Genomic DNA, 144,179 nt, shown 5'->3' with positions numbered 1-144,179 from the left:
ACCTTATAAACAATCATCCATCAGGATGTGGCGTGATAGTTATTTTGTGGCCTGATATTCATTTTCAACTTGTACTTATCTATATGCAACAGAGATAATGTCAAGAACTGATATTTATTCCAAAACAGTATCAAGAAAAAAATTCATTAAAATACAGAGTTGAGCTAGTATTCTGCTGTTGAAAGTGTTAATAAAAAACAATCTTGAATTAAACAAATTAAACACACTCCTGACTTGTTTATTTATTTTACTTTATTATTAATCAATCCTTGGTGTTCTTTTAGACCCAGCCTAATGCAGTATTACAAGCATCATTTTTTATTCTAAGTGTGATACATACATATATATTTACCTTAGTTGTATAATAGATACTATAATTATCCTGAGTTTAGACATGAAGTCAAGTAGGAAAATGTATGTAAATAGCCTGATGCATTAATAATCCAAAATGGTGAGGCCGAAGTTTAAACCTAAACATTCTGGTACTAAAGCACCATATTGTGTATATGTGCATATATGCACACAACGACAAACACACACACATACACATATAAAATACACTCCACACATACAAATATTTACACTATGTGTGTATTATATGTGTGTGTATATGTCTGCATGTATATATCTGAGCATAACACTAGGTTGGGTTAATTTCCTTCCCCTTTTTAACTATTAACTATGTGTATATTAACTATTTAATGACTAACTATGTGTATATTAACTATGACTGTCAGTTAAATATTAATCTCCCCTACAGAGATAGATTGTAATACTCACTACAGTTTAAAACACTCCAGAACATTTAGCATGTATATGTTCTCTTGTAGTTTTATGATTTATTTGAATACCATGTGTATTAGCATGCATAATAAGGTTTCAACCAATGCTTTATACCTACAGAAGACTAAAACCATGAAAATTTTCTTTCTAAAACATTTAAACTATATTCTGTAAAGCCAATGATTGCATTATCTAAATGGGCTATAATCATATGGAAGAATTTTAATGACTTATGTGTAGCTATATGAATATATTTTAGAGTTTTATTGATTACACTTGGTATGTTGCTTGCATTTGTCTAGTTTATTAAAACCAATAGTATTGTTATGACAGAGTTTCCTAGACTTACTGCTTTATGACCTTTTCAAAATTACAATATTTTGCAGGAAATTGATTGCAGCTAAAAATTAAATATGTGCTTAAAGTAAATAGCAGGATTATTATAAACAAAATTATTATTAGAATTGATAAATAAATTTAATGTGTATGCCTTTAAATTTTTCCAATCACTAACATAATGAAATTAAATGCTCTTGATGTATTAAAGTAACCAAATCACAATAAATTCAATACTTTGAACCTTAATACTTTTGTTACAAAATGACATACACACCAACATTTTTAATGAAAACAGTTTTTACTCCTTAATATGAATCTACTTATTATATTGAAGTATGAGAAATTGTAGTATTATCATATCACTTGTAGCAGCAATTATTTTCCAATGCTCAGCTTTCATCCCAGCATAAAATGAAAATGATTTTGAACATGCAACTTGAAGCCATTTCTTCTTTTATAGAATTTGAGTATTTTTATTTTTTATGTTTAAAGAAATTTTATCATGTGAAGTTAACAATAACATTGTCTTATAAGTAAACAAAAGTACATTTTTCTTATAAATTTACACATTTTTAAAGTATGAATTAAGTAATTAAAGCTCTTTTTCTTCAGATATATGTTATGCATTGATCCATGGAAAGAAACTGAAAAATAAGTGAATGTGGGATAATCTAGAAAGAGTTTTTATTTAAATGGAAAAGATATATATTCCTGATTTAAAAGTATGGATAGTCTTATGAGATTTTAATTTGGAGAAATTTTATAGATGACCAGAAAATTATTTAAAACAAAGGTAGAACTGTGCAATGTTTTATATTCATTTGCCTATTATATTGATGTAACCTGGAGCAAAGGCCTAATTAGTATTGACTTTAGGTCACATCCATGGCATTGCCGGTTGCCATGGCAATAGTAATCTATCTGACATTAATGACATTATAATGAGCATAAAAATGATGTAAATCATAATTAAAGTGAAGATTAATTACTTATCTTGATCTTGGGGGAAGTCTGGGAATGCATTTTAAAGCATTTATAATGAAAAGTAACTATAAAGTCATGCTGTAGGAAATTCAGGTAGTTTACAAGGTTTAATCTCTGACTGCATGCTCAAGAGAAATTGAGCTTCTATTATAGCACATGAATTTGTTTTGACATCTGACTTTGTTTGAAGTCACCGTAGGTAATAAAATGTGTTGTTGTTTAATCTATTCTTCTGTGACTCGTTTCTCTATGGAAGCTTCATCAGTCAGGAAAATAGTTAACTTGTCAACCTGTGGACATTTTCCTGAGATAAGACTGGTTGTACCAGCCAACTTCATGAACAGTACATTTCACACTAAGAGTATGGTTTGAGTCTGACTACATGAGATATATATCAGTTATTAAATTGGTTCATGTTTTATGATGACAAAAAATAAAATATATGTAAAGCTGTTTCTCTGAGGGATGTCATGATACAGCAAATATAAATCATGGTTTATGAATTTTTTAACAGTTTAATTACATCTGGTTTTTATGCCTTTAAAATATTAAACTTTTAAATATTAAAATCACAGTTCTTTTCACATTTACGTTTACATTAGTAGTACAAACTAAGGATTTAAAAATTATTTAAAAGCATAAAGACTCCAATAATCAAGCATTGTATCAATATATGTATTCATGTGATACAGATTTTTATTTTGAGAGAACAGTCCATTTAAATAATAATAGTCATGGAATTACACAATTTTGTTTTAACTCTTTTGTGCCATATGACATTCAATAACGTAGTCTGATGTATTATCATATAAATTATGCAAAACTTAGTAGCCAAGAGAAACTATTTAATTTTGCTCTGGATTTTGTGGAACAGTATTTCAGGAGTTCAGTTGGGCCCTACATCTGCAAACATGATTCACTTGCTGCCATTTAGCTGGTGACTCACCTTGACTGGGAAATTCAAGATAACTTAACTTACTAAGCCTCTTACTTGTGCTGGAATGACTGAGACAATGGAGGTTGGACAAAATCTCTCTTTCCCTTTTTATGTTCTTTCTGTATGACAAACTTTGGCTTCCTCACAGAATAGGTTTTTTCAGGGTATTCACACTTCTTATATGCCAGTTCAAAATGTTCCGAGAGATCTACATGAAATCTGCAGCGGTTTATGTAGCCTAAATTCAGGCTGCGTTCTTCCATTTTTACGACATTCCTTTGGCTACACAAGGAGAGTCTAAGTGAATATGAAAAGGTGTGGTTCATTGGGGACCATTATAGACTGTCTATCTCAGTCGGCCTTCTTAGCCCCAGGGATTTTTATCCCTTCCATGTGCACAGTACACTCATCCCTTACAGAAACCCCCAAAAGTCTCATTTCATTATGGTAGCATCTCAAATGTTATAGAGCTCCTTGTTAATGTGCATATAAGTTTCCTTGGATATAATTTCTTAATCAGAGTTTCTATAAATCTCAAGTTCTGGGAACTTAACAACAGATTATCTTTGACTGAAAGATTCAATATACAGTGGTGAGATAGGGATAATATATAACACCGTACTAGTCTGTTTACATGCTGCTGATAAAGACATACCTGAGACTGGGCAATTTACAAAAGAAAGGGGTTTATTGGACTTACAGTTCCACATGGCTGGGGAGACCTCAAAGTCATGGTGGAAGGTAAGGAGGAGGAAGTCACATCTTAAGTGGATGGCGGCGGGCAAAGAGAGAGAGCTTGTGCAGGGAAACTCCCACTTATATTACCATCAGATCTCATGAGACTTATTCACTCTCACAAGAACAACAAGAGAAAGACCTGCCCCCATGATTCAATTACCTCTCACTAGGTCCTTCCCACAACACATGGAAATTTCAGGTGAGATTTGGGTGGAGACACAGCCAAACCATATAATTCCTCCCCTGGCCTGTTCCAAATCTCGTATCTTCATGTTTCAAAACCAGTCATGCCTTCCCAACAGTCCCCCAAAGTCCCAACTCGTTTCTGAATAAACTCAAAAGTTCACAGTCCAAAGCCTCATATGAGTCAAGGCAAGTCCCTTCCACCTATGAGCCTGTAAAATCAAAAGCAAGTTATTTACTTCCTAGATACTATGCGGGTACAGGCATTGGGTAAATACAGCCATTCCAAATGAGAGACATTAGCCAAAACAAAGGAGCTACAGGCCCCATGCCAGTCTGAAATCCAGCAGGGCAGTCAAGTCTTAAAGCTCCAGAATGATCTCCTTTGGCTCCATGTCTCACATCCAGGTCATGCTGATGCAAGAGGTGGCTTCATATAGCCTTGGGCAGCTCCTCCCTCTGACTTTTCAGGGTACAGCCTCCCTCCTGGCTGCCTTCTCAGACTGATATTGAATGTCTGTGGCTTTTCCAGGTGAATGGTGCAAGCCGTCTGTGGATCTACCATTCTGGGTTCTGGAGGATAGCGGCCCTCTTCTCACAGTTCCACCAGGCACTTCCCTAGTAAGGACTCTGTGTGGGGACTTCCACCCCACATTTCCCTTCTGCACTGACCTAACAGAGGTTTTTGATGAGGACCCCACCACTGCAGAAAAACTTCCGCCTAGGCATCCAGGTATTTCCATACATCCTCTGAAATCTAGGCGGAGGTTCCCAAACCCCAGCCTTTGATATCTGTGCACTCGCAGGATAAACACCATGTGGAAGCTGCCAAGGCTTGGGGCTTGCACCCTCTGAAGCCACAGCCTGAGCTCTACATTGGCCCTTTTCAGGCATGGCTGAGTTGCTGGGACACAGGACACCAAATCCCTAATCTGCACACAGCAGGAGCACCCTGGGCCCAGCTCACAAAACCACATTTTCCTCCTAGGCCTCCAGGCCTACTGATGGGAGGGGCCACCTTGAGGACCTCATATATGTCCTGGAGACATTTTTCCCATTGTCTTGGGGATTAACATTTGGCTTCTCATTACTTATGCAAATTTCTGCATTCTGCTTGAATTTCTTCTCAGAAAATAAGATTTCCTTTTCTATAGCATTGTCAGGCAGCAAATTTCTGAACTTTTTTCCTTTGTTACCCATTTAAAGCTGAATGTCTTTAACAGCACCCAAACCACCTGATGAATGCTTTGCTGCTTAGAAATTTCTTCTGCCAGGTACTCTAAATCATGTCTCTCAAGTCCAAAGTTCCACAAATCTCTAGGGCAGGGGCGAAATTCCTCCCAGTCTCTTTCCTAAAACATAACAAGAGCCATCTTTGCCCCAGTTCCCAGCAAGTTCCTCATTTCCATCTGAGACCACCTCAACCTGGACTTTATTGTTCATATCACTATCAGTATTTTGGGTAGAGCCATTCAACAAGTCTCCAGGAAGTTCTAAACTTTCCCACATTTTTCCTGTCTTCTTTTGAGCCCTTCAACCTATTTCAACCGCTGCCTGTTACCCAATTCCAAAGTCACTTCCAAATTTTCAGGCATATTTCTTAGCAGTGCCCCACTCTACTGGTACCAATTTATTGTAGTAGCCAATTTTCAGGCTGCTGATAAACACCTACCCGAAAACGGGCAATTTACAAAAGAAAGAGGTTTATTGGACTTACAGTTCCACATGGCTGGGGAGACCTCAAAGTCATGGTGGAAGGTAAGGAGGAGCAAGTCACATCTTATGGAGATGGCAGCAGGCAAATAGAGAGCTTGTGCAGGGAAATTCTCCCTTATATTACCATCAGATCTCATGAGACTTATTCACTCTCACAAGAACAGCACAGGAAAGACCTGCCACCATGATTTGATTACCTCCCACTGGGTTCCTCCCACAATATGTGGCAATTGAAGATGAGATTTGTGTGGGGACACAGCCAAACCATGTCAAACAGTAGACACTCTCTGTCAAAAAGTGGGGCTGGACGAAGGTATGCAGAAGTGAATTCAGCTGAGAATATAATCAGTAATTAGTGTCCAGTCATGCTTCCCTGGTATAAATTGTGTGACTACTGGTTATACTGTCTGGTGTATTTCAATAGAACACTATTCTAGTATTCTAACTTTTTAATAAAAAAAAGTTTTCAAATAACTTCTTCAGTTTGTTACTCACTACGGAAATTTGGATATCCAAAGGCCTCTTTTCATTTCATATTTTGAGTTGAACAAGTATACTTACTTTAAAAATATTTTGAGTTTTCTATGTACTCAATCATAATTCATTTTATTATTTATTTTTACATTACTTACCAAGTATCTCTACATGGAGCTGAGTCAGGGTGCTATTTTACAATGCCCTTAAGAGATTTAAATGCCATATTGGATAGGCCCATGAATTTATCTGGGGTCTGCACAAAGGCTCTTACAGCCACACAGATGAAATTTTAACCCTGAGGCTATGTTTACTGGTGTCACCTTGGACTTGATCTTCACCTTTATTCCATTTCTTAGTTTAAAAGTCTTTTGCAACAAAAAAAAAATGGATATGAGAACCAGTCGCATTTGTAAAACCAGCAAATTTTGCTGGTGTATTTTCTCTAATATTTTTCAAAAACTAAACCAATACTTATTTAATTCATTCTTTCTCATGTTTTATCATTGGAAGCTAGAAGACTAGGGAACTTCTTTGATAATGCCTGAAATATCCCTTGTGAGATACAAAAATTTATGAGATCATTTTTTTCTATTTTCCATGTTATACTGCAAACAGCAAATAGTTTTGACAAATTTCTGCTATTTCATTAGAATGTTTCTGTTTTCTTCAGACTCCAAGGCCATTTTTCTCACTCACCTTCAAGCTTTCCACAACAGCCTTACTAAGGCCCCTACAACCATTGTGAACATTCTCTTTCAGGGTCTTTTAGTTTCCACCTGCCACCATTATAAAATAGTGTTATATCTTTTGGGCATTTTTATAATACTCCAATTCTGTTACCAATTTCTGCTTGTTATTTATTGTTATGTAACAAACTGATCTGAAATTTACTAGTTTAAAAATATTATGTCGGGAATTTTGGTAAAGCTCAGTTGAGCAATTACTTGGATACGTATCACATTAAATTTGCTGATATTTAGCCGATAAATGTGCTGGTATAGAGGAGTCAAGGTGGCTCAGTTTCCATTTCTGGCATCTGAATTGGGATGATTGGTAAAACCAGCAGTAGGCTAGCACTGGTGTATCTCAATGTAGCTTTCCCATACAATAAGTTTAGGCTTCCAAAATGGAGGGCCATCCAGTGTGTAATGTAGCCACATTACAGCGTAAGATGTAGCAAAACAACGCAAGACAAAACAAAAATAACACACACACACACACACACACACACACACAAAGAAAAAAAAAACCACAAAGGAAAAACATAAAGAGGGAAAAATAGAAGTAACTGACTTTACCCTTCTCTTCATTTTTATTTTCTTCTGTTGTTTGCCCTTGGTTCAACCTAAGCAAAAGCAAAAGTAAGTAAAAATCACACAGCAAGCATGCCTAGTTAATGCAGTCTATATGGATCAAAGGGGTAAAGAGTTTATCTAGAGTGTTAGGCAGACGAAAAACAGAACAATTCATTCGTCTTATTGTTCAACAATTATTCAGTCTCTTCCATCAGTTGAAGAAAGTTTTATTCCCATTACAATGAATATAAAAAATTACTGCTCGCTTCTGTATCATTGGATAGGTGAAAATTCAATTGTCATCTCTAGTAGTAGAGTTTGTGGTGTTGGGAAAAATGTTTTCAGCAGTGAAAGTACATGTTTATCCACATAATGTAAGTACCTGCTAGAAGATGTGTTGCTGCCCCTTCCATGAAAACATGATACAACATGATTCTTCCCATGGGGCTCCACAGTGGCCTCTGCTGTTGACAAGCTGGGCTCTAAAAATGGAGGTGAAACCAATAAATGATAACCTTCCAAATCAGAAAGCACCAGGCTCAGATGGGTTTATTGGTTAATGCTACCATACCCTTAAAGAAGAAATGATACCACTTTTTTTCAGTCTCTTTCAGAAGATAGAAGCAGAGAGGTACTGCCTAGCTTATTTTATGTGGCCAGCGATACTCTAATACCCAATGCAGACAGACGTTATAAGAAAAGAAAATGAGTGATCAAAATAACACATGAAGACAGATACAAAACTTACTAACAAAATATTAGCAAACCAAATTCAACTAATATAAAAATAATTAGATACCATGACCACGTAAGATTTGTTTATACAGAGCTGGTTCAACATCTGAAAATTCATCACATCAACAGGCCAAACAAGACAAATCACATGATTATAATTGATAGAGTTCAATAACAATTCATGATAAAAACTCTCAGTAAACTAGGGATAGAGGGGAACTTCCTCAACATTGTAAAGAATATTTTAAAAACCCTACAGATAACATTCTTAATGGTTAGACACCCAAAACATTCCCAGTAAGTTCGGTAACTGCTTTACAACCTTGTACTGGCACTCTTAGCTAGTTCAATAAGGCAAGAAAATAAAATAAAAGGTGTAAGATTGGGAAAGAAGAAACAAGACTGCCTTTGTTCATAGGTGACATGATTGTTTATATAGAAAACTAAAATGAATGAACAAAATACTTCTAGAATAGATAGGTCATCATTGTATGGTTGCAGGATATATTAAGACACAAAAATCAATATATGTCCTATATGCTGGCAATGAACAAGCCAAAACTGAAAGTAAAGACACAGTAACATTGATATTAACACCCTAAAATATGAAATGCTTACATACAAATCTAACAAAACATGTACATGATTTATATGAAGACAATACAAGACTCTCGTGAAAGACATAAAAGTGGAATTAAGTAAATGGAGAAAAGTCCATATTCATGGATGAGAAGACACAATGTTTTCAAAATGTCACTTTTCCCCAAATTGATCTATAGGCTCAATGCAATGCCAATAAAAATTCAAGCATGTATATTTTTGGATTTCAACAGATGGATTCTAAAATTTTTATGGAGATGCAAAAATTCCTATGATAGCCAAAACAATACTGAAGAAGAACAAGGTTAGAGGACTAAAACTCTGACTTCAAGATGGACTATAAAGCTATAGTAATTAAGAAAGTGAGGTATAGGTATAAAATAGACAAATAGATCACTGGAAGAAGATAAAGAGTACAGAAATGGACCCACATAAATATAGTCATCTTATCTTTGACAAAGGAGAAAAGACAATATAATGGAGAAAAGATAGTCTTTTCAAAATTTGTGGTAGAAATTCCATTGTGTATATATCCAAAGGAATATACATCATTCTATTATGAAGATATATGTGTGCATATGTTCTTTGCAGCCCTATTCACAATAGCAAAGACTTGGAATCAACCCAAAAGCCTATCAGTGATAGACTTGATAAAGAAAATGTGGTACATATACACCACGGAATACTATGCAGTCATAAAAAGGAACAAGGTAATATCCTTTCCCAGGACATGGATGGAGCTTCAAGCTGTTAGCCTCAGCAAATTAACGCAGGAACAGAAACCCAAAAACAGCATATTCTCACTTATAAGTGGGAGAAACATGAGAATACATGGACACATGGTGGGGAACAACACACACACTGTGGTCTGTAGATGGGAACTGGGAGAGGAAGAGTCTCAGAAGAATAGCTAATGGATGCTGAAGTTAATATCTAGGTGATGGGCTGATCTGTGCAGCAAAAACCACCATGGCACATGTTTACCTATGTAGCAGACCTACACATGTACCCCAGAACTTAAAATATAAGTTGAAGAAAGAGGAAAAGAAAAAGAAAAATTCATGCTAGAACAAATGGACATCCAGTTGTAAATAAATGAATCTAGACACAGACCTTACATGTTTCATGCAATTAACTCAAAAATTGCTCACAGACCAGCATGCAAAACATAAAATTATATAATACCTAGAGGAGAACATAGGAGGAGAAAATCTAGTTAACTTGCATTTTCCAAAGACTTAAGTGCAACACCAAAGTGCGATCCATGAAGTAACAAATTGATGAGTTAAACATTTAAGCTACATTTAAGAATGTCTGCATTGTGAAAGACATTGTCCAGAAAATAAAAAGACACACCATATACTGGGAGAAATATTTGTGAAAGATACAGCAGATAAAGAGCTGTTATCCAAAATATAAAAAGAACTCTTAAAATTCAGTAATAAAAATATGAAAAAACATTACCAAACATAGACCGAATACCTTAACAGATTTTTCATCAAAGGAGATATACAGATGGCAAGTAAGCATGTGAAAAGATTCTGTACGTTATATATCATCTGGAAAATGCAGATTAAAGCAAGATACCTACCAGTTAGAGTGACCAAAATCTAGGACAAGCAAAACACCACCAAACATCAAGCTGACAACAATAGACACTGGTGAGAATGTGGAGCAACAGGAACTCATTCATTGCTGGAGGGAATACAAAATGGCACAGCTACTTTGGAACATAGCGTTGTGGTTTCTTACAAAATTGAACATTCTCTTACTATATTATCTAGTAATTACCTTTCTTAAAATTACCTGAAGAAACTGAAAACACCAAAGCCTACACACAGATATTCATAGCAGCTTTTTTTCATAACTGCCAAAACTTAGAAGTTCCACGATGTCCTTCAGTAAGTGAATGGGCTAACAAACTGTGATACATCTAGATGATAGAATATTATCCAACATCAAAAATAAATGAGCTATCACACCATGAAAATAAATGAAGGAAACTTAAATGGATGTTATTAAATAAAAGAAGTCAATCTGAAAAGGCTGCATACTGTAGAATTTCAACTAATTTTATATAACATTCTGGAAAAGAAAAAAAAAAAAAAACATGGAGACAGTAAAATGGTTCGTGGTTACTAGGAGTTGGGTTGAGGGAGGAATGACTAGGAAAAGCATGGAGGATTTTTAGGACACTGAAAATACTCTGCATGACACTATAATGGCAGATATATGAATAAACATTTATTCAAACCCACAGACCATACAATCCCAAGGGTGAACCATAATATAAACTAGGCACTCTGGGTAATACTGATGTGTCAGTGTAGGTTCATCAGTTGTAGTCAATGTATTACTCCGGGAGAGCATATTGATAATGTGAGAGGCTATGCATGGGTGGAGGCAGAAAGTATATGGGAAATCTTTGTACCTTCCACTCGTTTTTCTGAGAACCTGAAACTTCTCTGAAAAATAGTGTGTTTTTTAAAAAGTAGAGGAGGTAAACTTATTGATGACCAGCATAAAGCCATGTTGTTTGAGAATTTTTACTTTCCATTACCATAATTTTTGACTCAACATGTATGCAAACTCTGGCATCCAAGAAGGTATACTTAACTCTGTGAACATAGTTATGGATTTCTTAAATTGCCCTGGCCCTAGGAAAATTTGGGTTACTCAAGTTGGTGAACTGAAGGCTTAAAAAGGAGGTTATTACTAGCTGGGGTCAGTGTTTCTTATATACAACATAAATTTGGGTTTGCTGCTATGCTGTGGTGGCATACAAGACTGTATCTATTACATGTTTAAGGTAATGAAGGCTTTTTAGTTGTACATCTATGAATATATTGTATTTGTGCCTGTTAGATAAACTTGAATAAATGAAGAAAGATGACATTCACAGCAAGATGTGTCTTATCAATCTGTTTATTGGGATATATTTGTGTAAAGAATGTCTTCTAATAAGCAAATCTATAAAAATATATTTTCTGTTTATTTCAAGAGACATATCCATAAAGTCTTCTCTGGATATCCTAGTCACCAATCCTTTAATCTTGAATTCCCAAACCTCAACCAGCCAGTGAATCCATTAGCGTTGTCCATTAGTCACTAGGCAAGACTTGTGCCTCCAGCCACAAATTCTTCCTAACCATGGAAATCATATATTTTGCTCAAAGTTCTGCCCACTGTGAGGTTCACTGTTTAGCATTGTTTTTAAGAATGAACCCTGTATAAAGTTGTTTTTCAGCAGCCATTTAATTCTGGATGATGCCAGTTTAACATACAGACTCAGCTGCAAACCAGGGCCATATTTTTTTTTCTTCTGTTGACAGTCATAGTGAACACCCCATGAGGTCATATCAGTGTTGTGAGAGAGATGTGATAGAACAGCATGAGTAGGTATTATGGTAGACTGAGCCACCTGTTCATGTAATTTATTTGCATCTTCTCAGGCTTGTTTGGATCTAGTTTGTATATGCCATTTCTATTTAAAGATGGAATGCTGCTGTGCATGCATCAGATAATACTCAATTTATAGCTAAGTTCAGAGACATTTTTTCCATGGCCAGACATTCATGATTCTTCAAATAGTCACTATAAATCTTGAAATAATTTTATTCAACATTATGAAACATGACCAATTACTAAGTCATAAGAAAATTACCTGCATATATCATTTTCACATTCAAACTCTGTCTACTGCAATCACATAGCTACAGGTTGGACTTCTCTAAACCCACAGTTATGTTCCCATGTAGACTTCACTATAATCAAGTTCCTGTAAATTTAATTTTTTTAAAAAACAATACGAAACCAATATTATCCCTGCTTTATAGATGACTTTTTCTAATATGCCAGCTCCAGTTTAAAGTCAATCTCTTAAAGGCTTCTCTGGTGAATTTTTTTTTTTAATTTTTGTTATTTAGCCCTATGTAATTTAGACTCCAAAGTAGGGCTAAGAAAAGAAGAAACATAAAAATCATCATAGTTGATAGAACATTGACCAATCATAAAGGCAGATAGATAATAATAGATGATAGATGAATCTGTACTTTAGCACTCTTCCCAAATATTACATTTTTTTACAAGTTGAAGATTTGTGGAAACCCCAAATTGAACCAAGTCTATTGGTGTCATTTTTCCAACGGCAGATACTCATTTTATTTTTCTGTGTCATATTTTACTAATTCTCACAAAATAACTCTTTGATTATATTATGTCTGTTTTGATGTTCTCACTTACAGGTGGGAGTCAAACCACTAGAACACATGGACAGAAAAAGGGGAGTAACAGACAGCAGGGCCTACTTGAAGGTGAAAAATGGGAGAAGGGAGAGGATTAAAAAAAAGGTACCTATTGGATATGATACTTATTAGCCAGGCAATGAAATAATCTGTATACCAAATCCCCATGATAGGCAATTTACCTATATAATAAACCTTCATATGTACCCCTGAAACTAAAACAAAAGTTAAAAAAAGGTCATGTCCCCCTATTCATTGAAATATTGACTTACTTTTTTGGCAAAATATATTGTCCTGCTCAGTTGCTGAACAAAGGAAAGCATCATATATAATATTATATGGTGTTTGGTGACATATGAACATCTGCTACATCAAAAACTACTCTGTCATATACATATAATGAACATTATTTATCTTTTATTAAAGATTACATTTATTTTTTCGTTAATTAACATTTTAGTATTTTTCTCATTTTCTTTATTTAGTCTTTTATAAATTTTCCTTGAATCAAATTTATTATAGCACTCTAAAGAAAGTTTTTCCAAATTATTTCGGTGGATTTTCTATTTCCTCACTTTTCTGAGTCACCTAGATCATTTTCATAAGCTTTTACTTTTTGTGTTGTGTTTTGCTTTATTTCTTTTGGCTTCACTTAATGAGACATCATGCCCATTACAATAAAAGAACTCTGAAGGAGGGAAAATGTGAATTATCACAAAATTCTGCTTTTCTTATTTGGAACATATTTATAATTAGATTTAAATGGCTAGCCAGGAATAAGAGTTGAGGTGGGATTGAGTTTTACTTAACAGAAAATAAAAATGTAGATTTTTTCTTTTACCAACAAAAACATATGTTGTGGTCTCTGAATTCCATAGTGTCTGTGGCAGAATCTAGAGTTCTGCCTATTATTATGGCACAGTTTTCATAACATTTTCAAATAGAATGCAGAATAAACACTCTTAATACTATAGTAATACATAGCCATTTCTTATTTTTTTATTTGCTTCTCTAGGATATTTTTGGATATTTCAGTTATATTATTAAACAGCATAAGGGGAAAAGTTCTAACCCACTGTGGTGCTATATTTTTTGTTAATATGATAAATATTTATTGAGTAACCACAGTGTGTCATGCACCATGCGCTGAGTAGAGTATATGATGAAAACAGAAACATACGCATTTCTTGCTTTTATAGAATATATAGTCCTAATTTTCAAATGAGTTAAATAATATAGCCCAGCATATATCATTTTTCATTCTTCCAAAAATTCTAATGGTGCTTTTATATTTTTATGCTTTCCTTAAATATTTGGATTACTAGAATTACACTCATTACTTATAATAATCTTCCAATTTAACATTGCTATGTGCTAAGAGCTAAATAATTTTGTGGTATGATTCTCATAAATATTTTACTTAGTATATATTTTCAGTCTTTATAGTATATACTTACAGATTTCATACCAGGGTTGCAGAAATGGTTTAATACCATACATAGAATAGGATATTATTCATTTTTTGGAAGAGTTTATGATAAACATGTAATCCCCTTGTATTCTGAATTAATCAGTGCAATTATATCTAGTTGGTTTAAAATGCAATCCTCAAATTCCTTCAATTTAACAGATAAAGTGTTTTTTTTTTTTTTTCTCATTTGAAGACTGATGCGATGTTCTTGACTGAGCTCTTGTGGTTAGTGGCCATCCTTACAGTTCTGCCTGCCTGCCATACATAGATAGAAAAAAAATATGAAAACCTTAGGGAACTGTTTATGAGCCAGAGCTCCACTTCACTTTTGTTCCCATTACATTGATACATTATAACTGAATGGGTCTATATTGAGGCTCAAGTCAATAAATGTGATACACCACACAAAAAATTTAAAAACAAAAATCACGTGATTATCTCAATATATGCAGAAAAAACATTTGATAGCATCCAGTATCCCTTTGTGATTAAAACTCTCAGCAAAATTGGCATATAAAGGGCATACCATAAGGTAATAAAAGCCATCTATGACAAACCCACCGTCAATATAATGCTGAATGGGAAAACGTTGAAAGCATTCCTGCTGAAAACTGGAACAAGACAAGGATGCCCACTCTCACCACTTCTACTCAACATACTACTGGAAGTCCTAGCAGAAGCAACCAGACCAGAGAAAGAGATAAAGGGCATCCGAACTGGTAAAAAGCAACTCAAGCTGCCACTGCTTGTTGATGATATGATGGTATACCTAGAATACCCTAAAGACTCCTCCAAAAATCTCCTAGAACTGATAAATGAATTCAGCAGTTTCAGGATACAAAATTTATGTACACAAATCTGTAGTGCTTTTATACATCAACAGTGACCAAGTTGAGGATCAAATAAAAAACTCAATCCCTTTTACAATAGCTGCAAAAAATAGAATAAAATACTTAGGGATATACCAAACCAAGAAGGTTAAAGACTTCTACAATGTAAACTACAAAACACTGCTGAAAGAAATCATAAACGGCAAAAACAAGTGAAAATACATCCCATGCTCATGGATGGGTAAAATCAGTATTGTGAAAAAGACCATACTGTCAAAAGAAATCTACAAATTCAATGCAATTCCCATCAAAATACCATCATCATTCTTAACAGAACTAGAAAAAAATTCCTTAAATCTACATGGAATGAAGAAAGAGCCTGCATAGCCAAAGCAAGACTAAGCAAAAAGAACCAATTTAGAGGCATCCATCACATTACCTGACTTCAAACTATACTGTAAGACCATAATCACTAAAACAACATGGTACTGGTATAAAACAAAAGAGAACATAATTTTAACACATACTTGTGGCAACAATAGTCAGTAGTTGTCAGAGACTGAAGAATATGCAAAATACCCTTATAATGTGCACTTGAACATGACAAATTATATTTCACAGTAAACAGAATTACATGCTAAATTTTTTCTAATTATCTGGTTGAAAGTACTTTTATATTTTGCTCTGGCCAAAGAAAGGATAAATCCTGAAGAAAGCTGGGAGATGTGCTGATAATTTTGATAATTAAGTACGTGGATAGAGTGGGATAATAGTGTAATACTATCACATATTTATGTCACAAATTACTGTATATCATTCTATGTCTCTTGCATTTTAAACATGCTGTATTGTGTACTTTCAAAATATTCCCATGAGGAAAATATAATTGTCTGTATTTTACGGAAGAGTAAAGTAGGGCTAAAATGCAATTTGTTTGGGAATTGAGGACTTGAACTTAGGTCTTTCCATAGGGAGGTTCAAAAGTTATTGTAGGTTTTTGTCATTGTAAGTAATGGACAAGACCGGGTGTGGTGACTCATGCCTGTAATCCCAGCACTTTGGGAGGCCAAGGTGGGTGGATCGCCTGAGGTTAGGAGTTCGAGACCTGCCTGACCAATATGGTGGAACCCGTATCTACTGAAAATACAAATATTAGCCAGGCATGGTGGCGCGTGCCCATAATCCCATATACTTGGGAGTCTGAGGCAAGAGAATTGCTTGAATCGGGGAGGTGGAGGTTGCAGTGAGCCAAGATAGCGACACTGCACTCCAGCCTAGGTGACAGAGAGACACTCTGTGTCAAAAAAAAAAAAAAAAAAAAAAAAAGGAACGTAATGGCCAAAACCGCAATAACTTACACACCAACCTAATAACTTTAAAGATTATATTATTTTTACAGAGCTATAATTGCCACATAACATATTGCATTTATTTAGTGTTCAATTTGTTAAGCTTTGACATATGTTGTACATGTGAAACATCACAATAGATCATGAACATCCATGTCACTTTTAAAATGATTCTCCTTCCCTTTCATAATCCTTTCCTTTCTATTTTAACGTATTATTACCAACCACTGCTCTAGTTTGTATTACTATATTTAATTTATGTATCCTAGAATTTTATATACATGGATTAGTGCAATATATACTCTTTTTGTCTGACGTGTTTAATTCAGAATAATTATTTTAAGATTAACCCAGGTTGTAGCAGTTATCAAGAGTTCAATTATTCTGTTAAATTGTATTTAATCGTATTTTTTCTTGCCTCACTGTACTGGTTAGATGCTTCAGGATAATACTAAATACAAGGACGAGATTGGGTATGTTTCATTTTTCTTTATATTAAAAATATTCAATATTTCAACATTAAGTATAATTTGTAGACACCCTTTATAAGATTGATGAAGTTTCCCTTGTTTCCTAATTTGCTGATAATTTTTAACAGAAATACACGTTGTATTTTCAAAATGTGTTTTAGAACCTATTGAGATAATAATATTTTCTTTTTTAAGCTGATGATATAAACAATCATATTAATTAACTTTTTAATGCTAAAATAAATTGTTATTTCTGGGTTAAACCCCACTTGGTCCTGATACACTGTCATTTTTCCATATTTCTGATTTCTATTTGCAAAAATTTTGTTTAGCTTTTTCTTTTCTTGGCATCAGGAGATACATTGGTCTCTTGTGTTCTTACCTTATAATTTCTTTGTTTAGCTATAGTGTGAAGGAGTGCTGGCTTTGTTGTGTGAGTTTCGAAATATTCCAAATTTTTACAAACTTCTCTAAGTTTTTAAAAGTAATTTATATTTTTTATTTCTGAAAATTGGTACTTTTCACAAGTGTGGCTATCTGAGGGTGGAGTTTTTATTTAGAAAAAGTTTTTAATGAAGTATTTTAAATAGATATAGGATTACTTGGGTTACTTATTTCTTCTTTTGTGGAATTTGATAGTATGATTCCTATGAGAAATTTATGCATTTCATGCATGCTGTTGAATTTCTGACACGATGATATTGAAAAATAGCTTAGTATTCCTTCATACTGTAAAACCTACAGTAATATCACTTCTATTGTTCCTGATATCGTCAATTTGAATCTACTCTCTTTTTGTTCAGATTGGTTTGACTAGAAGTTATTAATGTATTCATATTTTCAAAATACCAGCTTCTGGTTTCATTTATTTTCTCTATTGTTTTTGTATTTTCTATATCATTAATTCATGCCCTTATTTATACTATTTTCTTTCATCAACTTAATTGGTATATTGTTCATGATAGATTTTCCATCCATCTGTTCTAACAATAATTGAAGACATACTGAAATTTCAAGAAATAATTGTGAACTTTTCTCTGTTTTTAGTTATATTGATTTTTTTCTTCATATATACTTCAGCTCTCAGTTCATAAGCATTTAGGATTGCAATGTCCTCCTTCAAAATGGCCCTGTTTTTCATTATGAGTATGTTGCTTATTTTCTGGTAATTGTGTTCACTTTATAATATATTCCATTGCATATTTGAAATAGGAAATTTAGCTTTCTTTTGATTGGGTCAGCATTCTGTTCCTTTTCTATTATTTCACATTAACCTGCTTTTATATTTATATAATTGAAGTGTGTTTCACCTAGGTAGCATATATTTTGTCTTGCCTTTTTAAAAAATCTCATCTATAAATGTCTGTATTTTAATAGGAGTGATTAGACAATTTATATTCAATGTGATTATTGCTTTGGTTAAGTTTGTTTGTTTGTTTATTTATTTATTTATTTATTTATTTATTTATTTATTCATTTATTTATTTATTTATTTTTCGAGATGGAGTCTTGCTTTGTCACCCAGGCTAGAGCGCAGTGGCACGATATCAGCTCACTGCAACCTCTACCTCCTGGGTTCAAGCAATTCTCCTGCCTCAGCCTCCCGAGTAGCTGGGATTCCTGGTGCATACCACCCTGCCCAGCTAATTTTTGTATTTTTAGTAGAGACGGGGATTTCACCATATTGGTCAGGCTGGTCTTGAACTCCTGACCTCATAATCTGCCCGCCTCAGCCTCCCCAAGTGCTGGGATTACAGGTGTGATCCACCACGTCTGGCTGATTAGATTTAAATCTATGATCTGGTTCACTGTTTCTACATGTCTGTTTATTTCTTTAGTTTCTTTTTGCTCCTTTCCATCCTTCATTTGGTATGCTTCCATGTTTTGTATCTGTTCATTTTCTCTGCTTTTAAGTTATCAGCTACATAAAACTATTTGTTTCATTATCTTAGTCATTATTTTGTGACTTGTAGTGTAAAATATTAACTTATCACAGCCTAACGTGGTTTCTTTTTGCCTTAAGGTCGCCATCCTTTTTTCAATTTTTAACAGATGTTTTGGATACGTTATTTTTGTGCATCTTTATGTGGTACATGTATGCATAGAATGTGTAATGATCACATCAGAGTACTTAAAGTGTCCATGACCTGATTATTTATTATTTCTATGTGTTTGGTGAATTTCAAGTCCTCTCTTATAGCTATCTTGAAATACACAATATACTATTATTAACTATAATCAGCTTATTCCACTATCAAATATTAGAACTTATTCCTTCTATCTAAATGTATGTTTGTACTCATTTACCAATCTCTCTTTACCATCCCCCCTTACTCCCGGCTAGGCACACACACTTCCCAGTGTGTGGTACCTATCATTCCACTCTCTATCTCCATGTGGTCAACTTTTATAGCTCCCATATAAAAGTGAAAACATGTAATATTTTTCTGTGTGTCTTGGTTCACTTTATGTAATGACCTCCAGTTCTATCCATGTTGCTGCAAATGGCATGATTTTATTATTTTTCATGGCCACATAGTATTTCATTGTGTATTTGAACTACACCTTATTTATACATTCGTCTGTGGATGGGCACTTAGGTTGATTCCATATCCTTATTCTTGTGAATAGTGCTGTAATAAATATGGTAGGTTCAAGTATTCCTGTGATAATATGATTTATTTCCTTTTGGATAAACACCCAATTGTGGGATTGCTGGATAATATGATAGTCTTATTTTTAGATTTTTGAGAAATCTCAATGCTGATTTCCACAGTGGCTGTACTAATCCACATTCCCACCACCAGTATATGTGCGTTCCCTTTTCGCTGTATCCTCACCAACATCTGTATTTTTGTCCTTTTAATAATAGCTACTCTAAATAAGGTAGAATGATATCTCACTGAGGTTTTCTTTTGCATTACACTGATAATTAGTCATGGTAAGCATTTTTTTTCACATACCTGTCTGGCCATTTGTATGCCTTCTTTTGAAGATATACAAATTTAGTTTTATTCATGTCCTTGTTTTAATGAGATGTTTGTTTGTTTTCTGTTGTGTTGAGCTCTTTGTATATTCTGGATATTAGTCCCCTGTCAAATGAGTACCATACAAATATATTTTTCCCAATCACCAGCTTGTCTGTTCACTCTGTTGATTGTTTATTTTACTGTGCAGAAGAATTTTAGTTAAATATAATCCCATTCACCCATTTTTGGTTTTGTTTTCTATGTGTTTTGGGACTTAGTCATAATATATTTGCCTAGACCAATGTCCTAAAGAGTTCTGCCTTTTTGCTTCCAGTAGTTTTATAGTTTGAGGTCAAAATTTAAGTCTTTAATCCATCTTGACTTGATTTTTGTATATAGTGAAAGATAGGAGTTCACATTCATTTTTCTACAAATCGTTATCCAGTTTCCTTAGCATCAATTATCGAAGAAGGTGTCCTTTCCCCAATGGCTGTGTTGAAGATCAACTGACTATAAATATATGAATTTATTCCTGACAATCTAATTTTAAGTACTATGTTACCACTTCACATAAAATATGAAAACAATATAGTAGTATAATTTTGTGTCTTCCTTCTTGACTTTATGATGCTATTAATGTACATTTTACTTTTCTATGTTATAACCCCTATTGTATTTTTTAATTTTACTTTGAGTATTCAACTATTTTTTAAAATACCTAAAGTAAAAGAAAATAATCTTTTGTATTTACTCTTGTATTTATCATATGCAGTGCTTTTTATTGATTTGGATAGATCCACATTTCACTCTGCTATCACTTTTTTTTTACTTTCTCAAGAATTTCCTTTAACATTTTTTTTTCATGTGTTTCTCTTTGTGAGAAATTTATTTTAGCTTTTGTTGTTCTGCAGATATTCATTTTGGCTTCATTTTGAAAAATACATATGAAGTCCCAGGGTGATTTTTTTTCTTTCAGTATGTTAAAGGTATACACTTTTGTCTTTTCATTTACACTGTTTCCAACAAATAAATGTGCTGTCAATCTTATATTTGTTCCACTGTATGAAACAGGTCTCTGTTACTCTGTTTGCTATTAATAGTTTTTCTTTATTACTAATTTGGAGCAAGTTAATTGGAATGTTCCTTGCTGTAGATTTCCTGTTTCTGGTATTTAAGTTTTATTATATATCTTAAATACATAGTTTATTACTTCCCATCAAATTTAGAAAAATATGGCCCCTGACAATTTCACATATTTTCACTGTAACCTATTATCTTTTGTCTCTCTCAGGAGCTCAAATTATAATTACCTTGTATTTCTTAAAGTTGTCCCACAGTTCAGCAGTATTCCTTTCATTTATTTTTTCACTTTTCTCTTTGTCTTTCTGTTATAATAGGTTTCATTTTTTTTTTTTTTTTACTTGAAATTCACCAGTGTTTCCTTCTGTGATATCTAATTAACAGCTGCTCTCACCTGGTGTATTTTTTATCTCACATATTGTGGTTTTCATTGGCTTATGTGTAATTATCTTTTTAGAAATTGTGTATTTTCCATGTCTCTACTTAACTTTCTAAACATACAGAATGCAGTTAAAATAATTGTTTTCATGTCATTTTCTGCTCATTCAAATATCTGTGTCTTGTCTGTAAATTTCCATAAGCTAATGTTTTTTCTCATCATAGTTTATATTTGCCTTCTTTTGTCATACCTGATAATTGTTGTACTTTTAAAAACATTTTTTAGCTATTTTGTGTGATACAGTTTAGTTACGTGAAAGACGTTGTATCTTTTGGGGTTCTTGCTTTTGTAATTGATTAGGCAGGTATTGAGCCATATTTATTGTAGGACTAATTATCCCTCACTATTGGATCAAGATTTTTCACACACTCTCCCCAGTATCCCATGAATCTTTAGGCTCTCTAGTGGCTGGTGAGAATATTCCTGGCCAGGCTTAAGCACTGGGCATTCTTAGCCATAGTCTTTTCAGATGATTCTTTCAGAGGTTTCTGCTAGTCTCCTCACATACATGTATTACTATTTTTAGTACACTACTCAATTCTCAACAACAACCCACTAAAGAACTCCAAAGTTTTATCTATAGTTCTTTCATCTGAATATATCTTTTTAATGAACTCTAGTCTCAATATCCCTGTTGTCTTAGAGCTTTCTTCAAGACTCAGTAAGTCAGTTTAATTTCTTCTAGGCTCTTTCTTCATTCATAATTGTCTGCAAATCTTATCAGGGGACCGATCTGGTATGATCATAGGAATAATTTTTTATCATTTTTTTCCTTTTCTCTGCTGTATTACTTTTCTTTATTGTTTAAAGTTGAATGTCCTGAAAAGCGATTTTTACGTATTTTGTTCATTGTATGATTGTCTGTGTTTGATACACTATCTGTTTTTGTTTGTCTGATTTTGAGATGGAGTTTCACTCTTGTTGCCCAGGCTAGAGTGCAGTGGCGCAATCTCAGCTCACTGCAACCTCTGCCTCCCAGGTTCAAGTGATTCTCCTGCCTCAGCCTCCCGAGTAGCTGGGATTATAGGCAGCCACCACTATGCCCAGCTGATTTCTGTATTTTTAGTAGAGACACTGTTTCACCATATTGGCCGGGGTGGTCTTGAACTCCTGACCTCAGGTGATCCACCTGCCTCGGCCTCTCAAAATGCTAGTATTACAGACATGAGCCATTGCACCTGGCTTGATGGGTTATCTTGACTCGAACTTACATGCTTTATCATTAGCCATTTTACTACCTTGAATCTCTGTAGAAAAAAAGCGAAATTTGGTCATCTGGGTAACACATACACAAGATTTCTATTTTATTTCATTTTAATATTTGTAATGACTTTGTATCACCTCTTATTTTATGCTCTGTGGATTTTAAAAGTAGTATAACATGGTTCCTATTCTTTATTACTTTTTAAGAAAATACACTTAGCAATGTTAATATTCTTTGGTGGATTCTCATAGAGGTATGGACCTAATGAAATAAGAAAGTATAATTGGGATTCAGTGCAGGTTTAATTGAGTACTTGGCAGATATTCAGCCAATGCTAACTAGAAGAGTCGATTATGGAATTACATTTGAATTGATGATTTTGAGTTCACAATGGATTAAGACACAGCATGAAAACATTTCACTCATAGGTATTATGAACAAATGTGCAAAGATGTGAATAATGTGTTTACAAAACCGCAAATAGATGGCTATTTCTGGATTATAAAGTCATGAAACGTTAATTCAGTATTGAAAAATGAGGCTGAGGTAACAGACCATTGCCAGATCAAAAATGAGCTTGCATAATAGCCAACATACCTGACCATGATCCAATGATTACATTATGACTTAAATAGAAAGATAAAGAAAAGTATAATCTCTAAGAAGGTATATTGAGCCTCCAACAGAAATTAAAAAACACAGTTTGAAGACTCTACTATTTGTATGGTTGTGAGATTTGGGGTAATACCATTAAATCATGATGGAAATAGCATCACAAAAGAGGCAACAGGTTGACTTTTAGAATATGGGCTTTTAAGGATTTACAAAGATAGGACAGTGTCAAAGGTTTTGTGGATGATTCTAAAAAACAAACAAACAAAAAAACTATGAAATGATTAGCCATAAATTTCAGAGTAAACAAAAAATAAAAATAATGCTAGATTATAATAAACTGCAGTACAACTAGGAAAATACAGAATTATTTTCTGTAAGTGGGATAGAAAACCTCAAGTTTTTGGAAGTAAGGCACTTCTGATACAGTTAGAATTACATTACAAACCACAAGATTAAAAAAAAAAAAAGAAGAAGAAGTTCACCAGTTTTCCTACTTAAAACTTTCTCCCCTGGAAAAGAGTTTAATTCACTAGCCTTCAATATTTATGTGTGGGGAGTGACAATGGATTAAAGCATAATTTTAATAAAGTTTTAATGCCTAAAATAAACCTTTATGTTCTGGCCTTTTTCAATCCTCTGGTTCTACATATGATCAGCCTACAAATGCAGAAATGCTTAAAACTTCCATTTCCTCTTTCATGCCACGCACTGTACGATCTCTGATTCTTACAGCACATAATCACACATACGAGGCCACTTCCCTCCATTGCTTTTTCTTTTTATGGCTAACTCTTGCTCATCCTTCATGTTTCAGTTTTAATTATACATTTTCCCAAAAGTCTTTGCACCTTCCTCTGCCAGTCTCTCAGTGAGATTAGTGTGCTGCCTGCATCACCAGAAAATACCTTAACTTACATTATTAGTTTGATATCACTAAAGTACTATTTCTATATTAAAAATGAATATTCAAAGCAACCTTTAGCATACCTTCTGAGAATCACCAATATACATATTAATAAACTGTTCATAGATCCTAGGTGAACAGTAATTGCTTATGACCTCATAAAAGAAATTTTTCTTCAAGGAGGAGCTCTTTCACTGAATGTCTTTATTTTTGTTTTTCAATATCTCTTAAAATGCACAGAAAATCAACAGAGATTAGATATTATGTACCTTAAACTCCTTGAAAATAGCCTTCTCCAAATATGTCTATGTAACCTGTGTTTACTCTGCTATCGGTTGCTAGGAAAAACTTATTATAGATGTTTACAGGCATAATAGGGATATATATATATATACACACACACACACATATATACACACTTTTTTTTTTTTTTTTTTTTTTTTTTTAATGCCTGGAAGTGGGAACTTATACGGCTCCTCAAATACTACTCTCCAACACTGCTGCCTGGGAGTATCTCTTATGTGCTCTCCGTTACCATGGTCAGCACCAACATTCTGGATCCACTATTTTTCTATTCTTATTTTTCCTTTGGGTTCTGGCTCCCATCCCCTGTGGTTATATTTACTGTGGAGCATACATCTTTACTGCTGGCAGCTGCTGCATCACGTTGTTATGTTAATGCCTACAGAACTGCAGACAGTGCCAGTGCAGAAATGTGCAGAAGCTGCTCCCCTGTGCCTCTGTTTCTTTGTGATGTGCGACCATTCACAGTAGTTTAATTCTTCTCCAGTAGCGACCCCAGGACTCTAATGATTCACAGAGATTTTTAGTGCAACATATCTTTCAGGTTTTCACTCACTGTTATATCTCCCAGGAATTCAAATCCATGCCTATAAGAATTAGAATGAAGAATTAAATGTATCCATTTGTACAGCCATTTGCTCATTCAGTTGACATACTTTTATTAAGTTCCTGTTAGGTGCCAGGTGCAGACCCAGGCAGTGAGAACACGATGAAGTTATCACTCTCTGCCAAATCAAGTAAACAGTCCAGTTTAGCAGAAGCGACAAATATTCAAAAAATAAAAATAAACATAGCCCCAAATATTTACAGAAAACTTATTATCTGCCAGGCATTTAGAATGGAACAATAAATAAAATTGACTAAACCCCTGCCTTCTTGATTTGGAAGTCCATGTTCTTCACAGAGACAGTTAATATACTTAAATAGTAGTAGCACCATATTACATGTTGAATCACGGCTAGAGTGTAATTTAAATAGAACATTCTCTCTAAAAATACAGCATTTCAACAGAGATCTAAATAATGATTGAAAAGGTATTCCACGCAGAAGACCATCAGGCAATTAAAATAAAACATGCAATTCCATTGTAATTATTACATTGTAAGTAGCTCCTCTGAAAGCTTTTTAAATCAGTGTCATGATTTATTAAGGTATTGCATTCTGCTTCCATCTTTAACATTTTTGTTAAAATTGTTATCCTACATTTTTGCCTTTTCCTTTCCTGCTAAAGTTAAAACTACATTCTGGATTAAACTGGACAGCAGAAAGCAAGTAATTTTAATCTAGCAATTTTCTCAATTTAAAATACAAAGTTAGTTACTAGTTACCAAATATAGGTACAAATGCCTTCAGTCTGTTCTTTTCAAAAGTCATTAATTATTTGGTTGAAGTCGATAGGCATAGGCAAGCTAAACATTCACATTGATTAATCATCAACTACTGAAGCGATTCAATCAACAAAGTAAAGGATAATCATGTTGGGCACTTGTAATAGTTAATTAGATTATTTTAATGCCAAGACATTCCAACTTAACTCTTCATGAATGGTTTACTTTGAAAAACTAATCATGATTGCATGTGATTATTACAGTAAAGAGATATGACACAAGAGGCAAATTGACACAAATGTGTTATGGTTTATATATATCACACGAATAAGATGAACTTCCTAGTTTATATAGAACCAAGTAAACTATTCTTGTTTTCTTTTCAATGCAATATATAGGACCCTTAGGTTTACACATTAATAATGAATATTTTTTATTAATAAGTATTTTGAATATATATACCTACTACATTTTATTTACCTTTGGAAGTTTAATATTATATATAAATTAATGCCAATGAAAAGCTTTTTTTTTTCTTTAAGTGTTAGGTAATTGAGTTGTTCATTAAAATTAAGAAATACATATTTCTATGCATTTTGAGCTGCCTATGTTTTTAGTGAACAAGATGAACACGATTTTATGCTATGGTTTGTGACATCCCCTTTGTTTCTTCATATTTAATAATAATGTGGGTTTCCAAAACCCACCCTAATTTTGTATATCCTGAAGTTTGAAAAGCTATTCCTTGGGCCCTGAGTTATATGCATATTTAGGGTCATTTTAGGCAGATAGCAAACGCATGAAATTAGCTCCAACTCTGACTCAGGAATGTTGTTGAACAAAAATAAAATCAGTGAGTAAGTCCTCACAGAATTTCAAGTAACATAATCTTGTATATAATTTCCAATGTTGGCATTATTTCAAAATCATAGATTGTGTTTGTTATCTATTATTCTGCTGCAAATCATCCCAAAATGCAGCAACATAAAACAAAACCATTTATCTTTACATTTCTGTCATCAGAAACCTGAAATCTCCTCTTGGTCCTATGGCACAGGGTTTCTCTCAATGCAGCAAAATCATGTTGATGAGTGAAGCTGAATTATCTGAAGCTTGATCAGTTATTGCAACAGAAAGGGGTAACCGTTGTTACTTTCTTTCTCTTTGTCTTCTTTCTGCATAGTCCCTAACATGGTGATATAGTGAAAGTGAGTGGCTTTTGCCCAGAGGACTAAAAGATGGAATGTTCGGAAACCGAAAAATTTCTGAAAGATGGCAGAGAGGAAAGAGACTTGTGAAGTAGGTAAAAGGCTTTGAACTCCTGTGCACAACTTCATACTGTGTATGCATGCATCTGATTCTAGTTAGCAAATGTAAGACTTTGTAAACTGAAAAAAAAAATGTGTAGATATCCATCAACATCTCGGATGGACCACCGTGTGTTGTTTGCACCAAACAAAACTAAATAGCTCTTTTGCATCTTTAAAAAATTAACCTTGGAACCATGGACTACAAAAGGTAAGTTAGAAAGTGCAGCTCCAAATTGATTGCCTACTAAGGTAAAATATCAGTATTATATATCATCTTTAGTAAAATAACTAAAGTCTTCACCTCTGGGTGAAGGATACAATCCAAAATAAAAGAACATAAAAGGAATCATGAAAATTTCAACTTGAATTTGAAAAGAAAATCAATGAATATCAATATGATGAACTAAAACATGGAAATAATTCATTAAAGAATATAAAGCAGCTGACAAAAATGCTCAAAGATACAAATATGAACACTCTCGACATAAATAGAAAAATATGAATTTCTATAAATAAAATAATACAATAAAAAGCAAAAGCTGTCAAATTAAAAAGATATAAAAACTAAAATATATATCTAAAAACACTTACCGGATAGACTCAATAGCAGAAACAAGGTGAAGCTATGTCAGCAAGATGATAGATTAAAAAAGCCTCAGCCCAGGTTCCTTCACAGACAAAGTAAATTAACAAAAACGTACAGACCAAAAAATTCTTTGTGGAAATTCTGGGAACCAGTTAAGAATTTGCAGTATGCCAGGCAAATACAAAGCTCAGAATAACTGCTTTGAAATAGGTGAGAAGAGAGTTGTTTAATTTTATCTGCAATATTACCCCTTCCACGAGCCCACACAGCTCAGCTCAGTTTGTGACTTCTGGACTAGTGGGTGGAGAACAGTGAAATATGCATTCAGTGTTGTAGCTTTTATACAGGGCTACCCTGAGGAACAGGGTTCTGTTTGCCTGACTCAAAGCACTAGTGGAACCAAGATAGTTTGAATGCCTCCAGGCTGCTGAAAGCAAACGTGAGCAAGGGTGGCTTGTCGCAGAGTCAGACGGTCTACAGATACAGTGCTATGGATCAGAAGGTCTACAGATATATGTCTACATATACAGCGTTACAGATACAGTATAGCTCAGCTCAATGTAGAGGAGTGCAACTCGTGGCCTCTCTCATGAAATGGAGGGAGGAGAGTGAAGCATGCATCTAGAATTTCGGGTTTTGGGATAGCTTCTCAAGGAACTGAAACGTGTGTTGCCTGATTTCGGAAGCTGATGGAGAACTTGCAGAATTTATAAGCCTCAGAGCCACTGAGAACAAAGGAGAGAGGTACGCCTTACACTGTAGCACCAGAGAGCCTGGAGTACCACCGACAGGCACCAGAGGGTGAAAAACAATTAGAGTTCCTCAAAAAAGAAAACAGCAAACCTCTCTAACTGAGAAATTACATATGAAATCCCAGAGAATTTGTATCCCCCCAAAAGGTTATAGTGCCTCCCCAAATATTCAAGCTGATTATTGAAAGTCTTCCCTGCATAAAGCCCTTAGTCTATGAAGAATGGCAGAGGTGGCAGTTGTTTTCAAACACATAAAACTCAGCAAATAAATAAGCAAATATTCAGAAGACACACAGGAGAAAGGAGAAGCATACCCCAATCAAAGAAATAAAATAAATCTCCAACAATGAACCTCCCAAAAACAGAGAACAATTGATTGTGTTACATAGAATTCAAAATAATCATCTTAAAGAAGGTCCATGGTCTACAAAATAACAGATAGAGAATTAAATGAGGAAAATAATGCATAAATAAAGAGAGAACAGAAAATTAAAAAGAGATAAAAGAAAAATATATAAAAAAGGAATTTATGGGGCTGAATAATAAAAGTTTACTACATGGCTGCAGATGGAGATTGAGTAAGCAGAAGAAATAGTTTTCTAGTTTCAGTAAACTAGAAAACAGGTCATTAGACATATCAAGTCAGAAGAGAAAAAATAAATAAAGTGAAGCATGCCTAAAACATACATGACACCACCAAGCTGACCAAGATATGCATTATGGGACATCCAGTAGTAGAAAAGAGAAAGGGACAGAAAGCTTATTTGAGGAAATAATAACCAAAAACTCCCCCTAACTGAGGAAGAAAATGAACATCCAAATTGAAGAAACTCAAATTGCTACAATTAGGATGAACATAAAAAAGACCACATTGAGAAATGTTATAATCAACCTATTAAAATAAAAGACAAAGAAAGGATCTTGAAAGCAGCAGAGAAAAACTTGTCATGTACAAGAGAACTACTCTTATATTATCAGTGGATTTTTAGAAGAAACCTTACAAGTCAAAAGAGAGTGGAATGATTTATTTAGAATGATGAAAGTATACATTGCCAATTGTCCCATCAGTCAAAACAAACGAATGCTATATAGCAAACAAAACATACAATAGTATAAAGTTTGCTGGTAAAGGTAAATGTAATGATAAGTAGGCAATACTGAAATGGTGGTATATAAGGCACTTTTAATTCTAGAATCGAATTTAAAAGAAAACAGTATACAAATAACTGTAATTATAAAATGATGTTAATGGATACATAATACACCAAGATGTAATTTGTGACATCAATGACACAAAGTGAGGGTGGGGAGGTGTAAAAAAGTAAAGTTACTGTATACAAGAAAAGCTGATGAGTTATTAGCTGAAAATAGATTGTCATAACTATAAATGTTTGATATAAGCTCCCCGCTAATCATAAAGAAAATATCTATGTAAGATACACAAAAGAAAGTGAGAAAGAAAATAACTGTAAGATAGATAGAGGCCGGGCTTGGTGGCTCACTCCTGTAATCCCAGCACTTCGAGAGGCCAAAGCAGGTGGATCGAGAGGCCAAAGAGGTCAAGAGATTGAGACCATCCTGGCCATCATAGTGAAACCTCATTTCTACTAAAAATACAAAAAATTAGCCAGGTGTGGTGGTGTGCACCTATAATCTCAGCTACTCCGGAAGCTGAGACAGGAGACTCTCTTGAACCCAGGAGGCAGAGTTTGCAGTGAGCCAAGATCATGCCATTATACTCCAGCTTGGACAACAAGAGTGAAACGCTGTTTCCAAAAAAAAAAAAAAAGAAAGAAAAAAAGAAAGAAAGAAAGAAAGAAAGTAATTTATTTTTATTATTTAATTCTACAACTTTTTATTTTTTAAATAATTTAAGAATTTTGCTAAAGTAACTACTTTAATTTTAAATGCCTTAAGCTTCCTAATCAAGAGACATAAAGTGGCTATATGGATTTGAAAATATGCAGAACCAAATGCTTTTTCCAAAAGACTTGCCTTAGTTGCCAAGGCACACAGAAACCTAAAGTAAAAGAATGAGAAATATTTTCCACAAGAGAGCAGCGGTGGCTATAGACGTATCAGATAAAATAGACTTTAAGACAAAAACTGTCACAAGATGCAATGAAGAATATTATATAATGATAAAAAGGTCAATTTACAGGAAGATACAATAATTGTAAGTATATATACATTTAATATCAGAGCACCCAAATATATGAAATGAACATTGACAGAATTAAAGGGGAAAATAAATAGTAACACAATAATAGTAGAAAATTTCAATGCTTTACTTCCAAAAAAAAAAAAAAAAGATAAAATAATGAGACAGACGGTCAGTAAGAAATAGAGGACTTGAGGCCAGGCACGGTGGTTCATGCTTGTAATCCCAGCATTTTCGGAGTCCGAGGCAGACAGGTCACCTAAGGTCAGGAGTTCAAGACCAGTCTGGCCAACATGGTGAAACCCTATCTCCACTAACAATACAAAAAATAGCCGGGTGTGGTGGTGGGCGCCTGTAATCCCAACTACTTGGGAGGCTGAGGCAGGAGAATCGCTTGAACCCAGGAGGTGGAGGTTGCAGTGAGCCGAGATTGTGCCACTGCACTCCAGCCTGGGTGACAGAGCAAGACTCTGTCTCAAAAGAAATAGAGGAGTTGAATCATACAACACAACACTTGAAAGGAATACACACACACAGAATAATCTATGCAACAGCACCAGAATACACATTATTCTCAAGCACACACAGAAAACACTCCCCACGACAGATCACATTTTAGGCCACTAAACCTGGCATGACAAATTTAAGAAAACTCAAATAATACAAATATCTTTTTCAATCACAATAGAAAAAAACTAGAAGTCAATAGCAGTAGGAAAATTGGAAAATTTACATGAATAACATTTAACTCACTTTTGAAAAAACAAATGAATAATAGAAGAAATCACATGAAATTAGAAAATATCTTGAAACAAACGAAAATGGAAACACAGCACACCAAAACTCATGCAATGAAGAAGAATCAGAACTATGAGGGAAATATACAATAACAGGCACCTTAATTTAAAAAGAAGAAATATCTCAAATCATAGAAAAGATCAACAAGGCTCAGCCCAGTGGCTCACGTCTATAATCCCATCACTTTGAGAGGCTGAGTCAGGTGGATCATTTGAGGTTAGGAGTTCGAGACCATCCTGGCGAACATAGTGAACCCTGTCTCTAATAAAAACACATACACACAAAAAAAATAGCCTGGTGTGGTGTCCTGTAGACCCAGCTACTCTGGAGGCTGTAGGCAGGAGAATCACTTGAACCCGGGAGGCAGATGTTGCAGTGAGATGAGATTGTGCCACTGCACTCCAGCCTGGATGAAAGAGTGAGAGTCCATCTCAAAAAAAAAAAAAAAAAAAATCAAATTTTTAGTGAAAAGATCAAAATGGATGATCTTAAGCAAGATTACCTACAGAAATAAGAGGGAGAAGGCTCAAATAAACGAAATCAGAAATGAAAGAAGAGGCTGTAGCCATAGATGTAAACATGATTATAAAAGAATACTGCAAACAATTATACGTCAACACAATGAATAACTTAAAATACATGGATAAATTCTTAAAAGCATACAGGGTATCAAAACTGAATCAAGAATGAACATACTAAGACTGAAGAAATAGAAAATCTGAACAGACTTACAAGACATAGGGGGATTAAATCAGCAATGAAAAACTTTCAAATGCATTAAAAAAACTTCATCAGGACAAGATGACTTCACAGATAAATTTTACCAGACATTTAAGGAAGAGTTAATGACAATCCTTTAAAAATTATTTCAAAAAATTGAAGAAAAGAGAATACTTCCAAACTCATATTATGAAGTCAACATTATTCCTTGATACCAATGCCAGACAAAGACAAAAGGAAAGAAAATTAAAGGCCAACATTATGCAATAAACAAATATACATGATTTCTCAACAAAAGTCTAGCAAATAGAAGTCAGTAGCATATTGAAAGGATCATATGTTATGACCAAGACAAATTTATCATTAGGATGCAGGGATGGTTCAACGTACGAAAATCAATGAATATAATACACCACAATAAGAGAATAAATGATAAAAATCAAATGATTTCATCTTCTCCAAACCTCATGTTAAAATGTGATCCCCAATGTTGCAGGTGGGGCCTACTGGGTGGTGGTGGGGTCATGAGGGGCTGATCCCTCATGAATGGCTTGGTGCCCTTTCTGCAGTAATGAGTGAATTCTTGCAGTTTTCATTCTACTAGTTTACATGAGAACTGAATTTTTTTTTTTTTTAAAGAGCATGGCATCCCTCCCCTTCTCTTGCCCCTTCTCTGGCCACGTGACATGCTAGTTCCCCTTGCCTTTTGCCATATGTAAAAGCTTCCTGAGGCCCTCACCAGAAGCCAAGCCGATGCCAGTGCAATGTTTCTTGTACAGCTTACATAACCGGGGCCAAATAAACTTGTTTTCTTTATAAATTAGTCAGTCTCAGGTATTTCTTTATAGCAACACAAAACAAACTAATATGCATGATAATTGCAGACAAAGTAAACTCCCTTTAATGATTAAAAAATTCACTCTACAAATTAGCACTAGAAGGAAACTTTCTCAACATAATAAAGGCCATATATATTAGAACCCAAAGATAATATTATATTAACGGTGAAAAATAAAAGCTTTCCCTCTAAGATCAGGAGGAAAGCAAGGATGCTAATCTTCACTGCTTCTATTTAACACAGTACTGGAAGTCCTAATCAGAGCATAGGCAAGAAAAAGAAAGGAATCTAAGTGGAAAGAAAGAACTGAAATTATCTGTTTATAGATTATTTGATCTTATATGTAGAATGCCCCCAAAAACCCCACAAAAGAAAGGTGAAATCTAATAAACAAATTTGCCAAAGTTGCAATATGGAAAGTCACATTCAAGGCAGGAAGTGGTGGCTCATGCCTGTAATCCCAGCACTTTGGTAGGCCGAGGCAGATGGATCACTTGAGGTCAGGAGTTCAAAACCAGCCTGCCCAACATGGTGAAACCCCATCTCTCAGAAAATACACACACACAAAAATTAGCCAAGTGCGGTGGTGCACACCTGTAATCCCAGCTACTCAGGAGGCAGAGGGAAATTGTTTGAACCCTAGAGGTGGAGGTTGCAGTGAGCCAAAATTGGGCTGCTGTACTCCAGCTTGGGTGACAGAGTAAGACAAAAAAAGAAAAAGAAAAGAAAAAATCACATTCAAAAGTCAGTCATGTTTCTATACTAACAATGAACAATACAAAAAATTATGTAATTAAACAGTTCCATTTATACTAGCCTCAAAATGAACGAAATACTTAAGAATAAACGTAAGGGGTGAAAGACTTGTACACTGAAAACTATAAGACATTTGTTGAAGAAATGGAAAAAGATGCAAATAAATAAAAAGGTATCACATTCCATGATTTGAAAGACTTAGTATTGTTAAACTGTCCATACTACTCCAAATAATCTATATTCAATCCAATTCCAATCAAAATTCTACTGGCATTTTTTGAAAATACAGGAAAAACATCCTATGGACTCTCAAAGGACCTCAAATACCCAACACCATCTTGAGAAAGATAAACAAACGTCTAGAGTCCTCTTACTCTGATTTTATAATATATTACAAAGCTATATATTACAAATCAAAACTGTATGGCATTGGCATAAAGACAGACACATAGAGAAATGAAATATAAATGAATCTAGAAATAGAAATAGGAAATACAGAAATAAGCCTTCACATCCATGGCCAAATGATCTCTGACAAGACTGTCAAGACTATGCAATGGAGAAATGATGCTTCAACAAATGGTGTTTGGACAGTCAGAATAGCTATTTGTAAAAAGTCAAAAAAAAAAAAAAATAGACGCTGGCAGAGAAGAGGAAATGCTTATACACTGTTGGGGGGATGTAAATTAGTTCATCAGCTGTGGAAAACAGTTCAGAGAATTCTCAAATACCTTAACATAGAGCTACCATCCAACCCAGGAATCCCTTACTGTGTATATACCCAAAGAAAAATAAATTATTCTACCAAAAAGACACATGCACACACATGTTTATTGCTGTGTTATTCATAATAGCAAAGACATTGGAATCAAGCTGGGTTCCCATCCACAGCGGATTGGATAAAGAAAATGTGGTACATATACACCATGGAATACTACACAGTCATAAAAAGGAACAAAAAATCATGTCCTTTGTGCAACATGGAAGCAGCTAGAGGCCATTACTTTAAGTGAATTAACACAGAAACAGAAAACCAAATCCCACTTATTCTCACTTACAATAGGGAACTAAGCATTGGACACACAGGAAACTGGGAGTCTCCTAGAGGGAGTAGAGGAGGAGATGAAGGGCTGAAAAACTACCCATTGGGTACTATGCTCACTATTTGGTTGATGGGATCGTTTGTACCCCAAACCTCAGAATTATGCAATATATTTATGTAACAAACCTGCACATGTGCTTCCTGAATCTAAAATAAAAGTTGAAATAAAAAAAAAAATAGTTAAAAATTGCAAAGAAGAAAATCAATAGGTATCTAGTCTTATATTTGTTAAATATTTTTATCTACCTTTTTCTTTCACAGAGTGATTGTGGCAAGGTTCTGAAATCTGGTCTGTTTTAGGGTAATTTTGAACAGAATCTCAGGGCTTAACTTTGAGAATGCTACCCTGGAAAAGAAATAGGAAACATATCTTTCTCATTACAGCTGCAGAGAAATGAATACATTCCCATTAGAAAGTGTGGTAGATAAACTGATAAGTTACAAACATTCATAAAAATATGTTTTTCTTTTTTTGCAGATTGGAGAATTTATGACAGTGGAAAATCTGTTCTGTATTTTGTCATCTGAATGTCAGAGTTTAATGCTAAATTTTATGTCATGAGACTTGGTAACTCCTAGAAGTGTTCAGACATAATTGTTTGCTAAATGATTTGTTATCCTGGAAATAATACTTGAATTACATGTCTTAAGTAAATACATACTTATTTTTTTTTCCTTTTGAGGTAAGAAATGTAAGTGTTTTACAATTTCCTTCCCTCTTAATAAACATAAATACTGAATTTGAGTGATTTTACTTGATTCTTCAGACCCTGGATATTTTCTCATTTAAAACTAAGTGGGTAACCTTGACCAGTTATTAGAGACATCAGCCCAGTGACTCCAAGTTGAAGCCAATCTTGAGCTTGCAAAAGATCACTGAAGGCCCAGTTAATTCTTCCTGGGGATGTTTTCTGCAGGTTTGCTAGCCAACTCACACCAGCCATGGCAGAGCCTTTGTGCTGAGAGAAGCTATGGAGCCCTGGAAAGTTAGGGACCAACAGGCAGATATGGTTGGTGTTGGTGTAATCATGAAAGTGTGATAACAGTATTGAGAGTGTAATTGTTGTCATCCTGGGGTTGTTTGTAAATATTGTCAAATAAAATGAATTTGATTGTAGGTAAGAATTGACTTTATCTAAAGGAGTATTGCAATAGATGGCAAGCACCAAGCAAAAGATCTGCAAGTATCTGAAAGGTTAAGAAGATAAGGGGTTACTTTCATAGAGAGGAGCAAAAAAGATCTGAAAGCAGATGGAAGCTGGAGGGCAGTGTGGAGTGTGGCAAAATTAGATCCTAGATCAGAGGATATTTCACCCTGAAGTTAACCTATTCTTAGGAGGAGGCATGAAGAGAAGTTGTATGAAAGCTCAGACTGAGGGTGGGTCAAAGTTCAAGGCCTGTGGGAAGGACAGAATCTTAAGCAAAACTTGGTTAACAAGTATTTTGTTCTGATCACTGAAGATAAAATTGTTCATTTGATTGTTTATGGAAGAAAAAGGGGAATTTACGGAGTCTGTGTCTGGCTTTGTGATAGTTACAAAGTGAGCATCACGTAAGTCATATAAGTCATAATGGTAAGGATGTCTCTTTGCAGTAAGCTGCTCTTGGAGAGCACAACTGATGGGGGATTTTCTCAATCATGGCTATTTAGCAGGGTTACTTACTCAATCCATCTTTCCTTGCCATTTACATCTCTTCATATTGACTGCTCCTGAATTGTATCCTTTATAATAAACTGGTGAAAGTAAGTAAAGTTAAAAATAAAACAACAACAAGTGGTGTTTGGGAAACTGAATATCCACACGCCAAATATGGAGATGGGTCTTATTTTACAACATGTATACACATTAACTCACAGATTTATGCATAAGGCCTAAAACCATAAAACTCCTAGAAGAAAACATAAGAGAAAAGCTTCAGGGCAATAGAAGGTCCAATGAAACCAAAAGCACAGGTAAAAAAGACTGAAATAGATAAATTATACCACATTAAACTTAAAATCTTTTGTACAGCAAAGGAAACAATAAATAAAGTGAAAAGGCAACCAACATAATCTGAGAAAATATTTGCAAAGCATATATTAGATAAAGGGTTAATATCCACAATATATAAAGGTTTTCTACAACCTAATAATAAAAACAAAAAAACAAATAACTCAATTAAGAAATGGACAAAATACTTGAGATTTTTCTCTAAAGAAGCTATACAAATGGCCAAAGATGTATGAAAAGATGCTCAAGATCATAATCAAATAATTGCAAATTTAGTCCACAGTAAGATATCAGCTTACATCTGTTAAGACAGCTGCTATCAAATGACAACAATGACAAATAGAAAATAACAAGTGATGAGAATCTGGAGAAACTGGAATTCTTGCACACTGTGAAATTGTAAAACAATATAGACACTATGAATAACAGGATGAAAGTTCCTCAAAAAATAAAAATAGAGTATTTTTATTCTTTACCGTATGCCTCAGCAGTTCCACTACTTTTTGCTTTTTTATAAGATGGAGTCTCACTCTGTCACCCAGGCTGGAGTATAGTAGCGTGATATTGGCTCACTGCAACCTCCGCCTCCAGGGTTCAAGCGATTCTCCTGTCTCAGCCTCCCGAGCAGCTGGGACTACAGGCCCCGCCACCACACCCGCTAATTTTTGTATTTTTAGTAGAGAGGGTGTTTCACCATATTGGTCAGGCTGGTCTCGAACTCCTGACCTCAGGTGATCCACCCATCTTGGCCTCCCAAAGTGCTAGGATTACAAACGTGAGCCACAAACCAGCCCAGTAGTTCCACTTCTGATTATATATCCAAGAAATTAAAAATAGGGCCTCAAAGAGATGTTTGCACATCAGTGTTTATTGTAGCATTATTCACAATAGTCAAGAGGTGGATCCAAAATAAACGTCCATCTATGAATGAATTTGTAAAGCAAATGTGGTGCATACATACAATGGAATATAATTAGTCTTACAAAAGAAAGATATCTTGTCATATGCTACAACACGGAGGAACCTTGAGGAGATCACAAAAAAAAAAAAAAAAAAAACCGAATACTGAATGATTCCATTTATATGATGTATATAAGGTAATCAAACTCAGAAAAATAGAAAATAGAATAGAGGTTGCTAGCAGATGGGGTTGGAAGAAACAGGGATTTGTTCAATGGGTACATATTTTCAGTAATGCAAGATAAAAAGTTCTTGAGATCTGCTATACAACAAAGTACATATAATTAACAATAATGTAACATACGCTTTAAATTGTTAACAGGTTAAATTTATGTTATTTATATAATTTTAACATAAATAATTTAGAAAAATAACAGATAGGAAATGGGAAATACAAGAATCAGTAAATCTGAAAATAGATTAGTAAGAGTTAGTTATACAAACAATACAGAGAAAAGAGATAAAAATAAAAGAAATGCATATGGTCTAATAGAGTTGTAGAACAATAACATATGATCTAACATTTGTGTCTTTGGGGTTCCAGATGAGGCAGAAAAAAAAGGGTATTTTTGAAACATATTTCAAATAGCTATATTCAAAAACCCCTCAAGTTTGGCAAAAGACATAAAACTACAGATTTGGGAATCATGCTAAATTTCAAAAAAAGTACAACTCCCCCGCAAAAAATACTCAGACACATTATTATCAAAAACACAAAGCAAAAATCCTGAGGAAGAAAAACAATGTGAGGAAAAACAATCCTTTGCTTACAGGACAGCAATAATTTGGGTGACTGAAATTCTTGTCAGAAATTATGGAGAATAAAAGGAAGTGCCACAATATTTTTAAAGTTGCTAAAATGAACTCTGGTATTTATATATACAGAAAATATCCTTAAGGAATTAAGATGAAACAAAGACATTCTCAGACAAAAAGAAAGAAAACTCTTTGAAGTAAACCAATTTGCTCTAAAAGAATTTCTAGACAAAGTTTTTTAGCCAGAAGGAAAAAATGATACCAGAATCTTAACATTTAACAAGTGAATAAATAACAAGAGAAATGTTTTGATATTTCATATTATTTCCTCCCCCCCAAAAAACTTTCTCCTAAATTGCTACGTTACCACGATTCAAAATTATAGGACATAAAATTCATATTCATGTTCCTATGGTTGTACAAGCTGGCAAGAGAAACAAAAGTAAGAGTAAGTGAAACGGTGGATAGAAATTTCAAGAGCTAAGAGAAACAATCGTAGCTATAAAAAGAGGTAAAAGAATGTAGAAGGCACCGCAGAAATGATGCTTGATTGTGCAAATGTAGTGGTCCTGCCCTGGATCTCTCACTCTGTCCGTCATCCCTTCTAACTGGTATGACATAAAACTGAGAGTCAGTGAAGACACCATGCCCCCCCGTCTCCTGACTTTGCCATGAACTCCCTGGGCCTTTGTTCTGTTTTTCCTGAGACTTGATCACTTTCAGTCACAAAGGTGGTGACATAATGAATGAATTTGCCAAGTTCTCGGAGGAGTTCACCAGCTTAGGTTGTTGGTTCATCAGTATCAAATTCCCCATGAGAACATGCTAACCTTGTTTAAGAATTGTTTCAGCATTAAGTTCCACAGGTCATAATTATCCACAGGCAGTCTACCTGGAAGTGGATGTGAATCAGTGCCATGGAGCAACTTCCACCAACTAAATACTAGCACCCATATATCTGTGATTATTTTTCCAAAAGAAAATGAGAATCAAACAGTATCAAAGAGCAGATGCTATGGAATTACAATAGAAAATTAACTAGCAATTAGAAAATATCAATGAAAGCAGTGAGAAAACTAATTGTACAAAAGAATACATAAACATAATATATATCCCCCCAAAAAAAGCTGTCTGTGAGATTCTAAATCAAAGTAATGGGAGGACATTTGTCAACAGTTACAAAGAGGGATGATCTTGAAATCTGTGATGAACAGCTGTTTATTATTATGACATTAAAACAACCAGAAAACTTTACTTCCTGAGAAATCACAGTAAGAGTCAAGGTAACACATATGTAAATAATTCTATTAACACAGCTCTCTTTTTTTATTTTTCTCATTTGGTGTTAGTTTGTTTAACAGTACTGGTGATTCATATACAAATAGATCACTCTACCTTTTACCCAGTTTATTACAATGGAAGCGTCTTGCAGAATTATAGTGCAATATCACAACCAGGATACCGACATTAATACAGTCAAGTTATAGGACATTTACATCACTACAAAGACCCTGCTTGTCGCCCTTTTGTAGACACACACACTCTCCATATGCTCCCATTTTCAAGCCCCTGGAAACCATTAATCTGTTTTTCATTTGTGAAAATGTTTCATTCTAAAGATCTAATATAAGCAGATTTGTACAATATGTAATATTTTTTAGAATTAGATTTCTTATCTCTGATTAATACCCTGAATATTCTTCCAAGTTGATGTGTATGTCATTATTTCATTACTCTTTACTGCTGAGTGGTATTCTATGTTGAGGATGTATCATAGCTTGTTTCACCAATTACCCATTAAACAAAAGACGGTTGTTTCTAGTTTAAGTGTATTATAAATAAAACTGATAGGTACATTCATGTACAGCTTTTTAGTTTGTATTGCTTTTGTTTTTGCATAAACATAATTTTTATTTATGTGGAATAAATACTCAGGAGTACAATAGTTTGGTCATGTGGAACGCGCATGCTTAGTTTTGTGAGAAGCTGCCAAATTGTTTTCTAGAGTGGTTGTGCCATTTTACATTCCCACCAGCTATTTATGAGTGATTCAACTTCTCCACATCCTCATAAACATTTGGCAGTTTTATTTATTTTTTTTATTTTAAGCCATTCAGGTAAGTGATTCGTGGTATCTCTTTGTGGTTTTAATTTGCATCTGCCTAATGATTAATGATGGACATTTGATGCATTAATTGATAGTCATATATCCTTTTGATTGAAGTGACTGAACATTAATACATCTCTTCAAGTCCTTTGCCCATTTTAAATGGACTTACTAACCCTTTTTATTATTGAGTTGTAAGTATTCTCTATATCTTCTGGATACAATTTTTTATCAGATCTATAATTTGCAAATATTTTCTCTCATTCTGTGAATTGTCTTTTCACTTTCATGATGGTGTTCTTTGAAGTACAACGATTTTAAATTTCGAAACCACTCTAATTTATCTATTATTTTTCTTCCACATTTGTTCTTTTGGTGTTATATCTAAGAAAACATTACCTAACCTAAGTTCATGAAGATTTACTCCTGTATTTTCTTTTAAGAGTTGCATAGTTGAGCTCTAACATTTATATTTATGATTTCTTTTGAGTTAATTTTATACATGATTAGAAGTAGGGTTCACTTTCATTCATTCATTTACATGTGTATGTGCAGTTATTCTAGTATCATTTGCTGAAAAGACTACTCTTTCCCCATTCAATTGTTTTGGTGCCTTTGTAAACAAGAAGACCGTAAATGCAAAGGTTCTATTTTGTTGATTTGTCAGTTTATCTTTATGCTAGTACCACACATTTTTGTTCCTGTGGCATTGTAGTAAGTTTTCAAATAGGGAATTGTGTGTCCTATAACTGTTCTTTTTCAAGATATTGTGGGCAATACATATTGTTTTGAAATATTCTAAAATAAATTAAAAAGTAAAATAATCAAAACCAAAATTTAAAATAAAATGAAAACAGTTTTTCAAGCATAAGTCAGCTTGGCCACATGTATAAGTAACTAACATGTATTCTTACAATATATTCTTAGTCTTGAATTTTAAGAATAATATTCCATGAAAAAATAAGAAAAGTTCATTTCATCTTTTAGAAATTAATATTGTTATGTTAACTATTTTATAAATGTTTAGGGTAGGAAATAGAAAGTGTATAAATGAAATTAGGAATAAAAGTATTCAGAGTAAAAGTACAAAAAAGATTTACATTTGAAAAAATCTGTATTGGACTTGGAAAATTAAATTTTTATAATCAATTTAAAAAATGTATTTTCTAATCTTTACCACAGAGAGAACCTAGAAAATATGACACTCAGAAGCAATAAACTACATCCCACCCAGGTATTAATGTGAATAAAGAAACAGACTTTGGAGATTTGGTAAACACTCTATGATTGCAGGGGATTTTGTTGTGCCAAAGAGCAAGGATGTCTACAATAAATAATAGGGTTTTCCATCTTACACCAGATACAGCTTTAAGCATGCCGCAATATTTCAATTTTGGAAAATATAAACATAAAACTAAATATTGATTGTCCGTTGGATTATTTAAGAGAGAAAAATATTTCCATTACTGGGAACATCATGACACAAACTACTTTCTACAAAAAAAAAAAAAAAAAAAAAGCAGATGAAATAAAGATTTAATACAACTTTCTATAAAAACCTGTTGTTCACATTGGTTCACATTTAGTGAATTCTTAATACAAATTTGTCAAGTAATTCACTTTTAAAAATATGGAGAGTACCAAGAAAATCATCATCTTGCTACTTATGTTGAAAGGATAGATTCAGGCAGAATCATCAACATAGGCTACAATCAATCGGTTGAAAGAGAATGCTTTACCATTATAGATATTACTTGCTATTTGAAAAAGGGAATTATTTTTATGAGCAAGAGAGCTAACCATCATTACTTTAACAAAGTAATTAAAATTAGTATCACTGAAATTTAGACTTCCTAATAATGTGTGCAGCCTAATGAGATGCAATATTGAGTACCCAGAATCACTGTAAAGAATACTTGCCCAAATTTTTAAGCCTGAGTTGAATTAAAGTTAAGAGTTAACATCCACTTAGGATACATAGTTAAATAATATCACAGGGAAATAGGAAAATCCATAATATTTGATGTCTAAAAGGAAACTTGCCTGTTTGCTTTTAAAGTCACTGAAAAGAAAACCAAACATGTGAATACTATGTTTTAAAAGAAATGAAGAGACGTAACGACAGCAGCCAATGAACTATTCTGAATTCTCAATCCTAGTTTAAAAAAAAAAAAACTGTCATGTGTAAAAGTCAAATGCATACATTTGATTATAATAAATGATATTAGAAAATTGTTCTTTTCCTTTGGTATGAAAATGATAGAGTGGTTATTGATGTAGGGCGGCATTCCGCAAACTGTGGCCTGGAGCAAGGGAAAGAATGCTCATTACCAGTTACAAAATTTTGGGTCTCTTAAAGTAATTTCTCCTGTAATGCAACCCACTCCTGTGCATGTGTCATCCGGGTACCTCTCTGTTACTCCCATGAGATCTGGGGACAAGGGGAAGTAACGTGTATGTACTGATGTCCATGTTTCTTTCTGTGCCGTGAGCAATACTTCCGTGACTCAGAAGTATTGTGTCTTCTGTTAGGTTCCACAAAACTGCAGCAAACTAAGAGGTTAACTTGTAGCCTGGTAAAATCTCAGAACCTTCACAAACTTGACAATCTGATGATCATATGTTCTTTTAAAAATTACTATATGTTTTCAGTTTCTAATAGAAAGCTTCAAAACATTTCTATAATTTTTTTTCTCTTGCTCCTCTGAAAAATAAAAAGTTGGTGAAATCGCATGGGACTAATTTATCATTCCATTCAATCACATTTGATTATGCTGATTATTTGGGAAAGAAAAAGACCCTCACAGGCAATAATAATAAATGCAACTGGGAAAGAAGGAGCGAGGGCAGTAACTGTAATCTATAGACATATGGGGAGGGGGGGCGGGTGGGGAAAGGCAGAATAAATGACCAGCAACTTTTTGAGCTTTTTTTTTAAGTACAGAAAATATTTACTTTTGTTGCCTTTTAATATTTTTTTCTGTAAAATTAAAGTGTTTGTATGTTTATTTCAAATACAGAAAGAGAAGAAATAGATTAATAATGTTTATTTTCCCGATCATTCACTCTTAATAGAACTTTACAGACAATGGTGCTCAGTAACAATGAGTTACCAATTTTTATTGTTTCTGACTTTAATTTGAATAAATGCAATATGTCAGCTTTTTAGGATAGACGTTAGCTATGAGACTTAGAGATAGTTATTTTACATGTAAAGAAGTTTCAATTCTTCCCTCTTTTATTAGTTTCCTTAATGAATGAATCACAGATTTTACTTAAATGATTGTTAGTTTGTAAAATGCAAGGTTTCTCCTTGTGTTTCCCCAATAAAAAATTTATTTAAGATATTTAATATTGTATTGTTTTAAGTGAAAAAAATACAACTTTATTATTGTGGTATAGTAATCTTTAAATATATTGCTAAACTTGTTTCCTAATGTCTAACTAACTTAGAATTTTGCATCTTATTAAAATGAGGCATTTTCAATTTTTTTTTTCACTCTGTCACCTAGGCTGGAGTGCAGTGGCATAATTTCGGTTCGCTGCAACCTCTGCCTCCCAGTCTCAAGTGATTCTCCTGCCTCAGCTTCCTGAGTAGCTGAGATTACCGACACGTGCCACCACGCTCTAATGTTTATATTTTGAGTAGAGTTGGGGTTTCACCATCATGACCAGGCTGGTCTCGAACTTCTGACCTCAGGTGATCTGCCTGCCTTGGCCTCCCAAAGTGCTGAGATTACAGGTGTGAGCCACCATGCTCAGCCTCAACTTTTTAATGTTTTTACTAGTTTTAATTTCAAGATGGAATTAGGTTTTAAAAATACATTGGTGACAGAAGGGGCTTTGAGATGGCAGATAAGACATTTTGTACTCACTCCCTCCACTAAGAAGAAACAAAATAGTGAGTAGATAATCAAACTTCAAATATCATCCCAGAGAAAACACTAGAATTCAAGAGAAAAGTATCAGGAATTACCTAAAGCAAGGATGGAGAATGAAGCAAGGCAGCCTGCTTGGCCAGGGTGGACTGGAAGCCGAGATAGACTCCTTAATATGGTGAAAGTATAAGTGACAGACTCTTAGTGTTCCACATTCTTTCCACAGACTCCTGTAATCCTAGCCATGAGGGAACCTCTTAACCCTCCTGGACTCTGAAACTGCCAGGAGATGGTGTGATGGCGTTACTCCAGGGAGGAAGGTCTCTGTGGGTCCCACAGGCTCCCTGGACTTAGGCAGCTACGGCAAATTTCCACTTTAAGACCTTATAACCAGAAGATTGCTCATTGTTCTGGAGCTCAGGGGTGCTGTGGCTGAGGTGCAAGAGAAATGTGGACTGTTGTCACTTGGGCTGAGGTGAGAGTGACTACAGGCTACCACAGTGAGGGCCGAGGCATGACCAAAGCACAGGCTCCTGTATCAGGGACTGAAGCATGACCAAGGCATGGTCTATCACTATTGCAGGTGGGGCAAGAGCAGCACTGGGAAAAATGTGTGAGTGGTGCATGCATTCCCCAACTGTCAGCCTAGATTGCCACCACAAAACGTGGCACCACCCTTCCCAGTGGCAAGGTAGTGAGTGGCGTGATTGCTGCCACTTCACATCTGATCATTCTACAGTAGCCTGAGGTCTTTGCCTACCATGGCTGACGATGGTAGAGACTATTGAGGGGCCTGGGGACAAGCCTGCCCAGCCCAACTTTGTCTGTCCCAGCACTGCTCCATAGAACACAGTCCAGGGGACAGAGGATTACCCAGCCAACTATAAAATCAGTGGCACCTGAATACTCCTCCCCAGGGGCGGAGTTTGGGATTGGCCAGCAGGCTGCTACCATCTAGCTGACACTTGCCTGCATATGCCACCTACAGACCTGAAGACTGGCCTTACCTGCCCATTGCAGCCATAACCAAAACCAGTATGCATTGCTCAGATCCCAAAGGGTGATCCTAGCACTGCCATTTCCATTGTCTGTCCCATGCTGTCTGACAATAAGCCCAAGAACCTACCCACACACCCAGCCCACTGCTGCCACTACTGTCATTTATAAAACAAAGCCACCTGGAAGCTCAGTAATTCACCTTATTGTATCTGCTAACACCAGTGCCCACAAATGATGCCCTTTGGCCCAAAGACATGCCTGCTCAGCCCGTTGCTGCCACTACGGGCCCTGAGGTCTGGCCTACATAGTGTCCTAACCTCCAGCAAAACTTCACCGCAGCATCCATTAATAACTGAACCCTTAGCCCCTGAAGTGAGTAGATACCACAAAAACCACTAAGGCTGTTTATAGCTGAAGAAATCATACAGAGGCTACAATACTGCATGCCCCCAGAATCAAAGCCAAAGTGCCCTACCCAACCAAGACCACGGAAAAATCTTTGGGAAAATGTTCACTCCATGAAAGAAAAATTCAAAAATTGAAAGAAGCAACTATTACACCAGGTGCACAGGTATCAACATAAGGGCACAGGAAACACAAACAAGCAAGAACATATGATACTGCCAAAGGAACATAATAATCCTCTAGAAACAAATCTCAATTAAAAATAAATTCATGAAACTCTTAAAAAATATTCAAGTTATTGATTCTACAGAATCTCAGTAAAATACATGAGATTTCTGACAAACAATACAAGGAAATCAGAAAAACTATTCAAGATATGAATGAGATATTTAGCAAAGATATAAAATAATATGAAAGAGATATTTAAAAATCAAACAGAAATTTTGGAAATGAAAACCTCATCAATAAAATACAGAATACATTTAAAATCTTCAATAATAGAGTAGATTAAGCAGAAGAAATAATTCCAAAACTTGAAGACAAGTGTTTTGAAATAACCCAATGAAACAAAAATAAATAAAAACAATTAAAAAATGAACAAAGTCTTCATGATATATGGCATACCATGCAGCAACCAAATATACAAACTATGTGTTCCAGAAGGGGAAGAGAGAACTGAAGTTTCAAAAATCTAATACTAATTTAAAACTTCCCAAATTTAGCAGGAGATTTAGACATCTAAATACAGGAGGCTCTGAGATTCTCATCTAATTACAGGAGGTTCTGACATTTAATACCATGAAAAAACTTAAAAGTATACAACTCACTTGTAAAGCAAATATACAAATAAAAAGAAAGACTCGATACCAGATCAGAAAACCACCAAACCATAATGACCATTAATAAGAGAGAGAAAAAAAAAAAAAAGAATAAAGAACACACAAAACAACCAGAAAACAATTAACAATAAAACACCAATAGACCAGGTGCTGTGGCTCACGCCTGTAATACTAGTACTTTGGGAGGCCAAGGTGGGCGGATCACCTGAGGTCAGGAGTTTGAGACTAGCCTAGTCAAAATGGTGAAACCCTGTCTCTACTAAAATATACAAACATTAGCTGACTGTGGTGGCACGTGCCTTGTAATTCCAGCTATCTGTGAGGCTGAGGCCAGAGAATCACTGGAACCTGGGAGGCAGAGGCTATAGTGAGCTGATATCCTGCCAATACACTCCAGCCTGGGTGACAGAACAAGACTTTTGTCTCAAAAAAAAAAAAAAAAAAATACACACACAAAAGTAAAACCTTACTTATCAATTGTAATCTTAAATGTAAATTAATTAAAATATATACTTAAAAGATGTAGACTGGCTGAATAGATAAAAAAAAACAAACCAAAGACAAAATGAGATTCAATTATGTGTTGCCTAAAAGAAACATCCTTTACCTGTAAAGAGGCAAATAGATTGAAAGTAAAGGTATAGCAAAAGATATTCCACGCAAATAGAAGCTAAGCAAGCAAGAATAGCTATACTTACATCACATATAAGAAACTTTACTTCAAAAGCCATTTTAAAAAGACAAGGAAAGTCATTATAAAATGATAAAGGCATCAATGCAGCAATGTAATATAACAATTATAATTATATATGTACTCAACACTAGAACACCCAGATTCACAAAGCAAATGTTACCAGTTCAAAAGGAAGATACAGACTTTGATAAAATATTAGTGGGGAACTGTAACACCATACTTTCAGCATTAAGCAGATCACCAATACAGAAAATCAAGAAAGAATGTTGCATTTAAATCGGACTCTAGAATAAATAGACCAGGAGGAAATTTGAAAGTTATACAAATATATAAAAATTAATAAAGGCATGGTGGAGTGGCTCACACCTGTAATCCCAGCACATTGGGAGGCCGAGGCAGGCAGATCACCTGAGGTTGAGGGTTTGAGACCAGTCTGACCAACATAGAGAAACCCCATCTCTACTAAAAAACAAACAAACAAAAAAATGAGCAGGGTGAGGTCTCACATGCCTGTAATCCCAGCTACTCAGGAGGCTGAGACAGGAGAATCGCTTCAGGAGGCAGAGGTTGTGTTGAGCCGAGATCGCACCATTGCACTCCAGCCTGGGCAACAAGAGTGAAACTCCGTCTCAAAAAAATAAAAATGAAAAATAAAAATGCTGCTGCACCCCATTCTGTCAATGAAGAAACTGGCATGGAAATTAAAAACAAAATTCTTGAAACTATTGAAAATGAAATGAAAACATAACAAAACGTTTTGAGACAGAAAGCAGTACTAAAAAGGAAGTTTATAGCAATAGTCACCACATCAAAAAAGTAGGAAGATTTCAAATTTAAAAATCTAATGATATACCTCAAGGAATTAGAAAAGCAAAGATAAACCAAACCCAAAATTAGCAGAAGATAAATATTAAAGGTCAGAGATAAACAAAATACAGGCCAAAATAATAATAATAATACAAAAGAACAAGGAAATGAAAAGTTCTTAAAAAAGACAAATAACATTAATAAATGGCTAGATAAACTAACCAATAAAGACGAGTAACAACCCAAAATAAGCAAAATCAGAAATGAAAAAGGAAATACGATTGATACCACAAAATTACAAAAGGTTAACTGAGACTACTACGAACAACTATACCCTAACAAACTTGAAAACCTAGAGGAAAGAGATAAATTCCCTGAAGCATATAACCCACCAAAACTGAGTCAGGAAGAAATATAAAACAAAAACAAAAACAATAAACAAACAAAAAAACAAAAACAGACTAATAATGAGTAGTGACATTGAATCAGAACATCTTCCAACAACAACAACAAAAAAAAAAACCAGGCCCAGATGGATTCACTGCCAAATTCTACTAAATGTATAAAGATGAACTAATACCAATCCTCCTAAAAATTATTTCAAAACATTTCACTCTAACTCATTCTGTGAGTGACAAACAACAAGATAATTTGCTATCAGCATTACTTGGAGAGCAAAACCAGATAAGGATACACCACAAAAAGAAAACTACAGACTGATATCCTTAACCAACATACATACAAAACTCCTCAGCAAAATACTTGCAAACTAAATATATCAAATTGAAAAGAACATACCATGATCAAGTGGGATTTTTCCCCAAGGATGCAAGGATGGTTCAACACACACACAATAATTGTGACACATCACATGAACAGAATGAAGGACAAAACCTATATTATTTTCCCAACAAATGAATAAAAAGCATTTGACAAAATCCAACCATCCTTTTATGATAAAAGCTCTCTAAAACTAGCAATAGTAGAATCATATACTCAAATAATAATGATCATTTATGACAAACCCACAGCTAACATCATATTAAATGGATAAAATTGAAAGCCTTTCCTCTAAAAACTTGAACAAGACATAGATGCTCACTTTAACCACATCTATTCAACATAGTACTGGAAGTTCTAGCTAGACCAGCTAGGAGAGAGAAAGAAATAAATGGCATCCAAATCAGAAAAGAGAATGTCAAATTGTCACTCTTTGCCAATGACATGTTCTTATATTTAGAAACATCAAAAGACTCTACCCAGAAAATTATTAGAACTGATAAATGTTTAATAACACTGCAAGATACCAAATCAGCATAAAAAATCAGTAGCATTTTAAACCAATAATAAAATAGCTGAAAAAAATCAAGAAGATAATTGTGTTTACGGTAGCTACACCTAGGAATATATTTAACCAAAGAATGAAAGATCTCCACAAGGAAAACTGCAAAGCACTGATGAACTGAAGAGGACACAATCAAATGGAAAGACATCCCATATTTGTGAATCTAAATAATCAATATTGTCAAAATGACCACACTATCTAAAGCAATGTACAGATTCAATGCAATTCCTATAAATATATGTACATCATTTTTCACAGAAATAGGGTAAAAAATCTTAAAGTTAATGTAGAACACAAAAGTGCCTAAATAGACAATGTAAACCTGAGAGGGAAAGAAATAAAGCTGCAGACATCACATTATCTTATTTCAAAACGTATTAAAAGGATGCAGCAAATGAAATATGGTATTATTATAAAAATAGTATTTAGACCAATGGAATAGAATAGAGAAGCCATAAATAGATCCTTACATCTACAGTGAACTAATTTTCTACTAAGATACCAAGAACATACACTGGGGAAAGGGCAGTCCCTTCAGTAAATGGTGCTGAGAAAATTGGATATCTATATGCGGAAGAATCAAAGTGGACTACATTACTCATTATGTACAAAAGTCAACACAAGATGGATTAAATATAAGACCCCAAATATAAAAATATTAGAAAAAAACAGAGGCCAAACTCTTCAGGACATTGGACTTGGCAAACAGTTCATGGCTAAGACTCCAAAAGCACAGACAATAACAACAAAAATAGACAAATGTAATGATAGTAAAGCAAAAATCTTCTGCACAGGAATAGAAACTATTGACAGAGTGAAAAGGCAACCTCTTGAATGGGAGAAAATATTTGAAGACTATTCATCCAAGAGGAGACTAACATCCAGAATATACAAGGAACAAAACATCTCAAAAAAACAACAAAATCAATCCCACTAAAAATGGGCAAAAGACATGAATAGACAGTTATCAAAAGAAGATACATGAATGGCCAACAGATACATGAAAAAAATGCTCAACATCATCTATCAGAAAGAAAGTGTAATTCAAAACCACAATGAGATAACATCTCACCCCATTTAGAATGGCCATTATTTTTTAAAAAAGAAATAAAATAACAGATGCTAGCAAGGATGTGGAGAAAGGGGAACTCTCATTCACTGTGGGTGGGAATGTAAATTAGTACAACCACTATGGAAACAGCATGGAGACTTCTCAAAAAATTAAAAATGGAACTATTATATGACCCTGCAATCTCACTATTTGGTCTCTATTAAAAAGAAGAAATCAGGATATGCCTGGTCTGTCCCGCAGACCCTGGTTGACAGATGAAACGAGCACTCAGACACAGGTAAGTACTGTAAGAGCAGCTAGGTGACTGCCTGGCTCTAGTGTCCAGAGAGCAGCCTCGAGAAGCTGGAGCTGCTTGTTTTTATTCAGTGTAGGCACCATGCCAAAAACCTGGAGCCAACACAACCTGCAGGTAATTAACATTTATTGTTCCCCTTTCAGGGAATATCACACAGATGATCAAAGTCAGTTACTGGTCAACATAAGTAAACAGGCTTGTTTAAGATAAATTCCCCCACACTCCCTTGTATCTACTCCTTGCTCTCTGCCTCAGGGTTATAGAACAGCTGACTTCAGCTATTCTTTCTCAGGGTTCTGCAGAACCTTCTGACCTTTCAGAAAGTTTGCATCCTTTCCCTGTAGTTTTGCCCACCACTCTGACTGATCCCCCACAAGGGTATCAAAGGGATATCTGCATTTCCATGTTTATCACAGCAGTATTCATAATAACAAAGATAAGGAGTCAATCTGAGTGTTCATCAATAGATGAATGGATAAAGAAAGCGTGCTATGCACACACACATACAATTTAATAGTATTTTACCATAAACAAAGAAAGAAATTCTGTCATTTGTGGCAACATAGATGAAATAGAAGGTTATTACATTAAGCAAAACAAGCAAGACACAGAAAGACAAATATTGCATGTTCTCACTTATATGTGGGAACTAAAAAATTTGATCTCATTGCAGTAGAGTAAAATGATAAATACTAGATGTTGGGAAAAGATGTAGGGAAATGGAGATAACGAGAGGTTGGTTAATGGGTACAAACACAGACAAAAGGGTTAAGTTCTATTGTTTGAAAGTGGAGTAGAGTGAATATAATTGAAAACAATGTACTGTATATATCAAAGCAACTAGAAGAGGGGACTTGTATTGTTTCCAACACATAGAAATGATAAATACTCAAAGTAATACATATCTCAAATACCTTGAACTGATAGTTCTATGCATGTAACAAAATATCATATGCATTCCATAAATATATAAAACATTATGTAGCATTAATAAATAATGAAAACAAATACATTGGTGTATGTTTTATCTATTCTCTGCTTTTAGCAGATTAAATTACAGAATAATTATTTTATATGTGTAAGATGGAAATTTATTAATTTATTTTCTGTTAAATTTTTGTCTGATTTATTTTGTTTTCCTTAATATAATCAGGCTCATAGAGGTTTCATAATTTTGATATAAAACTGTACATAGAATCCACAATTCATGCATAATATTAATAGAAAATAAAATTTTGGTGTAAATAATTCATCTGTAGAGTAGATGAACTCTGCAGAAAAACACCTCTTCATTTAACCATATTAATAATGTATTAGGAAATAAAATTAATTACTGACTTTTGAAATTATGATTACTTTGTGGAATATATATAACAAAAACAGGATTTATAGAATACTAAAAAAGCATATCAAAAATAAGATTCAAATATGTGTCATTAAGATATTTAAAAATGTATGGATATGTAGGAATATTTCCCTTTTGATATTTTACACTGCTTTATATAAACTAAACTTCTGTATCAACAATTTAGAACATGTTTTTCTAATTTAAATGTTTTAGAAACAACATGTCAATTTTTGGACATTTATCTAAGCTATGCAAGATAACTGGCCTATTTCTTCCCTAAGAGTAAAAAATAGTGCTTTCTAAATTTGTATCCATTTTCAAATATAAGTCTGGAAAGTATTTAGACTTCATATTTATTTTAAATATTTCTTACTTGTATAATATCATGCCTAGATCTACAGAAACTATTTAATAATTATATTTCTGAGGGGCTACTTAATAATAAAACATACTGGTTCTAATAAATTTGTATTATATATTTTTGAACATTCTGAAAGCATATTTATATTTTTAGCAAAAAATATTTTCTTTCCAAATTTTTATTATCTACAAATATTTATTTGCCAATTAAATTCATCAGAACCTTCCCATAAAAATATTAAGTAGCAGTGAGAAATATTCTTTTATTTCTTCAGTTTATTCCAGTGAGTCTTCTCAAGCCATCGATGAATCATATGCACACATTATTGATAACTGCATGTATTTTGTGTGAAGGGATTAGCTAATATTTATATAGCAGTTTAAAATATTTTATTCAAACGTTCCATATAGAATACATCATACAAATATTTCATCATAAGTTGTTTTATGAAACAATGGTAACTCTGTTTTATATGTGTTAAAATCAAGATATAGAGAATTTATGTAATCTACTTGCCATTGTACCACATATTTTGTATGTTTATATGCATTTATATATTTGTATATATGTATACTTATATACACATACATTTTTCATATATGTGTATAAACTCATATGTATATTTTTATATATGAAGAATTATGTGGTCTCTAAGTCTTTGTTGAGGTTAGTGAGCAATTTTCTAAGTAGCAATGAAAACAGAGCATAATTGGAATAGTTTCAACAGTTAATGGGAGATGAGACATGAAGACATGTAGTTCAAATTACTTGTGGATTATGAGAAGGAAGAGAGCAGAAGACAAAACATAACAATTTTTAATTTATAAAATAACACTTCCTTAGTAAAATCTTATCAAAATATTTTCAGCAATATTGTTATTTTTCAATGTATATCAGGAATAATATATTTTGGCTAATTATATTTTATTTCAGGAATTCAACAATGGTCTTCTTTACAGTTAACTTATTAAGAATATATACATACAGAAATTGTTTTAATAATTTTAATGAATTAATCTGATTAAGTAATACCTTTTTGAATCTCCTCTAATTTGCTTGTGTAAACATACCCAAAATTCTATCTCAAATTTTCTCCTATCTACTGAATTCAAGAGATAGCCCTCTATGCAGAAACAAGACAAATATACCTGCTCTTATATCATGACTTAAATATGGTTTGGGGAATTTACTTACTATAATAAAAAATAAATATTAAAAGAAGGGTATATGAACATTATTTCTGTATATTACTATTATTAGCTAAAAACAGCACAAAAATAAAAATATAACACTTTGGAAGAAATACTAGAATTATAGATTGGTACAAAGGTTATGCAGAGCCATTAAGCAATTGCTATCAGAATTTTAAATAAAGGTTACTTTTAACTGAACATTTCTAATTTTAGTGTATAAATGTATATTTGTGCCTGTATTATTTAGTTTGGAAGCTGAATAAAAAGACGCAATGAAAATTTTTATTTTTCTGATATGAAATAATGAAAACCATAACTAAAGGAATATACTAAGTATAGAAGAAATTTAATGTATTTATAAAATATTTAGGAGGTAGAAACAAAAATATTTCTTGACTGTTTTAATGTCAATAGTGCATAGAAGATGCACCTTTACTTTTCTTTGGGGTTTCTTTTTATGGTGACTGGCAATAGGAAATGTTTATGGTAAAATATGCAATATATACAGTAGAATATATTTTTTCAAGCATTATAATGAATTTATATTTGGATTCGTTTCATGTGTAATGCTCAGGGCACACCTATTTGCAGATATGTAGGACAAAATCAAGGAAAAATATTGTGAACCAAGCAAACAAATAAACTATTAAAATATGTTTCAAGCTAGAGGTCAGGATAAAGATTTATCCTGAGGTTATATATTTGGGCATCAGCATCATATCGATGGTTATTGAAGTCATGACTATAAATGAGGGCACGAATCTGCATAACTTTGTAATTTTCTGCAGTAAGCTGAACAGTCAGGTGTAGGAGTAAAGAAGTCAAGCATTTGTGTGTGATTTATAGATACATCTTGACTGCATACAACACCTGAATCTTAACAGCAGTCTTTCTTTAGACATCAAACATACATTTCACTAAACTAGGTTGATGAGTTTTCAGTTTATTAGTTACATCTTCCCGAAATTAAAACTCACATGCACTCACATAGAATCACACACAGAATGTGCAATTTTCATTTTTTAATAGAATAAAATGATCATGGAAATGACTGTAGTATATTATTTGTCGAGCAATGCCACTTTTAGCAGTGTAAATAAAACTCTTTTGTATTTAAGAATGAGAATAATTTGTGGTTAAGGATTATGTTTTATGTAGACAAACCATAATAGCAGGTTTTATATTCCATCAAATCCTTACTGAGTCAAATGAACATTTAGAAGAATTTCGTGAATTTACACATTGTTGAGTAGATAGTATTTTATTGCCCTCAGTGGATTCCAATTTTCCCTAGTATATCGAAAGCAGGTGAAAACTATGTGAAGCATTATGAAGAATCCTACATGCCAGGAATAATTCAAATGTCAGGGACCAGACTGGTAATTTAAAATGTGTAGTGGCAAATATAAAACTAATGTGAGGTTTGAGCATTCTATCGGAAAAGCAGAACTCCACCTAGAGGTGGTAAAACGGATTTTATTTGAGAAAGGGTGCAGGGGATGTTGGAGGGAGAGGAGAGAAGGGAGGGGAAGAAAGAGGGATGAGGAGAAGACTTATTTCTGTCCAAAACAGCATGCTCTCAATTGAATCTTGCTGACTCTTTTCTAATACAAACGAAATAAAAAAGATTGAGACGGATATTGAGTTGTGACCACTTTTCTTTAAGAAATCTATTTCTAAAACTTTGGGTCAAGTAGAATCAGAACAAATTGAATAAATTTTATTTTTTAATTCAACAGTGGTGCTATTATATGCACTTAATTTTACAAAGACTGAGATCCAGTCACAAACATTTCTGACATGAAGTACCTGCAAAGTCAAATTGTAACAGGATATGAAAATTCAAGACATAAGTGACTTGAAGGGGAAAATACGGTGTGCTATAAGAACTTGTACAAAAACCAAAACATCTATTTCAGCCTAAGATGCTCAAGGAAAGCTTTCCAAATTAAGCAATATTTCATTTATGACCTGGTAGATAAGGAAAATCAAGGTAGGCAAATCCAGTAGACAAGGAAAATTAAGAAAAGGAAAACAGTATGGGTATTGCCTATATTCAGAAGACTATGCTGTATTCTGGAAAATTAAAGGAGTTTCAAATAATTAGAACTTAATGCTTGGAATTTGGGGCAGTACTGGCAAAGTACCGACTAGAGAGGTGATCAGGAACGGTTCATGAAGGACTCTGGAAGCTGGGGAAAGGCGTTTGGGCTCTATCCTGAAGTCAAAGGATTATATTTTAAGAAGGCTGAGCATAAATTGATTTGCATGCTAGAAATGTTATTACGGTGACTTTATAAATGGTAATTTGGTGGGGTGCAGGTATACTTGCAAGGTATATGAATAGCTATACATTCAAGCAACAATGAGAAGAAGGTTGTTGCGAGAAGCCATGTGGTGGATAATGGTGGCCAACACTTGAGTAATAACAGTGAGGATGGAGTAATTTTGATAAATTACATGGATAAATTTGAGAGGTATATTTTGAAAGCCAAATTCATGGTATATAGTGGTTGATTGTGACCAAGACATCCTTAATAGTCCCCTAAGCTTTGCTAAATTTTATAAATGTTTCTTCCTGACTGCAAGCCCTGTACCTCCCTTATCTTAGAGCATTCACTTTAAAAACTTCCCACTGCTAATTCTTACCCTGACCCCTTCTTGAAATGTATATATATCGCCTTGAAACCTCTTGCCAGTTTTACAATCCACGGTCTTTTTCAAGGACTTGGGAGCCATCCTTTGAAATGTACTCATCAGGAAAGCTAGCACCCAAATCTCCCAGCTTCTGTGGGAGGGTAAGGGCCTAACATTCATAAGCTCTAATTAGCAAACACAAATGACCTAATTACATGGAGAAACAGAAATGAAAATGCAGGAATAGGCCGGGTATGGTGGCCCATGCCTGTAATCCTACCATTTGGGAGGCCGAGGCGGGCGGATGCCCAGGGCTCAGGAATTCGCTACCAGCCTGAGCAACACGGTGAAACCCCGTCTCTACCAAAATAGAAAAAATTAGCCGGGCGTGGTGGCGGACACCTATAGTCCCAGCTACTGGGGAGGCGGAGGCAGGAAATTGCAGTGAGGAGATATCACACCACTGCACTCCAGTCTGGGCGACAGAGCGAGACTCCATCTCAAAAAACAAAAAAAAAGTAGGAATAAATGCTCGATGCACCCAACACATTCCATTGACCAACCCACCCCTGAAGTCCTCCAGTTATTTCATAACTCACCTCACAACTTCCAAACCCTTCGGCCTTTTGGTTCAGAGAAGTTGAGTTCAATTTCTCCCCACTTCTTGTAACCGTGTTGAGTAAAGCCTTCCTTACCCGTTTAACTCTGTTAGGTGCACTTTTTCTTTGACATTTCAATAGGAAGAATGGTTGTGGTATGATAAATCTTCAGGAGACAAGAATGATCTCCAGGTTCCTGAGTTTTACTGCTGGGAGAATGGCAGTTTATTCATTACAATTGCAGGAAAATAAATTAGAAAAGCTTAGAAGGAGTAACAAAGTGCTAGTAGGAGAAAAAAAATCAAACCCAAACCAAAGTTGTTAAAAGATAAGAAGGTAACATTTCCAAGGTAAATCCCTCCTTCAGCATATGAAGTATAAAATGTCTGTCCCTTTCCTCAAGGAAAATAAAGTTAAAAAAGAATAATACAAACACAACATACATTTAGTATTCCAAGATACATTATTTGAAATTATTGAAAATGTTTCCTTGAAGTTAGAAGAAATTGTATTTTTTCATGAATTGCAATAAACATATATTTGGAATTCATTGCCATAAATAAAGATTATATTGGCATTTTTACTTTTTAAGTTATTTAGTTTTTAAAGATACTATTAAGGGTTATATTGATTTTTCAAATTTTTATAAAAATGCAATAATCAAATTATTTGGAATGAAATTAATATTCAAACTTTAAAATGTTTATATTTTTAAACATTAGAATGTATTAAAAGGGTCAATATAATTAAATTTTGCTTATAAAATTCAAAATATTTCTGATATCTAGGTTGTTAATTATACAAACTAATCTATTTTTTCTAAATTTGTATTTCACTTCTTTTAGGTATATTGAAGAATACAAAGGAGTTTCTGAAACATACTAAAATGGCAAGAAGAAGAACAATATAATTTGTTGATCTATTTTTTTGTTTCTGTTTTTGTTTTGATGATTCTACAGGTAATAAATTAGGAAATAACTCAGTGGCAAAATGTGTATTTTAGATTATAAACATGATAAAATCTACTGAAGAATATATTTTAAAATAACAATATTGACAAGTGTAACTAATTTATATATTCATTGAATTATTTGGGCTTGAAGTCAAAGAATACTTTATCTGAGCTACATTAAATAATAAGAATATTTATTAGATCACCAAAGATCAATCTGGAGCTTTAACGTGATTATCAAAATCCAAAGATGTTATCAAAGACCAATTATTCTTTCTGCCGTAATCTTTACAGATGTTCAAAACTTGAGGTTAATTACTGTCAAAGTTTTAGTTTTCAAATTCCAGAGAGTAGAAATTGTGGCTAAATATTCCCTATTCACGATGAACATGAAAAAGCCCATCTTGTTTACCATTTATATCTTTAAATAACATGAATATTGTCCTTCCATCCTTCTGTTCCTCTGTTCATTTCTTTTACTGTTTTCATTCTTCTGCATTAAAATATTTTTTTTACAGTTTTGATTTTTATGGGAGGATGGACTTTCTTTTCAGACGATTAAACTGTTTTTTATGAACTTATTATTTGCATGGATACATTTGTCCACGAAGACTGAAGAATCCCAGATTTCCAGATCAACAAAGATATTTGTTCTTGGTGAGGGAGGGATGAATAAACGTATTTTTTAAATTTTACTTTAAGTTCTGAGATACACGTGCAGAACTTGCAGGTTTGTTACACATGTTATAAATGTGTCATGGTGGTTTGCTTCAGCTGTCAACCCATGATCTAGGTTTTTAGCCCCACATGCATTACGTATTTGTCCTAAGGATCTCCCCCCTTCTCCCTCCACCCATCAACAGGCCCCGGTGCATAATGTTCCTCTCCCTGTGTCCATGTGTTCTCATTGTTCAACTCCCATTTAGTATTAGGAACATGAAGTGTTTGGTTTTCTGTTCCTGTGTTAGTTTGCTGAGAATGATGCTTCCGGTTTCATCCATGTCCCTGCAAAGGATGTTAACTAATCCTTTTTTATGGCTGCATAGTATTCCACGTTGCATGTGTGCCACATATTATTGATCCAGTTTATCATTAATGGGCATTTGGGTTGTTTCCAAGTATTTGCTATTGTAGTGCTGCAACAAACATTCGTGTGCTTGAGTCTTTATAGTAGAATGATTTGTAATCCTTCCCGTATATATCCAGTAATGAGATTGCTGGGTCAAATGGTATTTCTGCTCCTAGATATTTGGGGAATCGGCACCCTGTCTTCCATAATGGTTAAACTAATTTACACTCCCACTACCAGTGTAAAAGCATTTCCACTTATCTAGAGAATTAAATGTAAAACTTCAAACCAAAAAAAAAAAAAAAAAAAAAAACCCTAGAAGAAAACCTAGACAATACCATTCAGGACATAGGCATGGGCAAAGACTTCATGACTAAAACACCAAAAGCAACAAAATTTTGGCAACAAAAGCCAAAATTGATGAATGAGATCTCATCAAACTAAAGAACTTCTGCACAACAAAAGAAACTATCATCAGAGTGAACAGACAACCTACAGAATGGAAGAAAATGTTTCCAAGATACCCATCTGACAAAGGTCTAATATCCAGAATCCACAAAGAACTTAAACAACCTTACAGGAAAAAAACCAAACAACTCCTTGAAAAAGTGGGCAAAGATTGTGAACAGACACTTCTCAAAAGAAGACATTTATGTGGCCAATAAACATATGAACAAAAGCTCATCATCACTGGTCATTAGAGAAATGCAAATGAAAACCACAATGAGACACAATCTCATGCCAGTTAGAATGGTTATTATTAAAAAGCCAGGAAACAACAGCTGCTGGTGAAGTATATGTTTTATAATTTATATTTTCTATAAAAATCTGAATGTGACAGAAATATTAGCTGAAAGAATTTTTTGTCACACTAATTTTGAATTGTATGATTCAACTTTCTTAGTATACAATACATAAGATAGATTTGAAAATTTATCCAGTGATCAGTTCTTCAAAGTTTGGGATACAGGGGAATTGAAGGTGTTGCTGAATATCAGGCAAATCTCATATAAATGGCTTAGATTTTTTCAGTCTTGAATTTCTTCCAGCTCTTACTGTTTGTTCTGCACCAGCCAATATAACAAAGATTTTTGTGCAAGCCTGAGCAGTACCACCATCTAGAGTTAAAGCCTCGCTGCTTCCAACTCTTCCAGACTTGAAGAAAGTATGAAGGGATAGGATGTCACTGCTAGCTTCTTGTGTGGCTATTAAAAGTTTCAAATGACCACTACTGGAACTGCAAACAAGTTAATTTTGTATAGGATACGTTTTGATCATTGTAGGGTAGGAGATAAAAGTTTTGCAGAAAAAAAGGCCTCTCTGTACCTTCTTTTGATAGACTATTTCTGTACAACCTGCCCAGATATGACCTCCATGCTGATGAATTGGCTATGTCTTTTTTCAAGCAGTAGCCAATTTGGTAATGCACTGCTTTATATCTGCTTCCATTCTTCTCCCTTTAACCTCTTGCCCATTTTCCTCACTCTTTTTGTCCTGGCTATGCGCTTCCCAATAAAGTATTAGCCTTAGCCTTCACTGTAATATATATTTTTTAGCGAATCCCAGGTTAGGAAATGCTAACTAAAAGTAGAAATCAGGTAATCAGCCAGAGGACTAGAGATGAGTGTAGTAAAAAATGAAAATGTAAGAGACATGATAGAATTGGGAAAAACGGGGGCATAAAGAAATTGAAGGTCTCTTCAAAGTCAAAACACAGGTATATTTATTACTGGATGTGAGGGATTTTGAAATTCTGTTGAATAGTTGAAATATTTTTTTAAAAAACTATATAGCAGCATTGAGTATGTAGAATAAAGTCTGTGGTCTATCTATTCTTTACCCATTGGGTTTCATGATAGATGGGGTCTATTAGAATAAGCTGTTTCGTTTTGTTTGTTTGATAACCTAGATTGCTATAAGAGAAGCAAAGTCTCACTCATGTACCAGGAACCAATTAATCCTAGGTGCAGAAAATAATATTCAGTGGAATTTTTAATAATCAGGTCAGTTTATTTACAATAGGTAGAAGGTTTCCAAAAACAGACTGAGAACTGTGTATAAGCACGAAGTATAAAAAAATTAGAAAAATGATTACGGCTTCTGCTATAGTACCCAAGCTGATAGGAAAGAGTGGCATGAATGGAAGGAAACTACCAAAATTACTAACTTTCAAAATATTTTTGTTTATTTTGTTTATTTAGGATTGACTGATCCCAAGCAGGATGACATGATCTCAAATATGTGGGCTACCTAAGATAGTAAGAGGGTAATGATTGGTGTAGGCTGAATAAGGCTGTACCCTGTATTCTGCTTTGCAGTTAATGCTTTAAGAATGGGTTCTCCAAAATATATTGTAAATAAGAATTTTAAAAGAGGGGCAACTGGTCAGAATAAACTAAGGTAAGTATGTAAGCTGATTACTGATATTATGCTATCATATTCATAGTTATACAATTTTGCCTTAAGTGTAGGCTAGTAGATAGCACCTTGATTATAAGAAATTTATGGTGGATGATTGTAGGGATTGTTTCCTTAGGAATGATCCTGTAGAGGTTGTTACTCTAAAACTTTAATAACCTCTTTCAGAATTTGCTTTACAATATGCAGCATCTACAAGCATGTGATAATGTTTCTTTCACTTTTTATCTAATTTAGCTCATATTCACTTTGAGCAAACAGAACATTCATTATTTCTTCATTTCTCTTTAAGATAAGCCTCTCAGCATTACCTAAATCACCATCATTGTGTCCATTATTATTTTAACTTTTTTCATTTGTTTGCCTTTCAGGAACACTCTCCTTAGTCTTATTGTTATCGGTTCCAAAGTTTTCAGGTTTACTATCTGCTACACTATCTGATTCATCATTCAGCTTGCTCCTGTATTATCAGGAAACACATTATTAATTTTATTGTTCTGTTTCTCCGGGCTGACATATTTAACAGGATCTGATAAAATTTTCTTTCTTCCTTCCAGATGAAGCCTCACAATGCTCTTTGCTAGTAATAACTTACTTGTTAAATCAATTCATTCATTACAATTGAGTTTGCTGGACTCAGGGTGGGAATTTGATTACCAAAAGACAGACTTTTGTTTCTAATCCCCTATATGATTATAATTAAAATTTATGGCATCATCCCCAGGGAATTAAATATCTGCTTAGTGTTAAAGCTTCATACACTATCTTTTCATTATCTTACTTTTCTAATATACATAGCATGTGATGTGTGTTGTGGCTTTGTTTAGATCGGTTATCAGTTATTGTCACAAGGCTAGTCTGATGTTTATAATTCATTCAACAATTTAACTTATAGTATTGGAGGGACTAAAATATTGTAGTAGCTTTTTTAGTGTATTTGTTATACATTCAGTTGCAAAAGTCATTGTCCAGGAAGATGTTAAAATCAAATTAATTAATTTATTAAATATATTTAATAACTGATTTCTATGTAGTATGCACTGTATGATGTATAAAAATGTGAACTGTGAAAAACATAATCTATTTCTCTTTGGAAGGGGATGGTTATTCAGGTAAATGAGGATGAAGTGCTCTGACAGGCTTTTCGTTGAAAGTAAGAAAGGAATATTTGGAGTTGTCAAATCTGCTGTGCTTGTGGGACATTCATGTAGGGAGTTTCCAGAAAGTGTTGCATATATTCTTTTGGAAATCTGTGTAGATGTCTGAGCTAGACCTAAAAACCTGCCATTTATTATCCTCATTCTGATAGTTATTGTTAGGAGAGAGAATGCAGTCCCTTGGGTAGCATATGTAATTTGAGAGAATAGTAGGAGAGAATAGTAGGACTATTGAACTCTGGAAAACAAATGGTTTTACATTTATTTCAATTTTGCTTTAAGTTTATTTAAACTAATGAACACAGTAAAAGGATACCTTGAAGCACACATAAAAGTTTACAGAGAATATAGAACCTTCTATTGGTATTATTTTCTGTGATGAAAAATCCAAAATGTATTTTTGTAGAGTTTTTTTTTTTTTTAGATAAAGAGTTCTAAATTGATTTCACTGACGATTGCAGACAACCTGTAATGAAGAAGGGGATGAGGTTCAAAGTACAAAAGGTGGGCAAAGAGTGAGTTTAATGTTAAATTAGCATGAGATTTACCTCTTTTTTGTATTAATTGGCTCTAGAAACGTTACATGTTGATAGGTCTAATAAGCAAATCATTACACAAACTAAACAACATACTGATGCATTAAGAAGTGTTTAATAATAGAGTCACTATAACTACAACTCTGCTATTCTTTATTTCTTTGAGAGAATGTAACCTAATTAAGACTGAAAGGAGTGCTTTGTTTAACTTTATTTCCTCCATTATTTCCATACTATTTTGACCTTTACAGGTGAACAAAATTTGTTAATTGTTATGAACTGCTAATTGATAAGTAACAATTGTCCTTTTCTTATCTAATTTTAAGTTAAATATTAAAAGATTTTTGTTGTATATGTGGTGCATATGTGTGCAAGAGCACCTATGAGTGTTAAAGCACACCAATCTCTAGGAGATCCTATTTCATATGCTCCACCACTAAAATGCATTTCTTTCTTTCTTTTCTTTTTTTTAATTTTACTTTAAGCTCTGGAATACATGTGCAGAACGTGCATGTTTGTTACCTAGGTATAAATGTGCCACGGTAGTTTGCTGCACCTATTGACCCGTCCTCTAAGTTCCCTACCGTCGCCCACCAGCCCCCAACAGGCCTTGGTGTATGCTGTTCCCCTCTCTGTGTCCATGCATTCTCATTGTTCAATGCCCAATTATGAGTGAGAACATGTGGTGTTTGGTTTTCTGTTCCTGTGTTAGTTTGCTGAGGAGGATGGTTTCCAGCTTCATCCATGTCCCTGAAAAGGACATGATCACATTCATTTTTAAGACTGTGTAGTATTCTATGGTGTATATGCACCACATTTTGTTTAGCCAGTCTATGATTGTGGGCACTTGGGTTGGTTCTATGACTTTGCTATTGTAAATAGTGCTGCAATAAACATATGTGTGTGTGTTTCTTTATAGTAGAATGATTTCTATTCCTTTGGTATATACCAAGCAATCCCATTGCTGGGTCAAATGGTATTTCTGGTTCTAGATCATTGAGGAATCACCATACTGTCTTCCACAATGGTTGAACTAATTTACATTCCCACCAACAGTGTAAAAGCGTTCCTACTTCTCCATAGCCTTGTCAGAATCTATTGTTTCTTGACGTTTTAATAATCACTATACTGACTGGCATGAGATGGTATTTCATTGTGATTTTGATTTGCATTTCTCTAATGATCAGTAAAATTGAGCTTTTTTCGTATGATTGTTGGTCACATAAATGTCTTCTTTTGAAAAGTGTATGTTCATATGCTTTGCCCATTTTTGATGTGGTTGTTTGTATTTTTTCTTGTAAGTTTGTTTACGTTCCTTGTAACTTCTGTATGTTAGAGCTTTGTCAGATGGGTAGATTGCAAAATTTTTCTCCCATTCTGTGGGTTGCCTGTTCACTCTGATGATAGTTTCTTTCTGCTTTGCAGAAACTCTTTAGTTTAATTAGATCCCATTTGTCAATGTTGGCTTTTGTTGCAATTGCTTTTGGCATTTTTGTCATGAAATCTTTGTCCATGACTATGTACTGAATGGTATTGCCTAGGTTTTCTTCTACGGTTTTCATAGTTTTGGGCTTCACATTTAAGTCTTTAATGCATCTCGAGTAAATTTTTGTATAAGGTGTAAGGAAGGGGCCCAATTTCAGTTTTCTGCATATGGCTATCCAGTTTTTCCAGCACCATTTATTGAATAGCAGATACTTTCTCCATTGCTTATTTTCGTCAGGGTTGTTGAATGTCAGATGATTGTAGATGTGTGGTGTTATTTCTGAGGTCTCTATTCTGTTGCATTGAGAAAGGTATATGGTCTTTAATATCTCCCCAGAAAAACTGTGGTTCCTCTGTATTTGTTTTGCCATATCATTTGTGTATAATAAAAATGTTACCCTACTAAGTGGTTATATAAATTATTGCATATAGGTCAGTAATCTGTCTCACAAGTAAGGAGACATCCACAAATATTGGATGGTGTATCTACTGAATTTCACAGGAGACACAATGAAACATTTGGAGGCTGCTAAAACTTGTGTTTATTGTTCTTTTTGTTTTTAGGCTAAATTGACAAATTAGAATGCATTACTAAATTATTCAAGCAATCAATTGCTGAGTGGGTAATCCATTTTATTTAGAAATGTGCAGAAAAAACAATGTGGTGGGTTACTGAAATTCAGTGTAAGCTTAAGGCTCTTATGCCAGATGAGGCACATTCCTTTGTCTTCTGTACCTCCCAAGAAACTAATTAAGGATACAGAAATAAAGGAATAAGTACATAATGAACAAGAAGAGTCCATAAACAAATGAAGGATTTTACAGTATTTCAGAGAGAGAGAAGTGAGAGAGACTAGCACTAGAGTAGAATTGAAACAGATACTAGCAACAAAATTACAAAGAATATGGTTCAATGATGCTCACTAAGAGAAAAATGAAGTCTGCCCAAGAGGACTCAGAGAGAATCTGGGTTCAGTGTCAGGAGGTCAGGAGAAGGTTGTAATAAAATTCATGTTAAAACCAAAGGAAGTAACTTAGAATATGTATTTTAAAACCATCTTTAATCTTCCTTGCTGTCTCCACCAGGAGCATACATAGATTATGGAGCCTGCATTATCCTCAATCTAGCTATGAGGTGAATGACTGTAAATAATGTCTCCCTATTCTCGCATTTGTGGTGTCATTATGGTATGCCCATAACTCAACAGGATTTAAACACTCTAATCATAAAGTGAATTTTTCCTGTTCCTTTCCAAAAATGATAGCTAGAAAGGCCACACTTGTTAGCATTGTCATTCAGAGAAATTATCTAACCTGTAACAGATCCACTTACAGGACAGAAAAGAAAAAACATTCTTGAGCTTTACTTATGAGGTAAGAAGAATGAAATATTCTCATGCTTACTGAAGAATCTTATGCAGTAAAAACTAACCAAACAAAAAGGAAAAACTAAAGCAAAGCTAAAAGTGAAAGTAAAAGCCAAGCCAAAAATAAACAAAGATAATTTAGGAAAATAAGAAGTTTAAAAACCCTAAATTTAAATCTAATGGATACAGTCAGATATTTGAAAAACATATATTTCTTAAACAATGATACACCGTGGAAAATAAAAATAAAGTAAAGCAAGTTTAAAAATTCTCAGAAACTAAAAAATGTAATTTCTACTTTGGAAAGAAATAAAAGCTGTAGGCAATATGCATACTTTAAAAATTCTGTAAAATGTAGAGAATGATGTTAAAGAAAAGCCTATGAAATAAAATAATAAAGTCTAGAAGTTGTACAATATTAAGTGTCAGTTTAGATGCTTTCAATTGCTTATACAGCAAATCTGAGGAGCTCGTTTGAAGTGAATAAAATAATTAAAAACAAATTGTATCCATACACGTTCGTAAAATTTTAAAACACAAAAATACAAAGAGAAAATCCTCGAAACTGAGAGAGGAGAAAAAATACATTTTGATCATGAGAATCAAACTATCCTCAGAAAACAATGGATAGTACAGATACCAATATCTTGCTATCAAAGTTCTGATAGAAAAGATACTTTGGAGGCCATTGTCTACAATTCTCTTCTGACCCAAATTGTCAGTCAACTGTGAGGTCATAGAGGACAGGACGTTTTCACATTTAAAGGACAAATAAAACTTACCTCCTGCAGAATGCAAACTAGTACAGCCACTATCGAAAACTATGGGGATTCCTTAAAGAACTAAAAGTAGAACTACTATTTTATCCAGCAATCCCACTAGAGGGTATCTACTCTGAGAAAAAGAAATCATTATTTGAAAAAGATACTTGCACATGCAAACTTACAGCAGCACAATTCACAATTGCAAAATCGTGAAACCAACCCAAATGCCCATCAATCAACAAGTCAACGATAAACATACTGTGGTGTGTTTATCACACACATATATACATATACACACACACACGATGGAATCCTATGCAGCCATAAAAAGGAATGAATTAACAGCATTTGCAGTGACCTGGATGAGATTGGAGACTATTATTCTAAGTGAAGTAACCCAGGAATGCAAAATCAAACATCATACGTTCTCACTGATATGTGGGAGCTAACCTATGAGGAAACAAAGGCATGAGAATAATACAATGGACTTTGGGGACTTGTGGGGAAGAGTAGGAGGGAGGGCAAGGAATAAAAGACTACAAATATGGTTCAGTGTATACTGCTCAGTTGATGAGTACACTAAAATCTCACAAATCACTGCTAAAGAACTTACTCATGTAACCAAATACCACCTGTACCCTCATAACTTATGGAAATAAAAATAAAAATTAAATTAAAAACACCTTACCTCTCACAAGCTTGTTTCTGCTCTATCAGAATTGGGGGGGGGGGGCACAGGGAAACAAAATAAAAGGCATGTGGCATGGGAAACAATGACTCTGACATAGAGAGTGGGACAAATTATTTTAATAGCCTAGTGGGCATCGTCTCCAAATCACACAGGAGGCATCGATAGGGAAATTTCTAAGATATAAGAAATCTAGATAAAACATTAAGTGTGATCGATAGCTGAGGGAAAAAATATATTGATGAAGGCACAAAAATAAAAACATAAGAAGAAAAGCAATCACAAACTCCAGTAAATATATCTATGTATAAAAGTCACAGTTCAAACAAGAAGCAGCATAAAAGATGTGGTGGGGAGATAAAATTGGAAGAGATACAACTAAATGAAAATATTTGTCTTTGAAGCTAGGAATATTCATATTTGAGTATCAATGCATTGATAATAATTACCATATACAAATGAAACCAGAAAATTTAAAGTACTTGGATATAATTAAACACAATTATATAGTAAAATTAATGCAAAAATTATATTGCTTCATAATTTTAGTTATTCTAAAGACACAGAGTAGATATTTTCAAAATTGACTAGAATGTAAATTAAAACCCTTGGCACTGCTAAAGTAAAATTGTTGTTGATAGAGATTGTGGGGATTGAGATTTAAAAAAATTTCTTCAGGAAAGGCTTGAGATTCTGTTGGCAGGTGATTGAGATAGACATAAAATTCTATGTGCTAATTTCAAAGTTGAAACCATAATCCATAGAAAAATGCATTAATAAAAATATCACTCAAGAGGGAAGAAGAATAAGATAAAGTAAGCCTTATAACTCTTATGTTTCATCGGAAGGAGTCAATGCAAATTTTCTCATGTTGATAAATGAAGGAATGGAGAAAGCATATCAAATAAATATAGAACAATGTTAAGTAAGAATTTGAGGAGCTGGAATTAGAATGGGAAAGGGGCATTTTGCAGAGATAAACTTTTGTCCTCCTGGTTTATTTATTTTCATTTTGTTCATGGGAAAAATACAATTTTCAAATCCTCATGCCTCAATAGAGTACCATTCAGTTCTAATGTATCAGTGAAACGGGAACAGAAGTGAAGTGGACCTCTGGCCCATAAACAGTTCCCTAAGGTTCTCATAATTGTTTTTCTACCCTTGCATGGCAGGCAGAACTATAAGGATGGCTACCAACCACAGGAGCTCAGTTAAGAACATCCACATCAGTCTTCACATGAGAAAAAAAACAACAAAACATTTTATCCATTAAACTGAAGGAATTCGACGATTGTATTTTAAACCAACTAGACATAATTGCACTGATTAATTTAGAATACAAGGGGATTACATTTTTATCATAAACTCTTCCAAGAATGAATAATCTCCTTTTTTTTTTTTCATGATCTGTGGTTTTCTTTTTAATTATCTTTAGTCTTGCGATCACACATAATTTAAAAATTTGTGTATATCTCCACTACTTTAATCCTTTTAAGTTGGCAAAAGCACCATTCCCAATCACAAATACACAGTTCTACAGATTTATGTTTCTGAATGGCTGTTTAAAGACAATCCTAAATTATAACTTAGTTTGACTTAGATTGTAAAGAATTCAGAGTGAAGTTTAACTTGCTACTATTTTAAAAGCATGTGACCTTATAGATTTGTAAGATGTGAGAAGTGTTGAATAATCTTTAATATTACACATAAACCATACTAAAATGCTTTTCAATAAGTAAAAGGAACCATTTTAAATACAGGGAATTATAATTAGATTGGCATCGTTAAGGCCAAAATTCTAGACATTGCTACCTTATCTTCAACCCTTGCCTTTAAGAGGCAAATGAACACAAAACACAGGTGTATCTTGCTTGGTTCTGAGACAGTGAAGGAATTTCCCCAGTATTTAAATATATTCACATAACCAGCTATATAAATCTAAATATAAAACCAATCTCCAGTAAGTTTTAAGATGGCACTCACCATCTTTGCGAAAAGTTGAACATTACTAACAAAGTCTAATCATGTCTTTAGAAGGGGTAAACAGTGATAGCATTTACTGAATTGGAATTACTATTAAAATTCAAAAACTGAACGTATTCATTTAACCACAAGCCAGTCTTAGTTTTAAATCAGGACTGCCCAACAAAATATTCTGTCAGTCATTCATGATCTGAATTCTGGTGTATGAGATCTATTAAAGTATGGTACACATAAAAAAGTCACGAGACATTTGTTTTGTAATAAATAAGGCAGTGGCCAATTATTACTCATTAGTAGCTTTTTTGAGATAAGCTATCAAGTCTGCCCTTTCTTCCTTCTTCTTAATGCCGACAAAGATCATTTTTGTTCCAGGGATGTACTTCTTGGGATTCTCCAAATACTCCATCAGTGTATCCTCTCCCCAGGTGATGCCTTTGTTCTTATTGGCGGCTGTGTAAGAGTATCCAGGGGCCTGACCTGTCTTCCGCCCGAAGAGACCATGGAGATTTGGCCCAGTCTTGTGCTTGCCTCCCTTTTCAACGGTGTGGCACTGGGAACACTTCATAATAAAAATCTTCTTGCCTTTCTCAACATCACCCATATTTAATTCTCTTTTTAGTCGCTGGCGCAACAAAGATTCCCGCTCCGAAGCAGGACGTCCCCACTCTCTATAATATCCTTTTTAATGTATCCCTCTGACAATGTTTTCCACAATGTCAATGAAAGCAAAAAGAAATCTTTGCTCTTATTTATTGAAAGGTTAAACTTGCAAGCAATGCAATTTTCTGAATATCCTTACATACATCATGTCAGGTCTCAGAATTGTATGATATTGAAAGCCTAAAATATCAACTTCTTGGACAATTATACTGTCTACATTTTATAATAAATTAGGATGTGTATGTATGTGTCTGCATACTTAAACGTACCCAAAATGTTCTAAAACCATGAACTCAATAATACTGTGTACTTACAAGTGAGGGCTTTCTTTCACAATATCTAAGATAAGGCCATGTGTTTAGCAAAAAATAGATTGAATTAAAGAGGCTACCTCAAAACATGTATCTCAAATAACATGATTTCAAACACAAGGAACACCACATGGGTACATTGAAGATCACACAAAAATTCATTTAAAAAACAAGTTAAACTGATGAACTATAATGATGCTGCAAAACTGTTCTATTAATAAAGAATGTGAAAGACATATTTTTAAATACATATTTTCAAAACCATAAATGGTTATTAATTATTCTGCAATGCACTCTCGCATATTACTAAACCTACTTCAATATCTGTACAACATATTAAATTTTCATCACCCCATCCAAATTTAACCTAACTAAAAAGAAGTAGTACTTGCGACTATTTTGTTTACAAAGTGTAAAAAAATTGAGTGTGTATTGGTCATATTTTTCTGCATACTAAACTCACACAAAACAGTGGCTTAAAGTACTAATCATTTTATTTAGCACATAATTCTGTGGCTCAGCCATGTGATCCTGCTGAGAAAGTTCGGCTGATCTCTGCTGGGTTTTCTCATGCGTCTATTGCCAGACTGTAAGGTTAGCCAAAAGAAAGGACTAGTAGGCCCAAAGTCAGGCAAGCAAGTTTTGTTGTCCTGCCAGGCTGCTGCTTGACAAGCAGAGAAGGCAGCCTGGCTTACAGACTATAGGAGGGCTTTATAGGGCGAGGAACTGGATCGGAATGTGGGGACTGAGTCCGAGTTCCAGGTGTCCTAACCGCATCCTGCAGACGTTTTTTGCCACCCGTGTTATGCAAGGTAGGTAGGTGTTCTGTCCGCAACCTGGAACCATCTTCCAGTTCAGCTGAAGTCTTTTGAACAAACAGTTACTGTAAGGGTCAGTGAGGGTGCAGGGGCTACTTCTAGCCTAGGGAAGCTGTGCGGGGGGTCACAAAGGACTGTATTAGAAGACTTATGGGAAAGGAGGGGAATAGTCTAGTTGGGTTGACCCTAACATTCCAGCCGCCTTCTAACAGATAATAGAAAAGGGGTGTTGTTCTCATCAGGCTGCTTCAAGATCTCCTGAGACTTAGTCACTACCATGAGAACAGTATGGGGGAAACTGTTCCCATGACTCAGTTATCTCTACCTGTCCCCACCCTTGACACACGGTGATTATTACAATTCAAGGTGAGATTTGGGTGAGGACACAGCCAAACCACATCAGCTCTTTACTGGTTCCATGACTGTCTATTACAGTTATCATTTGCAAGCAGTGTCAGAGACACTACATATTCAGTGACAACAGAAAAGAAATCTTTGTGACCTCATGGAGCTAATTTTTTTTAACATGGAAAAGAGAATATAAAGTTGCAAACAACTGAATTACAAAGGAATTTTTCAGATTTTGCTGGGAAGATTTTTGGCTTAGTATATCTGAAAATACCTACATTTTCAATTTATTTGAGGATATAAAATTTATAGGTACTACTTTTGTGATGTTTAATGTCAGATACTTCCTTATGGCAATATATTTTCCTCTGTACCCCTAGTCCTTTGCTAAAGAGGGGAATACAAGTTTCCTTATTATAAGCCTATGGTACTCATGTGCCAATGAGAAGTAAAATGCATTAAGTAGTTTAGAATCCTGTGGTACCCCTTAAGGTTTCTTTCTTCTATTATAATATTATGACACCAATGTCTGGTAGTGAATACATGTGCAAATATAGTGAGACTATTCTTGTTCTCTAAAATATCTTATAATAATTATATTTAAATATCTTGTTCTTTCTGTATTGGTCAGATAGTTGAAATGCATACTTGTTCTGAGAAAGGGTCTATAAATTAGGGAACTTTGAATAAAGGATGACATCAGTATTATTGCTTTTTTATACGATAGAAAGGTTAGTGGTTCATTTCTGCAGAACTTAATTTGTTTAGCTTAAAAACACAAGATATTTCACTTTGAATATTTGTGAAAATTAAGAACAATCATTAAAATAAGCATACTCTGGTGTTTTTGTAAATATCAAACATAAATATGAAACATGGCAGCTCTATTTATAATTCCAAAACTTGGAAGCAACCATATTGCTTTTTAATAGATGTGTGGATAAACAAACTGATAAATTCATACAATATAATATTTAGTGATAAAAAGGAATGAACTATTAAACCACAAAAAGACATGGAAAAAAATTAAATGTATATTACTGGTGAAAGAGATTACTCTAAAAAGGCTAAGTACCGTGTGATTCTCAAATATATGACATTATGGTAAACGCAAAGGATAGTACAAAGGTCAGAGCTTTCCAGGGGCTTTATGAAGAGGGTATGAGAGGTGAGAGATGGAGCACAGAGCATTTTCAGGGCAATGAAACTATTCTATATGATGCTGTACAGATAGATATGTAATATTATACATTTGTCACAGCTGTAGAATGTACAACTTAAGAGTGAACACTAATATAAACTATGGATTTTTCCTTGATAAACTTGCAATAATATTGGCTCATGAAGTGCAAAAAATGTACCACACTAATGCAAGATCTTGATAATAGGGGAAACTCTGTGTATGTGTGCCTATGTATGTTCATTCGGAGGGAGAACGTATATGGAAAATGTAATCTTTGCTAAGTTTTTATGGAATCTTCAAACTAGTTTAAAAGAATAAAGTATATTTTATATATACATATGTGTATATATATATATGTGTATATATATATATATATGTGTGTGTGTATATATATATATATATGTGTATTTATTTATTTAGAGACAGAGTTTCGCTATTTCACCCAGGCTGGAGTGCAGTGGCGCTATCTCGGCTCACTGCAAGCTCCACCTCCTGGGTTCACGCCATTCTCCTGTCTCAGTCTCTCGAGTAGCTAGGACTACAGGTGCCCACAACCACAACCAGCTAATTTTTTGTATTTTTAGTGGAGACAGGGTTTCACCGTGTTAGCCAGGATGGTCTCGATCTCCTGACCTCGTGATCTGCCCGCCTCGGCCTCCCAAAGTGCTGGGCTTACAGGCATGAGCCACCATGCCTGGCCAAGAATACAGTATATTTTTTAAAATAAAAATTTATATAACAACCCACTGGCAAAGTAAAATTAACATGAGAAGAAACTAATACAAAAGAAAAGTGTAATCAAAGGTTAGAAACTCTTATGTTACATGGGAAATACAATGGCTCCTATTTTTCTTCATATTGTGCAGGTTCTTATTTATTTTGCACCTCTATTAGAAAAGTATCATTCTTAATAACAGGATTAAAACACAATTCTTTCACCTTGGAGCACAAAATATTACATCACAGGGATTAATTCAAAGTGTTAGCTACTCAAAACTGCTGTTACCATAGTATTTCTAATAGTTACTCAGCTGGTACTACTATCAACAAGGATGATGATGACAGTGATAATGATAACATTAATATTGATTTAGCTGATAGGGAGCAGGTAGTTTATAGATCCGTTTTCATGACTAATCTTATTTTATTCTAACAACTCTGTGCTGCCAATCTTTACAGAAAGAGAAAAAAAAAAGAGAAAAGAATGGAGTCTTTAAAACGTATGGCAGTTTGCTCAGAGGATTTGGTGGATGGTCTCTCCAATTAAAAATTCAATTTCACATACCTTATTTGAGACAAGAAACATCTTTTTGTTGATATAATTTATTTAAGAGATTATGCCATTTAAAAGTTTGTATTTATATATATGAACAGACACTGCAAAATGTACCCTGAGCGTACAATGAGAATTTTTAATGGATGAGATAATAATATAATATCTTCATTAAACATAGATAAAAAATATCAGCGGAACTTGAAAAGATGTCTTCAAAATCTGCAAATGTCTTGGCCATGTTAGATTAAGAATTTTAATATATCCTTCATAAGGAAGTATTTTTTTAAACTTACATTATATTCTATAGATCACATTATATCACTTAAAATATTAGTTTATAGTTCCTTTGCTTTTAAGGGAATATAAATACATATCTATATTTTATAAAATTATTCTATTTAATATATACATATATCATGATAAATGTGTGATATGGTAATAGTACATATTGTTTTGTATAATGTTTCTTTATAAGTGAGATGTTAACACTTCTCTTTTCATCATTATCTACCTCCCATATTTGCAAAAATGGCTGACCAATATTTCAATTAAACCATGAAAAATATTATTGTCATTTTTTTTAAAAAGTAGGGATCCTATCTTATACAATTTCAAACCATCCTCCTTTAATTATATTTTTAATCTCTATAAAGTTTCAAGAGAGATAGTATTAGCTCACAGGGAAACTAAATATACTAATAATGTTAAAATTGTCAAACTTTTTAAACATTGTACATTCTGTAGCTGTGTCTGCTTCAAAATTATAGCTGCATGTCATAAATGTAAAGAAAAATACAATATTAGAGCATTTCCCAGTACTGTCTAAGATATATCATTTAGATGGGATTTCTGTTCTGTAAATTGAATCAAAGCATTTACAAAATAGTGTTTTCGTACTCGTATTGATGGATGTGGATGAATTCTTTATCATTGTTGCTATTGTACCATAGTAGAGAAATCCAAACAGATAGATACAATTTTCTCTAAGAACAAGATCAATTTCACTTTTTGGCAGTTTCTAAATTGTGTTTGTCAATTGTTAGTTGAAATTATGGAGATAGATGATCACTGTTCTTGACCTTTCATTATTCTAAGGCCATGGTGTGAAGGAGCAGGTTTCTGCTGTATAGTTCTCTTGCTTTGTTTCAATTTACAGGATGTAAGGGTTATTTTTCAAAGCGCACAGTGAAATAACTGTCTGAAGGCTTCTGGAACTCCCACACTTAAATTTTAGATATTATTTCTAACGTCTAGATTTTTACAAGTCTTTTCATACTATTATTCTTATTTAGAGATAACTTTGTTTTAATTATATTATATAGACAGATTGCTTGATATAATTGCACCTGGTCATTTCACTTATGATACTTATATTGAATTTATTTAATTAAATAAGATTTCCTATGCAGTCAATATCTTACAAAGTGTTTCAATCTTAGATTTTTAGCAGCAAAAATACTTCCAGATAAATTAAATCTCAAAATTATTAACTTAATTATTATACAGATTTTTAAAATCAGAAATTATTGCAAAATTAATTAATGGTGATCCTGAAACAATGCTGTACACTTTCATAAACAAGTTTAATTTGGGCTGACCTTGCAGCTGTGGAACATGTTTGTATTGTAACCTATGTTGCTGAAATAAGTTCAATGTGAATGTGCTGGTATCACCCGGTTGTCTATAGCCATGAGGATAAAAATATAAATAAACCACTAGTTATTTAAAGATTTCAGACTCATGAACTTACACTTAATTTTTGAGGGACACATGTCACCATTCCTTCCTTCTGCCCTTGCACACCCCAAACACACACACCCATACACACTGAAAGGATACTTTGAAGAGAAGCATTCTATACCCTTTGGTGAACAATACATACTCATAACTCACTTCCTACAGAAAACTGATATACTTGCAATGTCAGAAGTTTCAATTCACATTGCAAAGGCAGACAAGCTGACCTCTTATTTTAAGGTTTGAGGGTTGTTGCAGATGGACTCTATTTTCTTAAAAGTATTTTACTATTATATTGAAATCATCCAATTATTTCTTGGATTAGTTATCCTTTTTCTAAGAACTTCTGTAAGTTTAAGATACCCCCAGGTAGTGTTCTTATGTGTTTCCATCCATTTTTATTTTGGGTACAGAATTATTATCATATACTTCAAAAATTACCCAGAAATAAGAATTCCATGTCCTGAAGCATCTAGCATAAGACAATTTTTGGATGTAAGAAAGTACCATCTAGTCATCACCTCATAACACCATCTAATGACAATAGAGACCATTACAAACTTTGTAAAGACTGTTATAATAGAAAGTAGTGATCTTAGGTTGAGATTTAAACTTTCTTAGCTAAAGATCTATCTATTTTTTTATAACATCATTATTTTTAAATGTCTACATTTATGTTGCAGTTTTGTATCACTACATTGTTGATCATACCTTAAGCCTTAAATGGTATTTATCGTGGTTCTCAGTGTTAGCAAATACACAAGGATGAAAAACTTCCTCCAAAATAATAGAAGAGAAAACAATGATTTTATCTAGATAGATTCCAAACTCAGAGCACCTGTGTTCTTCTTACCCATTCAGTTCATTATAGCTTCTCTTTTTCATGTGCTGTGAAAAGCTGATAAAATTTAGTTTGCTTTTGACTCTGGTTATTTATGGATCATCATTTCAAGCAAATTCTTCTGGGACAGCAATCATTATCATTCTCACCATAAACGTTTTAAAAGATCATGTGATTTGTGCTGCTTTGCCCTCTATAGAGTAGATTATTGGAGGACAGTATCTGGTTTGCTTTGTCGTCATCTCTGTTTCTTTTTGAACAATCAGCCGTGCTAACCCCAGTTATCTCTCACATAATAAGAAGTTAATTAATACGTCCAAGAAATGGGAGGACTCTTGAAAAGTTTCTTTCCACATTTGTTTTCAATAGACCTACATCTCAAATGTTACAGAGGCTGTTTTCTAATTGTCAAAGTCACTCCCCAATAAGTTTCTAAGAAACAAAAGCATTTTACTTCTAATTTAATAAAGAATTGACTAAAGAAAATTATGTTACTTCAATTTATTTGTTATTATATTTTTAAAAATCTAGTATATGCTAAAAAGAAATCTATCATGTTTTAGTCTTTTCAATTTATGCTTCTAATTTTTACTTATGTGCAAGCTTTTCTATTTACATTTGTGTTCTTATTTGTATATATGTGCATAATAGAAAGCAAAATGTATTGTATGCTTTCAATGATATTTATGTTCTCTTTACACTAAGTAGCTATTGAAAAATGAAGAAAGAAATGCCTTAAAATGTGGCGAAGGGAAATAGAGAAAATGTGAAAAAGGATAAACAAAGTGAAAAGCTATGTACTTTGCTTAGGAGGATCATATAGACACATAATATATAACCTCACAGCACCTGACGAGCATAGTTGACCATTGTTACTGAAATGTCTCTAATTATTAACAAACCAGTCTTTCAGTTAGAAAAGAATGCTTACCATCAAAACCAAAATTACATATGTATTAAGTAGTAAAATACTCTATAATGAAAAAGATTATATTTAGTATTCTTTCACAATTTTATTTCTTCTTTTATAAGAGTAATATTAGAAACTTTAAACAAGTTTTGTTTGGGCATTTATATTCACTTTAGAAATACTGAGGTAAAAGTAAAAATATTATAAATTATATCTTAATATATTTCTTTCATTTTAAAAATTCTTAAATGAAGTTTTTGAGCATGGACATAATAACTTTGTTCTAAATTGTACACAGATCCTTTAGGGTAGGGTTTCCCTAAGATCTCTACCGTTTTGGCATTCTCAGGAGAAGGCAATGTTGTGGGGATCTGTAGGAACAAAACAAGCCTCCTGGGGACTATGCCATTCCATAGAACTTTCCCAGTAGAGTAAAACAATACCATTCTATGCTTGCAAACTAGCTCATCACATCAAGGAAAATAAAGTATGAAAAGAATATAACATCTTAAATGTAACTAGAAAACACCTACAACTGTCTGCCCAAAGTTATAAAGGGCCACCAGGTGCAATGAATGCTAATGTTGGTTGAGGAAGGAAGCTAGGCTCTCATGATTACCAAAAGTCTGCCATGCTCATCCAAAGGAGTCAAACCAAATCCTCCTGAACTTGAAGAGTTAAGGTCTGGGTTAAAGGAGAGACAGAGATAATTTTTTCATGCATTTATTGAAGTAAAGTGATATAAAATGATGAAGGAAAATAAGTCCAATTAGCCATGAGCATTAAAGCTGGTGGTTTTGATGAACAATAGTCTATAAATCAATGCACAAAAGAACCTAATTGGCAATATTTTCCAATTAAAGCAAGTGATCTGCTTTTGTTGACTGGAGACACAGGGAATAATATACGAAGATGATGTATACAAAACATGAGGGTAAAAGCTAACAGAAATAAAAACCATTTCCTGGTTAAAGTGAGTATGTCCCTAACTCCCATTTAGGGAGAAAATGTCAGAACAAAGTGACAAAAAAAAAAAAAAAAAAAAAAAGAATACACAGAAATGTTCAAACAGCCAGAATAAAAAGGATGGAGGTGGGACAGACAAAGATTATTCTGTGGCTCATGTGTGTAGTCCCAGCACTTTGGGAGGCCAAGGTGGGAGGATCACTTGAGGTCAGGAGTTCGAGACCCACCTGGCCAACACGGTGAAACTCTGTCTCTACTAAAAATACAAAAACTAGACTGACATGGTGGCACACACCTGTAATACCAGGTACTCAGGAGGCGGAGGCAAGAGAACTGCTTGAACCCGGGAGCCGGAAGTTGTAGTGAACCAAGATCACCCCACTGAACTCCACCCTGGGCAACAGAGCGAGACTCCCTCTCAAAAACAAACAAACAAAATTGTAGTACAATTGAGTGCACCTTTTTCCATTAGGAAAAAGAGACCACAGATTAAAAGGGTATAGTATCTGGAAGTTGTTGAGGAAACAATTGGCAATCTAGAGTTTGATGCTCAAGCAAGATATCATTCAAGATTGATTCAAAATAAAGTTATTTTCAGACATACCACAAACATTTATTATTTATATTTATATGATATAAAATGCACTTCCTAAAGTATAAACTTGGGTTCACAATGATGCTTCTGTTTGGAAGTAACACAATGGGTAAAAGAAAAATAAATCCGTTGATAAATTTTAATAATATTGACCCTGAAAAACACTAACAGTAGTATTTAGCTTATTTAAAGTCAAATGGAAACAGAAGAACCATAAATTCATAACAGAAAGGTTTCAGCTATTAAAGAAAAATTTACAACAAATGCACGTAGAATCACTATCTAAGGAGTTAGTAAAGGAAGAGAGACAGAGATAGAAGACAGGCACAGATTTAGAAAGAGGCAGAAAAAGAGGTAGTAATTTTACTCTCCAAAAAGATATAATTGAAAAGTCTTCAATTGTCAGGACAATCTTCCCTCTCTTCATCAGTAAAGAAGATTTAACGAGTACATTTTAAAAATCACTTTGAACAGACAAACCCTATCCCATACAAGCTATTAACAATCATAAGAAGAAAGCAGCACAGAACAATTTTAACTTTGTATTGAACTTTAACATACATACAGAAACATTTACATGTCACAATTAATAAATAGTATAAGCTGAGTAGAATTTATATTTACCTGTGGCCACCTCCCTTATTAGCCTTAAATGTGAATGATTTATCTCCGTAAATAAAATAATGGGGAATAAATAAATAAAAATGTGCACATCACAGGGGAATGAAAAAGCTTCAAGACACCTCTGCCATCCCAATCCAATAAGAGGCAGTGAACTTGCTCACACATCAAACACATTGGTACTACAACCAGCGTCTGAGAAAGCCAACGTACGAAGACTCTCCATCAAGGAATTCATGCAGAGTCTTCATCCCTGAAAGCACCGAGAGCCAAATTAGGCTACAATAAACTATCAATATTGAAGTTATATTCTTAAGGGGGAAATTTTTTAAAAAAACAGTTACATCAAAAGTAAATTCAAGAATAATTAGAAAAATAGTCTACTCAAATGAGAAGAAACCAGAAAAATAATTCTGGTAATATGAGAGAGTTCTATAACACCTCTAAAAGATCATCCTAGCCCTCCAGCAGTGGATCCAAACCAAGATAAAATCTTTGAAATACCAGATAAATAATTTTAAAAGGTTGATTATTAAGCTACTCAAGGAGACACCAGAGAAAGGTGAAAACAAACATAAAGAATTTAAAAACAATTCATAATATGTGTAAAAATTTCTAAAGAGAGATATTTAAAAGACAATCCAATCAGAACTTCTAGAAATACAAGACACAGTTAGGGAATAACAATTTACAGTGGATTTTTTTTTTTTTAACCTTAATTTTAAGTTCTGGGTTACATGTGCAGGATGTGCAGGTTTGTTACATAGGTAAACGTGAGCCATGGTGATTTGCCACACAGATCAACCTATCACCCAGGTATTAAGTCCAGCATCAATTAGTTATTCTTCCTGATGCTCTCCCTTACCCTACTCCCTCCAACAGGCCCCAAAGTGTGTTGTTCCCCTTACATTTGTCCATGTATTCTCAACCTTCAGTTCCCACTTATAAGTGAGAATATGGGGTATTTGATTTTATGTCGCTGTTATTTTGCTGAAGATAATGGCTTCTAGCTCCATCCATGTCCCTGCAAAGGACATAATCTTATTCCTTTTTATGGCTGCATAGTCGTCCATGGTGTATATGTACCACATTTTCTTTATCCAGTCTATCATTGAGGGGTATTTGAGTTGATTCCATGTCTTTGATTTTGTGAATAGTGCTGCAGTGAACATATGTGTGCATATCTTTTTGAAAAAAATTTATATTTATTTGGGTATACACCTAGTAATTAGATTGCTGGATCAAATGGTATTTCTGATTCTAGATCTGTTGAGAAATTGCCACATTGTCTCCCACAGTTGTTGAACTAACTTACATTCCCACCAACAATGGAAAAGCATTCCTTTTTTCTCTGCAACCTCACCAGCATCTGTTCTTTCTTTACTTTTTAAAATTGCATTCTGACTAGCGTGAGATGCTATCTCGTTGTGGTTTAGATTTGCATTTCTCTAATGATCAGTGATGTTAAGTTGTTTTTCATGTTTCTTGGCTGCATAAATGTCTTCTTTTAAAAAGTATCTGTTCATATCTTTTGCCCACATTTAATGGGGTTGTTTTATTCTGGTAAATTTGTCTCTTATGGGATTGGGATGGCAGAGGTCTCTTGAAGGTTTTTCATTCCCTTGCAGTGTGCACATTTTTATTTATTTATTTTTTCCCAGTATTTTATTTACTGAGGTAAATCATTCACACTTCAGGTAAATATGGGAGGTGGCCACAGGTTCAAACTGGCTGTGGCTACAGCACGTGGGTAAATGCAGTACTCAAATTCTTTTTTTTTTTTTTGAGACAGAGACTCGCTCTGTCGCCCAGGCTGGAGTGCAGTGGCATGATCTTGGCTCACTGCAAGCTCCGCCTCCCAGGTTCACGCCATTCTCCTGCCTCAGCCTCCCGAGTAACTGGGACTACAGGCGCCTGCCACATTGTCCGGCTAGTTTTTTTGTATTTTTTTAGTAGAAACGGGGTTTCACCGTGTTAGCCAGGATGGTCTCAATCTCCTGACCTCGTGATCCGCCTGTCTCGGCCTCCCAAAGTGCTGGGATTACAGGCTTGAACCACCGCGCCCGGCCTCAAATTCTTGTAAATATCCTTGTACACTCTGGATATTAGAACTCTGTTAGATAGATTGCAAAAATTTTCTCTCATACTGTAGGTTGTCTGCTCACTCTGATGATAGTGTCTTTTGCTGTGCAGAAACTCTTTAATTTGATTAGATCCTATTTGTCAATTTTTGCTTGTGTTGTTATTGCTTTTGGTGTTTTCATCATGAAATCTTTGCCGATGCCTATGTCCTGAATAGGATTGCCTAGATTTGCTTCTAGGGTTTTTATAGTTTTGGGTTTTACATTTAAGTTTTTAATCCATCTTGAGTTAATTTTTGTATAAGGTGTAAGGATGGGGCCCAGTTTCAATTTTCTCCATATGGCTAGCCAGTTCTCCAGCATCATTTATTAAATAGGGAATCCTTTCCTCATTGCTTGTTTTTGTCAGGTTTGTCAAAGATCACATGGTTTTACGTGTGAGGTCTAATTTCTGAATTCTCTATTCTGCTCCATTGGTCTGTGAGTCTGTTTCTGTATCAGTACCATGCTGTTTTGGTTACTGTCAGCTTGTAGTGAGTTTGAAATTTAGTAGAATGATGCCTCCAGCCTTAATCATTTTACTTAGGTTGTCTTCACTATACAGGCTCTTTCATGGTTCCATATGAGTTTTAAAATAGTTTCTTCTAATTATGTGAAGAATGTCAATGGTAGTTTTTAGGAACAGCATTGAATCTATAAATTATTTTGGGCAGGATGGCCATTTTAACTTTATTGATTTTTCCTATCCATGAACATGGAATGTTCTTCCATTTGTTTGTTTCCTCTGTGACTTCCTTGAGCAGTGGTTTGTAGTTCTCCTTGAAGAGGTCCTTTACTTCTCTTGTTAGCTGTATTGATAGGTATTTTATTCTCTTAGTAGCAATTGTGAATGAGTTTGTTTATAATTTGGTTCTCTGCATGCCTGTTGTTGGTGTATAGGAATGCTAGTGATTTTTTCACATTGATTTTGAATCCTGAGATTTTTTTGAAGTTGCTTATCAGCTTAAGAAGCTTTTGGGCTGAGACTATGGGGTTTCTAGATATAGGGTTATGTCATCTGAAAACAAATATAATTCAATTTTCAATTTTATTGAAAGCGTTTTCTGTGTCTATTGAGGTAATCATGCAGTTTTTGTCTTTATTTCCGTTTAGGTGACTAATTACATTTATTGATTTGCATATGTTGAACCAACTTTGCATCCCAGGGACGAAGCCAACTTGATTATGGTGGATAAACTTTTCATTATGTTGCTGGATTCAGCTTGCCAGTATTTTATTGAGGATGTTTGCACTGGTGTTCAGCAGGAATATTAGCCTGAAATTTTCCTTTCATGTTGTGTTTCAGCCAGGTTTTCGTATCAGGCCCCACAAAGTGAGATAGAGAGGAGTCCCTCCATTTCAATTGCTTGGAATAGTTTTAGTAGAAATGGTACCAGCTCCTCTTTGTTCATCTGGCAGAATTGTGCTGTAAATTCATCTGACCCTGGACTTTTTTAGTTGGTAGGCTATTTATTAGTGCCTCAATTTCAGAACTCATTATTGGACTATTTGAGGATTCAATTTATTCCTGGTTCAGTCTTGGGAGGGTGTATGAGTCTGGGAATTTATGTATCTGTTCTAGGTTTTCTAGTTTATGTGCATAGAGGTATTTACAGTATTCTCTGATGGTTTTTGTCTTTTTGTGGGGTCAGTGGTGAAATACCACTTATCATTTATTATTGTGTCTATTTGATATTTTCTCTTTTCTTGTTTATTAGTCTAGCTAATGATCTTTTTAATTTATTATATTTAAAAAAAAAGCTCCTGGATTAATTAATTTTAAAGGGTTTTTCGTGTCTCTCTGTCCTTCAGTTTCACTTTGATCTTGGTTATTTCTTGTCTTCTGCTAGTTTTGGGGGATGTTTACCTTTGGTTGTCTGACTCTTTTAGTTATGATTTTAGGTTGTCAATTTGTGACCCTTCTAGTTTTTGATATGGGCATTTAGTGCTATAAATTTTTCTCTTAATACTGCTTTAGCTCTCAGAGATTTTGATATGTTGTCTCTTTGTTCTTATTAGTTTCAAATAACTTCTTGATTTCTGCCTTAATTTTATTATTTACTCAGGAGTCATTCAGGAGCAGGTTGTTCAATTTCCGTGTAATTGTGTGGCTTTGAGTTAGTTTTTTAATCTTGAGTTCTAATTTGATTGTTCTATGATCTCAGAGACTGTGTAATCTTGAGTTCTAATTTGATTGTGCTGTGATCTGACAGACTTTATTATTATTTCAGTTCTTTTTTTTTTTTTTTCGCTGAGAAGTGTTTTACTTCCCATTTGTGATCAATTTTAGAGAAAATGCCATGTGATAATGAGGAGAATGTACACTCTGTTGTTCTTGGGTGGAGAGTTTTATAGATATCTCTCAGGTCCCCTTGAGCCAGAACTGAGTTCAGGTGTTGAATATCTTGATTTTCTATCTCTGTGATCTGTCTAATATTGTCAGTGGAGTGTTAATATATCTTATTATTATTGTGTGGGTGTCTAAGTCTCTTCATAGGTCTTTTAGAACTTGCTTAATGAATCTGGGTGTTCCTGTATTGGAGATATATGTACGTGTGTGTGTGTGTGTGTGTGTGTGTGTGTGTATACTCTTCTTGTTGAATTGATCCCTTTACCATTATGCAATGCTCTTTTTGACTTTTTTGATCTTTGCTGGCTTAAATCTGTTTTGTCAGAAGCTAAAATTTCCACTTCTGCTTTTTCCTGTGTTCCAATTGCTTGGTAAATTTTCCTCCATTCCTGTATTTTGAGTCTATGTGTGGCTTTGCACATGAGAGATGTCTCTTGAAGACAGCATACCAATAGGGCTTTATTCTCTATTCAACTTGTCATTCTGGGTCTTTTAATTGGGACATTTAGCCCATTTACATTTAAGGTTAATATTGTTATGTGTGAAGTTTACCCTATATCATGATGTTAGCTGATTATTTTGCAGACTTGTTTATGTAGCTGCTTTAGAGTGTCACCAGTCTAAGTATTTTAGCGTGTATTTGTAGTGGCTGGTAATGGTTTTCCAAGACAGCATTTGCTTGTCTGAAAAAAGATCTTATTTTGCCTTCTCCTGTGAGGCTTGGTTTGGCCAGATATTAAATTCTGAGTTGGAAATTATTTTCTTTAAGAATGTTGAATTTTGGCCCCCAATCTCTTCTTGCTTGTAGGGTTTCTGCTGAGAGGTCAGCTGTTAGTCTGATGGGATTCCCTTTGTAGGTGACCTGGCCTTTCTCTCTGGCTGCCGTTAACATTTTTTTTCTTTCATTTCAACCGTGAAGAATCTGATGATTATATGCCTTTGGATTGATCTTCTTGTGGAGTATCTTACTGAAGTTCTCTGGATTTACTTAATTTGAATATTGGCCTGTCTTTCTAGATTGGGGAAGTTCTCCCAGATGATATCCTGAAGTATGTTTTCCAACTTGGTAAAATATTCACCCCATCTTTTTCAGGTACCCCAGTTAGTCGTAGGGTCTGTCTTTTTACGTAATCCCATATTTCTTGGAGGTTTTGTTCCTTTTAATTCTTTTTTCTCGATTCTTGTCTTCCTGTCTTATTTCAGAAAGATAGTCTTGAAGCTCTGAAATTCTTTCCTCTGCTTGATCTATTTGGCTATTGGTACTTGTGACTGCATTGTGAAGTTCTCGTGTTGTGTTTTTCAGCTCCATCGGATCATTTATGTTTTTCTGTAAACTGACTATTTTGATTACCAGCTCCTGTAATGTTTTATAGTGATGCTTAGTTTCCTTGCATTGGGTGAGAACATGCTGCTTTAAATCAGTGATGTTTGTTATTACCCACCTTCTGAAGCCTATTTCTGTCCATTTATCCATTTCAGCCTCGGCCCAGTTCTGTGCCCCTCCTGGTGAGGTGTTGCAATCATTTGGAGGAGAAGAGGCATTCTGACTTTTAGAGTTTTCAGCATTGTTGTGTTGATTCTTTCTCATCTTTGTGGGCTTATCTCCCTTTGATCTTTGAGGTTGCTGACCCTTGAATGGGGTTTTGGTGGGGTCTTTTTTGTTGAAGCTTTTGCTGTTGCTTTGTGTTTGTTTGTTTTTCTTTAAACAGTCAAGCCCCTCTTCCATAGAGCTTCTGTGGTTTGCTGGGGGTCCACTCCAGACACTAATCACCTCAGACCCTCTCACACCTGGCTGTATCACCACTGAATATTGCAACACACCAAATATGGCAGCCTGCTTCTTCCTCAGGGGGCTACGTCTCAGTGGAGCACTGACTTGATGCTGGCCCAGATGCTCCTGAAGGATGTGTCTGGAGACCCCTACAGGCAGGTCTCACCTAGTCAGGAAAAACAGAATCAGGAACCATCTTAAAGAAGCAATCTGGCTGCCCCTTGGCAGAGTAGGTACACTGTGCATGGGGGGAATCCTCCTTATCCAGACCACCAAGACTTTCTAGAGCGAGTAGGCAAGAAAGGCTGTCAGCTTCACTGCAGATATGGTGGCCGGCCTCCCCTTAGTGGCTTTGTCTCAGGGAGATATCAGCATTCTGTCCATAAAATTCTGTCTGGAGTTGCTGAAATTCTCTGAGAGAGGCCACACCTGGTGAGGAGGAATGGATCAAGGTCCCACTTAAAGAATCAGTGTGTCTCTGACCTGCCACAGTACTGTACTGTGCTGTGGGGAATTCTGCTTTGGACTGCCCAGACTCCCCAGGGCTGGCAGGCCAGAATAACCATCTTGAGCCACAGAGTTGGCAGCTGTCCCTCCCCCTAGAAACTCGTTCATCTCAGGTAGTCTCCAGCCTGCTGCCACTTTCCAAGTCAGTGGGTCTTAACTTGCAATGTGCCATGTGAGTGGGCCCCGCAGAAGAATGCCACTTGGCTCCCTGGCTTCAGCTACCTTTCTAGTGTTACTGTTGGAGTGTCTTGAGTATGAGCCATTCAGGTTTTTGTTGTTTTGAACAAAGAGTTAAACAAAACACACAAACAAGCAATGAAAGAATAAAGCAACAAAATCCAGATTTATTGGAAAAAAAAAATACACTCCATGGAGTGCGAGTGGGCTTGAGCAAGTGGTTCAAGAGCACTGGTTACAGATTTTTCTGGGATGTAAATATCCTCCAGAGGTTTTCCATTAGTTACTTGGTTACAGTCTATGTAAATGAAGGAGTGGCCCACAAACAGTCTTATTGGTTGTGGAAGGCAACCAATCAGAGGCTGAAGTGAAATTACAAAATAAACTAAAAAAGATGACTAACAAGAAAATTGTTAGTAACTTTTATGCTTAGCTTCTAGATAAATTCTTTGATATATTTACAGGCTCTTTATATGTCAACTAACTGTACTGTTCTCAAGGCATACATCAGACATTTTACATTAAAAAATAATGTATTTTAATTAACTTTACAGGTTTCACATGATATTGAATTTAGTCATAGTCAAATAAATGTAAACTAAAATAGCAATAAAGGTGATTTTTTAAGTGTTAGTATTTCAAATCCAAATAATGTATAATACATATTTCCAGGGAGAGCATTTTCATATGCTTTTTGATATTTCAAATTTTTTCTACGGTACTTTTTTGGGGCAAGGAGTGTAACAAGAGCTGGGCAATATCTGATAATTTTAAAAATATACATATGCTGTGACTCCTCAACTACATCTCTAGAAATTGACCTAATACATATGTTGATATGCAAGTGCAGAGAATAAATGGTGGTATGATGTTCTTAGCATTATTTCTTATTGTACATATGCTTATTTTAGCAAATTACTGCAAATAACTTGTTGACATTAAAACTGCTATACATCATAATGACACAATGCATTATATACACAGTAAAACTCAGTGTAAAAAAAAATGTGTAATTTACTTATTTTCAGCAAATTTCTAATGATTCTGTCAATATCAAGTTCTCCCTTCTGCCAATCCATTAGTTCACTTGCATTTATCCATTAGTAGATTAGTAAATGTTAATAACTAACCTGTAATTCATAGAGAAAAATCTAAACTTCATTTCCATTCCCATGTAAGTAACAAGACAATGCTGAAAAAGGCCATAGATTTTAAAATCCTCACTTATACTGAACGATGTAAGCTTGTTTCCTCAGGTCACGCTTACATGATTATATCTTATGACACTGATCAAAAATATGTGATCAACTGCCTAGACAAACATAAGATAAGCTCTGTTAAATGGATGAAGGGAAAATTAACCTAATTGCACTTAATTTATTTAAATAAATCTATTTAGATAATTTAATTTGCAAACAAACTGGATTGTTTACTCTTTCATGAAAGCTGCAAATTATAAACCATATGGCTTATCTTAACATGCCCTGAGAAAATGTGAGCTGAACCATTTTTACTAAAATGTGTGTCAATAACCTATTAAACTTTTTGAGAGTTTCAATTGCTGAGTAAAAAGCATTATGTAAGCTTTTTTATTTAGCATATATTTAAAATATGAAAATGCTTTTTGCTTTACAATGCTTATAATTATCTTCAGATATGACATTTACAGAAATATATGTTTTCTTACTATCATTATTTCACAGTTGAAAATCTCCATTCGAGAAAATGTAAGGGAGTTGTTTATTTAAATCTTTAATCATCTTTGGGTATACCTATTAACATATTATTTAACTATAATTTGCAACAATTGAAAGACTACTAAATGAGTATATTTAAGGTGTGGTAATATTTAAATATATTCTTAATCAAAACACGAGTATACATATGCAAACTCCATTTTTAAATAATTGTTCTGTCTTTTTATTTTAAAGAGATCTATTTGATATTGCCAATAATTATCATCCTATCTCCTGTGGAGTAATGATTATTCTCTGAGTCCTGGTGAGGTACGACTACCTTGATCATTATTGAATTATTGCTGTTTAATACTGTGCTCATGCTTCTTGGTTTAAGAGTGTATGCTATCACAATAGAATATGTACATTAAAATTAAAATTTATTGTAAATGTTTCCACTGATTATCTCTAGGTGTCTACCCATCTATCTACTTATTTGGTATAAATAATTTAATATTTGGAAAGTAATATAAAGTTTAAAATATTTAATTTTCCATAAGTATTTGATCTAATTTTTATGCACATTTGGCTTTTCATTAAAATTGGTTCAAAGTAATTATATACTTTGGTAAATTTAGAGTTAGGCAGATTAAATACACTAAAGCTAGAGAGTGGATAGATAAATATTTAATAGCAGAATAAGTATTTCTTTACTTATATAATTTATTTACCTTAAACATGCTCTTTGATGAAGTCAGTTTGCGATGACTCATCTAAGATACAACACCTACAAATGAAATTATTATAACTAACTTATTTCTTGTCTCTGGTAGCTTTTCAGAAGGCTACCCCAAATAGTGACAATGGAAATTTCCAGAAAGGGTCCCACCATTATGTGTGCAACAAAAATCTAAAACAGCATTTTAAATTATTAAAACATTGTCTCTCATCCTATCAGGAACTGGTATCACACGATGCATTTTTATTTTACTAATATTATAACCATGATCCGTACAACCAAATCCCGACTGTTGTTGCACCTTCCATTTAGTAAACTGCTGCAACACATAGAGGTTGTTGGATATTGAGAAATAATTTGAATACCTCACCCAACTATAATTCTATATTTTTCTTTGTATTATATTCAAAAGAATAATCAACTATTTATAACCTACATATCTTTCTTTCTTCCTATGCAAATATTAGTTGTTAAAGGCATCTGCCATTTTCCTTACTGTCAGCCCATTTTCTGAAGCTATAACAGAATAATCAGACTGGATAATTTATAAAAGAGGTTGGTTTAAGTTCATTATTCTGGAGGCTAGGAAGTCCAAGATCAGGCCACAGCATCTGGTCAGCTTTTGGTGAGGTTCTCATGCTGCATCATAACACAGAAGAAAAGAAGAAGGAGAAGCAAGTGTATGCAAAAACTGACCAAGCCAAGAGGTGGCCTTGCTCATCACAATTCGTTCTTGTGGTGGTAACTAATCCAGTCCTAGGAAAGCAGATCTCACTCTCTAGAGAAAGGCATTAATGCCTCTTAATGAACTAATCACTTCTTAAAAACACCACCTTCCAACACTGCCACACTGGGGAACAAGCCTCAACATACGTTTCGGTGGGGATAAACCACACTTAAACCATAACACTTAAGATTACGGTTGTTTTATAAATAGATAAAGTGAGTTGAGTTGTGTTTGACAGATTCTACTCAAGCCTTGAATAAAGACAAATAATTTATTGGATAGGTTTAACATAAAAACCTTCGTAACACTTAGTAGGTACTTAGGTAACACTTCGTAGTTTTTCTCTTCCTAAAATGCTGTATCTAACTTCTTTCTTTAGCTGAAATCTTGTCATCAAGCAAACAAAAATCCCTTTGTAGCATCATAAGTGAAATTGTCTCACCTATCCCTGCATAATTTGCAACTTCTGTTGAAAACCTGTAGAACACTTTCAGAAATCTCCGTAGGCCTCATGTAAAGCACCATTCTGCTTTAAAGCCCTAGTAATCAGCATGCAATCTGCTACACTCCTTTTTCTGGAAGGTCTCACTGTTATTAATATATCTCTGCAGACATTTAATACCTGAATCACAGTTGATATCTGTCTTTGACCACTTTGTGCTGCTATAACTAACAGAATACCACAGACTGGGTAACTTATAAAGAACAGACATGTATTTATTTGCAGTTCTGCTGTATAATCCCATGGTGGAAGGTGGAAGGGCAAAAGTATGTGAGAGAGCAAAAGGGAACTGAAACTCATCATTTTATAAGAAACCCACTTCGGAGAAAAAAGCATTAATTCACTTATGAAAGAAGAGCCCTTATGGCTTAATCACCTCTTAAAGATCTCACCTCTTTATACTACTAGAATTCTGATTAAGTTTCTACCACCTGCTTTTTGGAGGACACATACAAAACACAGCTTTTCCTTTATTCCAAACCTATAATAAATTCAGAAAGAAACAATCATATTTATCATCTATCCAGTTCTCCAGGATTTGTCCTTCTACTTCCTTATCTGCAATGACTTACATTTACACTCCTTTATTTCAGTAATTCTGTGGTAGACCCATTCGGATTGGACTGTGTGTCAAACTTGTCTCCACTACTTGCCAAATGTGCAAATTTCTGAAGTACACTGTAAATCAGTTTCCTTAGCCATAATGCTGAGGATGATAAAATAATAGCATTATGTTCATATAATGAACTTCTATTCAACCATTTCATATAAATAATCCCTAGAATTTTATTTTTATTTTATCCACTGGTTCTATACAATTTAAATGACTTCACATTCCCCAAAGAATAACATAGGAACTTGATGATTTGGGTATGTGAAATAATTCTTACTTTGTCCTGGCTTACCTTTCTTAACTCTTACTATGTCACACTTCTTCATTCATCATATACAGTGGCTACACTAAAAAACTTTACAAAGTTCTTCTACATCTCTATTCAATATACAACTAAAATACTCATTTATCCTAAGAAATTCATTTTTTACATACAAGCTAAAGTGTAAATTAGGCAAAACTTTTATAGACTTATGTTAGCAAATGTAAGAACTTCCATACTATATATCTACTATACAATTTTTTTATTATTTTGAAACATTTATTCTTACAGAAAACTAGACAAATTACAAGTGCCCAGCTTGCTGAATTACCACAAACATCTGTGTAAACACGAATCCGGCCAAAATGTGGACTCATTCATACTTGGACATATTAAATACCCATTTTTCTGCTCTTACCTCAACTCTATTATACTAACCCAAGTTAATCAGGTTTTGAAAGAGCTGATATATTTATATATAGTTTTTTCCACCTCTAAATTTTGCAGTTCAGTTAAGATCCCCATTCATTTTAAAAATTCCTATTATACTTAAAAATAACTTTCCCAGACATTTTCCAAAATACTTTTTCATGCTTTGGAGGGAAGTACCACACAATATAGACAAAAATTAAAAGCAAACAAAAAAAATGTTATTATATTTGCTTAGTCACCTTGATTTGCATCTTTGTGATTAGTTTTAAATCCCTTTAGCACAGTCAGGAGTGATTAGTTGGCTTTTGAAAAAAATCAGGAATTTTCCCCCTGTCAATGGCAACAGAGATATTGGCATACCACATCCCAGCTACGTATTTTGCTGTGTGACTGAACTAGAAGGTAAACTGAACGCAACTAGTTTTACTGCACAAGTCCTATTAGATCTGCTAAAAGGTCAGAGACCTAGTTTTCATCAAGCTTATAAATCAAGTTCTGTAGTTATTTCCTTAATTGTTCACTAATAAATATGCCTATTTGTGGCAGAATTTAGTCAGAAATTCATTTTCATTGTATCCTATTGTGTTATAGCATGCTTATGGGAGGGAAGCTGAGATTATGAATTTAAAATACACATTACACATGAGTAACTCAACCATCTTAGGTCATTTCATAGCAGCCTATGTGGCAAATCTTTGTTTTCTTTAATATTGCATATTTCTTCTACTCCTCTCCCATCCTCCCTTGATTTACCCCTATTACCAGGAAGTTCTTTTATTTTAAAGATCTCTCCTAATTGACCAACATCCAGGGCTTTTTTTGATATCCAACTAAATTTAATCCTGCTTCCAAATACTCAGAGAAAACTTGGCATCTAATCAATTTGGTACCGCTGCTACTTCCCAGGGACTTGAGTTAGCAAGTTTGCTAGCTGCCCCTGCCTTTTGTGATGACTATTCATCCCCTACTGATGAGTGACTTCTGCTTGGTCTAAATCACTTCTGAGCACATTGGCTTATATGAGCACAGCAGCTCACACGCATTCAGCAATTATTCTTACATTTCTCCAAAACTCTATGATCACCCTTAGCCATATGATTTGCTGAAGCCAGCCTTCCTCCATGAAATTTAGTTTATTGCATTGATCATGAATGACAGTCCAAAAGCTTTCATATTTCTTGATGTTTTTATGATGTGTTCTTGTTATTTGTGTCCTTTCCTCCACCACCTCATTCCATCGGAGGAATCCTGAAAATGTGAACAATAGAGTGGAAGGAGTGAAAGTATCACGCCCTTTCCTCCCAGGAGGCTACTTGGTCGGCATGCAGACTTTCCCTCTCTTTTCTTTGTGACAGCTTTGCAGCAAGAAGGTTTTGTAAGAAGCTGCCTTTGTCAAGACACAATAGGTCCTTTTTTCTCCCCTGACCCTGTATAAATGTGCTTTCTGGCATAATATTTGCATGAATAAAAGAGAATAATCGTATGACTTCTTAGTAGAACAAAGATGATGTGCCCCAAAGTGACTTTCTGTTTCTAGATACAGAAGACAAAGAAAAGCCCAGCATAAAATTTTGTCTTCTGCCACTTCATAGTTCATGTCTATTCTGTCCCATTTAAAATAATCTTGCATGTTTGAATGATTCATTTGCCTTCAAATTACTATTTAAATAAATAGATACAAATACTAAAACACAAATGTTAGTGATCTATTTTTATCACACTTCTTACCTAAATGCTACAATAAGGAAGTACTGAATTTTTTCTCTGTATTACTTTATATACATAAAATAAAAGAACATACATATACATATATATACACAATATATAGAGCAAATTAAGATTTTTGAAGAACAGCAATTCACTTAAGTAGGTAAGACTGAAAAGAACATTGATGATCTTTGATATTGTAAATTTCAATGTTTATAGTATTATATTACTATACAGTATATTATAAATTTAAAACACAGTATTCAGTATTTCCATTCATATCAATATGCACATAGACAACCAAATATACCTGCATAAACGGATTATCCAGCTGAAAAATTTTAACACTTTTTACAGAAAGATTTGACTGTGCATTCATTTTCCTTCTTACATTGAAATGCTATTATTCAGCAGCCTTTTTATTGTCTTATTACTTAAGGAGAGAAAAGAAATTAGGGACCCATTATCAGTCATGCTTCAAAACTCTGAATATTTTGAATTTTCAATTGTTATTTAACTCTACAGACTAATATTTTCATTCCTGAGCAATCTCTGCATTTTTCGTTGTCCCTTTTCATAAGCAGAGCCTGATCTGTTCTAGGATTGCTCCTGGATATGTCTGTCACTTTTCTGGCTGAAATTTAGCTTCTATCTATTTTTTCTCTCTGGTTACAGTTCTTTCCAAAGAAACTTTCCTGGAGCTAATTTTCACTTTCTGTTGCATCCCATACACATCAATGTATCTGGGTGAATATCATCCATAGAACAAATAGATACCTTGTTTCTGATTGTCTCAGGGTTATAGAGGCATTCCTAATTGTCAAAATTCAGGTAGTTCACAATGTGTTATTTCTGGATTCCATTTGCCTATAATGTCTTTAGTTTACTTGTGTTATTCCTAGGTTTTTCCTTGTTCAGAATTTATATCAAAATGTTAGCTGTCTAATTATGAAATGTTATTCAAAGTTACAATAATGTAAGTCAGGGTGGGTTTGCACTGTATTTCCAATTTCTCCTATGCCCTTGTCTAGTAAGGTATAAGATGCATGTTCAGTGAACATATGGTAAATTTTAAAACCATCAGTAATTCTTCTCTCTTTTCTTGGATAGATTCTGACTCAAGGTAACTCTTTTAGTCTTTTAGTCAACTCAGTCTGCTACAAAAAATGCCATAGATTGGAAGCTTAGAAAAGCAGAAATTTATCTATCATACTTCTGGAGGCTGGGAAGTCCAAGACTAAGTAACTGGTAGATTAAATGTCTGATGAGGGCCAGCTCCCTAGATGGTCCTCTCTTCTCTGTAACTTCACATGTTGGAAGGTGCAAGGGAGCCGTTTGGAGTCTCTTTTCTAAGGGGACTAACTCTATTCATTAAGTCTCTACCACCATGACTTTATCTAAACTTGATTACCTTCAAAATCCCACTTCTTAATATCATCACATTGAGAAATAAGGTTTCAATATAAGAATTTTGGTAGGACACAAGCACTCAGTCCATGAGAGTAATTAAAAATTACATTTCAAGGGTCCTTGTTCACTGATAAGATGAAGCATTCTTTTGTAAAAATCGTGAAACTCAGTAACACCATCCAGCATAATGGGAGAAGTATTAAATATCGCAGTCATTGAAGGTCCCTTGTTAAACTAACAAGTAGTCAGGCTTAAAATCCGTGAAATCAGTAAAACATGTAGGAACTTATGCTTTAAATGTAAGTAAATATAATGATCAATAAAAGTGTCTTTCATCGTTTGTAAAGGAAAAAGATAACATGTCCCTACTTAATACCCACCTAAGTGTGACTAAACATTAAGCAGGTTTGTTCCTGACTCTAGGTCCCTGAACACTTTTTCTTAGAGCATTTAATTTAGAAAATTCTCAGTGGTAAATTATTTCTCTTCCTTTTGGGATATAATCTTTTTCCAGCCTTTTGCCAGTTACATAACCCAGGAATGTGTTTCTCAAGGACCTGGGACAAATTTTTTTGCAATGCAATTATCAAGAAAATACTAATCCCATCTTCCTAGTCTGTGTGAGATAGTAGAAGTCTAACTTCTCTAAACACCAATAAGCAAACACACTTGACCTAATTACATTGACCGATCTCTCCTCTAATATCCTCCAGTAATTCTCCACTACCTAAACTCAGCACTTAATAGCTCTTCCACCTTTTGTTTTATGGCATTGAAATCAATCTCTTCCCCCAACCCTCATTGCAATAGTCTTGATCTCTATTACAACAGTCCTACATAAAGTTTTCTTGCCTGTTTAACACAATTGGGTACATTTTTTTGATCCACTTCCCTCTTTAAAAAAAAATTGTTTCCTTCAACACATACTGAGTTCGAGTCCTTACTATAACCTGTGAAACAGAGATAAATCTCTCTAAGGATTAAGCTAGATATTCCAGGTTTTACAATGAAGTGATAGCTCCAATTGGCAGACTCAAAACCTCCAGCTATGTAAAAATGTATCACTAAAAGTGGCTCAGTGATATCTCACAACATGTAAAGTAAATTATTAGGAGGTCTAATTCTTTAAGATAAGTTATTCTTTCTTCTGTTTGCTGTATAAAATGTGTAAGATTTTATCCTAACTTAGTGCTACCTTTTGTGATCAATTACATTCATATAAATCTATTAAAGTTTACTGTGGTCAAAGGATAATGGAATCTCCTTAAAGTCCAAGTCTAATACCCTGAACCTGTAAATGTGTGCGTAGTAACAAGGAATCTGCAGATGCATTTAAGTTAAGAATTTTAGGATGAGGAATGTTTTAGTCCCTCTGCATTGCTATTAAGGAATACCTGAGCATAGGTAATCATAAAGAAAAGAGGCTTATTTTGGCTTACGGTTCTGCAGGCTCTACAGGAAATGTGGTGCTGGCATCTATTCCTGGTTAGGGTCCTCAGCAATCTTACAATCATGGTGGAAGGTGAAGGAGGACCAGGTCTGTGACATGGTAAAACAGGAAGCACAAGAGAGAGAGGTGAGCAAGTTTTAGGCTCTTGTAAACAAGCAGATGTCATGTGAACACATGGAGTGAGATTCATTTGTTACTGCAAGGATGGTAGGAAGCCATTCATGAGGGATCTGACCCCATGACCCAAACACTTGCCACCAGGCCTCACCTCCACCATTGGAGATCATATGTCAACATGAGGTTTGAAGAGGACAAACATTTAAACCATATGAGGGAGATTATACTGGGTTATCCATGTGAGCCTAATGTAATCACAAACATCCTTCTAAGGAGAAGAGAGGCAAGATATTCAGAGTTGAAGGAAATAGTGACAAAATCAGAGATAGGTCTGTTGGTCCAGGAATGCAAACACCTTTTAGAGGTAGAAGAAAAACAGCCCTGCCAACATCTTGGTTTTAGGACTTCTAATATCCAAATCATTAGGTAAGTAAAATTTAAACAGCTTAAACCACAGTTTGGAGTAATTTGTTACAGGAATAGGAAACTAACATAATTATCCAATAATAAATTGTATTCTTTTTCTCTTCTGTATTAGTATAAAGGATTCTTTCTATTGGTAGCACTATTTTATTTTGCTAACAGTACAGAAAATAGAAGCTGAATAATTATATGATGAATATAAAGAATAGCCAGGGCGCACGTCTGTAATTCCCAGCACTTTGGGAGAATGAGGTGGGCAGATCTCTCGAGCTAAGGAGTTCGAGACCAGCCTGGGCAACATGGTGAAACCCCGTTTCTACAAAAAAAGCTTAGCTGGGCATAGTGGAACATGCCTGCATTCCAAGCTACTCAGGAGGCTAAGGTTGGAGGATCACCTGAGCCCAGGAGACAGAGGTTTCTGTGAACCAAGATCACACCATTGCACACCAGCCTGCACAATAGAGTAAGACCCTGTCTCAAGGGAAAAAAAAAAAAAAATAAACTGAAAGCTCCTGTGATGGTGATTCATCACTTCTTCTATAAATCAAATCTAAAGTTTCCAGTGTGTTTTCTTATTGATGCATTTTTTAAAAATTCTGTAGTAAATCCCATTGCTAGACAAAGAACTAACAAAAGATAGTGCTTTTTAAATGAGATATGTGTACTATTTTAACAAAAATGTTCATGATGAGCCTATCACTCCATAAAACATTTTTTGACAAAAGTCATCTACGATGGCAGATGGAGGTGGTAAAGATACCACTGAATCTGTGAAACCATAGGAATCAAGTCTTCTGAAGCAGCACCATCATCAACTTCCACAGAGAGTATTTAAGAGCACAGTAGGCTGGGCGGGTGATATTACATGTGCAGCTGCAGGAAACCATTCATATATTATTATCTTAATGATTATTTTGATCAAATGACTTTTCATCTAAATTAATTATAATAATTTTTATCAAAGTTTTCATGTGCACATAGAAGAGTGAATTGATATTTGTGAATGCACGACTTGAACTGGAAGAAGAAAATATTTGCAAACAGTTAAAAGCTGAAAATTTTATACCAATGTCATCTAATACATTAAATAGAAAATCAGCTAACTGAAAAAAATGATTCAAGTGTTTTCATTCAATTTGTGAACTCAAAGTAATGTTTTTGAAAGTACATTTCACTAGAGTTAGATTATATGACATTTTAAAGTATGTTGTTATAAATCCAGTGAAAATTACATCAGTAATAAAATTATATTTTTCCTTGATAAAATGTATTGTGAATTGAATAAAGCAAATGTCATTGTGTAAGCATTTTCATAAGGCCAAAATTACCTTGCCATAAGTTGTATAATTTAATTCAAACAAACTTTAATAGGCTACCAGTTAAGAAGAAGTTGAAGTTATTAAATTTACACATACACACGTCACATCACATTTTAAAAATACGAGACTGATGCTGTTGCTAAATATACAAAATCACTCCACTATGACAATATCTACTTTCTATTTCTGCTGCTCATTATAAATTAGATTTGAAGAATGTACAAACTTTTAAAGAAATGATTATCTATAATGGTATTCAACACTTTTATTAACAAATCTGATAAAATTGTGTTTATTTACTTGCATTTTGTCCCAAATTGACAAATAAAGCTCCAAAATATTCAACTCTTGGAAGATTTCTAGTGAATTGCAATTACTGAAAACAAACATGCAAACAAGAAGCTATTGTAGTTTACCCCACAAAAGCAAAACAAATGTAAACAAATTTAGTGATGGGACATTATTTAATTTAAAAATTATCTAGTTGAACTTTAGAATATATGGACATGTGGGAAAAATACATTTATGTCCTTGTATCGTTAAGTGGATAAATTGATAATCCTTTACTGAATAAACTGAAAATGATAAAGTCAGCAATTCTGAATCATCTACATTTTGCAATATACTCAAAAATTTATAAATGATGACAATTTACTCGATAAATTTTGTCTTATAAAAACTATTTGCCAAAGAAAGATTATCAGAATCAGGGAGGGAAAAACCCCCCAAAAACTTTGTGAAAGTATTTGAACTGCGGTATTTACAAATCTCACTTAAAAATGGAATTAATTCTTGTTTTTAATTGAATTTATTCTGAGCATATAAAGTACCTCTGTTTGTTTATTTATTTATTTATCTTGAGGCAGAGTCTCGCTCTGTCACCCAGGCTGAAGTGCAGTGGTGTGATCTCGGCTCACTGCAAGCTCTGCCTCCTGGGTTCACGCCATTCTTATGCCTCAACCTCCTGAGTAGCTGGGACTACAGGTGCCCGCCACCACTCCCGGCAAATTTAATTTTTTTTTGTATTTTTAGTAGAGACGGGGTTTCACCATCGTCTTGATCTCCTGACTTTGTGATCTGCCCACCTTGGCCTCCCAAAGTGAGGGTTTACAGGCGTGAGCCACCGCTCCCAGCCGTACCTTGGTATATTTAGAAAAATACTTTTTTCAAAAAATACTATGTTCTACAAAAATGTTAATTAAATTTTTAACTGTTTCAAAAATTTTAACCATAAAAATAAATGATATAGAAACCTCTTGGCAATTATTTAAAAATTAATCATAATTAGATCAGTTTGAAATGTAATTTGCTTTTAAAGAAAATGCTCTGAATATTAGAAACAGCTAGGCTCATTAACTCATTAGAGAATGGGAACATATCGTAGTAAATTACACTTTAGGTTATTTTTTAATATTCATAAGGACAACATACTTTATTCAGTCAATAAAATTTATCCTGTTCATTTTATTATACCTTTTCAATCTAAAACAGTTTCAGGTTTTGAAATTCAATATATTATCACCTCAATCACATCTTTGTCTTATTTGCATAGAGTCAGAGAGTGCAAGAGGTCTTGGCTCATATTACAAAATAGATGATTTTCCAGAAAGAATCACAATTTATCGCTTAGGAGTACTCCCTTCCTTGACTCTTATCTACCCTACTCTCTTTTTCCTGACTCCACAGATGATCTCTTGATCTCCCTTCATATTTACTTATTTCTGATAAATATTCTGTCAATCAGTGCATATATTTTTAAAAATATTTTCACCCACGCAATATGTTTAACTTCTCTATTTTTTTAATGTGTGCATGTGTGTAAGTTTATGAATCTTTTGATTGAATAGAGGTGGAGATTGTGGTCATGGCTTACAAATAAACACTCATGTTGAATGGTCATTGTTGTGCTGAATTTAAAAATTAGTAGAGAATCTATACCATAACAAAAATGAGTTTTTCCTTCATACATTTATCTTGGTCTTTTCCCCAAGCATACTTCTTTTACTTCTAGCATCTGGTTTCTCCATTCATTTCTATGCCTTCTGCAACATTTCAAATACCTCCAGATGTTTCATTAGAGGTATAAACACAGTATGCAGAATATAGAAGAGAAATTCTCATTAATTATAACTAGCCCTTTTTATTTCATACGTGAAGAAATCTCATTTTAATTTAAATGTATTAAATACAATTCTAAAAAAAGTGGTTAGTGACGACAGAGTAAAAAACACAGCTTCAAAGTTAGTCAAAAAGATTTTACAAGTATGTAGCGTAATTTAAAAATTATGTTGAATTAAATGATATCTCAGCAACTTGAAGCATTGCAAGGAATGGTTATAATATTTGATGTATTAACACATAATTATGAAAGGATTATGATTATTACAATTCATAATTATTTTTGATGAGAATTATTGTATTTTGTATGTACTATGGTTTTTAATGTTGTAATCTTGAGAAAAAAATTTAGACTAAATTACATTTTGCAAGAAAACATCAAATAAGTCATACAAACCTATATGACAAAAATAATTTAGACAGAATATTGACTAACGTTTAAAAATCTTATGCTACTCTTAAAAATGTGCATATATCTCATAATGGCTTGCTCCTGAATTTTGCCAAATAATAATGTAGGTAAAATAGGACTTTAGTAAATTATTTCTTATAGAATATCTTTCAATATAGTAGTCATGTATTTGTACTAATATGGAATTTCAAAAGAGTGAAAAGCTTTAAAAAAAAACCTAAAAGCTATTTTTTTATACTTCCACTCTTCCCTAATTTGTATTTAATGCCAAAAATGATTTTAGATAGCCTAAGCTAAATGTTATCAGCATTTATGTACAGAACAATCTTCTTTCCCATTTATATGAGTTTCAAATGCAGTAGAGAAAGAAGAGGAAGCAGTACTTCAGGTACATAGGGCCGCAATAAAAAAAAATTAATAATCGCAATCATGCAAGGAAAAAAAATAACCAAAGTAATGATGCTGTCCAATCTCTATCTTTCAAGCCTCTGGTTTCTCTCTGAATTTCAGACTGTGAGGCCATTCTGTCTTTCAGCTGAGAAATTATTCTCTCTAGGGGTTATGTTCACCTAGGGTCAAACCCTGCTGTGTGCATAGAGAAAAATCCCTATAGAGATTCTTCTTTCAAAAAGTTTTACTCTACTTTTTGAATAAAAAACAAACAAACAAACAAAACTGACAGTTATCTCAAGAAGATTTTCAGAGGAAAATATTTGACCTATATTGCTTGAAAAATGTCACTTGAGGAAAAGAAATTAAAAAGTTCTACTTCTCCAGGGTCTTTTTGAGCCCAAATAACTCAGATTTTTGTGGATTGTTAGAGTCACCTAGAAATCCTTTGAGGTTGTATGGACATTTGTCTTCCAGATTAAGACAGAAAAATATTCATGCAATATTTGTTGTTCTGTAACTAGTTTGTTTTACCTAGCATAATGTCCTCCAGGTTTATTCGTGTTGTCACATATTGCAGAATTTCTTTCTGTTTTATGGCTGAGTAGTATTTCATTGTATGTGTAGACCACATTTTCTTTCCCCTTTTATGAATGAATGTTTAGGTTATTTCAACATCTTGGCTAGTGCAAATAATGCTGCAATGGACATGGGAGTGTAGATATCTCTTCAAGATCCTTACTTCAGTTCTTTAGGTAAATACGCAGAATGAAATTACTGGATCATGTGGTATACCTATTTTTAACTTTTTGAGGAATGCAGAAATGTACCTATATATAATTGGACTTTGGCATATCAATTTTTAGGTATGCCCTAAGTAATTTTATGTCACAATACTAGTGTTATTGCAGTAATTAAATCATAATTATGTAAACTCAACATGTAATTTAACAGAAGTCTTCTTCCTCACACTCTTAGCACTGCTCCACATTGAAAGCCTATAGTGAGAAAAATTAAAAAGATATATTCGGCCATGTGCTTCTCTTTGTCTTCTCTTTGTCTAGGCCATTGAAAGCCTTTAGTGAGAAAAATAAAACGGATATATTAGGCTACATGCTTCTCTTTGTCTTAACTACATAATCCCATTGTCCCTCTAGGTTTCAATATCATCCAACTAGGTAACAGTTGCAGGGAAGTAGGAAGTTTTATTGGTGAGTAGATTTGTAATCCCACACTGAAACTTTTTTGGATGAATATACTGACAATTGCTGACTTTTTGCTTTTGTTCACTTTTTGTGACTTCAGAATTTTTGGATGATAGAGGTAGTCTGAATTTGAAACACAAATGCATTTGTAGGCTAGCCTATGGTAACCTATTCCTAGCCAAGAATTTGTTCCCTTCACTCAGCACTAGTTTTCCAGGAGACAAATTCTCTTTGTAAGCCATTTTGCAGGATGAATTCATATCTACTTCTTCCTCATATGATTTTGAAGACTTTCGTGGTCCATGTTCCCATGTGAAAGTATTTATTTCACATTGAACTTTGGACAAGATCTAGAATTGACTCCTTCTTCCACAATTTCAAGTGGTCTTCAAAAGAGAAACATGTTCTTTAGTGTAAAGCAAATGTTTCAAAGGTAAAATGAAGGTTAGAACTACGTCTCCTCTCAGCATTCACATTCACATTTTGATTTTGATTTTGGCTTCTGAGAATCTTTAATTTTGGGCTCTAAGAATTTTTATCTATTTGCCAGGTGTTTTCTCTCTCTCTCTCTCTCTCACTTTTCTTCCATCCCTCCCTTCTTATCTTTTCCTGTCTCCATCTCTACATCTGTCATCAGCCTTTTACATTTTAATTCTATTTAGTGATGACGTTTGTGATAAAATTAACAGGGCAATTCTAAAAGATATAGAATTCGTTTGCTCCGTTGCCGTAATACATTTTGGAATCAATCTGGATTCTAACAATAGAATCAGATAATTCATATTTCAACTTATTATTTATGAGTATTCTATAGAATATATGTGATAGGATAAATCAATGCTGGCTAAACACTAAAATCCATTTCTCTTTTTCTGTATAATTTCATCCACTCTTGAAGAAAATAACATGTTCATTTTTCATTTTCATGAAATTTGAGTAAAATTACATAGAGGCAGATTTAAATAACAGTACCTGCTCAATGTTTTGAGAAGTGCCACATTTAATTTAGCAAATGTTGGGAAAGGTAATTCTGAAAATCACAGTACTCTTATAAACTTTGTTAGACTGTTATATAAGACTAGAACTCTCCTCCCACAAAATTATACTTCAGATTTTCTTTGTTCGTGGCCTTAAGAACAACCATGTAATCAGTGCCAGACTTTTCAAATCAGCCTATTTGTTACAAACTAGCCAAAGGGCAATTATTTATACTAGTAAATGGTTAAAAATGACTATTTCTATACTTAGTAATACTGATATCAAGTTCTACACCATCCCTAAATTTTAGTAACGTAGCCAACCTATAAGACTATCCTTAATCCCATGATACAAAGAGGTCTTGGAAAATGAATAATGGTTTCTTTGTGAAAATTAAAATATGCTTAATTTTGGTTTATTCAGGACAATAGGATGTGTGACAGATTAAATGATCTATATAGCCCCAAAACACTACATTAGCTTGCAGCAATGTAGCACAATTGCTTAGCATTGCTCAGATCCTTGACTCTGTTTTAGTGTTTATAAACAAATTTCACTGTCTGCTCAATTCTGGTGCAAACATTGCTGATACGATGCCGTGATAAACTAAACTTTGTTCATTAATATCTCATGGCTTGTCAAACATCAAATTATAGTATAAAAGCACAATTAATTTTATGTCAACTCATGGTTGTCTTCATAGAAGGATTAAGAATGTGAACTAACTATATGAAGAGATAGCATTGTTGTCACAGATTTGTTGTGTTTTCTTACTCTTATGCTGCTGGGTTAGAAAGTGGAGAATGGTTAGATTTGGAGATTGAGAGAAAATGTCATCAATCAAGCTGCTTTGACTTTTCTCCTGCTTTTGACATTTTACCTCCTAATCTTTATCACTTGGGACTGTTTCTAATAATTTTATGTTATTATTAGATTATTATTTTAATTTTATATTTGAATCAGATTAAAATAAACTCAGAGTCATTCAATTGGAAGGAAAAGGCATATTAAATGAGAAATTGATCATTCTATTCATGATGACAGAAGAAAGCAAAATTATGAAGATGGCAATATATGATATTATAAGGTTTTTCTCTTTTTCTCTATCTTTTACTTTTAGGTAAGTATTCAGGCACAAAGTTAGTGACTCATTTATCATATTTTTCTTAGTTGTGGCTGTTGATTCACTCTGGTACTATATTAACAGATGATAGTCTCTAATGTTTGTTTGTATTTTAAATACTTAAGAATTGAAAATTTTGATTCAATATAAAAATGAGGGAAGAGTTTTTGAAGTAACAGGCCCAATAGTATTAAGTACACCCTCCCCATATATAACAAGGTAAAATCTATGAATCAAAACATAAGTGGATTTACACAGACTGGGAGAAAATCTTTACAATCTATACATCGGATGAAAAACAAATATCCAGAATCTACAGAAAACTAAAACAAATCAGCAAAGAAAAAACAAACAAACAAACAAAAAAAAAACAATCCCATCAAAGAATAGGCTAAGGACATGAACAGACAATTCTCAAAAGAAGATATACAAATGGCCAACAAGCATATGCAAAAATGCTCAAATTCACTAATTATCAGGGAAATGCAAATCCAAACCACAATGTGACACTACCTTATTCCTGCAAGAATAGCCATAATTAAAAAATCAAAAAACAATAGATGTTGGTGTGGATGCATTAAAATGGGAACACTTTTACACTGTTGGTGGGACTATAAACTAGGACAAACACTATGGAAAACAGTCTGGAGACTCCTTAAAGAAGTAAAAGTAGACCTACAATTTGATCCAGCAATCTCTCTACTAGGTCTCTACCCAGAGGTAAAGAAGTCATTATACAAAAAAGATACTTCCACACACATATTTATAGCAATACAATTTGCAATTGCAAAAATATGGAACCAGCCCAAATGCCCATTAATCAACAAGTATATAAGAAAATATGATAGATAGATAGATAGATAGATAGATAGATAGATAGATAGATAGATAGACAGACAGACAGAATGTGAATGCCATTATTTTGTTCCTTTTCATGGCTGTGTGTGTGTGTGTGTGTGTGTGTGTGTATAATTAACAGGGCAATTCTAAAAGATATGTATAGATACATATCTATATAAAGATATGTTTATGTATGTGTCTATATACATATGTACATGTAATATCATATATGTATATGTATGTTTACATATATATCTATGTATATCTATTATCTGTATCTATATCTATATTTATCTATGTAGTAACATGGATGGAATTGGAGATTATTCTAAGTGAAGTAACTCAAGAATGGAAAAAACCAAACATTGCATGTTCTCACTCATGTGTGGGAGCTAGGGTATGAGGATGCAAAAGAATAAGAATGATACATTGAAATTTGGGGACTTGGGGGACAGGGTAGGGGTGGCATGGGATAAAATACTACACACTAAATTCAATGTACAGTGTTCAGGTGATGGGTGCACCAAAGTCTAAGAAATCACCACTAAAGAACTTATTCGTGTAACCAAAACCGACTCTTCCCCCAAAACCTGTGAAAATAAATAAATTAAAAATTTAATAACACGAAACAAAACAAAACATAAGTGAGTTTAATTTTTAAAGCACCATGAACATCCTGCATATGGAAAGAGATTCCATTAGATGATTTCAATTATATTAACTTTATTTATTTGTTTCACGATGCTCTTCTTTTATTTCTGTGAATTAAATTTTCTGGTGGAATCATTTTCCTTCTACCTGAATAACTCTTTTAACGTTTTTTTTTTTCTTTTTTGCAGAGCAAATTTGCTGGTGATGAATTACCCTAGTTTTTGTTTATATGAGAAAGCATTGATCTGTCATTTATTTTTAAAAGAATATTCTACTAGGTATAGAAGTGTAGCATGGCATTTTGTTTTGTTTTGTTTTTCCTTGAACATTAAATAGTTTGTTCTACTTCCTTCTTGCTTCCATAGTACCTGAACAGAAGTCTACTGTAATATATATTTTTGTTTCTTTATAAATTCATACATTTTTTCTTTCCTCTGGCTTCTTTCAATGTTTTCGCTTCATCTTTAATTTTCTGTAGTTTGAATGTACAATTTCCAAATGTGGGGTTTTAAGATGTTTATTCTGCTTGATATTCTCTGAGATTCTTGTATCTGGTTTGGTGTCTATTATTAATATTGTAAAGTTCTCAGTCATTATTACTTCAAATATTAATTTCTTGTCTATTCTCTTTTTCTTCTTGTATTCCAATTACATATGTGTTATGGATTTAGATATTGTTCAACAATATCTATTGATATTCTGCTATATTCTGAATATTCTATTCTATATTTTCCCATGTTTTTCTTTTTGCATTTCAGTTGTAACATTTCAGTTGACTTATTTTCAGAGTCACCGATCTTTCCCAATTAGTGTCTAGTACACTGATCACCCTATGAATGCTAATTTGTATTTCCATTGTAAGATTTTTTATTTCTAGAGTTTCATTTTAATACTATCATACCTTATTCATCTTTCTGAGTACATTCCCCATCTGTTCTTGCATGATATCTGCTTTTAACATCCATCACATTTGTTTTAAATTTTTTGTCTAACATGACCAGTAGCTATGCCTTTTAACACATCTTGCAATTTTTTTATTGAAAGTTAGATATTTCATATCAAGTAATAGAAACTAACATAAAGAGACTTCCAGTGTGAGGATTTATGTTAATCTAAGTAGGAATGGAGCTGTTTTTGATGTTTGTTGTAGCTGCAGGTATCAGATGCAACAATTCTTTTAGTGCTTTTGTTTTTGTCTTTCCTCTTGTTTTGGGGCTTTCCCAAGTAATATTTCTTAGAAAGAGTCCATATTTTGCAAGCCTTTCGGCTCTAATTCACTTTTATTGGAATGGAGCCCTACTGATGTGATAGTGGCATGTGCAGAAAGAGGATTATTCCATAATCTTCTGAATACATTTAATCCTTTGGCCAATCATATTTTGAGACTATGGCTTTGGGAAGTGCTTCCATTCAGTGGTAAAGCACTTTCTTTTCTTTTCTTTCTTTCTTTTTTTTTTTTTTTTTTTTTGTCTTTTTTTTTTTCATCTACTACTTCTTAGCTTGACTTCAGTTTCCAAATATATTTTCTTGAACTCCTGTTCCACACTGAATATATTCCCCCTTTCTCCTCCAAATGAGACAGAAAAGCTGAGGAACTGGAGACAAAAGATATTTCTTTCACAATTATGTTCTGGTGAAGCCATTTCCCTGGGAGAAGAATACTTCATTATAGAGAGAACTCTTTGAAGGTTTCACAATGATACTGTTCTCTTCCTTTTTCCAGAGTGACAAAGGGATCTTTCTGGGCCCTTCACCATTAAAACCTGGAGGAGATTCTGGGGGTAAAGCTCATGAAAGCTTGCAAACCCTCCAAGATTAAGCTTTCAGGAGTTTCTCACTCTCAACTCAGTCTAAACCCAAACTTTTGTTAAAACTCAAACTCCATAAAATTTGTGAAATTATAATATAAATGCTTCTACCATTTTATGACTTTAGTGACTTTTGCTACAGAGCTCCTGTTTATCTCTAGATGGGCTTGTCTCTTCAGATTTGGGGACGATGGTTTACTCTGTGACTTCGGTTCTCTGGTGGACCAGAAAAGTCATTGATTTTTCACATTGTCTATTTTTTCTAGTTGTAAGGACAAGAGTGATTGCTTCCAAACTCCTTACATGTCAGAAGTGAAAGAGAAACATTGTTTTATCTACTGTGATTGCTAAACAAAACAAAAAGCAACAGCAGAGAATTTAAATGCATTTGCTACTAAAAAAAACATGTATTTATCTTCTTGTGTCTTACTCTCACTTGATTTTACAGATACTTTCCAGATAAAGCTAAGATAAAATTTATTGTTAAAATATGTAGATCTGAATATTACAGGGAAAGTTTGAGTAGACCAGCACAGCTGCAACTCATACTTTTTTTATAATAATTTTATGTTGAACAAACCAATTTTTGTTACATTTTGAAACCCCAGAATACCACTATGTTTATCAACTACAGCAACTAATTGATTCACTGGCGATTACTCTCTCTATATATATAATTTATATGGAAACCAGTACCTAGGAATTAAAGAAAATTAGCTAAAGTATGCCTGTATTGTACTGCTATTGAAGTAGAAATTTGAATTGGAATAAATATGTTAAAAATGTGCCCTGATGAAGAATTATTTTAAAAAGATAGACTAAAAGTAAAGAGTGATTTTTGGGAAATGACAAAAAGTAATAAAAATGTATTACCGACTGTAATTATTTTCATATTATTATGTCAGAAAAATATACCATTCTCTATTCTTTTAAAAATCAGTGCAAGATAATTAATGATATTCTTCCAAAGTTTTTAAAAATCTTTACTATTTATTTTTTCTGAATTTTGGGGGGACATACTAGGTGTAAATATTTATAGGGTACATGAAATAGTTTGATACAGGCATACAATTTGAAATAAGCACATCATGCAGAATGGAATATCCATCCCCCCAAGCATTTATCCATTGAGTTGCAAACAACTCTATTACACTCTAAGTTATTTAAAAATGTACAATTAAGTTATTATTGACTATAGTCACCCTGTTGTGCTATCAAATAGTAGGTCTTGTTTATTCTTTTTTTTTTTTTTTTTTTTTTGGTATTCATTAACCCTTCCCACCTTCCCACAACTCCCCATTACACTTTCCAGCCTCTAGTAACCACCCTTCTACTCTCCACATCCATGAATTCAATCGTTGTGATTTTTAGATCCCACAAATAAGTGAGAACATTCAATATTTGTCTTTCTGTGCCTGGTTTATTTCACTTAACCTAATGATCTCCAGTTCCATCCACGTTGGTGCCAATGAGTGAATATCATTCTTTCTTATGGCTGAATAGTACACCATTGTGTATCTGCACCACATTGTCTTTATCCATTCATTTGTTGATGGACACTGATGTTGCTTCTAAACCTTGGTGATTGTGAATGGTGCTGCAGCAAACATGGGAGTTCAGGTATCTCTTTGATATACTGATTTCCTTTATTTGGATATATACCCAGGGGTGGGATTCATGGATCATATGGTAGCTCAGTTTTTAGCTATTTGAGGAGCCACCATACTGTTCTTCATAGTGGCTTCACTAATTAATTTACATTCCCACCAACAGCTTACAAGGGTTCTCGATTTTCCACATCATCACCAGCATTTGCTATTGCCCATCTTTTGAATATAAGCCATTTTAGCTGGTGTGAGATGATATCTCATTGTAGTTTTTATTTGCATTTCTCTTATGATCAGTGATGTTGAGAACCTTTTCATATGCTTGTTTTCCATTTGTATGTCTTCTTTTGAGAAGTGTCAATTTTAATATTTTGCCCATGTTTTGGTTGCATTATTAGATTTTTTTTCCTATAGAGTTTTTTGAGATCCTTATATATTCTGGTTATTAATCAACAATTAATGGTATTTTTACAATATTATTGTCCTCATAAAAATAATTTTTGTTAGGCTTTTTTAATATACAAATTTTCTATGCTTAAACTAGACACAAACTTTATAGACCCAAATGAAATGAACCTGATTGTATAAGTGCTAATAATTATAAATAAAACTCACAAAATTTCCAACTTCACAAAACAAACAGAACTCTTACATTTTAATTATTTTGATCTCATATTGTTTGTATCTTAAATCAATTTCTCTCTTCTTTCTTCACGGAAGCTTAAAGTATATAGTGTTATCTAAATATTTCGCATGATTACCCAGATGTAGACTAACCCAATCAGACAAATCATATTTTCTATCTTGATACCATAAAACTAGCTACTGTGATTTGAGCATTTGTTTCCCAAATGTCAAGTTGAAATTTGATCCCCAGTGTTGTGCTGTAGGGAGGTGGGGCTGAGCAGGTGGAGTTTGGCTCATAGGCAATAATCCCTTGGTGTCATCTTCACAGTAATGAGAGAGTTTTCACTGTATTTGTTCGAGGAGAACTGATTGTTAAAAAGAGCCTGGCTACCTCCCACCCCTCTCTCTCTCTTGCTTCTTCTCTTGCTATGTGATCTCTGCACATGTCACCTCTCTTGCACATTCTACCATGAGTGCAAATGGCCTTAGGTCCCCACTGGAAGCAGATGCTGGTGCCATGCTGCATGTACAGCCTGCAGAACTGTGAGCCAAATAAACCTCTTTTTAAAATAAATTACCCAGCCTCAGGTATTCTTTTATAGCAACACAAAATATTAAAGTATTAAAATTATCTTTAACTCATTATTAATAGAGGAATAGTTTAGGTGTTTACAGCATATTTAAAGGAGAATGCAAAGAGCAAACACATTTATATATCAAGCATATTAAAATACATTACAAATACTTGCAATAGTGGCTTTTTTCTAAGTTTGGGAGATGGAAAGTAAGTCTATTTACAGGACAAAAATGTTCACATACGACTTGCCATTGTTTTCTTCAGTATAACTAGCTTTAAAATATCCCAAAGTCAATGAAAGGCTAGAAATGATTAAGCCAGGAGGGTATTCTTGCTCCAAACAATGATTATTTTTCCACTGAGACATTGTAAAGGGAAATAAATATTATTTTCACCATTTATAAAGGAATAAGGGACATTTTCCCTTTGTTCTTCATTTTTTTGGCGTATTTCCTTGGAGACAATGAATCTGACTCTAACATTTGAAATGAAGATAAATCTCTTTAGGAATTATTCCCAGTCGCTAGTTTTTACAAAGTTGATTTATTGCTAAGTTTGCAGGTCAAATAACCTCTGAATATCTAAACACGTTCTACCAGAATTAGCTCAGATGTCTCTTAGTACAAAGGACTATCAGGAGGTACACACTGTCTGTATCTTGAAGAGATAAGAGAAGTTTTAATTGTTCTTTATTCTGCTTTAATTTTGTGTGATACTCTATACATTTTTGTATTTGCTTTCATGCTATCATACATGAATGTAAATCAGTTAACCTTTATGCAGTAATAAATTGTTTTTCTGTCTCTTTTCTATGTTGCTATAGAGGGGTCTTTTGTTGTCAGGTGCGTTTTATTTTCCAGGTAAAACTCAGTAATCATTTTTGCTTACTTTACACTTTCTTATATTTCTCAGTTGACACATATGCTCTAGGTATGGTTACTATTTTTATTTATTTATTTATTTTGCGACAGGATCTCACTCTGTCACCCAAGCTGGAGTGCAGTGGTGTGATGATGGTTCACTGCGGCCTCTATCTCCTGGGCTTAAGTGGTCCTCCCTCCGCAACCTCCCAGCAGCCAGGACTATAGTTGTGCATTATCACATCCAGCTAATTTGTGTTTAATTATTGGTAGATATGGAGTCTCCCTATGTTGCCCAGACAGGTCTATAACTTTGGGCTCAAGAGATCCTCCCTCCTATTCCTCCCAAAGTGCTGGGATTACAGGTGTGAGCCACTGCACCTGGACAGCATCACAATTCTTTAAGTGTCTTTAAAAACGAGATAAAGATTCAGAGCAGTATCCATGGATCCACTTTAGCTAAATTCTTATTGTGAAATCGTTTTTTAAAAGTTCATTTACTCTGGTATTATTTTTTATTAATAATATTCTTATTTATACACAATTTTCTTGTTAGGTAGCTTTAAACTATTCCCTCTAATTAAGATATTTAAATGTATTTATCCAGAAATATAGATACTAAACTCCTATATCTTACATCTTTTTTCTAGTCCATAATGATTTGTTTACAAAAATAACCAAACATTTTATTTGACTTTCACTAACTTCTTTATATCATTTATACTTTAAAATAAAGTGCCTACCTGTCCTTAGTTGTACATTTTCACTTTTAAGTTCTTTTCTGAATAATTACTTTATACCCATCCCTTTCAAATTTATTGAGTTGAATGTTCAGTTGCCTACTATTTATGCTAAATGGAAGGCATATTTAGATTTTTTCCTAGGAAACTATTTTTTTTCAAAAATTAAAATAATTTTTTTGGAGAAAAAATGGTGTGAGCTGGCTAAATAGAACTCTCCAGTGAACACCACCCCTGCAGGAACACCAAATTGAACAACTCTCCAGACCAGAAAACACCTTCATAAGAACGAAAAATTGGAAGAGTGACAACAGTATCTGTTTTTAACATTATATCAAGAAAAGAGGCAATGAAGATGGTAGGAAAGACAGTCTTGTATTGCTGATACCACCCTTCCCCCATCCTCCGACACACAGTGTGGTGAGGAGAGAGAATCTTGTGCTTAGGGAGGGAGAGTGCAGTGATTGTGGGACCCTGCATTGAAACTCAGCACTGCCCTGTCACAGTGGAAAGCAACACAAGGCAGAAGTTGGCTGGGACTCACAGAGGAAGAATTTAGATCAGCTATATCCAGATGGAAATCATTGATCTCAGGGCTCAGAACCTGAGTTTTTGCAAGCCTTGCCACCGTGGGCTATAGTGCTCTGAAGTTTAAAATAAATACGAAGGGCAGTCTAGGACACAAGTTAAAATAGCTTATATCCAAAAGACAAGTAGTAACAATGCTACCAAGGATGTGGAGAAACGGGAAGCCCCGTACACTTTGGTGGCAATATAAATTAGTAAAGCCACTATGGAGAACAGTATGGAGGTTCCTCTAAAAACTAAAAATAGAACGACCATATGATCCAGCAATCCCTCTACTAGGTATATATCCCAAAGAAAGAAAATCAGTGTATCAAAGATAGTATGTGCCCCCTCCCCTCATGTTTATTGCCGCACTGTTCACAATAGACAAGAGTTGGAGCAACCTGTGACCATCAGCAGAGGAATAAATAAAGAAAATGGGATTCTTATACAAAAAGAGTACTAATCAGCCATAAACGAGAATAGGATCCTGTCATTTGCAACAACACGTATGGAATCGGAGCATATTGTGTTAAGTGAAATAAGCCAGACACAGAAAGACACACTTCTTCCCATGTTCTCATTCATTCTGGGAGGCTAACAATGCAAACAATTGAACTCATGGAGATAGTGAGTAGAAAGGTGGTTGTCACAGGCTGGGTGAGCAGTACAGAGAGTGGGACAACAGGGATGGTTAATGGGTACAAAATACAGTTAGAATGAATAAGATTGAATATTTCATAGCACAACAGGATGACTACAGTCAGCAATAATTTGTTGTACATTTTGAAAAACTGAGGAAATACAATTAGAATGTTTGTAACATGAAGAAATTATGAATGCTTGAGGTGGTAGATAACTCATTTACTCTGATGTGATTATTACACATTGTATACTTGTATCAAAATATCTCATGTGCTGCATAAATATATAAACCTACTATGTACCTATAAGTTTTTTTTAAGCCAACTTAAAAAATGCTTTAAAAGTGTACCAACAAATTTTATAAGCAGTATTATTCAATAGTCATCTGGTAAAACAACCTGTAATTATTATTTGGTGTTCATGCCCAGCTATGTAAAAGTACATCTTCCTTTAATTAAAAAAAAAAAAAAGAAGTCTAATATGTGTATATTTTCAGTTCAAATGTATTATTAAATTTATTAAATTCTGGGACAATTGCCTTGACATGATAAAACATGGCCTCAGATATTTTATATTTTTCACATTTGTTGATATTTTGGAGAAGGAAATGTATACTTCATTTGTTAATTAATTTTTAAAAAATTACTAGTCTGTATCTGTTGGAAGCCATATCCTATATGTAACTTGAAATCAAAATAATTAATGACATTAGTTCTAATCAGTACTTCTGAATTTGTTTTAATTTTAAAATGTCATTTATAGCAAGTGTTTGGGTTAAAATATCTTATTGATATGGTTGAGTCTGTCAAATGTCCTTCATATTGATTTTAAAAAAATTAAATGTTTATATATAAATGCATATATCCAATATAACCTGAAAACTAAACATTAATGACAGTTATAGCTGATAGGTATATTAAGAAAGCTTTGATAACATAAATTGCTTGCCTGCCATTTAGCAATTTTTGAACTGAATTATTGTCTAAATAGTTTCAATATGTGTTTTATTTTATGAATTTAACAAAATTCTTTTTTTTCTTGATTTAGCTAACTTTAATAGAGTGTTTTCTTATCAGACATTTACTTATCTTCTAAAACTGCATTCTTGCAAACTGTTTGGAGGGATTTGTTCTTATTTTTATTTTGTAATATACCTCATGTATCTAGAATAACCTGTTACATTTATTATTTCATCGTCATAAATTGGCTTATATTTAATATGCTTGCAGACATATAGAATAATCAAAAACAACAAAACTATATACATATGCATACATACATATATTAAAAAATGTATGTTTTTTATGTTTTGCCTTTTATTAAACGTTTTGACTTTTATTAAATCTCACTTTGCTCTTCCTCATTCTTTTCAGGGAGACATACTTTTTTAAAATTCTACTCCTGGCTCCTTACAAAATTAACTATCCTTTAAAGTTTATTTATTAAATTTATAGAGTCAGGTTTGAAAAATTGTTTTATTTCATCCTTTATGCAACAAGGTGTTTATTATATTTTTATTTGTCATCATCTGTGAATATTTAGAGCCAAATTTTTATAGTCTTTATGGTTTTATTCTTGCTATATTATCTCTGTCTAGAATATTTATTTATGTACATAATTATTAAATAAGATTTACATAAAAGGTTGAGCCATTTATTTTAGAATTAATTCAAAGCTCTTTGGATGTAATTTTATTCTAAGGCTTTGTTATTCTTAAGTTCTTAATTTTAATTCCTCTGTGATTTAGAATAAAGGGATATTTCTTGAAGAATTGAAAACTCTGTCAGGCATGGTTTCTTTTTACTGAAATTTGCCCAGAATATAGTGTACCCTATGAATCTTCATAAACAGATATTTCAAGCTAAGATATTTATTTATTTTTATTAACATAATAATATGCATACCTATAGGATAAAATACTGCCAGGAAGCTTTAGAATAAAATATAGAAGCCATTTCTTGCACTCTACCATTTTTACTATGCAGATAATACGGTATTTGATATTTTTGCATTCCTTGTAACTTTTACTTCTACTTTCCAATAATATGTTTGATAATTGTTCCTTGTGCTTTGAATTCTTAAACATATTGACTGCAAACAATAAGTAACAAGCAGTGTCTCTGAAACCATCCAGTGCTGTTTCTCACCTATAAAAAAAAACTTTCCTTATATTTAATTAATTATTTACTGTAGCAATCACTAAATCATCACCAAAATGCTTAATATACAGTGTCTTTAGCATGGTGTAAATTATCTATAAACCTCATGATTTTCTGAAAATGTGTTTACTGCACCTCTCTAGCGTCTTTTTTCATTTGAGGCTTTTATTATTAGCACAGCTGAGGTTTTCCAACCTCAAGCAAGCTCAAACCCCAGAAGTGCTGCCATAAACTCACCAGGAGGGGCAAAAACTAGGACTTGAGTCTTCACTGCTAACCAGATATCTTAACAACCAGAATTCTTTTCATCTCAGAAGAAATATAAGTTCAAACAAATATATTATTTGTCATGTAATTAAAAGCAAGCACAGTGAACATCTCAAGGTAATCCAACCTGATATTGAAATTATGAAGCAAGAATAATTTTATAAAGAACAAATCAGAGATTCAGAAAATAGACAAATAGGAATTGGTATAAAGAACTCAGTGGATGATTTGAGAACAGAATGGTTGCCAAAATTAAATTAATAACCTGGAAGATAGGTGGATAATCTTATCTGGATGATATCAATAAGCAAAAAGGATGGAAAAACTTAACTAAAAACAAATTTAGGAGAAGTATATATCACAGAAATAGATGTGAAGTAGGTCAACTGCTTTCCAAAACTTTTGCCTATTAAAAATCATCTCTCATCTGTGGAGGACATGTCTGCACGTATCTCCCTCAGCCAGGAACGGCCACTGTTGCCCTGCTTCGATGAAGGTGCTGCCGTATCTTCCAATCCCGTGGGTGTCTAATCCTGGAGCCATGGCAACGCCAATAGTGCTCAAACTCCAAACCCAGGCTCTGTGGCTACACTTGGCTTACCCACATCTTAGGTATTGGAACCATCATCACAGTGAGCTAATTTCCACTCAGAGCTCTGGAACCAAGCTCTTGCTACAAGTGACTGTGCTCCAGATATTGGCTCAGCTGCCATAGAAAGCTAGGCCCCACCCATCCCAATCTCGGAGCCACTGTAAACATGTGTACACCTATGTTCTCATACTCAGCTTCCTGGCTACTTCACAAGCAACTGTGCTTCACAAACTGTTACCCATGTGACAGCAGGATGCCTGCATCCAATCACCAGCACAGCTGCCCTGGACAGTTTGACTCTGTCTCCAATCTCATAGCCATTCTAACTCTGTGAATTTCACACCCATACTTTCAATGCCCCAATTACTTTACAAGCATTCATGCCTTGCATTCTGTTACCAACAGAGCAGCAAGGGTGTCTATACACCAGGCACCAATGCCATTACCAACGCAAATCCCAGAGCCGTAGGTCTTCCATGCATACCCATGCTTCAGGTCTTAGCTGTGTGGCAGATCTATAAGCACCATTCATTCATCAGACACTAATGCTGCCTCCACCATGATCAGGTCCACAAGCCAGATCGTTGTTAAGAGAAATGACCCCTCTCAGACACAACTTTGCTCGTTTAACGAAAAGAAACCAAAGGTACCTTAGCAGTCACCACCACCAAAGACTCTAACAACTCTCACAGTCACTGTGAATATCCATAGTATTTGTGATTGAAGACTCCTACAAACTCTGTGTATACTGTTTGGACGAACGGAGGCAGGATGGCACACTTCCGGGTTCTTCTTCACCAGCTTTTCCCCCGCGGGCACGAAAATGCAGCCAGCGCCCAGGGAGGGTGCAGACCAACTGGGCATGCGCCAGGTGACGTCAATCCGAAGAGACTGAGATTTACCTGGTCGCACCTGTGGAACGCCCCCGACACGCCTGTGCCCTGCCTATTGCCCTCCCACTTCTAGAAAAGCCAGCCTCCCAGGCGGCCTTCCTGAGTCCCTCACTCCTGTCGGGATGTCGGGATTGCAGGAACTCCGTCGGAGAGCCCCACCGGGGGACTCTGCCGGCCTTCTTTGCCGGAGGCGGACAGACCTCTTCCCCACACCTTAGGTGACCAAAATAAACTTGCAGTTTTGGTCCTACACTTGCCTACCCGGTGGTTATTTTGCGCTCGCTCGGCTGGTCTTAGAAAAACAAATCATATACCACCTCAGTTCATGGAGCTGCAGAGACACCACAAAGGGACCCCCTCACTGGTGCCAGAACCCCTGCACTCCACCTTGAAAATGTCTTTACACTTCCAATAGGGAAAAATCTTCCTCAACAAAACTGCTCCATCGTGTCTGCAAAAGGTGACAGCTCCACCAAATATGCAGACATCAACATAAGATAACAAAAACATGAAAAAAACAAGGAGACATAAAACTACCAAAAGAACTCAATAATCTCCCAGGACCTAACTCAAAGAAATGAACATAAACTAATTACCAGGAATTCAAACTAATTGCTTTAGGAAAGCTCGGGGCCATCAAGAAAACACAGTGAAACAATTAACTGATATTAAAGAAACAGTAAAAGACCAAAACTAGAAACTTAGCAGAGATTGAAATTATATTAGAAAATCAAAAATTCTGGAACTGAAAAATACAATGAATAAAATGAAAAAATGCAATACAGAGTCTCGGTAGCAGAATTGGTAATTAGAAGAAAGAACCTGTAAACTCAAAGACAAGTTCTTTGACAGTATGCAGCCAGAGGAGAGAAGAGAAAAAAAAATAAGAAGAAATAAGGAAGACTTACAGAAAGCTTACAGATTTTATGAGATATCATCAAAAGAGCAAATATTTGAGTTATAAGAGTTCACGTAAGAAAAGAGAAAAAAATGGTAGAAAGATTATTTAAGAACTAATAGCAAAAAACTTTCTAAATCTTGGGAATCCTAGAAATATTTGGGAAATAAAAGCTCAAAATTCTCCAGTAAGACTAAATTTAAACAAGACTAGTACATATTATAATCAAACTGTCAAAAATCAAAAACAAAGAATTGTGAAATTGCCAACAGAAAAGAAGCAAATCACATATAAGAAATTTTCAATAAGGCTAGTAGCAGATTTTCGGCAGAAACCTTACAGACAAGGAGAGGGTTGTATGCCATACTTCCGTGCTAAAAAAAAAAAAAAAAAAAAAAAAAAATTTACCTGGCAAAGCTGTCCTTTAGAAATGAAGAGGAAATAAAGTCGATTCCAAACAAACAAAAACTGGGGGAGCTTTTCAATCTCAGACCTGTTTTACAAGCTATGCTTGAGGTAATTCTTTAAGCTAAAAAGAAATAAAAAGGAAGAATGATAATTAGTAATGTAAATAAATATGAAAGTATAAAACTCACTGGTAAAAGTAAGTATATAGTCAAATTCAGAATACTCTAATATTGTAATTGTGGTATGTAAAAATAAATTATATTCAGCATAAAGGTTAGAAGACAAAAGAAATATAAACAATAGCTGCAGTAATTTTTAAGGGTTTTACAATATAAAAAGTTGTAAATTGTGACATCAAAAACATAAAATGTGTGTGTGGGAAGAGTAAAGTAATGGAGTTATTTTATGAGATTGAATTTAAGTTGTTATCAGCTTAAATAGCCTATTAAAATTACGTTTCCTGAAAGCTTCATGGTAACTATACAGCAAAATCCTAAAATAGATACAAAGAAGTTAAAAAGTAAGGAATCAAAGCATACCACCAGAGAAAATCACCACATCACAAATGAAGGCAGGGAGAGAGAAAAACAGGAACAAAGGATCTACAGCACTACCAGAAAACAATTAACAAAATGACAGTAAGTCTTCAGCTATCAATAATCACCTTGAATGTAAATAGACTGCATTTCTCAATCAAAAGGCACAGGCTGAATAGATTTGAAAATCACACATAGAAGCAATAACCTCTATCAACAACAACAAGATGAAAACAGGACCCCTTTATATACCTTCTATAAGAAACTCACATCCTCTGTAAGGTCAAACGTGGAATGAAAGTAAAACAATGGAAAAATATTTTCCATGCATATGGAAACCAAAACAGAGCAGGAGTAGCTATACTCATGTCAAACAAAATAGACTTTCAGTCAAAAACTACAAAATGAGATAAAGAGGTTATTATAGAATGCTTATGAGGATCAATTCATCAAGAATATATAACAATTATAAATACATATGTATCCAACATCAGAGCACCTTAACATATAAAGCCAAGTATTAATAGATCTGAGAGATATACTGAAATACAATATTAGTAAGGAACCGACACTCAATTTCTGAAATAAAAAGATCATCCAGACAGAAAATCAATAAGGAAACACCAGACTTGAACAACACTTTAGATCAAATGGACCTAATGAACCTACACTAATCATTCTGCCCAGCAGCAGCAGAATAAAAATTATTCTCAAACACACATAGAATTTTCTCCAGGGTAGATTATATGTTAAGCCACAAAATAAGTCTTAACAAATTTCTAAAAAATTGAAATCATATTGTTTCCTTTCTAACCGCAATGGAATAAAACTACAAATAGATCATAGGAAAATTTTTGAAAAAATTACCTATATCTGAAAATTAAACAACATGCTCTTGTACAACTAATAAATTAAAAAAGAAATTCAACAGGAAATTTTTAAATATCTTGAGACAAATGAAAATGGTAATACAACATGCTAAAATGTATGGGATGCAGTAAAATTAGTTCTGAGGGAACTAATGGATATTTATGCTAATAAATTTCTACATCAAAAAAGAAAATGTTCCCAAATAAACAATCTAGCATTACAGCTCAAGAGACTAAAGAAGAGCAAATTAATAATAAGGAAGGAAGAATATAATAAAAATCAAAGCAGAAATAAATATAGAAGAAAGGATATAAAAATCAAAGCAGAAATGAATGAAATGGAAACTAAAAAACAATAAAAAAGGTCAACAAAACTGAACTGGTTTTTGAAAAGATAAACAAACTGACAATTTTTAGTTACACTAAGAAAGAAGACTCAAAAACAAACATCAGAAATGAAAAAGGAGGTATTACAGCTAATATGGGTGAGTATCACAAAAATACAAAGGACTGTGCAACAACTTTGAGCAATTTTATGCTAACAAATTTGATAACCTGAAAGAAATTATGAAGCACACACAATTTACCAAAACTAAATTATGAAGACACAGAAAATTTGAACAGACCATGAATGAGCAGGAAGATTAAAACAACGATTAAAAAATATTTCATCAAGGAGAAGCCCAGGACCTCATGGGTTCAATGCTAAATTATACCAAACATTTAAGGGAAAACTAATGCCAATCTGTCTCAAATGCTTCCAAAATATAGAAGAGAGAATACTCCTAAACTTGTTTTATGAGACCAGCATTCCGTGATAACAAACCATTCCATGATAAGAAAGCCAGATAAGGACACTACAAGAAATGAAAATTACCAGCCAATATTCTTGATAAACATAGATTCAAATATTTTTCACAAAATACAAGCAAATTGAATTCAATAATACATTGAATGAATAATGCACCATATTAAGAGAAATTTATGTGTAGCAAGTAAAGATGGTTCAGCATCACAGATCTACAAATGTGAAACACCACATTAACTGAATGAAGAATAAAAACCATATGGTCACTTCAATAGATGCAGAAAAGCCACTGGGCAAAATTCAACATTTTTCCATGATAAAACCACAACAAATTAATTTTAGAAGGAGTGTACCTCAATACAATAAAGAACATATCTGACAATCCCATAGCTAACATCTTACTCAGTGTTAAAATTAAAAACTTTTCTCTAAAATCAAGAACAGGACAAGAATGCCAACTTTTACTGCTTCTAGCCAATATAGTCCTAGACTCTATAGCAATTAAGCAAGAGAAAGAAGTAAATGACATCACTGAAATCAGAAAAAGAAATGTTAAATTGTTTCTGCAGACACCATGATCTCATATATAAAGATTTCTTTAATTCCACCAGAAAAAATGGTTAGAACTAATAAATTTAGTGGGTTGCAGGATATAAAATCAACATATCAAAAACAATTGAGATTTTTTTCACTAACTATCTGAAAAAGAAATTTTAAAAAACTCCATTCACAATAGCTACAAAAAAAATGAAATACTTAGGCAACAATTTAATCAGATTTGAAAGGCCTGTACACTGAAAACTATAAAACATTGATGAAGGAAATTGAAGACGACCCAAACAAATGGAAAGAGATCCTTGGTTCATGGATTGAAGGCATTAATGTTGTTGAAATGTTCACACAACCCAATAATAATTAATAAATTAACTTTAGCTTACTGTAACATTTTTACTTTAAAACATTTTAATTTTTAAAAACCTTTTTGATTCTTTTATAACATTTAACTTAAAGTCAAACACGTTGTTCAACAATACAGAAATATTTTCTTTCTTTCGATCTTTATTTTACAAGCTTTTTCTATTTTTCAAAAGTTCTATTTTAGTTTTACTTTTTAAGCATTTTTGTTAAAAACTAACACACAGACACAAACATTAGCCTAGACCTAAATAGGGTCAGGATCATCAGTATCACTGTCTGTCTTTCACTTCCACATTTTGTCTCACTGGAAGGTCTTCAGAGGCAGTAACACACATGGATCTGTCATTTCCTATGCTAACAATGTATTCTTGTGGAATACCTCCCGAAGGAACAGCCAGGGGTCATTTTACAGTTGATTTTTGTTTTCAATAAGTAGAAGAAGTACACTGTAATGTAATGATGAAAATTATAGTATAGTAACTCCTAGGCAATACGAATTTTTCAGTTCAATTATAATCTTATGAGATCACTGTGCTATATATAATCTGTCTCATTGAAACATTGTTTGGGGGTGCATGACAGTACTCAAATATCCTTATTGCTCTTAATCGCCCAATAATAAAACATTTCTAACTGTCAACTGTACTTTAATGATTTTTAAGAGTTAAACCACTTGGTGTTTTTATAGTTTACTTAACCAGCCTCACATCTCACATATTGAAATTAATTCTAAAATGGTTTATTACTTTTTTTTTTTTGGAGTTGGAGTCTGGCTCTGTCACCCAGGCTGGAGTGCAGTGGTGCAATCTCGGCTCACCGCAACTTCTGCCTCCGGCGATCAAGTGATTCTCCTGCCTCAACCTCCCGAGTAGCTGGGATTACAGTCATGTGCCACCACACCCAGCTAATTTTTGCATTTTTGATAGAGACAGGGTTTCGTCATGTTGGTCAGGCTGGTCTTAAACTCCTGACCTCAGGTGATCTCCCCACTTTGGCCTCCCAAAGTGCTGGGATTACAGGTGTGAGCCACTGCACCCAGCCTATTTTTTAATGTTATACAGTTTTTTTTTTTTTTTAAATCTTCATTCTTAGTAAATATTAGAATATACTAATAAAAATATATTCATTTTGCTTTCAATTCAGGTAAAAGGAAATTTACCATTCTAAGCAGTGTTTTAAAGTGAATGTGGGTAAATACAATAACTACAACTGATTCAATAATCAATTTGTCACAATTTTCCACTTTTATATGTGCTTGCTCCACAGGTACACTTGAGCTGTGCCCTGGAAAAACAAATGTTTGCAGTGTTGCTGTGAAGGACCTTTCCAGAAGTTGCAAATACTATGTCTTGTACAAATGCCTGAAACTTGCTATTTTTTCCTGTACATCAGTCAGACTTCTAAATGCAAGTATTTGTCTGAGATCTGTCTCTGACCACCTGAGTGATTACTTGCAAGGAAGTCTGAAAGTGCCATGGGTTTAACCAATGATTAATGTAATTTGGTGGATAAACAATCAAGTTACCTCTTTCTCAGATAACATCACAAACAGTAGAAGGCAAACTGGTGGAAGAAAATATACTGGACAAAGCATTATGCTTTGCCTTTGAGAATTTTCAGGGGTAGTGAATTCTAAGAGTAGTGAAGTAAGTACTTTTTTTTTTTTTTAGGTTATTATCATGCTGAGAAGTGGGGCCTTGGAGAGTCAAGTAAGCCAAATAACAACTGAAGGGACAGTGTGAAAGTCAGATGGGCTTTATATAAGAATTGAAAGATCTCTCCTTGAACAGCCAGAGAGCCAATTGTGATAGAAAATCAGGCTGAGGATATAATGGAAAAATAGCTAAATTTCTAAACTGGCTGAATTCACTGCCTATATGAGTCCCAATGCTAGAGTCAGTTTCTTAAAGGGAAGGAGTGAGTTGCAGTCACATAAAATGAGAATACGTGAGTGGATGTGCCAGAGAAACTAACCTCCAGATTCCCTTGAAACCTCTGGTAAGTACAAATGTATTTCCTTTCCTGGCTATAGAACAGTTTCCTTTTGTTTGTTTGGAGACTTTGCAGAGGATTACCTGAGTTAGACATCTTGCTAGAGATGTTTGTTACACTAGGAATTGTGAAGCGTCTGACATTTTTTCTATTTGCCAGCTACCATGTTAGTATTCCACGGTTTTATGGATTCAAATAAAAACAGAAGACTCCTATTTCAGAGAAAATATAGTATTACTCACACCATGGCAAACATCAGCATTATTTGCCTTTTTCCCTTAGTATCACAAGATCCCACACACTTTCCCAGCATTCACGTACCTCAGCTACTGTTCAACAGACAAAACTGTGAAACATATCCTTCCCCTCAGAGCTAAGAAAAATGACAGCTTGCGTGTTTAATCTGAAAATATCCACATGTATGTTATTAATGTAAAAACCAGTGGAAAAATATGCCAACAAAGCATGGTGTCCAGCACTGTGATATGTGTGACTATCATTTATCTCCATCGTCTATATTAGTTAACATTAGGCTACACTGTTGATGATGAGGAAAAGAAATCCCCAAAATAAGTGCAGCTTAAAATGATAGAAATTTGTTTACACATAGAATAAAAGCTCAGAGGAATATGATTATGAGAAAAAGGCAAACGGCTACATTAGGTACTCAGAGAATCAGTATCAAGGTTTCTTCACCACTCCACCTTCTATAATGTGGCTTTTGTCTTCATTGTCCACGACTCTGACCACATCCCAGCTAGAAAAAGAATGAAGACAAGGAATGAAGCAAAATAAACAAAGACGATTCACAAACTACTTTCTAAAGAAAGGTTCTGGAAACTGACACACAATACTCCTACTTATTCCCAACTGGTCAGGATTCAGCCATATGTACTCATGTAGCTACAAAATAAGGTGGGGAGTGGAGATTTCATTTTAGAATACCATGTGCAAAGCTGAATATCTTGCCAAAAAGAATGATGAAAAGCATTGACTTCAGAAACGCTATCAGTTGCAATTGAAATAGCTGGTTTCCACTCCAACACCTCATTGCTTCCTTCATCTAATCCATAGAGCACATTCAGCCCCACAACAAGCATCCCAACAAATCACTGTATTTGGCTCAAAACCTATTATACACAGCCTATATAGGGTCTTTTCAATAAAGTCTGGAAGTGGCTCCTTTTTATCTGAGAAACTGCCATAACTAAGAGCACCATAAGGAAAGATAACAACTAAATGTTATGTATAATAGGAGCCTGGGACGGAAAAAGAAAATCACATGAAAGCTAAGGAAATCTGAATAAATTATGGATTGTAAGAAAATATTAATAATTTTTAATCATAGTAAAAGCTGTAACGTACCATTATTAGATGTGAATATTAGAGAGAACCAGGTGTGGCATATATGCCAACTCTGCCCTATCTCGTTATTTTTTATAAATTGAAAATTATTCAAAGAAATAAAGTCTATATAAAATTACAGAAATTAGTAGATGTTCAATAAGGACCTGCTAAGACATATATGGCTTTGGAATATATTTTGAAGGTAAACCATGAATGTATTCCAGTTGATCAGAACAGTAGGAAAAAGGAATAAGGATAAATTATATGTGTATACTGTGAAAACCGGGAGGAATGTACCATTTAACAAAGTAGGGAGGACTAGGGAAGTATCTCATTATAGGGATTGCTACTTGGAGTTCTTAGAAATTGTATGATGAGATGCCTATTAGACATCCTAGTGGAGATGTTGTTTGTTTAGTCTGGTATCTGAGTTTGAAGCTCAAAGAGAAAGTCAAGATTGGAGTCATCAATTTGAAAGTCACCACCACATAGACAATGGATTAAAGCCATGGAACTACGGAACTATGTGGATTTACAATATCTATCAAATTTGAATGTGTCTATGTTTTTTTTTTATTGCCTTTGGCATATCTTCTAACTTTTTGTTGAAAATCAAACATGATGTATGATACAGTAGAAACTGAAGACTTTACTGTGAGTTTTTAATGTTAATGTGGCTAGGAATTAAGCTATAATTTTGTTAGCTCCAGCTGTGTGTGTCAGAGGCTTAAATTATTCTAATGTCTCTGCCCTTATCTCCTCATGAAGATTTCCTTTAACTTTTTCTTAAATAGACTTGGTACCTTCCAGCTCTTTTTGCTAGAATCTATTGTTTTTTTCATCTTTATTAAGGTATACTTGATAAATAAAAACTTACATACAGTACATTCAAGGCATACAACGTTATGTTTTTGATATATGGACACATATAATGTTAAATGATTACCACAATCAAACTAATTAACATATGCACTACCCCAGGCTGTTATATTTTGTGCGCGTGTGGTAAAAATACTTGAGATCAACGCTCTTAGCAACTTTTAAGTATACAATACAGTGTTATTAACTAGAGTCACGATGCTGCTGTAAATGAAAACTCTAGAATTTATTTATCTCTCAAAACTGATCTTTTGTATTCTTGACTAGCATCTCCACATTTCTCCTGACTCCCAAGCCCCAGGTAACCACCATTCTATTATTTCCTTTTATGAATTTGATATTTTTAGGTTCTGCATGTAAGTGAGATTATTCATTATTGGTCTTTCTGTGTCTGGTTTGTTCATTTAGCATGATGTCTCCAGATTAATCCAAGTTGTTGCAAATGGCAGGATTTTCTTCCTTATTCATACAAAATAAAATTTCAGTGTGTGTCTGGATGTATGTTTGTATGTGTGTATCCAGTCACCTGTGGATGAACACTTAGGCTATTTCTATATCTTGGCTATTGTGAATAACTCTGCAATTAATGTGGGTGTACAAATCACCTCAAGATAGTGATTTTATTTCTTTTAGATTTATATCCAGATGTAGGATGGCTGGTTCATAAAGTAGTTCTATTTTTAATTTTATGTGTAACCTTTACACTGCTTTGCATTATGGCTATGCTAATTAATTTACGTTTCCATCAACAATGTAGAATTTTCTTTACATCTTCATCAACATTTATTATCTATTATCCTTTTGTATAACAGCCAAATGTGTGATGTGATATTTTACTGTGGTTTGATTTGCATTTCCATAATAATTAGCGATGTTGTGCATAATTTCATATATCTGTTGCTGATTTGTTTGTTTGCTTTAGAAAATGTCTATTCAGGGTTTTCCATCCATTTTTAGTAGGGTCATTTGTTTTCGTTTTTTTGTTTGTTTGTTTTTGTTTTTGTTGTTGTTTTGCTATTAAATTATTTGACTTCCTTATGTAGAGGAATTTCAAAAAGTTCATGAGAAAATTTTGTATTATAAAAATAATTATGCATGCATTTAAAAAAAGTTACCAAAATAAACTTGTACAAGTTACAATGAACTTATTATAACATACATAAACAGGATCTAGTTTGAACTACTAAGAAGAGTTGAAAAGATTCCCTATCAGTGCAACATGAATTCTGCTGAAATTGAATCAAGAACAAACATCAAATTTATGATGATGTTTGAGTGAAGGAAAGTAAACTTATTTATGCTTTGCAAAAGTTGTTAGGGACAGTGTTCCAAATAAATCAGAAGTTTACAAATGGATAACTCATTGTATGAAAGAAAGAGACAATACTAAAGATGATGCCTGTGGAGCAAACCATCCACATCAATTTGTGAGAAAATAAAAAAATTTATGTCCTAATTGAAGAGGACTAACAGTTAACAGCAAAAACAATAGCTGATGCCACAGGCATCTCAATTTGTTGAGGTTATGCAATTCTGACTGAAAAATTAAAGTTGAGCAAACTTTCCACTCCATGGGTGCCAAAACCCTGGCATCCAAATCCACTGCAGAATAGAGCAGACCTTGCAATGGAACTTTTAAACAAGTGGGATCAAGTTCTTGAAGCATTTCTTTGAAAAACTGTAACAAGAGATGTAACATGCCTTCACCAGTGTGATCCTGAATACAAAGTGCAATTCAAGCAATCGCTACCAAGAAGTGGCAGTGGTCCAGTCAAAGCAAAAGTGGACTGGTCAAGATCAAACGTCATTGCAACAGATTTCTGAGATGCTCAAGGCATATTCCTTGGTAACTTTATGGAAGGACAATGAATAATTTTTTTGTTACTAAAGTGTTTTGAGAGAAATTTATCAAAGTCTTAGAAAAACACCAAGGAAAGCCTCAGTAGAGAGAATACTTCTCTACTATGATAATGCTCCTGCTCATCCCTCTCCTCAAACAAGGGCAATTTTGTGAGAGTTTTGATGGAAAATTATTGGCATCCACCTTTCACTCCTCACATGGCTCCTTCTGACTTTGTTTTGTATCCTTATTTAAAAAAACAATTTAAAGGCCACTCATTTTTTCTTTCATTTAGTAAGATAAAAAAATATTTCATCAAAATGGTTGAATTTCCAGGAACATCAGTTCTTTAGGAATCGAAAAGAATGACTGGTATCATCACTTACAAAAGTGTCATGATTTTGATAGAATATGTTGAAAAATAAAGTTTATATTTCAATTTTTATCTTTTAATTCTATTTTTTCCACAACTGTTTGAAGTCCCCTCATCCTTTAATTATAGCTCCTTATTGGGTATACAGTTTGCAAAATTGTCTCATTTTGTGGTTCACCTATTTGTTTTGTTAATTTCATTCACTGTTATTATAATGAACTCTAGTTGGCATGGTGGTAAGTTGTGGAGAAAGGGAAGCATTCTATATCCAGAATATGTATTGATTTAAGTATGAGGGTAGAATATGAAAACATTTATATGAGCAAGGTATCAAAAAGCTTACCCTCCCAATAAATATTTTAGAAAAAGCTACTGAAAAATGGGCTTGACAAATACAAGAGATTAAACTTAAAAAGAGGAAGAAACAGGATCTAAAGATAAGGAGATATATGTAAGATAAAGGCAATGGAATTGTCAGGTTAATGATGATGGAGAACCCCAAGATGACTAGTGTGAAACATAGAGACCACATTTCAAATTAGAATAGAGCAGCAAGTAGTGAAAAGATTTCTTCAAGATGAAGCTGATAAGCTGCCTGATGTGTCTGTATATACTGGGTGAAGGTTACTTAATATGTGTAAACTTAACACATTGCTTATAACACATTTTAGCATGCTGCATATTGTGACTTCTGTAATTTTTTAACAGAAAATTTATTTGATTGAAGATGAATTTTTATTAGATTGAAAATTAATTTTTAAAAGTTTCAGATTTCTATTTCTTTGGTAAAGGAATATATCAATGTACATTTGTTGAGTGTTGGCATGACTGGGTGGATGAATAATAATTTTGCATATAATATTTTTAAACAGATGCCAAGTTATCATTTTTTAATATTGCATTCAAAGATTGTTCAGAATATTAAAAATTCAGGTGAACTGTCTTTTTCTTATAATCTGTCAATATCTGACACACATATGATATGTACTCTTCATAATATAGTCCAGAACATATTGATCTGAAGCACAATTATAAACTTTATGTGAAATTTTACTTGTATGTATCAACAATACTTGGTATAGTTTATTGATAATCTTTATTGATTACATACAGTTATTTATATGGCATCGGATGGCACTTAACTATTTAATCAAGTATAATGCCTTTAAAATTCCATCTGTGCTGTCTGAAGTTATGAAAGTAGGCTCATGTTTCCCTCGTTCTGTATTTACTACTTTGAACACATTGATTTAGCCTTCAGTGTTTGGTTCCTTATCTTTTTCCTGTATGTTAATTATTTTTAGGAATTAGTATTACTTAACAACTCAAGAGAATTGTATGCTTACACCAAGAAAACATTATTTATTTGGCTCTAAGAGTTATATTTTGTTAACACATATCAAATAAGCAAATACTATGTTTTAGCAAAATGGAATAATTTTATGAATGGCAAAAGGTGGTATTTTGACAGTCAACTGAATTTTTCCCATGTGTTAATGGAATGCATACAAATTTATTTATTTTTTGGCTTAGCTAACGATTACGCTCTAATCTTTTAGGGTTTTGATACTAATTAGTTTTATATTTATGAGAAGGTAGTCAACAAAATAAACTGTGTAATTAAAAATTCCTGGCACTGCAAAAATTAATGTTCTTAAACTGTCCATAGTAGTCAAAGCAATCTACAGCTTTGATACCATCTCTATTAAAATCTCAATAATATTCTCTACCAAAATAGAATAAGAAATTCCTAAAATAATTAGGAAACTATAAAAAAACTCAAATAGCCAACATAATCTTGGTCAAAAGGGACAAAATTCTTTTGTCCTTTAGGTATCAAATTACCTGGCTCCAAAACGTGCTACAAAATTATGTGTGGTAATCAAACCAGTATGGTACCAGCATAAAAACAAACATATAAACGAATGGACTACAGGGCATCCAAAAATTACTTCACCATCCGTTTTGTGATGAGAACCAATAGTTTTGTGATGAGAGCATTTTACATCTCTGAGCATTTTCAAAAATACAATATATTGAATACTATGGATCGCTTAAAGTAATTCCTCTTATCTAAATAAACCTATTCATATGTAAAATTTTGTATCTTTTAACCAACATCTTCTAAACCCTCCCCTGCTACCCCACCTTCCAGCCCAACTCCTGATAACCGCCATTCTACTGTCTAATTGAACAAGTTCCGCTTTCTTAGGTTTCACATATGAGTGAGATCATGTGGTCTTTACCTTTTTGTGCCTGGTTTATTTCACTTATCTCAATGTCCTCCAAGTGAATCCCTGTTGCAAATGACAGAATTCCATGCCTTTTTATAATTAAACAGCATTCCATTGTAATTGTATAGTTTTATAATAGTATTTCATATATATGTACATGTCACATTTTTTATCCATTCTACTAGTGCACACTTAGGTGGATTCCATACCATGATTACTGTGAATAATTCTGCTTGCAAATTCAAACAGTAAAAATTTTGTTTTTCTCTGGCCCAACTACTGCTAAAATCTAATTTTTGTAACATTCATTTTTATTTTAAAATGTCCACTCTCCACTGCATGTTTGTATGCTGAATTATATAATTGGTAACAAATAATTTGAGCATCTGTTGCATCTTGTTCTACTTACTCAATATTTGTCCTCCTTGTATCAATCTTCTCTAGTCATTGGCCTCAAATAATTATTTCTTTTGGACTCAATACTAGGTGGAAATGTCTGTCTTTTTTTTTTTCTTGGTTGATAAAAATAACTAAGACTAAGCAAAGCTCAAGAAAAAATGATGAAGGTTTTGTCTGATATGGTCTTTGAAGGTATTACCTTTTCAAGTAATACCAGTTTCCCACTCCAAGTTATTGGATAAGTGGACAAAACAATAGTATTAAGTGGGTTGAATCAGAAATTTATATTTTTCTTTCAATTTAATGTTAAAAAAGTTAATTTTCACACTTTTAAATCCTATTTGATATGCTGTAAGTTATATTTACACAATGCAAACACAAACAAAGGTAACAAAATTTGGGTCATTAAAGCTATCTACTGTCAAAATGATTCCAAATATACTTTGAAAAATAAACATAAAGGTAACCAAATACGTTCTTCATAGCTACTTGTTTTATGGTCTTAGAGTCTCTTAAAACTGATTTAGATACAATTATTTATTAGAGATTTAAACTCATTCCACCACCAAATAACCACTTTTAATAATATTTTTCAATTAATTGGATAAAAGCTTTAAAATTTATTCAAAGTAAAGTGGTTTTTGATATTTTTATGATATTCAATACATATACCATTTTTAATTATCGACTTATCCTGTTATGGCTAATTAAATATACAATGCAATATTATGAAAAGAAAGTTAATACCTCCTCTAAGACAATAATATATATTGCATGCTGGCACTAGACATGACAAAATAGATAAATGATTTAAAATTTTGTTTAAGTGTTGAACATTTCAAAAAATTTCAAAAGACTATTAAGGTGAATTTTCTGTCACAAAAATATGAATCTAAAATAATCTTAATCTCAGTGAAGCTCTCAATTTGCGTAAGACTTTTGTCTTTTGTCCCTCTGAAAGAAAAATATCTTTCTATTTTCCTGACTTACAATTTGATTTCCAACTGAAAATGTATTATGTTTCTATGTCCTTATGGTTTTTTTTTTTTCATTAGAGATCATTATACTACTGGGAAATTATCATATCTCAGAGACAATATAAGCAGGGTCTTCTCAACCTTGATTACATTTCATTGTGTTTTTAAATTAATGTCTGTACACTGAGATCAATTAACTTTTTTTTTAAGAAAATACTTTCTGCACAACAAATTACATTTAAATTGTCTTGTGTGCAGTTTATTGTCATAAAGTGTAATTTAAGAAAATTTTTATCACTTCTTGGTTATGATGAAAGGAAAAGTCTGATAAATATTAGCCCCTGCAAATGATAAGAACATAGGAAATGAAAGTTCTCTTTAAGGTGTTTAAATGTTTTAGAATGGATTTTATTTTCTGATGATTTATGTGATAACATAAACTAAGGTAGGACGCTTAAATAATAATGGGGAAAATAATAGTGTGCATAGGTGAGCTGAGTATCTGGAACATTTTGCATGACAGCTAGCATAGCTTTCTCTCAGGCAGTAATATCTCTAACACAAAATTCAGAGGTTTTTTTCAGATGGATAAAATCAAGTATGAACATATATTTTTCATACATTGAATTAGAGAATGAAGCACTGTTGAAATGAAATCATTTTCCTTAGTTATGCCTGAGTTTAAACTGGGAAACAAACTTTGTCCCTGTTATCCAATGAGCAGATGTTTCAAACAAATTTGGAGAGTTATAAACAACCTGAAGAAAATAACACTTTAGCTCTTCACACCAAAGTCATCTTCATTGTTGAATCCGAAGTTAATGTGCTGAAGATAGTTTTGAAAAGTACTTTTTCCTTTGGCCACAGAAGTAGATACTGAGAGCAACCCTGAGGATGATACTGGATGACAGTCTTTGTAAAATAACTTGAAATATTAGTTCAGTTCAGCCTTGGGTTGGCTTCCACTCAAAACTCCACGTTAAGGAAAAATAGCACCTCTTTCTAATATTAAAACATTCACACACACACACACACCCCCACACATACACACACACAAATGTACATAAAATTGCAACATACTTTCTGCAACTGACATAGGACGCTCCATGTTATCACTGATACCATAGTTTATAAAGGGAAAATACTGTCTGGGTCAGTGGAGACATTTAAAATTTCAGTCTTTTGGGGAGAGTTTTTAAAAATTCTGCTTCTAAATTCAGCGTTTGTTAGTTATGTTTCTATTCAGAACTAGATTCTCTGGTAGTTTGCACATTTTGTAGCTTCCCAGCACAAACACAAAAATGTTGTAAGTTCTTTATGACTAATCTAATATATAGTCTGGATACATATTGCTGTGTTTAATAAGGACCTGATGTAGAAAACATAAGTATATGAGTACTGAATTTGGCTAAACTGTATTGTTACATCAGATGTCAATAGTATAAATGGATAAATGTCAACATGTTATTAAATGGAAATATTGGGTATATATATATTCATTAAGGGATTGATCTCAAATCTCTGTATGATGACGTTTAATACTGCACTCAAAAAAATTGAAATTTTAGAAAGAACTCTAAGAATTTAGAAGACATAAGCATGTAAAATGTTATGTTATATTGAGGGAACATGGCCGACAAGAAGCAGTTAGTGTGAGTCATTCTCATGGAAAGAAAGAAAAGTGACGAGTGAATATACCCTCAGCAGAAACATTCAGGTGCACTCATTGGGATTAGCCAAGGAAATAGCAGAGAATGAATAGGAGCAAAACAAGAAGACTGTCCACCTGGGAGCGCAATGGAGTCAGGGTGGCTCCCCAACCCAGGGAAATGGTGAGTGAATGGGAGACCTTGGGTTCCCACACTTCTTCCATGGATCTTTGTTACCCTGGGGTCAGGAGATCCCCAATGAACCCATTTCACCAGAGCTTTCAGCCTTGACATGCAGAGCTACATGGTGTCTTAGCAGAGCTGCTGCTCAGACACATGCAGAATCCTAGTGGCAGTGAATCCCTGGGCATCCAGGCAATAAGTAGCTGGAACTGTGGCAAAGGGGGAGATTAGCCTTCCTTATCTTACCCCAAAAAGTGACTGAGTGCATGGGGCTAGGCAGCGATGGTCTCTAGGTTTCGCTTCCATGGCATCTTTCAAAGACCAAGACCCACTGACCTGGGATTCTAGTGGCCCACCATGGTGTTCTCAAGCCTTCACCCACTCTGCACTTCCCTGAGATGGAGCTCACAGAGGGAGGGGTGGGCTGTAATCTTTTCCATTTCACAGCTTTTGTCTTTGCTGCCTCCAGACTCTGGAGCATCCCAAGGGGAAGGGGGTGAAAGATCTCTACAATTAAAATACAAAACACCGCTGAAAGAAATCAGAGATGACACAAACAAACGGAAATACATTCCATGCTTATGGACAGGAAGAATCAATATTGTTAAAATGGTCTTGCTGCCCAAAGCAATTTACAGATTCACTGTTATTCCTATCAAGATACCTATGACGTTCTTCACAGAACTAGAAAAAACTATTTTAAAATTCATCTGGAACCAAAAAGAGCCCGAATATCCAAAGCAATCCTAAGCAAAGAGAACAAAGTTGGAAGCATCACATTACTCAATTTCAAACTATAATACAGGGCTTCAGTAACCAAAACAGGATGAAAATGGTACCAAAACAGACACATAGACGAATAAAAATGAATAGAGACCCCAGAAATAAGGTCACACATCTGTAACCATCTGATCTTTGGAAAACCTGACAAAAACAAGCAATGAGGCAAGGACTCTGCCATATTCAATAAATGGTGTTGAGATAACTGGCTAGCCATCTGCAGAAGATTGAAACTGAACCCCTTCCTTACACTGTATACAAAAATCAACTCAAGATAAAGACTAAAATACAAAACCTAAAACTATAAAAACCCTGAAAGGAATAATCATTCTGGACATAAAAACTGGCAAAGATATCATGACAAAGATATCAAAGGCAATCACAACAAAAGTAAAAATTGACAAATGAGATCTAATTAAACTAAAGTGCTTCTGCATAGCAAAACAAACTACCAACAGAGTAAACAGATAATCTTCAGAATGGGACAAAACATTGGCAAACTATGCATCTGACAAAGATCTCATATCCAAAATATGTAAAGAACTTAAATTTATAAGCAAATAACTTCTCTCCATTAAAAAGTAGGCAAAGAATAAGAACAGACACTTTTCACAAGGAGATGTAAATGTAGTAAACAAGCATATAAATACGATCAATGTCACTAATCATTAGAAAAATACGAACCAAAATCACAATGAGATACCATCTCATACCAGTCAGAAGGCTACTTTTTAAAAAGTCAAAAAATAACAGATACTGTCAAGGTTATAGAGAAAAGGGAATGCTTACACACTGCTGGTGGGCGTGTAAATTGGTTCAACTATTGTGGAAAGCAGGATGGTTATTTCTCGAAGAATTAAAAATAAAGTTACCATTTGACCCAGAAATCTCATTACTGGGTATATACCCAAAACAGTATAAAACTTAAACCATAGCCAGACACGGTGGCTCACACCTGTAATCCCAGCACTTTGGGAGGATGAGGCGGGCGAATCACAAGGTCAAAAGTTTGAAACCAGCCTGGTCAATACGGTGAAACCTTGTTTCTATTAACAATAAAAAAAATTAGCCAAGCATGGTGGCACCTTTAATTCCAGCTACTCAGGAGGCTGAGGTAGGAGGATCACTTGAACTCGGGAAGCAGAGGTTGAAGTGAGCCGAGATTGCACCACTATACTCCAGCCTTGGTGACAGAGTGAGACTCTATCTCAAAAAAAAAAAAAAAAAAATTACACCATAAAGACACATGTGCACATATGTTCACTGCAGCACTATTCACAATGGCAAAGATATGGACTCAACCTAAATGCCCATTGATGGTAGACTGGAAAAGGAAAATATGGTACATATACCTCATGAAATACTATGCAGCCATAAAAAAGAATGAGATCATGTCCTTTGCAAGGACATGAATGGAGCTGGAGGTCATTATCACTGGTAAACTAATGGAGGAACAGAAAACAAAATCTATATGTTCTAACTAATAAGTTATGAGTTAGCTAAATAATGAGAACCAATGGGCATGAAAAAGGGAACAGCCAACACTGAGGCCTATTTCAGGGAGGGGATGGGAGCAGGGAGAGGATCAGGAAACTTACTATTGGGTACTATGCTTAGTACCTGGGTGACAAAATGCTCTGTATAACAAACCGCCATAACATGAGTTTGCCTGTATTAATAAACCTGCACATGTACCTCTGAACCTAAAATAAAAGCTGAAAAAAAATCGAGTCACAGATCCTAGATTAAGAAAAACAAATAAAAGTTATGTTAAAAATACAAAAGTAAAAACAATATTGCTTTTTGTAGATATAAGTACTGAAAAAATAAATATTTTAAATGCAGCATTATTTCTTTTTGTTAGATGGTTGCTAAGGCAAAAAGTACAAAATGCAGATAAAAAGACATTAGCATGAATCACAGATCTACACTAAAATGTTCATATAAAACTTAGCAATTTAATTAACTCCTGTGTACTTCAACAAAATTATTTTAAATGGTAATGAGAATTCAGACTTCAAACATTTGTTGTGAGAAAATTACGAGTTAATGAAAGAGAAAATTTCTGGTGGCTAATGAACAAGCAAAAGCAAATTTTTTCACCTTACAAATATATAATGTTGCCTTAATAGTCCTTTTTAATAAAAAACATTTAGTATTTGCAAAAATCATAAAATTAAATTAAATTGAAGAGATTTAAAATAAGTGTATGCATGAATAATTAAGAGTAGATTATTAAAATGCAAGCCAGAAAAATAGTTGCTTTATTTTTACTCAATTTTTATGTAACTTTTTCCCATATATCATTTTGTATGTAGGTATTAAAAAAAGACTAGTACCATTATATAATTCTCCCAACATTAATTCTCAAATATTACCTGTAATATAAATTATTTACTATAAAATATCATATCTACAACTTAAATGTTTAAGTTTTTTATTTGTAGTTTCCCTCTTGAAAAGAAATTTGTATACATTTGGTGTAGTTTTAGAAATACATACCAAATCTTGAAATGAATTAGATAACATTTGGTTTCATCACTATTCCAACTCTTTATCATACACATTATTATATTGGTTCTATTATGTATATGACAATTTGAATAAAAATAATAAAGTGGGAAAAATGTTCTATTAGAAACAAATCATCAATATAAATTTCTATTAAGAGGGTATGGTACTAACATTAGAATAGATTAAAAAATACACAAAAATATACTCACACATCTGTGCTATTGTATGAATGTTTGTGTCTACCTCAAATTTTCAGTGTTGAAATCTAATCTCAAGGTAATAGTTCTAAGATGTAAAAGCATTGGGGAGTGACTAGGTCATGGGAGTAGGACTTTTATAATGGGAATAGTACGTTTATAGACACCAGAGACCTAATTCCCCCCTTCATGTTGTGAAGACACAGCTACCAAATACCATCCATGAATCAGAAATTTCTCATCGGACATTGAATCTGGTGATGCCTTGATCTTGGCATTCCTGGCCTCCAGAACTGTATGGAATAAAGTTCTGTTGTTTACAAGTCACCCAGTTTATGGTATTTTGTTATAGTGACCCAAAAGTACTAAGCCATCTGGTCACATAATATATAGAAAAAGGTGGTTTTAAAAAAGAGTAGTGTATATTATAGAAGTTTCACTAATGCTGTTTAATGAATTGGGAATCCATATGAAAATAAATGAACTGCACTTTTATAGTAAAATAATTTCAGTAAAGATTTAAGTTTTAGAAGTGAAATAATTAACATTTTAAATAAATAAAACACAATTGACATGACTTAAAGGGATCAGATCTTCTTTTCTGTTTTTCAACAAACACAAAATCACTATGGAGAAAAATATTTAAAATTTGACTATATTACTTTAAAAGTAGAAAAAAATATTTTTCTATGAAAATATAAGTAGAATAGTAAATCTAAATCACCAGCTAGGGATAATGCATGCCATACATGTAAGCAGTTAAATTTTTGATACAGAACACATAAAAGGCTCACATCTCTCAATACAGAGAAACATAGAGTATTGTCTAAATGAATGGGCAAAAGACCCAAGTATAACTTACTAGTTGAGTTATAATTGGATTAACAACTTTGGAGTACTGTTTGCATATTTGATAACTGTGAATAAGTATATATTCTGAGATTCAAGTATTTCACTCCCAGGTATCACCTAGAAAAATAGTTACACATGTGTGAAAATATTCATAGTAGCATTGTATAAAACTATCAAAAATTAGTATAGCATTGTATAAAACTATCAAAAATAGTTCTCAAATATAAATATAAAATGAGAAACAAAAAACAAGGTTTAATATCATTAGAAACAGAGAAAATAGAATCTAACAATCAATAATGCACCAAGAAATACCCATAACATTTAAGTTGACAAGGCAAGAAATTCTGCAAAGCCAAAGGTTGCGGGGGCATGTAGAGTAATGAGAACTTTTATGCATTACTAGTTGAGTTATAATTGGATTAACAACCTTGGAGTACTGTTTGCATATTTGATGACTGTGAATAAGTATATATTCTGAGAGTCAAGTATTTCACTCCCAGGTATCACCTAGAAAAATAGTTACACATGTGTGAAAATATTCATAGTAGCATTGTATAAAACTATCAAAAATTATGAATTCATGCATTTGCCCATTATAATAAATTCTTTTTCTTTCTAAAGGTAGGATAGACCCCTGTGAGTCATTACAGTAACTTGTACTCAATATAGACCAATGTGTTCTTGAAATAGTTTATAGTAATGGGTCTGACTCACTACTACAGTGAGAAAGAAATAAATCTGGGGCCGGGCGCAGTGGCTCATGCCTGTAATCCCAGCATTTTGGGAGGACAAGGCGGGCAGATCACCTGAGGTTGGGAGTTCCAGATCAGCCTGACCAACAAGGAGAAATCCTGTCTCTACTAAAAATACAAAATTAGCCAGGCGTGGTGGCTCATGCCTGTAATCCCAGCCACTTGGGAGGTTGAGGCAGGGGAATCACTTGATCCCCGGACGTGAAGGTTGTGGTGAGCCGATATCACGCCACTACACTCCAGCCTGAGTAACAAGAGCAAAACTGAGTCAAAAAAAAAAGAATGAAAGAAATCTGGATAATTCAACCCATTAAACTAATCAGGAATTACAAAGCTGAAGTTGTGTCCTAGAAGTATTCCCTTGATATAATAGGAAAAAAAAATCAAAATTTAATATCCATATGTAAGTCATGGCTAATAGCTTATCTTGAATAAGTTATACTTTTCTAATAAATACTTTAAAAGCAGTAACGATTTTTGTGATAGGCCAAACTATAACATGACTCCAACGTTTCTCTTAAATGAACACTTCCTGTATTTTTTTGAGTTGGAGTCTCATTCTATCACCAGGGTGGAATGCAATGCTTACTCCAAACTCCGCCTCCTGGATTAACGGGATTCTCGTGTCTCAGCCTGCTGAGTAGCTCAGATTATTGGCATGTGTCACCACACCCAGCTAATTTTTGTGTTTTTAGTAGAGACGGGGTTTCACTATGTTGGCCAGGATAGTCTCGATCTCCTGACCTTGTGATCTGCCTGCCTTGGCCTCCCAAAGTGCTGGGATTATAGGCTTGAGCCACTGCGCGTGGTTTAACTTGGTTTTAACCAATAGAATATAACAAAGGGAAAGGAATAGCACTCCTGTGACCATGTTTTGTTGGAGTATAGTAAAGGTAAAAGGACTGTGCAAATTTAATAAAGACCCCTAATAAGTTGACTTTAAGTTAATAGAAAGTAAATTATCCTTGTTAGGCTTGACCTAATCAGGCTAGCCCTTTAAAAGAGGGTCTGAAAATCAGATATTTTGTTCTGCTGTATTTGAAGAAGCAAAACTCTTCTCTGATATATAAGGCTTTGAGGAAATTCATTCTACCAATACCGTGTAAACTTAGAGCTTGGAGATGACCTAGAACCTCAGATGAGTCCCCAGCCCTGACACCTTATTGCAATGGTGAATGCCCCAGTAGTAGACCCAGTTTTGCGCCATACCCTTCAACTATGGAAACCATGTGAAAACGAATGTGCGTTATTTATTTCCATAAAATTTGCAAGAGTATATATAGCATATATAGAAAATTGAGTTACTCAAAATTAAAATTAAAATTAAAATAATGATTGCATATCTTCCCAAATAGTTTAACAAATATTTCTCATTTCTGGACTGGTAAATTAAAATTTTATAACTCTATATTAGTTTTGTATCTTTCTCTTTTCTTTATGTTCCCCATCTAACCTGGATGTTCAGAATCTATATTTAAAAAAAATATCAGCAGTAATATGTCTAATCTTTACTCCGGATCAATGACCCTGGAGAAAGCTTTGAAATTCCTTTGGCCTCCGTTGGTTTTCTGGCAATATGGTGGTCTCCAAAGGGACTGTGTGAATGTTACGCAGGTGCACAAGCTGCTCCATCGTTGGTTGAAAAGATACTGTGAGGGCATTTATTTCATTTATTTGTCATTGCAAATCATTAAAAGTCCAGTTTCCAGATTGCTATTATTTAAATGATACATTTGTACGATTATATGCACATTAATCTTAATGATGTCATTCACAAACAAAACTACCTACCCAAACACTCAGCCTAGACACTGACAACATAAGCCATGCTTTACTGTCTATATTAACATGATTCTCCTATTCCATGATCTTCATTAGCATTATTTTAATTTTCCTAAAAGACCCTTCCCAAGGAAAATGGTTTGAATATTCATTATAGAAAGTTGCTGAAAGACTCACGGTTCCTCAAAACAAAGTATCAACAATTTGGGGGCTAAAATGCTATACATTACTCCTCTTAAAATCCTTTTCATACATTCCCAACAATCCTACGTTGGTTTTATTAGCTTTACCAAACCCAATCAAGTCCTGTCCTTGAACCACCCTCCTTTAATTGAACTTACAAATCTCACTAGATTCAGAGTTTACCTTCTCAGAGATACTGACAGAGCTTTGAAACGTGTTGTTTTGCCTTATCAATGGAAACAATAAACTCAACTTGTCTGTTAACTTGTTATTTGTTTATATTAGGAGACAAATGACTTAAGGACAATATAATATTTATGAAACATTCTAACTGTAAAGTTCTGCACTGATTTAAATGATGATTTCATCCTTTAGATTTTCGCATTCCTAAAAATGCTATTTTCTTTCGTATTTTGAACCGTTTATCTTTCTCTTGCATGCTCCATTGAATGAGCCATGAAGCAGTGTTAGTATGGTAGATTTTGAAATATTTTAAAATGTCTTAAAGTCCTATTCTTATAAATTTAAATAATCAATTTTAGAAAAAAATGAACAGCAATATTTTGGAAAGTTCTAATAATTATTTTGTTACTTAATAACATTTACATTTTCAATTAAAATTTACAAAATAATTTGGAGAATGTATCCTAGGGATAGCACACATTAAGGCCCTGATCTCCCACAATAAACTCTGGACTTGGCTTTTATTTGTCTTTATCATTTCCGTACTGCATGACACATGACTTTATATTAGACATTCTTAATATAACCATTTTGAATTACAGTTTTAAAAGAATGATGATTATATGGCAATTGCCCTGTTTTAATTCTTTATATGCTGAGATTTAAAATAAGAAATAAAAACACACGCAAGTGTATCATAATTGTTTTTTGGTCCATAACATCTGCAGGACATAACTGAACATTTCAGGTACATGTATGGGTACTTAGTTTTAGATAGGAGATCTGAGGTCCTTGAGTAGTTTTTGCAGTGAATCATGTAACATGTCAAAACATGGTATGTTATATAAAATATTAAAGCACTGTAATAATATCTCCCAAAATTATCTGCATGCTACAGACTAATATTCCCTATTATATTATAATATAGTAATTATTTGTAATATTATTAAATAAGTAAATTAGTAACTTGTTAAGATTATAAGGAATGACTTAAAATTATAAAGGTTCTTTTCAGGCTGATAAAGATGTATATTATATTGTTATATATCCAAGTAATATATGGACATAATACTTTAAAAAATAATTGATATGTTGCCATAGGGAATTATTTCCTTAAAATTCATTTAAATTAGATGGTTCACTATTTTATTTAACTTCTCACAGACACAAATAGCTAAGAACTGAAAGGAGTAATTTGCAGAGTAAAGCCTGGGGACTGCTGCAAATCCCCACACCTGCTAAAATTCACTCCTCTGCTAGCCACAGCTGGAGGAAGAAAAGGACTCCTGATTTCTATTTTACCTTCCAAATCTCAAGCACATGCTTTTCTTTGGCAGCATTTAAACTTGGATAGTGCTGTCAAACCTTCTGGGAAATGCAATTCCAAGTCATCCATTCTCTGTGTAACTGGGGATATTATAGGTGTAGGGAAAAATAGTGTTGTATACCAATGGACATTCTTGAGGAGTTCACCAATGCTCTTCATAAACTTGATCTTGAATTACTTAGTGTCATGACTTCATTTTATAATTTAAATGTTGAAATAAAAAAGAATTTCATCACTTAAATCAATATTGATTTATATTTATCACCACTGTTTAGACATACGTCTTTATTACTCAGAATTTAGTACTTTAGTCCTTTTGTTTCATGCAATGTTTTATTGACCAAATATGATTTTGGAAAATGCCCAAGCTCCAAATCTCAGATGGAGATGAGGGCCTTGTTGGGAACCGAAGCAAAGTTGTCTCTTGTTATGCTTTAGCAAAGAGACTGGTGGCATTTTGCCCTTGCGCAAGGGATCTGTGGAATTTGGAACTTGAGACATATGATTTAGGATATCTGGCAGAAAAAATTTCTAAGTGGCAAAAGGTTCAAGAGGAAGCAGAGTATAAAAGTTTATAAGATTTGCAGCCTAATGATGAAATATAACAGAAAAAAACATTTTCTGGGGAGAAAATCAAGCCTGCTGCAGAAATTTGCATAAGTAACAATGAAGAGCAGAATGTTAATCACCACAACAATGGGGAGCATGTCTCCAGGGCATGTAAGACACCTTCTTGACAAGCCCTCTTATCATAGGCCCAGAGTGTTAGGATGGAATAATGTTTTTGTGGACCAGGCCCAGGGCCCCCCTGCTCTGTGCAGCCTCAGGACATTGGTGCCCTGCATCCCAGCTACTTTAGCTGCAGCCATGGCTAAAAGGGGCCAACATACAGCTCAGGCCGTTGCTTCAGAGGGTGCAAGCCCTAAGCCTTGGCAACTTTCATGTGGTGTTGGACCTGTGGGTGCACAGAAGTCAAGAATTGAGGTTTGAGGACGTCTTCCTAGATTTCAGAGCATGTATGAAAACACCTAGATGTCCAGGTAGAAGTTTGTTGCAGGGGTGGAGCCCTCATGAAGAACCTCTGCTAGGGCAGTGTGAAAGAGAGATGTGAGGTTGGAGCCTCCACACAGAGTTCCCACTGGAAACTGCCTAGTAGAGCTGTGAGAAGGTGGCCACCATCCTACAGATCCCAGAATGGTAGATCCACTGACAGTTTGCATCATGTGGCTGGAAAAGCTGAAGACACTCAATGCCAGTCTGTGAAAGCAGCCAGGATGGGGGCTGCACCTTGCAAAGCCACAGGGACAAAGCTGCCCAAGGCAATGGGAGCCCAACTCTTACATCAGCATGACATGGATGTGAGACACAGAGTTAAAGGACATCATTTTGGAATTTTAAGGCTCACAGATAGAAGAGACTTGGCTTGTCTCTGATGAGACTTTGGACTTGGACTTTTGGGTTAATCTGGAATGAGCTAAGACTTTGAAAGACTGTTGGAAAGACAAAATTGTGTTTTGAATTGTGAGAACATGATATTTGGGAGGGGCCAAGGCAGAATGACATGGTTTGACTGTGTCCCCACCCAAACCTCATCTTGAATTGTAGCTCCCATAAACCCCACATGTCATGGAAGGAACATTGTGGGAGGTAATTGAGTCATCTGGGCAGTTCCCCCACACTGTTCTCCAATTAGTAAGTTCTCATGAGATATGATGGTTTTATAAGGGGCTTCCCTCTCTGCTTGGTTCTTATTCTCTCTCCTGCCGCCATTTGAAGAAGCACATGTTTGCTTCCCCTTCTGTCATGACTGTAAGTTTCCTGAGGCCTCCTCAGGCATGCTGAACTGTGAGTCAATTAAAATTCTTTCTTTTATAAATGATTCAGTCTTTGGTATGTTATTACAGCAGGATGAGAACAGACTAATACAAAACTCATGCAGTAATCTCTG

General features: G+C 34.0%; 1 protein-coding gene across 1 annotated transcript; it reads right to left on the bottom strand.

Annotated features, from left to right (window-relative positions):
• Positions 1–69,282: 69,282 nt before the first annotated feature.
• Positions 69,283–70,388, bottom strand: LOC111551797 (cytochrome c). The gene has a single exon (XM_023225876.1). The coding sequence runs from the start codon at positions 70,320–70,322 to the stop codon at positions 70,005–70,007; it is 318 nt and encodes a 105-aa protein (XP_023081644.1). The 5' UTR covers positions 70,323–70,388; the 3' UTR covers positions 69,283–70,004.
• Between the last annotated feature and the right edge of the window lie 73,791 nt (positions 70,389–144,179).

This window comes from Piliocolobus tephrosceles, chromosome X (genome assembly GCF_002776525.5).
Source record: "Piliocolobus tephrosceles isolate RC106 chromosome X, ASM277652v3, whole genome shotgun sequence".
Taxonomy (NCBI): Eukaryota; Metazoa; Chordata; class Mammalia; order Primates; family Cercopithecidae; genus Piliocolobus; species Piliocolobus tephrosceles.
This window is presented reverse-complemented; position numbering and strand designations above follow the sequence as displayed.

Bases quoted from the DNA above. Each gene is read 5' to 3' on its own strand.
- LOC111551797 (XM_023225876.1), bottom strand. From the start codon at position 70,322: ATGGGTGATGTTGAGAAAGGCAAGAAGATTTTTATTATGAAGTGTTCC.